The sequence below is a fragment of the Pezoporus occidentalis genome, unplaced genomic scaffold, assembly GCF_034315485.1.
Source record: "Pezoporus occidentalis ecotype Australia unplaced genomic scaffold, CSIRO_AGI_Poc_V1 ctg426, whole genome shotgun sequence".
NCBI classification, from domain to species: domain Eukaryota; kingdom Metazoa; phylum Chordata; class Aves; order Psittaciformes; family Psittacidae; genus Pezoporus; species Pezoporus occidentalis.
Genome location: NW_026915754.1, coordinates 1 through 116,094, shown reverse-complemented (window position 1 = coordinate 116,094; position 116,094 = coordinate 1). Strand labels below are relative to the sequence as shown.

The following is a 116,094-nucleotide window of genomic DNA, read 5'->3' as shown; positions in this document are numbered from 1 at the left end:
AATTATTCCTATGATAGCATTTCATTCTCTGTTGCTTTGCTAAAGAGATGCTGACCTATAACAATTTTTACTTTCCTCAAGAGGAAGCTGTGAGATAGCCAAGTCGTTAGTAAGTAATGGGGAAAAGAATTCTCAACTTTCCATAGTAAGAAGCATGTAATATGTTTAAGAAAAGTTTCTTGAAAAAATTGTGCAGGTGTTCTGCTGTTTCCAGCTCTCACCCTTTCCCTCTCAGCAGCGCTGCTGTAGGCAATGCTTCCAGAGCCCCAGCCTTGTCTTCAGCCTCCAGTACTGTAAACTTGGTCCTGAAGCTGCAGGAGAGGCCTCAACTTCAGTTTCTTTCCTGTTCATATCAATCTGAAAGCAGCCATAAGCTTTGCTCTACATTAACACATGCTGCTGGTTGGGCTCTCCAGACACGATTCTGTTACTAGGCAGGTGTTATTAACAGTTTAGGGCAGAACTGGCTTTCCTGGCATGCAAGCTGTTTTGTTTCTGCTGGGAAGGCAGAAACATGGATGATGTGAAATACTCAAGTTAGCACCTTGTGCTGGTCATTCCTGTTTCCTAGTTCGTTTGAAAGGGAGAACTAACTTCAAATGTGAGAGAACAGATACAGGGAGCAACGACCTCCGTGCAGCTGGAGCCCTCACCCTCTATCTGAATCATATCCTAAGTGAACACTCCATGTTATCAGCTGCAGGTGGAGCTGTATGAGCTCAGCCAGGATTTTCCGCTCAGTTAAAGCAAGCAAAAAACCTCCCAACAAACCACTAAACATTTCCTCCTAAGATTGCATTGCATCCTCTATGTTCATATTCAACACTGTGAAAAGAAGGAAGGGAGTATTTTTAGCGTGACGCTAGACAGAAATTCCTATGGTGGAAGTGCAAGGAGGGCTAAGAAAAAAGGGATTTCTGGGTGCTTTGTTTTGTTCCCTGTCCCGTGGCTCTGGACACTCACCTGCCCTTTCCACCGGGAGGAGATGGAGCTAACGCTGCCTTCCGCGGGCATGACGGTCTCAGGTGAAGCCTGCTGAAGCCACCTGCCTTCGGTGGTGGCTTCGACTAAACGAGAGAGCCGGGGGCTGTGCGCAAGGACCCCCGGCGGAGCACCTCACCTCACCTCACCGCACCGCGGAAGGCCCCGGCCGGAGACTGGGCCCGCCCCATGTCCCCACCACCACCGGGAGCGGAGAGAAGGGGAGCCACGACCGGCGCTGGGGGAGGATCCTGCCCGCCACCCCGCTCCCTGCCGGGGGCCGGGTGTGCGGGACAGAGCGCAGCGGCGATGGCCCTGCTGCCGCGGCGGTTTCTCTGCTTCGTGCTGGGTAAGTAGCTGCGCACCCCCGGGCTCCAAACTTACCGATGCCGGGCGGGACGCGGAAAGAGCGGCGGTACCGTGGGGTGGGGACAGCGGGAAAAGCTCCCCTGGAAGCCTCGGTGCCTCTGCCCTGCGAGCGGAGACGGTGCGCAACACTGGCCGCCTCCTCGGAGGCTTTACCCCGACCCGATCCTGAAATGTGCCAAGTTGCCAGCGCGGAAAGCAGGTGGAAATGGAAAGGAGAAATCATCTGAGAGCTCCAGGGCATAACAAAACATCTCACTTGGCCTCTAAATATGTCAGATGAAGATGCTGTCAAATACAGCCTGTTTTGTGTAGGATTTCCCGTTTGGTGGGTGAGATTTTACTGAGGCGTGCTTGCGCGGGGAGACATCCTCTGGCATTTGTTTCAAAAGTGGAAATTAATTACCAGGAGACTGCTTTAGGAGTCTCTGTCTACCTATTTCTGAGCCGCAGGGAGAGGGCCCAGCTACGAGTGCTTGTTCAAGCAAGCTGAGGTCGGGCATTCTGGGTTTTGCAGGTCATTGACTTTAAACCGGGTTGGAAATCCTGGCATTGCCTGGTTATTTTCTCAGGGTGCAGCGTGCCTGGGTTTCAGTGATGCTCCCAGCATTTCATATGCAACAGGTTGTGCAGTGTTTGTAACTGATGTATCTGCAGCAGAAAGCTTGGAAGGATCACATATTGGTGCTCTATGGAAGAAGTGTGTTTGTTTAAGGTTACGTAAAGGGGAACTGAGACCCTCGTCCTAACGCTGATCTTCCATGAAATCAAAGTGCTCTGTGAGGAAGCCTGGATTTCTCCTTCTTTCACTTCCTTCTTCGGTTTTCTCCTCCAAACCCTGGTGAATAATGCATTGAGCTATGCTGCATGTAAAGGTCTTATCTGTATCGCACAGTTATCTATTTACTACTCTCTAGCTTGTGGTTATTCCCAGGAATGAGAAGTCTGTGCCGTCCATGCTTGGTTGCAGGGAAAGGATTCGGGCTTCCTGGCTGAGGAGGGAGCATTCCCACACACAAACCTGTGGCTGATTTTGCTGACAGCGAGGACTATTAGTCTCCTAGTTAGTTAGTTAGTTTCCTACTTAGTTCGGATTTCTGTCAGCTCTGTATTGCCAATTCCTTCCCCCTTTTGCTGCTCCTTCCTTCCCTTGGTTTGGGCACTGTAACTTTGGGAAGTGAAGAGAGCAGGAGTTGGTGATAACTCCAGGCTGCTCTATTCCATCCCCATTAGCAGGATGTCTGCCTCTGTGTGAGCCACTGAAGTGGTGTTGGGTGGTGGATGGATTGCTAAAGAAAAAAACAACAGAAATCCCCCGTTTGAGCCTTTCTGCTTTACACACAGACAGGGCTGTGGAAAGGCAGTGAGCAGGGAGGGAGGATGAGGTTTACAGCCCTGTGCTGGTGTTTTTACTGCCAGCTTGTGCTTGCCACTGCCTTGGGACATGCTCTTGGACGGCTTCCCTGGTCACTGAAGAACCTTCCCAGGTGGCTGAGAACTTTATGAACTGCTGTCCACCTGCCACCATAACCTCCTGGCTGTACCAAAGCTGGGGTCCAGATGCTGGCAGGATCAGCTGAGCTTTCCTCCCATGCAAGAAAAGCCTTTCTTGTAAAGCTCAAGCTTAAAGTAACTTTGCAACTGGCTGCGGTGTCCCTAAAAAGCAGGGATGGTCAGGGTATCCACTGCCCTGGTCTTATTCAGCAGGCTGGAGATCCAGCTGTATTCCAAGGTAACCACTTCCATTAGAGGTAAAAGAAAGCTTTTTCTGGGTTTTGGCTGCTCAGAAAGAGGGAATGAGCCATGCTCTTGCTCGTTGTTACTGGGAACAGTGATGATCAGCACTACACTGCTCTGAAGCCTTGTTTTGGTGTGTAAGGGGTTACCCGAGTGCTGGGTTTCACAAGGAGACTCATTATTGCTGGTGATGATGGATGGGGTGGGATTATGGTTCAGGAGCCAGGTCAGAGTTGTGCAGGGGGTACTTAACAGGCAAACTGTTATTTCTGCTGAAAGCCACATAGGTATATAGAGAGGTAAGCCCCTTCAGTGGCACTTCTGCTGTACTGCTGGCTGGAGGTGGTGCAGGGAAATGCCAGTGGCACCACCCAGTGTCCCTTTGTGCATCCCCAGGGATACTGGCTGGTGTGACAAGGGCTGGGCAACACTTCCTGCTTTCAGGGCTGTGGTGCAACTCACAACCATGCTAGCAGGTGGCTGGATATCCCACGGGGACAGACGTTCCCCATTTGCTGTCGCTTCCTGTGCCCGTTTCTGGTTGCACACAGTGCTGTGCTTTGCTGCTGTGATGGCTTGTGGGTTCCAGATAGGTGTGCTGCTGAAAGAGCTAAGGGAGAATTGCAAATAAGGCCAGTAAAACATTAATAAATCAATTCATATCACATTGAGTTGCAGCTGGCTACAGTCAACACAAGAGGGACATGGAGCTGTTGGAGCAAGTCCAGAGGAGGCCATGGAGATGCTGTGAGGTCTGGAGCAGCTCTGCTCTGGAGACAGGCTGAGAGAGAGAGGGGTCACAGCCCTCACTGGCACAGACCCTGCACTGAGTAAGGATGGAGAACACCATGGGGCAGCACCGGGTTTGAGGGAGAGGAGTTTATGGGGGAGATGTGGCATGTTTCAACGTGGTCAGGTAGCTAAATACCTTTTTCCCTTCTAAAATGCAACCATGACTAGGGTTGGCTGGGCAAATTCGTGCTGTTGATAGGTGAGTACCAGGGAAGTCCAAGTCCAAGGTGCCGTTATGGTGCTATGGATGCTGCTCCTGAAGCCATACTGTTTATGTCCAAATTCACTAATGAACCTGCTTAATGGTTTCGTACCTTGTCTGTGAGCTCTACAGCTTGAGCTTTTGAGGATGCAAAACCATAGCCTGACCCCTTGGGAAAGCATCCCAGTGGCACGTGAAACGGACAGCAGCCTGGGTTGAAACCTCTTGGCAGCGCTGGGTTTCAGGTAGAGGCAGGATGTGATCCCTCCAGGCTTCCCCATATACTTCAGGTATCTTCTGTTAGGAAAACAGCAGTGGTCTGTGTGTGTGACTTGCAGACAAGTGCCATCTCTGCACGTTATTCAGCTGGAAGGAGAGAAAACTGCATTGAGAAACCTCAGTTAAAAGGGAAATGAATTATCCCCAGGTTGCTCACATGGTTCAGCAGCAGATTTTAGCGTGGAAATCGTATATGGACAGTATTCTGTTAAGCTGTTGCTCTTTGCAGCCTATGAGAACTACACCAACAAGACAGTTTGGTTTTCTCCACGGTTAATTTTTATATATATTTATTTATTAAGTTCCTCTTTATAGGCAATCTGTTGGAGTGAATAACATTTGCCTGGGAACTGCTTTTTCTTTTTATTTCTAAGGTAGTTCAGTAAAATGGTTCATAGTGCCGTGGACCAGAATAATTCATGTTTAACAGACACAAACCTGCTGAAACCTGAACCAACAGGATCGAAAGCGCGTTGTCTCCAAACCAATGCCAGGCACTTTTAACTTTGGTGTTAGTTTCCCTGTTCTTATTATAGCCTCAATCAACTGAAATAGCTGAGGGAAGAAAATAGTTGTGGGGGTGGGAGAAGAGAGTGTTTGCCTTCAGAACATTCTTGAGTCTTGAGTGTGGTGCTTGTTTCTCCCTGGCTTTATCCAGTGAGACCAGCCCCGCTTTGAGACTGAGCTGACATCTGGCCCCTCTTGGCATGCTGTGCTTTGTGATGCTTTAAAAATAATCCTAAAGCATAAGTCCAGTGCTGGGTTAAGGTGTTGGGATGATGATGCTGGAAACCTCTGTCTCCCTGGGTTGGCATCCACTCAGCCCCTGATGTTTGCAAAAGATGGATGCCCAGAATTAAATAGGGATCCCTGGTTCAGCTCTTGGGGGTCAGCAAGTGGGTATTTGATGGTGCTAATGGTCAGACCTGGTTTGAGTTAAGAGTGGGTTAATGAAGGCATATAATTTTTAAAACAAGCCTACTGTTCATTAAGGATATAATTACCTTTATAACTAATTGCTCATGACAGATTTTTTCCCTCTCCTGATTTGCAGTCAGATGGCAGTTGGTTTTCAGCATGCCTGGGTTTTGATTTCCTTCCTCCTTCCTCCCTTTTCAGCTGGTTTTGAATTTATTTTACTTAACACATGATTTTTTTTTTTTTTGTGGGGGGAAGAAGAGTATTTGTCATTTTGCCTCACACAAAATCAAATCTAGGAACACATTAAGATTGAGTTCTGTTCCTGGAAGTATCCTTGGCTGATGGGTAACAAGGACATACTGTAACGCCTGTGAACCCATGTGGGGAGACTGAGGTGGAGAGGGAAACTGAAGAAGCGTCCTCGCTCTTTGAACAGCCTATTTCAGTGTATTTAGTAGTTGCAATTATTTAACAGCAATACTATAGGGCAAAAAGTGAACTCTTTGTGACTCAGCTAAGCAGGACTATCCTGCACTGGGCTATGAGGTGCAAAGTAGCAGCGTCTATCTTGCGTATTCTGCATCTTACAGGAGCTGTTATGTGAAAACCTCTATCAGAATGATCTTTGTTTGGGCTGTTGCATTGTAGGTGCTCCATAAACTGAACTTGGGAAGAGGACTAACATAGTGCAGCAGTATCTCTGCTGCCCAAGTATCGCCTAAGAGTGGCAGGGATACAGCCTGGGGAAACAGTTTTCTGTGGGGCTTGTTGAGGGAGTTGCTGTATCTTGCAGTAATTTAGTACTTTGGAAGCCTTACACCATCCCAAAACATTTTCATGTTTCTTAAGACTTCAGGAAACTAATCACCCTGATGTTCAGGAGAACTAGAGTTGTCTTTTCCCTAAAGAACCTAAATACTTTTAATCTGATTTATTATCTTCTTGTAGAAAAGGGGGACTTCATCCCTGTTCCTGGAAAGGTTATTCCCCTTCATTTTATTAGGCAAGGCAAAATAGAGATAGATTTTTTTTTTTTTCTCCAGCCAGGACTAATGAGATATTTTGCATACAACTGAACATACCCAAAAGGATATTTGAGGTTTCAGTTTTGGCATCCTGTTGTTCCTGTGAAGGAATCGATATATCCATCGAGCTGATACTTCGCTGTCATTCTGGTTTTTGTTAGGATGGGGGTGTTTGAGTTTTCACTATCATTTTATAGTTACCTCAAGCATTACAAGAGGGCACAAAATAAGCTGCATAAAAATAAATGCCAGTGAATTTTTTGTTGAAGCTGAGGTAGGAGCCAGCTGCCCAAATGCAATGTCTGTCTGGGGCTTTTTTCTGTCTCTTAGGCAAACGCCTCATTAACCTGATAAGGCAGGACACTTCCAACGAGTGGATTTGATGGTACATTTGTTGACTGGTGGTAGGGGTTTCTGCTCAGGCTGTGGTGGGAGCAGGGGCCACCCATGGGACAGCAGGGCAGGAGCTGGGCAGCACACTACCAGAGGAAAGCAGGTGACATCCCATGAGGGCAGGCTACCACTCTGGATGCAGGGACCCTATCACTGGCAGCAGGACCCCTCAATGCCCATGAAGAAGCATGGCCCTCTCCAAAAGGCTCTTGTCTCCAAAAACCTCTCTCCAAAAGGCTCTTTCTCCAAAAGGCTCTCTCCAAAGGTCCCTTGTCCCACGGAAAAGCAGATGCCTTGGTGTGATGGGCAGGGAAATCTCTGTTATTCTGTGGTCCCTTTGGCAGGCAGTGGGAGCTAGGATGTGGTGAGGAGGTGCTGGGAAGAGAGATGAGGGCACAGGACTCCAGAGCTGTGTGCTGACTGGCTTCCTTAGCCCACTGCTCACAAAGCGGCCCTAATTAGGGACCAAGCCATGGAGCTGACTTCTGGGCGCAGTGGAGTGTGCGGCAGCCCTGCTCCTTGTGGGGCTGCAGAGCTGAGACTGAGGGGCAGGGTCCAGGGAGTGGGGACTGGAGCTTGCCTCTCACCACAGAATCACAGACTGGACTGGGCTGGAAGGGACCTTAAAGCTCATCCAGTTCCAACCCCTTGCCATGGGCAGGGACACCTTTCACTAGAGCAGGTTGCTCCAACCCCCATAGGTAGGGATGTAGACAACAGTAGTGCTTTGGTGCTGTGTACCCTGTTTGCAGGTACATTGAGGAGACTGGGAAGTTCAGGGTGCTGGTGTAAGATGCTGCAATTGCTGGGAAGGTGTTTGTGTCCTGCTGCTGGTGTGCAGCTGAGCTGGTGCTGATGCTTATTTGTGATCCACTTGTTTCCGTTTGACCTTCTCCTCTTACTGCCTTTTATCGTAAGCAAGTCTTCATGACCGGTAGTGTTTATCCCCAGAAGTGTTTCTGGAGCATCATCACGCTGCCTCCGTATGGTCCATGTCCTTCCAGAAATAGGCTTTCTGGGGATGCTCCTCCGGAAGCAGCAGTGAGACAGTGCTGGCAGGTCCGCAGTGTATCCGTCAGACCCACGTTGTGCTTCATTCCCAAAGATCATAGGATCACAGAATTGTTTGTGTTGGAAGGAGCCTTAAAGCTCATCCAGTTCCAGCCCCTTGCCATGGGCAGGGACACCTTCCACTAGAGCAGGTTGTTCCAAGCCCCTGTGTCTAACCTGGCCTTGAACACTGCCAGGGACGAGGCAGCCACAGCTTCTCTGACCATTTTGGGGAACATCTGCTGCCTGAACTTTCCACATGGCCAGGTCCCTAATGGGGCCATCCCAGGCCTGGCCAATTCTCTCTCTACCAATTCTACATTCACGTATCTGGCGTCTCCCAAACCAGCAAGGTTTTACACTGACCCTCACTACTGCTTATGCTGTGGCATGGCATTTACACTGTGACACCGCCCTCCATGGTGCTTATATGGCACAGAGGTCTCATTTTGCTGGGGTTTAATGGAATTGGCCAGCAAATATTTATGTGGGGTCTGGGGCGGCTGTTTCTTGAGTTAGCTCGGATGGAGGAGATGCAACACACAGACCTGAGGGGAGCCATGGTGATGCTCTGCCCTGGACAGCAGCTCCTGCAGCTCGCTCCCCAAAGCAGCATGGGCAGACACAACCACTTACGTGTTTCTTAGGGAAATGTGTGGTTTCCTATGGTTGAGCTTTCCTAGCCCTGTCTCTTGTCATTTAGCAGTCCTTAAATCCTTTGAAAGCTTTTGTGGCTTCACAGCACTGAAGCTGTCTGACAGGTAAACCATGGGGTGAGCCCTCCATCTGCAGACCTTGCTGGGGCTGCGTTTGCAACTGTGTCTGTGCCATGGGATGGGTTGGGATGGGATGATCCTGCGCTGGTGGGGGGGCTCACACAGGCTGCTTGAGCAGGGGGTGGGTCTTTGTCTCCCCCACAATTACCTGCAGGGTTTGGACACCTCCATCCCTCTCATCATTCCCCAAGCTGCTGGATCTGAGCAGCCTGGAATGGGTGCCAGTGCCTCCAGCCTGACCCAGCAAGGCAGGGAGGATAGGCTTTAAAAATACATTCCCCATGCAAAACCAGGACAGAAATAGCCCTGCCAGGGCTTGGAGGTTTCATTTGACTGCAGGGGTGTATCCCAGGCTGTCAGCAAGCAGAGGGGTTCACAGGCAGCTCCCTCCTTTCCCATAGAGAAATAAACAGTGTCGAGCCAGCCACCGTGGCTCCCCAAACCCGACATCTGCATTTTGCTGTCCCTCAGCTCCAGCTGGAGGGGGTCACATATTTGCTAAGCTCCAGCTTCATTTTTGACTGGTGAACCAAGCTCTGAAGCCAAAAGCAGCCCCATTGGAGGTATATATTTAAGCAGAGGGTGTTGGACCCTTCCTGGGGGCTTATGGGGCTGCAGATGCTGGAAGGGGCAGTTGTGCCTTTCTTCCTACTTCTCCCCAACTGGTGTGAGTGACTTCCCGTCCCTCTCTGGTTTCTCTGCATGAGGTTTCTTGTACAAGACCTGTTTCCTGCTGGTTTGATTGGTAAGCACTCTGTCTGGAGCTGTCCCCCACGGGCTTCTTCAGGCTGATGGAGAAGGTGCTCCTCAGATGGGTGTGCTGTAGAGGAGGTTGGTGCCCAGTGCCAGGCTCATACCTCTTTTGGGGCTCTAATTACCACCATGCCAGCTAGATGCTATGTACAGAGTGGCTGCCCAAACCTGCTCTGTCTGGGAAGCACAAAGTCAGGCGTAGGAGAAGGTGTGGACAGGTAGGGGCAGTGCTCAGGGAGGTCCCTGGGTCAGTGATGCTCTCATGTCAGTGGTCTGCAGGCACCAGCCAGAACCCAGCCCAAGCCATTCACGTGTGAGCATTGCTTGGAGCAGTGGGTTTATTTTTAGACCTTCAAGCACTTGCTCCATCCCCCACAAAACCATCTGCTGGGCAACACCCCCCCAACCCCCCCCCCCCATAGTTTTCCATTTTCTGACCACAAACTGGGATGTTTTTCATACTCATCTTCTGCCTTCATGCCCTTTCCCCATTCTCCCACAAGCGTTTTGGGCTGGGCCTGATCCTTCCCTTGGCTTCGTGCTTCAGTCCAGGCAGAGCACTGGGGTGCTGGGAGGGGACTTGTTCTGACACAACCCACGGATGCTCCCAAGGGTGCTCAAGCCCCTTTGTGGGGTATCAGATGCTCACCTGTCTTAAGATGAAAACTGGAGCTTAATTACGTTGTGTTACTAATTAGCAGTGGACATGATGGCTCTCCTGGTTGAAACTCCGCTTGAGAAACGCACTTGATGAGGACTGTCTCAGCTGATCTCTTTGTAAATGTGGGTCCTAACAGGAAGAGAAGGGTTGAAAAGCAAATTTAGGTGTCCTGAGACTAAAGAACACGTGCTTCGCATGTACAGAGCGGCTTTCCAAGGGCCGTGCCTACAAAATCCCCCACACCTCAAACCTGCTCTCCCAGAGTTTGGGGTTAGCCACAGGCTACTGTCTCCTTCCCAGCATTGTTCCCTGTTGAGTACCTGGTTTGCCAGCACACAGCACGTCTGTCTGTCTGGGCTTTACCTGGTTTAATCTCACAGGTTTAATCCAGTGCAGGATTTCATCCCAGTGGATGGGGATGTAGCAAAGGCAGGGCTTGAAGCACACACAGCAGATGAGCACCAGATTTCCAGCTCTTGTTGGATTTTATTTTGCAACTGGGTCCAAACCACGAAACAACTGCATGGAAAAGTTCATCTCAGGTTTGCTGAGAGAGCTAATAATTTCACAGGGGGACACAGCATTTGGGAGAGGCCCAGGAGAAGATATTGAGATGTTTGTTCTTTGAGCCCAGGGCTTTGCTGGTACTTGGGTTTAGCTACGTGTGGCTTGCTCATTGCCAGCCCTGCTGTGACTGACACTTTGCAATTATCTCTGATCATTTGAGATTTAATGAGACCTCTGAGGTTTTACATTAATATACCTGAAGAGGTCCAACAAGAGAGGTTCTGCAACGGTGGAGGGAAGAGAAGGAAGAGGTGGTGTCCCCCAGGTTGTTTTCTGGAGCTGTGAGCCCAGAGCTCTTGGCCCAAACTCCAGCTATAATATGTGGAATGGAAAAATGTCCAGTTATTTTCCTTAGGTTTTTGTAACAACTCAGGACCAACACTGGTGTTTTGCTGAAATACATGAGCGATGTGGGGGTTTTTCAGCTACCTAAACTCTGGTAGGTGTTTGCTGGGACATTCCAGGACATCAGTCCCAGGGCAGTCAAGAGAATCTGGGATGCCTGGAAAAGCCTTCTCTCCAATCACTTCCTCACCACTGCTCTCCAGATGTTCCCTGTGAGAAGGCAACTTAAGGTTCCTTGAGGTTATGTCTTTTGGCAGGCAATCAGTGCTCCTCTTGGCAGTGAAGGGCATCCATCACTGTAGGTTGTTGAGCAAGATGAACACCATGTCAGATGGTGCCTCCTTGCAGCGGAAGACATCTTTGCACGCAGAAGGCAGTGCGCACACATGTTGCAAGGATGGATTGTGGTGGTGTCACTTGTATGATGCACACGCTGAGGAGACATGGGAAGATGGACAGGACCCCCTGCTCTGTATCTAGGTGGCACCTAAAAACCAAACAGGGCTTTGGGGATACTGCATGGCTCCACTGGAATGTTCCCAGAGAACCACTGCATTCCTGCAGCTCCCGATGCCATTTTTCCAAAGGAAGTGCTGAGGGCACATGAAAAGGGAGCTCTGGGAGGCAGCTCAGCCCTGGTATAGTCAGGTTTTGGAGCTCAGTTATTCAGCAGCTCCTTACGGCCTTCACAAATGAATGCTGCTAAGTACAGAGACGTGACTGCTCCAGACCTCAGTTATTTACAGCTCACTGCAGCTGACTTACACCATCTCCGTCAGCAGGGCTGAGGGGGGAAGGAAAACCTTCTGGAATGAGACCCAGGAGATAGATACAAAAATCTCCCCCTGCTTTCCCCCACCCCTGTTATTACAAACCCGGAGCCCATCCCAGCCTGCTGTGTTGATGAATGTGGGTTTGGGGAAAGTCCAGGAGCCAGCATGGAATATCTGTGTGCTTAGTGGGGACTGTGTGAAGATGTGGCAGGAGGTTCTCCTCTCTTTGACCTTAAAATGTGCATTTAAATCTAAAACCAGTTCTCCCTGGCCAGCTGAAAACAAGAACTGTGCTCACTGTGCCCACCTTGGTCCTCGCAGTGTTTAAAGCTCTGTGGAGCCTTGCTCTTGGATGCTCTTTCCTTCTAATGTATAAAACAAAAGAGTCCTTCACAGTATTAAAAGTCTAATGTCCTTGTGAAATGTCTTGGTCACTGGCTGATGGATCTGGTTTCTCCAGAGAAGAGGGTTTGCAGACAGACCCCATGTGTAGGTATGGGAAAGACATCTTCCAGGAGCACGCTCTCTCCACTGCTCCATGGGGTTACCAAGCCAAGCCTTGGCTGTCACCATCTGAAGAAGGCAAGTCCTCATATGGGGAAACCAGAGCTCCTGGAGAACATTTCCCATGGGGGAAAGAGACAGTGATGGGCCTTGGAAGGACCTTCAGAGCTGAGACAAGAGTCAGGAACAAGTTGCATGCTTGGGGATGACAAAGCTCATGTGCTGGTTCTCTCCTGGCTGCCTACACCTGCACATCCAACCCAGCAGGGTCTTTTGAGTTTGCTGGAATGACAAGTGCTTAATGCTCATTGGGGTTTTCTTTTCACTTGGATTGGGTTGGGTTTTGGGTTGTTTTTTTTTCCTGTTCTTGTTATGCTGGCTACCAGATACATGTGGCTTTGCAGGCATCACAGCCAGTTTGTGGTTCTCAGTTACTTTCATCCCCATGATTTATTTAGTGTTTCTCCTCTCTCCAACCAAGATGGAGCTGCCTGTTAAGGTGTTTTCCTCCTGGTCTGTTCTGCAGGAGCAGCTGTGTGGTCATCAGGAAATGTTTGGGCATCTCCAAGGATAGTTGTTTTTGTGGTATACAAGTGATGACTTGTCTCTAGGCCCATCTGTGCTAACTGGGAGTGGAAGGAGCGAAACCAGGTGAAGGGACTCATCTAGCTGGTTTGTGATCTGTTTTCCTTCACACACACACCCCCCCCTTCCCTCATGCAGCTTTCTCCTGCTCCCCACTGAAAACATTTGCTGGAGGCAGTTTCTCTGCAAGCTGTTTAGCTGTGTGATGGGCATAATGTTTGAAGGGCACTTGTCCTTCCAGTGCATGGTCTTCACTAAGGGGTGACCCCTTGGTGTGGCACCTGAACCTCCCTTAGATGCTGGTGTTCCCTCAGCCATGTCACTTGATTCATCCAGATTTGAAGGGATGGGAAGAGGAGAAGAGCTTCCCAGCCATCAATTGTCCTTGAGCCTGCCTGGACTGAGGTTTGCAGCCCATCTCTCAAGTAAAATGATTGCATATTGTAACTTCCTCTTCCTCCTGCTCCTCTTCCTCCCTTAGTGCTTTGCTTCAGCATCCCAAACCTTCCCATTTCAGAGCAGGGCTTGTCTGTGATTGGATTTGATAATCTTAAAGGTGTTTTCCAGTCTAGCTGATTCTCTGATTCTCTGGCTGAGGTCTTATTATGCAGGTGCCGTAGGGTGAGCCCCTGGATGGCATCAGTTGGGGAGAGCTTTCAATTACAATAATTTCATGTTTATTATTGCAACATTGAGGGTTTAATGCTCCTCACCTACCTTTCCTTGGCTTGGTAACTCACGTTGTCTTATTTTGAGCTGGGCTGAAGTGGCTGCCATGGTGGGAGGCAGCGTGGGAGTCCTGTAGCCATCCAGAAACCTCACCCAAGGGTCTGGGGACCCCTTGGCATCCAAATCCTGGAGGGGGTACGGAGTTCCTGCCCATTCCCATGGGATGCTGGTCCCTAAGCACTCCTAGAATATATATGTGGGCTGCAGAGGGCCTGCTCAAGGAGGTCATCCCTGGGGCAGGATGATGTCCCATGGCTTTCATATGCAGACTGTTAAATAAATAGCTAAATTTTGTTTTGGTGAAAAATAAGATAAAAATAAAGCCCCATTATTTTGCACAAAGTTATTTATGTGTAGCAAAATATAGAGCTGGTATGCGATGCCTGCCTACAATGTACTCCAGGAGCTGCAAAGGCACTAGCTGGCACTTTGGGACCAGGATATTATCTATAGCCAGGCTCAGTAAATCATTTCTCCTAAGGTTTATTTTCTTCAAGCCTGCGCCTGCTTCCCTTTGTAGCATTACTGCCCTTCTCCCTTTCTACTCACTAGCAGCATTGCACTAGTTGTGCACAAACTTGTAAAGAAGTACATCCACCAGAGATGGATGTTTGTTTCCAAGTGTGGCATCATGCAGCTCATTTTTCAGGGGTCCTTTGCTCAGCAGCAGCAGCAGGGATCTGACTGGGAGCTGTGGGGTTATTCCCTAACATCATCTTACTCTTTTTGTAAGCGAAAACCCTGGAAATTTAAAGTCTCAATATGTATGTCATGGGATCAGCAGAGAATAAATCTGCATCCTTACTTATTTATGACTTACATGACATATTTTCAATAACTGATTTATGTAGTGTCAAGCAATTGGGAGGGTAACGGCAGATGATGTTGCATGGTCATAGTGATGTGGAAAGGGAAATACCCCCCCCAGAAGGAGGTTTTGAGGGAGCTGTTTGATGAGGGGTGTGAGGTGATGTTCAGCTTTGCTTTGGCAGACGCCCTCAGTGTGCAAAGCTGTGTGGGGACTGCATGGTGGGAGGCAGGGGCTAACCCATCTTGCTCCTCGTCTTGTCTTCCAGCCCATCACTTCATCGCAGTGGCAGCGTGCCAGGAGGCAGACTACAGCTGGATGATCCAGCACTACTGCCTGAAGCAGTTCCAGCTCAGCATGGAGGGCATTGGGCAACGGCTCTGGTGTGACTGGGATGAGACCATGGGGTAAGTAATGTCCCTCCTGTCCTGCCTACACCCGTCTTTGATTTTGGGGTGTAAGGTGGTCAGTGTTGGGTTTTAATTTTCAAATCCCTGCTCACTGCAGGGGGATTACAACTGGATGAGCTTTGAAGGTCCCTTCCAACCCAAACCAGTCTGTGATTCTCTGATTCCATCCTGTTTGCTTGTGGAGGGACCACAAGGTGGGCTTGGAGGGGAGAGCAGTGGACGTTCTACTTGGACTTCAGTGGGGCTTTTGGCACCGTCTGCCCTAAGATTCCCATGGACAAGCTGATGAAGTGTGGGCTGGATGAGCAGACAGCGAGGTGGGCTGGAAAATGGCTGAACAGAGCAGGCCAAGAGGGAGGTGGTTGTTGGACAAAGTAATTGAAGGCCAGCAACCAGTGGTGTGTGTACCCAGGGGTCAATGCTACTCTGGGGAGTGGGTAACGCACCATTGAGTCATGCTGCTAGCCAGAGGGATCTCAACAGGCTGGAGAAATGGGAACCTCACAAAGTTTAACACGGGGAAGTGCGAAGTCCTGCACCTGGGGAGGATCAGCCTCAGGCACCAGGACATGCTGGGGGGCTGTCCAGCTGGGAAGCAGGTCAGCAGAAAAGGCCTTGGAGGTCCTGGTGGGTACCAGGTTGAACATGAGCCAAATGCGTGTCCTCGTAGCACAGAAGGTGGACGGTGTCCGGGGCTGCTTGAGGAGTGTTCCAAGCAGACCAAGGGAAGCGATCTTTCCCCTTGGCTCAGCCCTGGTGAGGCCACCCCTGGAGTGCTGGGTCCAGTCCTAGGCTCACCAGTGCAAGAGAGACGCGGACAGACTGGATAGAGTCCAGTAATGGACCACGAGGATGATGAAGGGTCTGGCGCATCTCTCCTGTGAGGAAAGGCTGAGGGAGCTGGGACTGTTCAGCTCCAGGGGATCTTATTAAGGTGCAAACTGAAGCACAGGAGATGCCCTCTGAACATCAGGAAATGTTTTTTCACTGTGAGGGTGACTGAGCACTGGCACATGTTGCCCAGTGAGGTTGAGGAGTCTCCGTCCTTGGAGATGTTTAAAAACCACCTGGACATGGTCATGAGCAACCAACTGTAGGTGGCCTTGCTTGATCAGGGGCATTTGGAGAAGACAAGGAGGATCTCCAGATGTCCTGTCCAACCTCAGCCATTCGGTGATTAAATGGGCTTTCAAGGAGCCCACCCTAGCAGTGTCTGGAAACCAGGATGGTGGTCTCGCTCAGTACAGTTATATACATATGAAGAAACTGCACACCCCAGTGATGGAGCTTCAACAGAAGACTGAAGATACCTGCTCTATGCTGGGTATCAATGTGTTAATAAGGCAGTAGATTAGGATCCCTGTCATGGCTCCATTACATCTCCTGGTGACTCACTGCTCGATGGACATGTTTTCCATGAGGTTTTCCTTTCTTTTTATTCAGTACTCAGGTTCCCCAGACAATCCCTAACGGCTTAACTCAGCTTGAAAACCCCACAACCCACTGAAATGCCTTCAGACCTCTCAGTGAGAAAATCCCAGCCCATCCCACTGGATCTGCTGGTTTGCCTGCTGCTTCCAGAAGTTGTGTGTTGATTTTTCTTAGCAACTACAAGGAGTAGCTGGCACAGTGTGTGGCCTGGCAGCCTTCTGCTGAGCCTCCTGTTTATGATCAGTGTCAGAGAATTAGTAGTGATTTATGATGTAGGAGAAGCAGAGGTGCGGTCTGCTTTTCTGGTGGAGCACTTGGTGGCAACCTTGGGGAGATAAGAGGGTGATAATGAAACCCTGCTTAGTGTAGCAGCATCAGGGAGAGCAAGGATGTTGCATATGTGGAACATGGTGCTCTGGGATGGCTTTTTTTGGTATGCCTCTGGTTTGGTTCTGGCTCTTTCCTATTTCTAATCAGCAGAGCAGAGTTTTTCAGTACCGCCATGGCATAAATCATTCTCCTGGTGAGATGGTTTTGATTGAAGTTGCAGAGACCAGCCAGGGGTGTCCATGTGTTGGGGTGAGGGCCTGAGAAGCCTGCTCTCCACTCTCAGCTTGCTTTCCATGTCGTGCAGCACAGTTGTGCTGCGGCCTTTCTCTGGGAAAGCAAAGCGGCTTGAGACACAAGTGGGGATCAAGGTCAGTTTGAAGCGGCGAGTGGATGTTGCTGCATGCCATGAGTGTTTTGCACAAAAATCAGAGTTTTTGTAAGGTTTTGGTTGATTTCTTGCTTCATGGCCCTTTTTTCTATGCCAAATTAAAATATATATATATATATGTGTGTGTATGAAAACATACACCTATAGATAGCTAGGTTTTAGAAAAGGACAGTTTGGGTTTTCCTTCCCCTTCATTGGTGACAAAAAAAAGAGATTGCAAAGACTGTAGGTGGTTTCCTGGTTCTGAGAAATCTCATTTGGTCCTCAGAAATGTCCCGGGCCCTGGGGGCTCCATGGGATCTGTCCCATGTCTCTCTTGACATCTTTGCAGGCAGCATCCAGATGTGGTCCAGCTGCAGTGAATGGCAGGAGAAGGGGATAACCACCTCACTGGGGATGAACTCCCACCCATGGAGACATCCCATCAGAGCTGTCCCTGTGCAGGGGCTGAGTGTGTCCCACGGATAGGACTTTGCTTTTGATTCTGGTTTGGTCCTATCTGCAAGACTGGTGAGATGCAATCCATCTCCTCCTTCAGCAAAGCCATTTCACAGGAAGCAGAGGTGTATTAAAGAGCTTGTTCTTCATCTCCCATGTCCTGGTTTGTTGGTTGTTTTTTTTTTTTCCTAAATAATTTCCACTAAACTTGTTATCCTTGAGACACTTGGAGGAAATGCTGATAAACTTACAGTGTGTAATTTGATTGTGTGAGTCCATTTGCTCACAGCAAAGCAAGGCTCAGGGTTAGTTAAGCAATGACATTTCTCTGATCTTCCTGTGCCCTCAGGTCACTGGGAAAATCAGGTAGAAATAGCTTAGCTACTGCTGCAAATAAGCTGCTCTGGAAGGACAGCAATTTTAGGTGGCCACCATACTCAAGATCCTTCCTGAGTGTGCTTGGGACTCACCATCCCCTTTTAATCCTTCTGCAGAGGAGCTTTGGACAAAGGTCTGTAGGGACAGGACAAGGGGAATGGCTCTAACCTGACAGAGGGGAGATTGAGATGAGCTCTTAGGCAGAAGTTCTTCCTTGTGAGGGTGCTGAGGCACTGGCACAGGGTGCCCAGAGAAGCTGTGGCTGCCCCATCCCTGGCAGTGTTCAAGGCCAGGTTGGACACAGGGGCTTGGAGCAACCTGCTCTAGTGGAAGGTGTCCCTGCCCGTGGCAGGGGGTGGAACTGGATGAGCTTTAAGGTCCCTTCCAACCCAAACCAGCCTGGGATTCTGTGATTTTTAGGAGAAAAAGCACTGTTAGGAAATGTCCCAGCAGGAGTGGGTAGGGGGTGGTATAGGCTGGCTTGTCAACCCTCCAGCTTTAGGGGGAAAGATTGGGCTTCTCCTAGGCACAAAACAAAGAAATGGTGCAGTCCTAGAGCCTGTTTCCTCTCCATATCTTCCCCTGACAAAGGAATTTTGATGCTTGAAACCTGTCTGAAACAAGAAAGAGATATGTTTGAAGGTTTTGCCTCTGCTAGGCCCCGTACCATCAGCAGTATCTGGTTTGGGGCTGTGATTTCTCGTACACAGCATTTAGCAGGGAAATGCCTGTTAGTCCCATCATTTACTGCTCAATTGAGAATAACACGATGAGAACATCTGAATAAATGAGTTGTCTCAGCAGAGTTTGTAATTGTGGTTTATTGGTCCTATTTATAGGCTGCAGATTATCCTCCTCTCATCTTGCCCTCAGAGGTATTAACTGAGCTCTTGCATTACTGGAACTGCTGCTTTCAGGTGTAACAGAGGGGCCTGTCTGGACCAGGAGTGTTTGATGAGGTTGGGCTTGGACCATGTAGACAAGCACCAACTCCAAGGTTGGTCCATCATCAATGAGTTCTGCTGGCTTTCTTAGCTGTGCTTATTTGGGGAAAGTTGATGTTTTTTCATGTGCAAGTCTTACCATATAGCAGGGAAACTTGTGTGAGCTGTTACACACTTCAGGAATGAGATGCTGTGAACACTGTCTCCTGGGAAGAGGGAAGGATTGCTGAGAGGTGTTTTCCCTTGGGTTCTCCAGTTTCTTTCCTTCTCTTCCTCCCCAAAGGACGAGTGATCTTCAGATGCTCCTGTGTGCTGGTGTCTGCTGGGTTGCTCACTGATCGAGTTGAGCTGGTCTCTCCAGTCCCTCTGTGGTGTTGTCCCATGGATCCCTGACCCAAGGATGATTTAGACTGAGCATCCTGGAGTTTTGTTTTCCAGGGCTACCCTTTTATTCAAAAGCTAGATGACTGTTTAGCTGGAGGTGTGCTGTGGGCTCCTCTGTTTTGTGGTGTTGGCCGAGTTGCTTTGATGAGGAGCTCAGCTGTGCATGACTGATTATCCTGAAGATCAACTTGCCTATTTTGATTGCAGGTCCAGATTCATCAGTATGGCAGTTGAGCTTTGAGGTTAGCTGTGGTCTCTCTCAGAACAGCTACTTTGGGGCTATTCAGCCTGGAGAAGAGAAGGCTGCATGGAGACCTCATAGCAGCCTTCAAGAATCTTAAGGGAGCCTACAAGGATGCTGGAGAGGGACTCTTCATCAGGGACTGTAGTGATAGGACAAAGGGTGATGGGTTAAAACTTAAACAGGGGAAGTCCAGCTTAGATGTAAGGAAATTCTGTACTATGAGGGTGGTGAGGCACTGGAATGGGTTGCCCAAAGAAGTGGTAAATCTTCCATCCCTGGCAGTGTTCAAGGCCAGGTTGGACAGAGCCTCGGGTGACATGGTCTAGTGTGAGGCGTCCCTGCCTGTGGCAGGGGATTGGAACTAAATGATTTTAAGTACCTTTCCAACACTAACCAGTCTATGGTTCTATGATTCTATGTGGCATTGAGACTGCAGGAGGGACTGGGCTGCCGGCTACTCACCCATGACCAGCAGGAGCTGATGACTTCTCAGTAGCTTTTCTGCAGTTTTTGTCCTGCTGCAAAAAAGGTTTTGTTTTCCTGAAAAATAGTTTTTGCCTTGCTGAGCGGTGCCGCAGCTGCAGGAGTCACTCCAGCCGAGCCAGGCGCCTTCATTCCAAATATATCTGCCCTGTGGCATGCCGAAAGATTTCAGGGGAATGCTTTCCCCTCATCCTGTGGGGAAGGAGCTGCCCAGTATGAGCGTGCAGGCTGACAGCTGCAGGCAGCACCAGAAATGAGGGATGATGCTGCCAGGTCCTGGTACCCTGTCCCACTCCTACCCCTGGCTAGGGGCTGCTCTTACAGCTGTCACTACACTCGCTGTCTTTGGGTTATTTACCCATTATCTATAGAAAACAGATTGACCCATTTTCTTCTTATCTCATTATCTACTTATTTATCTTCAGGTTGCTATGTCCCTGATGGATATCCCTTTAGCATGTCTGCAAGCTTGCCCTGAAGCTTTGCAGAGGAAGAAATCAATTTCTTAATTTACAACACAAAAGGAAAGACTCGTGTTGTTTTGGGGTTTGTAAGGCTGCTTTTTTTCCCTTCTGAAGCAAAGGGGTTTGGGGAGGATAGGAAAAATCTTGATACCTGTGGCAAAAGGGGAGAGCTGGTGATCCTGTGAACACCAACCAGTCTCTCCAGTGTAACACTGTTCACACCTAGGCACTGGCAAGGAATAAATGGCAGATCAAATTCCAGTCTGGGTTGCAGTGGTACAAAACCAGAGGCATTGCTTAGGATTTACAGCAGGGTAAGCATTCGGACCCCATCAAACTGTAAATCAGGCCTCGATTGCTTCCCACCAGCAGCCCAGCCCAGTCTGCCTGTGGGCGTTCATCCCCACGTGGTCCCCACACTGCCTGGCCTCCTGCTGCAGCATCCTTTCAATCCAAACTGTTTCCATGGCAACAAGGAAAACAGTTTTAATTGCAGTTCATGTTGGGTAGGAGAAACAATATTTAGAGCTAAGCAAAGCTGTGCCCCTCAGGGAGGGCTGCCTGTCTCCCTGCCCACTGACTGTGGATGGGTTGGGATAAGCTGCCCTGTTCCCAGTGCTTCCTACATCAGCAAACTAATCCCAATTTTTATTTTTGTTTCAGTAATGAAAGCTGGTCTTTTCAGGCATTTTAATTTCAGATGTTGCTATTTAAGGCAAAGCCAGGGAGAGGAGAGGTGAAAGAAGAGGGAGGTGATGTGGATGCAGACTGCTGCTCCTTTCCCTCTCTCCCCATCTGGTGGTCTCTGGGGACATGCTGACCATCACTGAGGACACCCTGTACACTCAGCACTCCTCCAGCCATGGGTATCCTTCCATCTCAAAGCTCAGGTGAGTCCCCGAGAGCTGCTGCTCCTTTGGGAGCAGTCGCTGGGCTGCAGGCAGTTTTTGGCACTGGGAAAGATCCCGGAGCAGCCCCAGCCTGGTTGGGAAAAGGGAGCATGACTTAGGGATGCTTCTCCTCGAAGTTATCCTCCAGGTTGGGGGAAGCTGGACCAACCCAAGCGCTCTGCCCAGGATTTTTTCTGTACATTCCTTGCAAGTGGCAAGGGTTTCAAATACCTTCTCGTGGAGGCAGAGGCGCCAAATGGAAAGACATCCTGTAGTTCCAAATACCATCTTAACTAACTCCTCTGATGCCAGCCAAGTTTTGCAGCTTGGCTTTGGCTGTTATGAATAGCACATGGCACGTAAGCTTTGGGCTTCACCTCCTATACACAGACCCTGGCAAGCAGCATTAAAATCACGTGCTTCCTTTTGCTCCCAGGCAGGTTGGGAATCTGGGGGCAATCATCCTTAGATGTTGCATTCTTAGATCCTCTGGCTGCTCCGCAGAGCAGTGGGGACATGCCATGGTGCAGGTCCATGGCCCGGTGGCTTTTCTATGGACTCTTTTATCCTGACTGAACTAGGCCATGGACATGCCATGGTGCAGGCTCCATCATGGAGCTTCTTGGAAGCCGAGCCAGGGATCTGCTCTGGGGTTAACCCCCAGCTTTCAGCCATAAGGCTGGTTTTGGAGGACAGCCAGCCCCTGGTCTGTGGGGCGAGGGAGGAAAGGATACAGGATGCATGTGTTTCTCTGCCCACCACTTCTGATTTGGGGTTGGTGGAATTCAGATCTCTTAGGTCCTCCCCCAAAAACGATCTAAGTGTTTTGCCAGGCATTGCAATGCCCACATGACACTGACTTGGCTTTCTGTCCTCACCATCCTCTCCAGGGTGGTCCCAGCTGCACCCTGCTGGCAGTGCTTTTCTCCTCCTTGCAAGGGTATAATCTCTGGAGGGTTTGTTTTGGAAGGTCTGTGCCTTTTCTCAGCTGAAGATGGTGTTTTGGGAGATGGAGGCTTTCAAATGAGCTGTAGGGTTGTCTGAAAGCTAAAAGCTTGACTCTACCCTCCCTCCAAAGAGAGTTTTAAGTCTCTGCCTGAGGATTACATCTCTTTCTGGACCCCAGAAATAGAGTGATCATCCTTGCAGCTCCCAGAGTTTGGCTCAGCTTTGGTTGGCTGAGTGTGGTGATGGGACCTCGCTCTCCTGGTCTGAGCTAGGGATGGCAAGGGGAAGCCATTCTGAGTAGGGAAACAACCCCTTGAAATGTTCCACCATTGGAACAGGCTGAATTTCCAGTGGGACCACGCTAGTGTGGTGCTAACATCATAATGTGGCTCTGCTTATGGGGAGAGGGAGAGAACCAGATGCCGCTTTGGAGACACACCGGGATGAATGTTCACTGTGGCTGTGGCAGGGAAGAGCATGCTCAGCCCCTGGCATCAACACTGCTTCTCTCCAGTGGGATCTTGATCCCTTCTGACAAGGCATTGCAAGCAGCAGCCTGGGCCTGACCAGTCTGGTATATCCATATCTCAGCAAATGGGATATATATCCATATCCGTTTGGTACCCCTCTGAGGTAGCTGGTAATGTACCTGTAGGGAGAAGGTTCTCCATGCCATGTGTCTGGGTGCTCTGCATGCGAGGACAGAAGGTGGTCCAAGTCTTGCAGGACCATTGCCTGAACACCACGAGATGCAGCTGGCAAGGGATGGCCTGAGTGGTGGCTGGCAGCCCATGTCGATGGATGGGAAAGGGTCTATGAGATAAAGTGGAAGAAATCAAAACACCCAGCTACGTTGCAGAGTTTGGCTTTGCTTTTAGTTGGCTGTTCATAAAACTACTATGGTCTTTGTGTGAGCTTTGTGTGAGCAAAGGGCAGAAAATCTAAGAGTCACATACTGGTTTGGGTTGGAAGGGACCTTAAAGCTCATCCAGTTCAATCTCCCTGCCTATGAATGGTGGAAGCAGGTATTTATCTACACAGAAGCACGGGTTGAGCTGGGGAAGGGCTAAGCCAGCTGCTGTACAGCCCTTCAGTTTTAAAAATAGCTTCTCTGTTATCGCTCCCCCTCTGGTTCCTGACGATGCTTCGGCTCTCGAGATCTCCTAAGGATGCTGATGGATGGGAAATGGTAATCTGGCATATTGGGATGCTGAGCAGAAGCTGCTTTTAGTAGCTCCAGGTGCCCTATTAATTAAATGAGGGGGTTTCCTCCAGCACTGCAGTGTGCCAATGAGTACAGCAAAGACAACTGCTGCCAGCCCAGAAACCCTACTGACGAGATGCAGAATCCGCAGCAAGTAGCTGGGAAGCTGCTTAGAAAGTATTTGTTCCCCCAGGTGGGTTTTTAATTGGCTGGCTGGGGTTTGGTTTGCTCTGCTTCTGCAGCATCAGGCCTAATTTGCATGGGGAAAGAAACAGTTCTATATACGCTTTTATCCATAGCCTCAAAAAAAATGGATGTGCTGCCCGGTGAGAGGTGGGATGGGTTGTGGTCCTGTGGACCTGCAGAATAAGGCAGGGCAAAGAGATGAGCTTCAGAAGTGTATGCTCTTGGTTCAGATGCAACCCCCCTGTTTTTAGGCAATTCAGAGAGAATTTTAAGTAGATTTGATGTACTCCCTGTTGTCCCCTTTTGGCTGAACCATCGCCCTGAAAGCAGAGCAGCTTGCCTGGCTGCTGGCTGCTCAGGATGGGTTTTCTGAAGGGCTTCCCCTAAAGGTGCCAGATGGTTATGTGGGTACAAGTGGTATTTTCTGATAGCACTAGTCTGGCCATGAAATTCGGCAAAAACGCACAAAACCAAACCAAACCAAGAAAAAAAAAAAAAAAAGAGAAATCCAAACCCTTTCTTCTAGTTATTTCTGTAAATATTAATTCTGTTTTCATTTACTTATAGAATCATAGAATGGTTTGGGTTGGAAGAGTCCTTAAAGCTTGTCTAGTTCCAGCCCCCTGCCATGGGCAGGGACACCTAGACCATGTTGCCCAAGGCTCTGCCCAATCTGGCCTTGAATGCTGCCAGGGATGGAGCATTTACCGCTTCTCTGGACAGCCTGTGCCAGCGCCTCACCACCCTCACAGTATAGAACTTCTTCCTTGTATCTAACCTGAACTTCCCCTGTTTAAGTTTAAACCCATCACCCCTTCTCCTATTGCTACAGTCCCTAATGAAGTGCCCCTCTCCAGCATCCCTGTAGCCCCCTTTCAGATACTGGAAGGCTGCTGGGAGGTCTCCAGGCAGCCTTCTCCTCAAGTAACAAACACATCCATAACAGAAAGTATTTAACATTTTATACGCTATGGGGGAGTGCTGTTGTCAGGGTGCTAGTCCCTGGTGCCACCGCAGTGCCCTTGTCTGTGTTGCAGCACCTATGGGGAGCTGACGAACTGCACGGCGCTCATCGCAGAGAGGCTTGACTGCTACTGGCCCAACCGGCTGGTGGACGAGTTCTTCGTCGCCGTGCACAAACAGTACTTCAGGAACTGCTCCCCCTCCGGCCGGGCGCTGCACGACCCCCCCAACAGCATCCTCTGCCCCTTCATCCTGCTGCCCATCCTCATCACCTTGCTGATGACCGCACTGGTGGTATGGAGGAGCAAACGCAGTGAGGGCATTGTGTAGGGACACCCTGCCACTGGGACAGGGGAGGGACCACCTCTGGACTGTCTGGTTTTTGGAAGACCTTGGCAGAGGAGCATCAGTGGGGGGTACAAAGCCCTGAAGGCAGATTCACCAGTGCCACAGCTCCTCCTTTGCACCACAAGTGTGCCACCTGCCTGGCATGAGGAGGTAATGACAAGGCCAATGGGTCTGGGTGCAATGAGACCACCACGGATTCCTCTTTGTCCTTGTTTTCTGTACCAGGAAAGGCATCTTTTCCCCCAGCATGAGGCCGGTGTCTGCACAGGCTGGGTTTTGCCTTGGAGATGGGGAGCTATGGTTGAAGGGTGGCAGTGGGAGGTGGTGGAGGTGGCCTTGGCAGCGCTAATGAGCAACGGGAATAAGGTGCTTTTCCTACCCAAATAAACACATGAATAAACCAGGTGCCTACCTGTGGTGTGAAGTCTCAGCGCTCACTCCCTCTGAGAGGACCTCCCCTCACTGCCCTAAAGCAGCCTCGGTGATCCTGGAGGCTCCCCCCTCACCTTCCCCTTCAGTAATATTGACCTCCACCCCATAGGCAGTCTTTGGGGTGGCTTTCCAGATTTCTTGTCACCCTTTTAGGTACTGGAAGCTGCTCTAAGGTCTCCCCGGAGCCTTCTCCAGGAAGAGGCTTTCTGGAAAATAACCTGCCTACAATAAAAATAAATGGCAAAAAAAAAGCCCCACCAAGCCCAAAACTAAAAACCAAAACCCAAATAAGAAAATAAAAAGCAGTAAATTGTTCCAAAGACTGCCTTGACGTTACAACAGCTGATTCCTGGACAAGCACTGTTGGCTCAGGAGCCTCCATCCACCAACTGGCCATGAGCAAAGGTGACACTCTGGGGACATACAGTTTTGCCTTCTACCATTGCAGGAGATCCGTAGGGGGCGCAGGATGGAGACTAGATGGAAACATACCCCTGGCAGTGCTCAGCTTAGTGCTTTGGTGAGAGGCAGAAATCAAGGGTGGCTGGAAAGAGTATAAATTAGTTGCATCTATACAGATGTAATATATATATATATATATATATATATAAATACATACAAAAACAGAAACCCCCCAAACAGCTTCTTGTGTTCAGAAAAGAATAATTCAGTTTATTTTCCCAGGCCATGAGCTGATGGGCTCTTCTAGGATGAGGGTGAGGTGTAACATTTTTGCCCATGTATTCTGGATGGGAAGAAAACGCTGCTCAGCCACCTTCTACAGTAGGTAGTAATATCCAAACTTCAATATTCTGCTCACCTGCTCCCAGTAAGCAAGAAAATGGTGCTGGGATTATACAGCAGGGCTGTACTGGGAGGGGGGTACTGGCTTTGGTAGCAGCACCTCTGGCTCTGTGCTCACACAAGCTACTGTAACCCAAACCTGCTGCATTCCCTGACACAGCTCCTCCTGGCTCGAAGTAGCAGCACCCTGTGTTTGCACTGCCATGGCTTCAAGGCATGAGTGACATGGATGACAGCCAAGAAACAGGGACTTTCACCATTTTGTTGAAGGATGGGAGGTGACAACAGTACCAGGGTGCCACTACAGCAAGGAACACTCACCTTTGCTACAGCAAACTGGTTCAGCGTTTTCAGCTTGAAAAGAATAAAAAACATCTGACTTGGCAAGCAAAATCTATACCTATTTTCCAATCTTTCTATTTTTGTGAGTGTTTTATCCCTTGCCTTCCCTGACATTACTATTCTGGCAGCAAAGATCTCTCACACAGTTGCCTGCTTAAAATAATATCCTGATCCATGTTTCATTTTAGCCACAGTGGCAACAGAACCCAAAGATGAAGCTCACGATAAGGCTCTCCTCCTGCATGCCAATCCCTGCATTTAATTTATCTGCTTTCCTAGACCTCCAGTAACAGCTACAGGAGCCTGTGAAGCTGTAAGAGAAAAGGCACAGGGAGAACTTAAACCTTTAAGCAAGGCGGCACCGTGCTTAAAATCTGCAGCCCAGCTCTGCCATGTCAATGATGGAGATAAATTTTGATTTCCTTCAGTGTCTGCAGAGGAACAGTAGGAAGGAATAAAGTGTAATAATGGGATAACAAACCATCAACACCTGAGCACTACACACATACACTTGCTCTGTATGAAACTGCACCAACATTTATTTCTATGGTTTTTCTATTTATAAAAGCTTGACTTGGTTCCATTGCACCTCCTCTGTGTAACCCCACAAGTGGATCCACAGGGGAGCAGTGCAGAGCTCTGGCCCACACCAGGCAGCAACTCTTCACAGCGTTTACTCTGAAGTGATTCCTGAGGTACATGCTACTCTCTTGTGGAGGATCTCTGCTCACACACATACTGTGTTTGATATACAGCTACTTACAGAGAAGGCAATTATAGCATCATATCCCTTCTAATCACCAAGAAAGCCAGGTGTGCAGGAATGTTTCAGAGGTGCAGTGCGTTCTTGTTCTCAGCTGCATTATTAGTCATTCCCTTTCAGTGCAGAACATTGAAGAACACAATTTGGTATTCTCTAGATCATGGTGCTTGAATTTACCTTCATCAGATCAGTGTCTGATGCTCCCTCACCACATCCAGATTGGAAAGCCAAAGGCAGATTTCTTACAAAAAAAAAAAAAAATCCCCCTTTTGTTATATTTTCACAGAAATATATATATATTTTATATATGTACATAGTTTTACTAATACTACACATTTACTTAAATTAGGGATTAGCCTGTATTTCTTGTAACTACTTCACACAATGAACAGGAACAAAAGAAAAATACTGTAGCCCATGCAGGAGCTGAAAATAACAGTGTGAGAATTCCAAAAGTGTAACAAAAACATCCTTAACATTAAATATCATCAAGAATTTCAATACCAGAAGTAGAATTTCATTTAGCACTAGCATTCTAGCAAGCTCTAAGCTTTAGTGAATGACTGGTAGAGAAAGCTTTTTTTTTTTCTTTTCTGTTTCTTTTTTTGTTTCTTTTTTGTTTCTTTGTTGTTTCTGCTCATCAAAGGCAAACAGGATTGTGATTTGGTTCACAAGAGACCATTTTATTGCCAACCTGAAGTGTTCTAAAAGCACGCCACCTCATCTGGTTGGTTGGGTTTTTATCTTCCCCCCTCCAAACTAGGCAAGAGTTAAAAAAAAGTGTAATTACAATTTCAATAGTGATTTCTTTTAACTTCTCAAGCATATCTCATCAACAGGATATACAGTACAGTTCAGAAGAGTAAACATTTTTAAAAGTAACCAAACAACTTTTTCACCCAACATACACAATTTCTTGCTGTATTTATGTTGAACTCTCCTTTTAACATGGGTAAGTTATTAAGTTAGTTTTCTTCTTCAGTACAACATGGACACAGGACTAGTACAATCCAGGCTGATTTTGTTGTTATTGTTGAAGGTAAGGATAACTCCAGTGTGGAAGCCATGGTCCTGCCATTCATCTCCCTTCATCATCTCGCATAGCGCTTAATGTAATCTTCAACTTTATTCCGAAAGTCCTCCTAGAGGGAAGCACAGTCAGAATTACCCCAAGCATATTGGAAAGGGACTCACATAGGGCTGCAATAGTGGTGGATGCCCACATCAGCAAGCAATAGGGTCAAGTGTCCATCAATGTTTCCAACGTTGTGCATGAGAACTCGGGCAATTGCTCTAGTCCTTGGCAAGCAGATGTCTGGGGATTCCTTTGGGGATTGAACTGCACAAAGTTTGCCATCACCAGTTGTGTCTGGCAGCTCACCTGTGCTGGGAGGCCAGGTCCCAGCTAGTGGCACAGCAAAGATCTGGCTGTGATTTTAGAGAAGGAAGGGGAGCTTTCCTTACCAGATGAAAGAGACAGCTCTGTCCCAAGCAGTTATTCTGGCCTCCCTAGGTAACTACACAGCATCACAGCCAGCACATAACCAGCACAAAATTGATCACTGTCATTTATTACAGCCTGTACAGCATTAAAAACTCACCAAATCACTTGTTTTTGAAAGTGGTTCAGAGGGAACACTCTTACACCTGCAGCCCTCCACACAAAACCTATAAGAGTATCATAAAACCTCTGTATCCATAGAAAAGCACACATTTCTGGCAGTTTATACAGCATGGAGATACTGAGCAGAGAAATTCTGACATACTTTCCTCATTTGATCCTTGTCCAAGTCAGGATGTCAGAGAGATGCTACATTCCTATAATGTTTGCCTCATGTGCTTACAGCCTGTTACTAAATGTGTCCAACACAAACACACCGAGTGGTCTGTGCTCCAGATACACGTTGGGGGGCACACAGCAAAGTGCCTTTTGCTTGATATCCAGCTCCCAGTTTTGTGTGCTGCTAGAATATAAAGCAGGAAAACCTGGGAAATTTATGTACTTACGTTTGTTCAAAAATAAAACCCCCAAACCACAAAAACCCCAAGACGCACAAAGGATGAAGAGGTTCTGAATACAGTGTCCTGGTGTGCTGGAGCTGCCTGGAGAGCAGGGGCCACAGAAGCACTGAAACTATGCCCACCAAGCCAAGGCTCTGCTTTTACCTTGTTGCCATGACCTGAGGGATCAGCAACGGACAATCCTGCTTTAAATGACATAACTTGACATCTTCAGGCTTGCCAATACATAAAATGATGCCCTTGGAACACACATGGACTGTTCTGGTACAGCCCACTCAGCAAAGAGCTAAATAGCATGAAATTTACAGAAAGAACAGCAGTTTGTGAGTTTAATGCCCTGTAAATTATGACTGTTGGCTGTCCAAGGAGTTGGAGGTCTTGTTTACTTCTTTGTTAACAGTAGATAAAGGTGAGCACTGCAATATTCACCGTGACTTAGTACTAATACTAAGAAGTCCTGAAAAGCATGAAGTTTATTTTAGAGCTGTAGGAAAAGCTGTCTTCCCTTACAGGGGCATGCACCAAGAGCTGGGGTTGTTCAGCCTGGAGAAGAGAAGGCTCCAGTGAGACCTTAGAGCAGCTTCCAGTGCCTAAAGGGCCTGACAAGAAACCTGGAGAGGGGCTTTGACAAGGGCATGTAGGGACAGGACAAGGGGGGAATGGCTTTAAACTGACAGAGGGGGGATTGAGATTAGACATTAGGAAGAAACTCTTCACTATGAGGGTGGTGAGGTGCTGGCAGAGGGTGCCCAGAGAAGTTGTGGATGCCCAGAGTTCCACCCCCCTGCCACAGGCAGGGACACCTTCCACTAGAGCAGGTTGCTCCAAGCTGCGTCCAACCTGGCCTTGAACACTGCCAGGAATGGAGCATCACTACTCTCACAATGAAGTTTTCAGCTCTGGTACATTTTGGACTATCTTGATACAAACTCATATTAATTACTCAGAATAATTACTCATAATGGCAAACAATGCTGGAAAGCTCTATTTTACTGCATATGGTGGATGTGCTCAGTATTATAGACTGATGGCTCGCAGCAGCAACAGGCACACAACATCAGAGCATGTCATTAACAACACTGTAACTGATAAGTGAAGCCTTTTGAACTCATCCTGTTACTGGGATATAAAGCTAAATAAAAGGTTACTAGCTACAAGAACACAAAAACCACATTAGCAATACCATCGATCTTTCCGGCTAAGAAAAACCACTGGACATGCAACAGGGCCAACTACATCTTTGCTGTATTAACATCCAAGAGCAGCGCAGTACAGACAGCTCAGGCCACACTCCTCTTTTTCACATGTATCTTTACGAGATTTTCAAATGGAAGATGTGCTCTCATCAGTGTTTTAACAGAAGCAGGACCTCAGCAAAGCAGGAAGGCTCCAGAAATCCATGCTGTCACTTGGGCTGACTCGCCAGATGAAGGGGCTGACAGCATTGGCAAGAATGTATTAACATGATACTCGCTGTATGTGAACCTAGTCCTGAACAGGAGGTTTTCATCCCATAGCTGTAATACTCCATCTTCACATGCCATATGGCTTAACAGTTCCTCATTACCAGGGGGCACTTTTCTATGTGCACATCTGTTTATGTGCAGTACTGAATAATCAGAAGCATAAAAATTAATCAGAGCAGCACATATCCTGCATTATGAAGAGGCACATACAAAATTCTGCTAGGAATGCTAAGGCAAAGAACAAAGCATTGCATTTTACCCTCTCTTAACTTCCTTTCAAGGACACCTCCTAAGTGTAGGACTACTAGAAAGATGGGCCAGAGGCCGGTTTTGCAAAACACCCACTTTTATTAAAAATAACGAGTCTACCCACTTGAATGGAGCTTCTTGATCCTTTCTGCTGGAGACTCCAAAGAACTGTACCCAACCCCAGATCTGCATTAGTGCCCTGTGCCTCAACCACCCTTTGATGCCAAAATAGACACTGATGAGAGGGGGAAGAGTCGCAAGGTTTGCTGCTGGAAATATGCCCCAGTAAAGCAGTTCATCTTAATGACCATGTATGATCTTGCCAGAATGCTTGTCTAGCTGCTGGTGGTGGTTGCTTTGCCACATCTCTCTGGACCTGGATCACGTCTCACTGCTAGTTTGGCCAGAGGCACAGCTGCTGCCTCTATGCTGAAGTTGTTTCCCATATCAAGGTCACCAGGTCATGATGAAGAGGGAGAGGGTTGGCTGTAACATTCTACTACACAAGTACTGATGCTGTAAGACATGAAACGTCATCAGAAACAGTCATTAAGCTCTGCTAGGCCATCTGGAGGAGCATTTCTAAAGGGAAATCTAATTTCTAACTCCTATCATTTGCCCTTCATCAATACTATATTCTTCACAAGTTTCAAGATATGAAATATGGAGTCAGAGGAGGACAAAACTGCTCTTGTGCTCTTGGGAAATGTGCTGAGTGGTGAGGAGGAATGAGGCTTGGGTTTCCGTGTAGGAGCAGTACCTGCAGCCTTGCCTGGTTTAGGGTGGAAAGGTCTGGGGCTAAGCCAGGAAACAGAGCTCCTCTGTGCAAGAGACACTCAGGGACTCTCTTGAAATCAGGCACTGGCCTCATGGTCAGCATGAAGCTGAAGCTCAGGCAGTGCCAATATTCCCTTAGCACAATGGCCATCCCATCATACAGCACAGTGACAAGAGTGGACAGTGCAAGTATCAGATTGTACACTTCAACAGATGCCTTCCCCATACGTTCTAAAGGAAAAAAAGATGATCAGCTGAGAATAAGAAACTAATAAAAATGTGAATAAACCAAACACTGTAACTCTAAGCACACTCCAAAAAAAGCAGAGCAGGTACTCCCCCAGCACCAGCTGGATGCAAGAGGTACAGATCAGCCCAGACACAGCTCCATGGAACCAAGGGCATCACTGCTGCATCCCACAGGTATTCTATAGGTCCCAGGTACTGGGCTGCAGCGTGTTTCCCCTGCAGATCCCTGTCCTATCCCAGATAAGCAAGACCCCGGTGGGAGCCCAGCTCTGAATATGCTCAGCTCTCAAACTCATGTATGAGAAGAAACCATCTAAAATGGGAGAGTTTACACAAAGCAGACCCAAAGCTGCTTTTCTCTGAGCTGTGGGGAGGTGAGGGAAAAATGAAGGGTACATGAGTAGCCCTGTGGGAAGTACTTGCTGCATGAGTACTGCTGGCCAAATAGCTGCTTCATTCCATGAAAAACAGATGGGCACAAACAACTGAAGGGAAATTCAAAGTTTATCAGTGGGTGAAGAGTACGGAATAGAAGCTATGACACATTTCACAAATCATTAGCTGAAAAATGGGTTACTGCACAGATTGCAAAGCTAAAGCAGTATATCCATGGAATTCCTCCTTTGTATTTAAACAAGGAAGTTCTGTTTATACAAAAATGTTTAACAAGTAACCTTTAAGCAGATAAACCTATACATGTCTATTTTGGCAAGAACTCTGGTCAAAGACATCAATTCCAAACAGCTTACTGGTTTCATGATTTTCATTTTTACTGCATGTTCTTACCAGATAGCACACGTGCAATGATTTGCATTAAGAAAATATTAAAAAGCAAATCCTTATTTAATTAGCTTTAGATAAAAAAAAAAACAAAACAAACCAAAACCAAACCTGACTGTTGTAATATTCAAACAATTCACTGAAGTCCCAACTGGCTGTCTTAAAAACACGCAACACTGCAATGAGATTAAAAAAATGCAGGAAAGTTGTTACTACAAGATATTTTAAAACAAGCTCAGTATCTGGCCAGAGTAGAAATTTATCACAAGTTATTTATCTCTGAGGAGCACTTGGGAAAGGATTTATAGACAATTATGGAAACAACAGGAAAACTGCCACCCCAAAAGCACAGAAGAGAATTAGGGCCTACAGTTTCTAAAAGCATATTGAAGCATGCGCTCAAGTACTAGGCACCTTTTAGAACACTGGGGTTTGACCTGATTTGGCACCTCTCAGAGGAGACTTTGATTTTTCAATCATTTATACTGACCTGAGTTGTACTGATGAACTATCTGTCCATTATTAAGCTTTTCATTTGAAAATGAAAGATCTGCTCCATTATGCAAAGCAAACACCAAGTCTCTGTGACAGCTACCAGGAGTTTAGAAAAGTTGTAATGAAAACTTTTTCTCTTTTTCTTTTTAAACAAATGTATACATAAGAATTACACTATAAAAAAGAAACAAAAAAAAAACAACAAAAAAACCACACCCCAACCCGCCCCCCCCCCCCCCCCCCCCCCCCCCCCCCCAACACCAACTAAACAAAAAACACAAAAAAAAACAGATTTAGCCCATTATCTTTAATAGATTCACTACTGGTACCACTTTACACATTTGCATTTGGCAAATGTATTCTTCTTCTGACTCACAATACTGACCTCAGTTTCTGCCCTCAAGTGTGTCAGAGACTATACCTCCTCTTTGAGGGCTGTGTTCTCCAGGTTGAAAGCCATACTGGCCATTCCCTGCAGGAAAATGCAGAGTGTACTGCCTCTGTCCCCTGATATTGACTACAACCACCCAGATACTGTGAGAAACAATTCCTGGTCCACCTTCACACCATTTAGATTTACAATGCTGTAAAATTAAAATAGAGACAAAAAAAAAAAAAAATCACAAAACCACTTAACTGTACCTTCCCTTCCTTCTTTAGTGTTATAACAATAAAAAAGCACTATTTTCAGTGAACACTACTTTAATCCAAGTTATCAGCAAAGTTAAATTCCAAACAATTTCTACCAGGCCCTTTTCTTTAAAGTGTTTAATAAAGGGGTCTTCTGAGCACCAGGAACATGACAGGAACAACGCCAGGTTGGACAGGGCTTGGAGCAACCTGTTCTAGTGGAAGGTGTCCCTGCCCACGGCAGGGGGTAGGAACTGGATGAGCAGTAAGGCCCCTTCCACCCCAAACCAGTTTGTGATTCTATGCCATTACTCAGCTCCATCCAGACCTTTGGGAGGATATAATTACCAGGTAGATTTACCCATTAGCCCTATAAGTTATATTTAAAGCGACCTTTTATTTCTTTTCCATCTTGTGGAAAATAATAAGCATTCATGCCCATCAATCCCCCCCACATCCACTCCCATTTAAAAAGGAGCTGAATGAAACCTTTGAGTAACATGAAAATCTCAAGTACGAGGTGTTTTTCATGTTCCTGCCTTGTTATCATTTCCCTGCCGTTGATTAATTTAGCTCAGCCTCTACACCATCTGAACCCTTTTCCAAGCTCTGTAATTACAGTTTAAATTCTAAGAAGAGCGAGCGGGGGTGAAGAACCTATACAGAGGTATCTCCCACAGACTCCTGTGCTTGGCATCAATTTTCACAGCCTCTCTTCCCTACTTCACCTTTTAAACACCACTTCCAGACATCAAGCGACTCTGATTTTGCAAAATGATGACTAAATGCTTTAGGTAGCTAAGTCCTAACACCAAACCCCCAAAATGCCGCTGCTGTTTTTACTGTGACTATCTGTGGGGAAGAAGAGAAAAATTAAGTTTTTCACATCTTTAAACTAGATGTGTTGGGGGAGGGGGGCATCATTCCAGTCCAACACACCCAGTCAGTTGCCAGCACCTATAATAAATGCTTGGAGCAATGTAGAGATATGCCAGGCACTCCAGCCAATGAGCCAGCTTCATTTGGAGCTCAGCTCAGATGCCTCTATACAAATGCCCGTAGCATAGGGAACAAACGAGAGATGTGTGCACGTCTACAGGGGTATGATATAATAGGCACCGCAGAAACATGGTGGGATGGCTCCTATGACTGGAGTGTTGGAATGGAAGGTTACAGGCTATTTAGAAAAGACAGGCCTGGCAGGCGGGGAGGGGGAGTTGCCCTTTATGTTAGGGATAGGCTGAAGAGTATGGAACTCTGTCTGGGGACAGGTGAGCAGTCAACAGAGAGTTTGTGGGCCAGGGTTAAAGGGAGAACAGTGATGGGAGACATTACTGTGGGGATCTGTTACAGACCGCCTGATCAAGGAGAAACTGCGGATGAAGCACTCTATAGGCAGAGAGGAAAAGCCTCACACTCACAGGCCCTTGTCCTCACAGGAAACTTCAACCACCCAGACATTTGTTGGAAGGACGGTACGGCCCGGCACAAGCAATCCAGGAGGTTCCTCGATTGTGTGGAAGACAACTTCCTTCTGCAAGTAACAGAGGATCGGACAAGGAGAGGTGCCGTGCTTGACCGCGTGCTCACCAACAGGGAAGGGATTGTTGGAAATGTGACGCTCCAGGGCAGCCTTGGATGCAGCGATCATGAGATGGTCAAATTTGAGATCCTCAGGACAGTGAGAAGAGCGTGCAGCAAGCTCACTGCCCTGGACTTCAGGAGAGCAGACTTTGGCCTCTTCAGGAGCCTGCTTAGTAAGGTCCCATGGGATATAGCCCTAGAGGGCAGGGGGGCCCAAAACTGCCGACTGATGTTCAAGGATCACCTGCTACAAGCTCAGGAGTGTTGCATCCCAACCAGAAGGAAGTGCAGCAGGAGGGCCAGGAGACCTCCTTGGATGGATAAGGAGCTTCTGAGGAAAATTCAAATGAAAAAAGAGGCTTATAATAAGTGGAAGCAAGGACAGGTGGCCTGGGAAGAGTACAGGGATGTTGTACGGGAAGCTAGGGACCAGGTTAGGAAAGCTAAGGCCCAGTTAGAATTAAACTTGGCTAAGGGTATTAAGGATAACAGGAAGGGATTCTACAGGTACATAGCAAATAAAAGACAAAGGACAATGTGGGCCACCTCAGGAAGCTCTTGGGGGAACTGGCTACACAGGATTTGGAGAAGGCTGAGGTTCTGAATGACTTCTTTGCCTCGGTCTTCACTGGCAAAGGTGCTGACCAAACCACCCAGGTCTTGGAAGGCAGACGCAGCAACTGTGAGAATGAAGACCTTGAGCCCACTGTAGGAGAGGATCTGGTTCGAGACCATCTTAAAAACCTGAACATGCACAAGTCCATGGGACCTGATGAAATCCATCTGTGGTCCTGAAGGAGCTGGCAAATGAAGTTGCTAAGCCACTGGCCATCATATCTAAAAAATCATGGCAGTCAGGTGAAGTTCCCGATGACTGGAAAAAGGGAAATATAACCCTCATTTTCAAGAGGGGGAAAATGGATGACCCAGGGAACTACATACCAGTCAGTCTCACCTCTGTGCCTGGCAAAATCTTGGAGCAGATTCTCCTGGAAGGCATGCTAAGGCCCATGAAGAACAACAAGGTGCTTGGTGACAGCCAGCATGGCTTCACTAAGGGGAAATCCTGCCTGACCAATTTGGTGGCCTTCTCAGATGGGGCTACAGAACTGATGGACAGGGGCAGAGCAGTTGACGTCATCTACCCGGACTTGTGCAAAGCGTTGGACACTGTCCCACACAACATCCTTGTCTCTAAATTGGAGAGACATCAATTTGATGGATGGACCACTGGGTGCATAAAGAACTGGCTGGATGGCCACACACAAAGTGTTGTGGTCAATGGCTCAGTGTCCGGCTGGAGACCAGTAACGAGTGCTGTCCCTCAGGGATCGGTGTTGGGACCGGTCTTGTTCAACATCTTTGTCAGTGACATGGACAGTGGGATTGAGTGCGCCCTCAGCAAGTTTGTTGATGACACCAAACTGTGTGGTTTGGTTGATACCCTGGAGGGAAGGAATGCCATCCAGAGGGACCTGGACACACTTGTGAGGTGGGCTGATGCCAGCCTCATGAAGTTTAACCATGCCAAGTGCAAGGTCCTACACCTGGGTCGGAGCAATCCCAGGCACAGCTACAGGTTGGGCAGAGAAGAGATTCAGGGCAGCCCCGAGGAGAAGGACTTGGGGGTGTTGGTTGATGAGAAAATGAACATGAGCTGGATTCAGTGTGCGCTTGGAGCCCAGAAAGTCAACCGTATCCTGGGATGCATCAAAAGGACCATAACCAGCAGGTCAAAGGAGGTGATCCTGCCCCTTTGCTCTCGTGAGACCTCACATGGAGTACTGTGTACAGTTCTGGTGTCCTCAGCATAAAAAGGACATGGAACTGTGGCAACAAGTCCAGAGAAGGGCCACGAGGATGATCAGGGGACTGGAGCACCTCCCATATGAAGACAGGCTGAGAAAAGTTGGGGCTGTTCAGCCTGGAGAAGAGAAGGCTGTGTGGAGATCTCCTAGCAGCCTTCCAGTATCTGAAGGGGGCCTATAGGGATGCTGGGGAGGGACTCTTCATTAGGGACTGTAGTGATAGGACAAGGGGTAACGTGTTAAAACTTAAACAGGGGAAGTTTAGATTGGATATAAGGAGGAAATTCTTTCCTGTTAGGGTGGTGAGGCACTGGAATAGGTTGCCCAGGAAGGTTGTGAATGCTCCATCCCTGGCAGTGCTCAAGACCAGGCTGGACGAGGCCTTGGGTGATATGGTTTAGTGTGAGGTGTCTCTGCCCATGGCAGTGGGGTTGTAACTAGATTATCTCAAGGTCCTTTCCAACCCTAACTATTCTATGATTCTACGTTTTGGGACTTTTTTTGATAAGTATCTGTCCATATAGGTAAGTTACAGAATAGACCTGCCTGCCAGGACACTGCCCTGGGGAGAAGTCGAAGATGTGTTGCCGAGAAAGATCAGCATGCTGAACACGATCCATCTGAGATTCTCAGACCCTAAGTAGGAACCATTTCCCTCATGCTTCTGCAAACCCTCTGTTGTTTGCCAGTGAAGCAAAGATAAAGGAAAAAAGCACCCTCTGAAGTTACTGGAAGAGGAAAGGGCTGTGGATTAGCATGTGAAAGCTGCTGGGGCAGCCAGGGCTAACTACATCTAAATCCTGTTTGTGCAAAGGTTAGGGAACTGAGCCAGCTGAACAGGGCAAAGCAGCTTCCCCAAGAAAATCCTTCCTTGGATCAAACATGATGCGGGTCCTGACCCTCTTGCCATATCTGCCCTTTGGCTTATGGAGCAGCTTGGCTGGAGACAGTTGGTGGAGACTTTCACAAGCCCTCTGGTCATATGGCCACAGTGCTTATGGACTTGGGATTTGCCCTGTGACCAATTTGCTTATTACCATTAATGATTTCACCGAGGCTGCTGAAAACAAAGAAGACTTCCTGGGAGTTGAACTTGGCAGCATGGAGCCTGCTTGCTTATTCAGTGCCTGATGTTGGGTACTTGTTTCCCCGCACTCCCCCCAGTGCTACTGGGGTCAGCCCAAGGCTGATGCCAGGCACACTGGCCATCCTGTCAATACAGTTGTTGGAAAGGGTTATAGAGAGAACCCTTCAAGAAAATTACCTCAATTATCCCAATTACACTGATGTTAACCTCCTCTGTGCTGCAAACTCACTTCCACCCACGAGGATGTCACTCATTTCCAAGAGAGGATATTGTCCTTGGGATCTGAGCTCTTAATGGATAAATTATAAGCACAGTGGAAATGGGAGCTGCCTGGGTCTGGTGAGAGGGTTTTTGCAAGTCATACTCTACTCCAGTCAAATGATATCCAAACAAACCAGGCTGGGCAGGTGAGGCACATGGGGAACTTCACTTAGAGATCAGACTTTTTGTTTGCATTCAGTAACCCTCCTGTATGGTTCTGTTTTAAAGCCATGCATTTATTTAAAGAATGCAAAACAAAAGCTTTCATTTTAAGCCACTTAACTGCCTAAAGCATGTAGAACAAAAGCTTTAAAACATCTGCATTTGTTCCACATTTCTGTCATTACCTCAGCAAGTCAAACCACTTCAAAAGCTTGATCAACTTCGCTGAACCCAAAAGAGGTTCCATCCATAATCAAAGTGTTATGAAAGATGGTTAATGGCATCAAAAAGTAATGTTTTTCCTATTTACCTCTGTTACCACAATTAGCAGCTGTACTGTTGGCTCCTTTGCACATGCCATTTAGTGTACTTTATGCCCCCTGGGAAAAGGCTTCAAAGGCTGTAACACTGACGCAGAACATAAAACAGGGAGGCAATGCAAGAAAAACCTTAGTGACATTGTCTAAATGCAGTAATGTTGCAGAAAAACAAGTACGCATTATAGTGTGGCTGCAAGAACTTCAGTGACAGCAACAAACACCAATCAGGGTGGTTGGGTGTGCCGAGGAAGTGAAGGATTTACTGCAATAAATACAGAGATAAATAAATGCAATGACTCCCATGGAAAATTGTTTTGAAAAGCTGGTTTTGGAGTGGGATGGTACCGCTGTTCTTAACTAGACAGTTAAGCGGTAATCAGAGAGTAATAAAAACCCCACAGCAAAAATTACACAGCTTCAAAAACAAAAACCATGTCAAGTTTGAAAGCCTTTTGGGGCTAAATACTTTTCCAGTGTTGTAAAAGCTTGAAAAGCTAATGTTAGCCTTGAACACAGCAGATCAAGTTCTGCCCTTGAGAAGCTTCTTCTGCCGCTTATCGACTCCTACACCACAAATGTGGTGTCCACAGGCACTTGTACTGGCTGGAACTGTATGGTGTGTGCATTTAACTATCACAGAACCACAGACTGATTTGGGTTGGAAGTGACCTTAAAGCTCATCCAGTCCTAAAACCCTGCCACAGGCAGGGACACCTTCCACTGGACCAGGCTGTTCAAATTAGAATTCTTCTTCAATGTTACGTAACCCCCTGCAGATGACATCAGGAAATGATCCTCAAGTCAGTATCCAGGAATCTATGTGAGTTTCCTCTTTCACTTGAATAAAGTTAAAAAAACCCTTGAATTTTCATCACGTCACAGTTTTGTACTGCTAGAAATAAACAGCAGTGTTCTTGAAAATGTTCAGAACCAGCTACTTCCTATTAGGAAGAGTGTTCTTAGGATTGTCAAGGCTGGTGCAAAGCTATCAACTGAAACAAGGGAATGAGGTTAAGTGAAAAACCTTACGTTAGACAATAGGCAAAGCAGATCCCAGTCCAAGAGAAGCTCAAACATGAATAAATAAAATGGCACAGCAAGGATAAGACTATGCTTATTTAAGCAAAACATTGACTCAAACAATTGCAAATAATGTAAAGAATGAGGGCCTAACAAAGCCAGCTTGAAGCCAACATAATGAAAGCAAGATCTGGGCATGCCTCTCCCTGTCCTGACAAGTACTAAACAGCCTTTCTGTTGCCTACCCTTCCTTGAGCTAAGAGTCAACTGCATCAACCAAGTTGTTGACCAAATCAAATGAACAATTTGAAAATGAAAATATATTAATTTGCACGCTAAATTCTTGGACCTAGATCACAAGTCAAAAGCCCAAGATGTTCCTGGAGGCCCAGATCCATCCTGGTAACTCTGCGACTCTGTAAGAACAGTGGGAGAAAACACACACACACAGAATCAGTCAAAGAAATGGAAATAAGCTGTCCGGGATGGAGATCTCTGCTGTGTGTTTGCAGTACAAAAAGTAGTAGTGAAAAGAAAGGTGAGGCTGGCACTCTGGTCTGGAATGCTGCAAGTCCTAGAGAGACCGTTGTAATGATCCTGCAAAGCAACTACTCATACTTTTAGTAAGATGTATCAGTGACACAAGAACTGGAACAACCAGCTGAGATCTGTGCTAAAACAGACACCAAGAAGAATGGCTTTAAGTTGAAAGAAGGGAAATTTAGATTAGATATAAGGAAGAAGTTCTTCCCTGTGAGGGTGCTGAGGTGCTGGCACACGGTGCCCAGAGAAGCTGTGGCTGCCCCATCCCTGGCAGTGTTCAAGGCCAGGCTGGACACAGAGGCTTGGAGCAACCTGGTCTAGTGGAAGGTGTTCCTGCCCATGGCAGGCGGTTGGAGCTTTAAGGTCCCTTCAAAACAAAACCATTCTGTGATTCTATGAAGAAACACAAATAGTTAAGAAGAGAGAAAGGTAGTAAAACAGTCAAATTACAGCTTACCAATGTCTTTATGCATTTCTTTTGCAAACGGTAATTAGATCATTCTGTACAAAGAACTGTCTAGAGAGCTGTCCTTGAAATCTGACATACCTCCTGTAGATGAAGCATCAGAAAACCCAGCAAAGACCAAGGGACTCCTGTAGTACTGTAGCAATCATCACATTTGACAAAATACGTCTTGTGCTAATGAGTTTTAAAAACAACATCCTGGATCCCACGGCAAACTCCTGGGAATGACCTCACAAACTTCATATCACAGTAATTCTGAGATCAGGTGGAAGAGTGGAAGTAGAGAAAGAGAAATGCAGTTTAAAGACAAACTGAACACAACTACAATGTTAAGAAGTAATCCAATAAGATGTTCAGACATGAAAATGAGAGCAGAATGTATGCTAGCAGAGTAGCTAGGAAGACACACTATATGACTTTACAAAGGGTTTTACAAAGCTACTCTTCCTGTAAACCTTAAGATTTAAGAATTGAAGATGAACGAGCAGTAACTTCAAAGGCTTGACCTCAATTACTTTATAAATAGTCTTAAAGGCACAGTATCTTTCTGTTGTTTGCATAAGAGCAGCGGTACTGAAAAAAATAAAAATAAGTTGCGCAACCCCCCTCTAAAAACTGATGTATACAGCAGTATCGTAGAATCCCAGACTGGTTTGGGTTGGGAGGGTCCTTACAGTTCATCCAGTCCAAACTCCCTGCCACAGACAGGGACACCTTCCACTAGACCAGGCTGCTCCAAGCCCCATCCAACCTGGCCTTCTCTCTCCCAGAAAGAACTACCTATTCAGCCTGGAGAAGAGAAGGCTCTAGGGAGACCTTAGAGCAGCTTCCAGTGCCTAAAGGGGCTACAAGAAACCTGGAGAATGGCTTTGGACAAAAGTATGTAGGGACAGGACAAGGGGAATGGCTTTAACCTGCCAGAGGGGAGACTGAGATGAGCTCTTAGGCAGAAGTTCTTCCTTGTGAGGGTGCTGAGGCACTGGCACAGGGTGCCCAGAGAAGCTGTGGCTGCCCCATCCCTGGCAGTGTTCAAGGCCAGGCTGGACAGAGGGGCCTGGAGCAACCTGCTCTAGTGGCAGGGCGCTGGAACTCGATGAGCTTTAAGGTCATTTCCAACCCAAACCAGTCTGGGATTCTATCATTCCCTCACCCTTCTGCAGCCCTCTTGGGTTGCCCAGATCACCTTGCTACCAGCTGAAGGAAATGCAAAGCTCATGGTCTACTCTGAGTGGTCAGTGCCCACACAGTCCCAACAGCATCCCTTCAGAGTGAGCCCTGGCTGAGCTTGCATGGCAGACTTTCTGGGTGGCTCACTCACAGACTACCCTTTCCTTGTTGCTGCTCACAGTTCTGGTGACAGTTATAGGAACTGGATGCAAAGGAACTTTGCTGCTTTGTCGAATTTGACAGAAATTGATGTGGATGTCAAAAGTTACGGGGATTAAGAAGGAAGCTGGGATGTGGGAAGGGATCAGTGATCAGGGGCACGAAGTCCTAGTGGAGTACTCAAGGAGTTGATATTGGGGCTAATACTGTTTAACTTTTCCATTAATGACCTGAATGCAGGGCAGGGCAGAGTTTGCTGATGATGTAAACCTGGGGTTTTAGTCCCAGTGGCTACACACCACATAGGTGTGCTGCCATTCAGAAGGACCTTGACAAGCTGGCGAACCAGACAGAGAACCTCACAAAGTTCAACAAAGGCAAATGCAAAATCTTGCCCATGAATAACTCCATAAACCAGCACATGCCGGGGAATGGCAAGCAGCTTTGCAGAGAAGGACCCTGTGGCTTGGCTGGTTACCAAGCTGACCAAGAAGACCACTAGCATCCTTGGGCTGTACTATGAAGAGAACTAGCAGCAGATCAAGCGAGGTGATCCTTTCACCCCACTCAGGTCTGATGATTTACATCTGGAGTGCTGTGCCCAGTGCCAGGCTTCCCAGGTTTAGACAGACAGGGACTTTCTGAGTGAGCCTGGCAAAGGGCCACGAAGATGGTTAATGAATGAGAGGATCTGTCATAGGGGAGACTAGAGATTGACTGGGACTGTTCAGTCTGGAGAAGAGAAGGCTTAGGGGGACCATAATGTGTACAAATACCTGATGGGAGGCTGCGAAGAGGACAGAGCAAGACTCTTCTCAGTGGTGAAAGGCAATGGGAACAAACTGAAATAATGTCTTTTAAAGAGTTTTTTTACTGTTAAGGGTAGTGGGACATGGGAACAGGTTGCCCAGTGAGGTCATGAAGTCTCTGTCCTTGGAGATGCTCAAAACCTGACAGCACACAGTGCTGGGCTTCCTGCTCCACCTGACTCCACCCTGAGCACAGAGGCTGGACTAGACAATTTCCAGAGTTCCCTGCCAGCCTCAGAGACTCTGTGATTCTGTGAAATACCTTCTGAAAATGCCTTGAGGATGAAGTGCTGGAAAACCTGTGGTTATGGAACGAACAGCCCTCCTCATGTGATTCAGAACCACCTTACTTGGTTACACTGGGCGTAAACAAGAAGGAACAAATAAATGTTTCTATCAAGATCCTTCATTTGCAGTTACATTAAAAACACAAGCTTATTTTCATGTAACCTGCTGGCTGTCTAGCAAAGCTTTCCAGTGTCTCCTTACTCAATTTAATCAGTATTCATAATTCTATATTTCTTCAAATTACTCTGCTGCTGGTACAAGATTATTAGACTGGCAGACCAAAACCAATATCCAACTTTTATCAGAGAAATAAAAGGGACAGAAAGCAGAAATCCTTCAAAAATGAGAGTGGCAGAGGTTGACACATCTGTTCATACCACAGTGACACACCAAACATAGGAACATTTTGTTAAAAGTATAATTTTTAGTCTTGAAAAAGCCTGAAAGTGTCAGGCTTGTCAATGCAGTTAATTCCTTTACTCTCAGCTGCACAGATACTCTTTTGTTCTACACCTAATTATTATTCTCTCATATTTCAGTATGTTCAAGACCAGACTGTTTAGCTTATAATATGGATGGATTACTCTCCTTTCCCTACTCAATTACAGTTCTACAGTCTAGGAAACTTTAATAAAAAAATTACTTTAAATCTCAAGTGCCCTGCAACTCTGCACCTCTCCCCACCTACAATAATTTACATTATGTTCCACTGATTGCTTGTAATGATCAAGGCAAAAACTTTCCCTTCCTTTTCACCTATTTCAGTAGCTATCTGTACTGCCTTGTGTAGGAAATAATCCTCCTGATTGCAGCCTTCATTTTTATTTTTAAGAAGATGGTCACAGACTTCAGTCACACACCTGAATTTCCTTTCAGCCAAGGAATTATAGCTGTGACTGCCTGTAGAATGCAGTAATTATATCATGGATGATATAATCACATCACCCTCACTCATCGTAAGGGTGAGCGAATGGTGTGAAGGCCAAGCCATTAAGATCGACTCTCCTCTCAGCAGAACAAGGAGAATGGTTTCAAAACCCAGGTAAGGCTGCTTTGTGTCTTCTAAGCAGTGCCCAAGAGGGGCTCCTCAAGGATGAATGGCTATCTGAACCAAGTCAGACACGAGAGCTACTGTTAGGAGCTCAGTCTTAAGACTCACTGATTTCCTTGCCAAACATTCTCTATTCTTTTTATCACAAACATGGTCTTGATTTTAAGGTTGAAGTTTCTCATGCATCTAATGAAGATATAAGAGAGAAACCCCCTAGGACAAGAGTCTCAGCTGTCACTCCAGTCAGTGCAGTGCAGTGCTGACTGAAACCACAGTTCAATCTCAGTTCTGAGAAGCAGAAAAAAAGGATTTATTTTGCAGGCAGATACAAAAAAGTGGAATGTCAAGCTTAGATCATAAAACTGGTTGCTTCTTTCTTTGTGCATTTTAGGTTTTGTGCATAATTGGAACCTTTGGCACCTACAAGTAAGAAGGGCAGCACAGTACAGAAAGGAGTCTGTCTTTACTCCTTCAAAACTGAACTTGTCAGAGCAGAGATAAAATAGGTGAGAAAGGTTGTCTGTGTAGCAACATAACAGCCAGACTGAGAAACATTCAAGTAAAAATTAAGGAAAGGATAAGAAACAGAATGCAATTTAAATACCAGAGAATTAATCCAGGAGTAAGAGGATCCAGAGGAATGGCCACACCCCCACTGCTTTATGGTCCTGCCCAGGGTGAATTGTTTCCCTCTCTTATCACTACATTTCCACCAGCAAAGTAGCAAAACTAAGTTCTCCATCAGTGTGCTTTGTTTTCTCTCATGAAATGACTTCAATAAGACCTAGGCATTAGATATCAAATTTAACTGAGTTAATTGACTCAAACTGACTTAGAGTAAGCTGGGAATACCTGAGTATCTATGGCCTTTGCTACCTCGGCAGAGAGAGGAGGTAACTGTGTCTTCTTACCATAACTTCTTCTCTTCTGCTTCAGGGCTCTTGTAATTTGTGTAACTTTAAGTCCTACCTACAAGAAACTACGCTCAAAATTGCACTGCTGGAAGATCAAACTAAATTTGCAGACATCAGACCCTATTCTATACACACAAAAATAAGTATAAAACATATCTACAAATTCTACTGTAAACCAGTGTTAACCAGCTTCATGATTATGAAAGTAGAAAACCCCATTTTTCTTTAAATTCGCTTCTTCAGTTTATTATTAAAGATATCAAAATGAAATCTCTTACAATTATTACTAATTATTATGAGGTAAATCAAGACAAGGTCAAAAGCTTGGCTTGAATGTAGCCAATGGAGAAAAAAACAGACTGGTAGTGTTGAAACATTAATTTTCATTCCTGATGAAGCAAATAAGAGTCTTAAGCCAGAGGATCATATTTGTCTGTTACTCTTTCAGGGTTATCTACCTACTTAAGCTTTGCAGACAGACATCTGTGGATTTTCAGATGATACGAAATAAACTGAATATTTAAAAGATGCCCAAACCTGGTTTACTGCTTCTTCCTCCTATTAAATATAATTCCTATTTACTTTTCAAGAGGGATTCCAGCTCATGGGTTCATGTGTTCAATGCTACTAAAGAATCAAAAGCAGCTGTTGTTTTCTACAACAAGCACTGTAAGTACTTTGGAAACTATAAAGGACTTATTTTTAGATGAGTGATATGCTAATACCCCAGCAGTGTCAGACTGCAGTAATGCAAGGAACCCAGCTACCCACAGTGGCAGCAACTATGAGGTATCTTGTCCTTACAGATTTCACTGCACCCCATCAGGTCCTTTTGACCAGCAGCACCATCACAAGTTGCTTCTGTTGTTGCAATTGCCCAATCTATTGGGTTTAAGTATCTGTAAGCACAAAATTAGAGTAGAAAACTACTCTGTCACGATAAATTAAAAAGCAAAAGGGATGAAGGCAGAACTTCAAGCAAGCAGCAGAGCTGTCAGTCATGAATTTGATGGTATTGACAAGAATGCAGCAGAAAACAGGCTGCTAATGTGACATGCTGCAACTCCTAACTCTCTGCACAATCAGCAAAACACCAGGCTACCCCCATCACAATAGAGTTGGATATTCTATTACATCCTTCCACCAACAGCAAAGTTACACTTTGGTTTTGTCTCCATTCATTTATGCAAGAATGTATTAGGGGATGTTAACCCAGCATGTCCCCAACAGCTTGCGATCCCTCTCCATACTGTGATCAGCCTTTGTTCTTGTGTACAGGAGAAAGGAACGAATGGCAGCTAATCTGTATTCATTACGCCCCTGGGTCTTGCAGGAGTAGTTAATACATTTTCATGGCCCATGCTGACACGGAAGGACAGTTAGCTAATGCTGGTTTGTGGAACAGCTGCTATGCAAAACTAAAGACACAGCCCGAAAAACTGTTTGGTCTCAATCCTTATTTCATTGAAGGAGAACTTGCACATTTAGATGCGCAGTATGGCTTACTTGTGTTTTCCAAGCTACCATGAAGTGTTAAATGCCAATTTGAGCCTTCTGCTCTGCCAATAATTGATAAAGATGCTTCCCCAATAGCTGTCAAATAATCCTACGATCATCTACATTCTCCACTTGGTTGGCTTGACAGATGAAAGCAGGGGCTTATTATTAAAACATTTTCAGCTTTCAGTTTGTTATGCCATTATGTTATTGGCCAGGACTTAGGGAACAAACTCTGAAAATGATACAATGTGCCCATTTTTTAAACCCTTGATAATAATTTAGTAAAACTTCAAAGCACCTAACAGTTGAATGTTTTCAGCGTGGGAGTACAGGACAGAGGCTGGCATCCAACTAAGTGAAAGACAAGACAGTCACATCTTCAAAGATGGACTCTAATGTATTCTGACCTGCATTAGGTAAGTTTGTAAAGCTAGGAGGAGGGAAGGATCACAAAACCACAATGACCTTTTAAATACCCCACAAGTAGGGAAAAGCCTGTGCAGCACTAAAAGAGGCAATAGTTGTGGACTCTGAACTCACAGAGCCCTCCTCTTGCACACATGCATGCTGTAGTGATTATTTCCAGGTTGGACACAGGGTCATGGCAAATGCTTTCCTCTAAACATCCAGCCAGATGTTTTCACAACACCTAGTTGGCTTCATCTGGACCATGTGTGCATGAAACACTTAGTGAAAAAGCAGTGACTGCAACACAGAACAGAAGAGCTGAGAAACACAACCACCTCTTTAGCCAAGCTGCAAACTCAAAAATTTCCACCATCAAAAGCATTTCTATGAACAGAACTGACAAGGTTATCACAACAATGTATAAGAGACAATTTAGTCAGAAGGCTCTTCAGTAAAATCTGGTGAAAGGAACTGAAGAGCCACCCACGCCAAACAGAAAGGAGAGCCGTGATGTCTAGCTACATCTACTGCTTCCCCATGACAACTCTCCCTGTTGCTGTGGTAGGGGAAGAGTACTGCCAGCTCTGGGGAAGCTGACTCAAAGGAGCATCTCTTCTCCTCCCTCAGACATGAAGCCTCAGGGCCACCTTCCAAAACTGGCAAAGCAAAGGTTCTCCCCCTGTACTGTGCAATGTGACAACGAAAGGCACTTTTAGGTGCTCCTCACTTCTCTCCACCATGTGCCCTGAAGTTAAACAGGCACGGTGCAGCTGAGAAACTGATCCTAAACACTTAGGAGCATCTAGCACAAGTGATCCCTGCATGGTTGCTCCTCTAGCACCAGCTTAAACACCTTAACATTAATATTTTTTAAACACCACCTGAAATGAGCTTCAAGTAAACGTCTTCATATTTCTGTTCTAAGGTAACTTTTCCAGCTGCTTTGAGCTATCACTCAACTTTAGGAATCTGAGTGTAAAAAATGAAAACAGCGATGATCAGAATTCTTCAAATATCATTAGCACTGTTGACACACGAAATTTCACAGGGATACATTTGGGAAGCCGGAAAAGTCTAACAAAGTTTATGGCTCTAATGGGGAACTGCTGGCAAGGGTAGAAAGTCTGACAAAGAGAACTGGGCTAAACATAATGCATTAATGAACTAAATGAGCATTATTTTAATTAAAAAATTCCTTGAGGAAGGCATTAGAAAAAACATTCTGTCATTTTGCAAATGCACTTGTCCAGATCCAATCCAATAAAGAAACAAGCATTTGGATAGAATTTTATATACCCATATAAACTTGGGTAATACAGTGCTGGTATCTGAGTTTTGATCTACCAGTATGCTTTTGATTATTTTGCAAAATCAAGCCATTTCAGCTGTTTTCAGTTTCTTCAAGGAACACTACCCATCAAAGGAATACAGTTATTTAACATAATTCAAAATTATCTGAAAATAAAATGCTTCTTTAGAGCTATTTCTAGTCCTTTTTATCACAAATAATATTTCCTCTGAAATGCAGAGCGAGAAGATGCATGTGAACCATGAAATTTAATTTCTTATATTTTATATACTATAAATGTTTTATACTAAAATGTACTACGCAAACAAACTGTTTTGTACCCAAATTCATCAACAGTCACTATAGACCAGTGGATAATCTTTGTAATTCTCAAACAAACTTACTTCAAGATATTTAACTGCTAACAATTAAATCTAACAAGAAGAAAACCCAGTGAAGAACATCCACAGGAAAGCTTTTGCTTCCAGCTACACAAACCCAATTAATTCAAAGCTGGAAGAAATGTTCTTGCAGGTTATTCATTCTCCATTTATGAAGAGGTGAACCAACCCAAATGCTTTGATCAAGACAAGTTAATGCAATAAACGATGTACTCCCCACAACAGTCATGATACCTCTGCTCTTGGGCTCCGCAGCCTAAATCTCAAAGGATTAAGCCACTCTGCCCTTGAGTTTTACATAAAGCCAAAGATTTAAAAAAAAAAAAAAAGAGTCTAAGCAGTTTGGAGGTGAAGAAAAAGATGCTTCATTCCTTTCCAGCACAGATGTTGGCTGGTGTCTTATGTGAAGGCCAGTAGTTCATATTACTCAGTTGGTTCAATAAGCAAAGGTGTTGATCTGCATTGAAGATGCCACTGCCAGCTGCTCCTTCTGTTTCTGTGAAATTTGGGATGGTTCTGGAGAAATGGCAAGGTGAAAGACCTGATCTCTTCTGAGCAGGAAGAATCACTGCAGAACCTAAGTCCTCAAATGTATAATCAAATGCCTTTGATATAAAAATGGCAACCAAAAAAAAAGAGCAGGTATGACAGAGGAACAAAGAAGTTACTGTAAGATCAGTTAAACAAATTACTTTAAACCAGAAGAGCTGAGGAAGAAATACAGATAATGAATACTTTTTCCAAAACTTTTGAATTTTAATTTCATTTTGTGTTACTGCTTACCTGTAACATGCTAGCATTGGTATCATGCTTTTTATTCAGATGCCTCAAATAACAATTGAGACTAGTCTTCTGATATATGGAATTACATTAATAGAAGAAAACTAGCTTCAAAGGGATCACTGACAATAGACCAAGAAGAACCCAAATCTGAACACACTATTTAGTTTCAAATGCATTTCTTCAGCTACACAGAAAAATGGATTTTCAAGGCACTTAAATCTTAATGTGATTACGCCCTTACTACGTATGAGCACAGAAGTAAAAACCCAGGAGGATAAAAGTACAGCTGGCCATGACATTATTTTGGAACAGTCTTTTAGAAGGATTGAATTTGAAATGATACACAGGCAGTGAGCTCTGGGACTTTGTAACTCTCTGAAGGCATTATCAGTTAGACTCTAAACTTCAGCAGAGATGAAAGGTCCCAAATCTGCAAGCTTCTGAATTTAGCACCCCACAGGGTAGCCTGGAAAGAAAGCACACATTCCCAGTCTGTGTGGCAGATTGATTTAAAGCACCTGATAAAACCTGAGGTGAGACACAAGAACAGTAACCCCTTTCCACTTTGAGAATGTGCTTCGGAAGTCAGACTTTGTAGTTCCTGTTTCTTAAAAAACCCAAACAATCAGAAGCGAAAACCCCAGTGAGGATGAAATCACTCTTGGTGAAAAAGAAGTTTTACACTTCCAAGTTTTTGGTGATTCTTGGTGGCTCCAGAACTAAGGAAGCTATACTGGGCAAGGACAGCTGTTGATGCAGAGAGACAATCTCATGGGGGGAGAATTCAACTTTCTGTATTTCCATACAGATGTCTAAAGATCTTCTATAGACATGCCTGTATTTGTTTCTTACTTATGATGGTTACTTACAGGCTATTACTGACAACTTTCCTCCAATGATTTACCTGTTTTCAGAAGATACCTTAATGTCCCCTTCAGAATCTGGCCCACGCACTGGCATTTTATCAGTTGCTGCTGGCTTGACCAGTTGCCCAAGAAAGGGTTTGAGAAATTAAGATTATTCTATAAAAATTCTGAATAGTTTGTTATTTCAGGATTGAAAAAACCTACATACAGTTATGAAAGGTTATAAAAGCTCTTCTGTGAAATACGTAGTCAGCAACTGTTCTCAATTATCAATGGATTTCTAAAGGAATTAAATTAGTGCTTTCACTTGTAAAGGCAACAGTCCTAAAGTAATTCAAGGAAAATGTTCATCCTAGAAGACTCATTAGAACAACCTCCAAAGACTGCAAGCAATTGAGAAGAGAGACTTTTCTTTAAGCTTAGTTTCCTAAGGAACTAAGGCTATATAGCGCACTTAAAATCCCAAGGGGAAGATGCGGCTTCAGACTCCATAACACCATGAACATTATAAATCCACCTCCACAGAAACAAACCTGAATTAAAAATTTTATCACCAAGAGAAGCCTTTAATAAATTAAAATAGCAAAAGCCAACCAATGATGTATTTTCTCAAGTAAAAAAAGGGCAAAAAAGGAAAAGAGATTCATCAGCTGTCACAACAGCATGGAAGTGACACAAGCAGAAGTTTGTCCAAACAACCTCTCTTTCCCAACAGCTTCTGGCTTTGTGTATTGCCGGTGTTGGCACTGTGTGATTTATCTGAGGTTGCAGTTCATGAAAATATAGCATTATCCCAGGTGAAATGAGGCTGGCAATACTGTTCTCAGTGTCTTTTGGGGGAATTTTGCTCATGTGCTAGCATTACTCTGGTAAGGAATCAGAATGACATGATTTGAGCAGGACTAGAAACCACAACTATAAGGATGATCTATTAAAAACTAGAGACCATAAAAATGACAGCCATAAGCACATAATGAATTGTCTAGAATAATGTTTAACTGCAGTATGTCATATATAAATTCCAACTCTCCTGAATTTTCCCCTTAAAATTCTTACAAATGTATGATCCCCCCTTCCTCAGAATAAAACCACAATGTCTACAAACATCATAACAGTGTATAAAGCTACATGAAGTCAATGGACTAGAAATATCATCAGTGACAACCAGAGATGCTAAAATTCAGCTAGAGTTAAAACCCATGCTGCTTCCTAAAACCTGGACCAGAACCAAACTGATACACAAACCTATGGAAAATAATTCATCATTAAGGTATCAAAATAACAGCTACAAGCTTTACTACTGATCTAGCCATGGAAAAGCTAGGGAAACAATTATAAGTCCCTTCGCTGATGGCAGCAGACAATAGCTAGGGGACAAAAGGCAAAACCAAGACTCCGTTTTACACAGGGCTGTGATGCTGCATGTTCTTTAAAACCAAACAGACAATTGGGAAATATAACAATGCAGGTATAAATCAGGAGTATCGGCACCTGGAGTGCCTGTTGGAAGCAACATGCTGGATCCTTGGTAAACACACAGTTATTCCGATGAGATTTCTCAGTTTTGGCACTTCAGAGCCACGAAAGAAGACATGCTATATTTTCACAAGGGGAAAAACATTCCTCTCAGCATGCCATCAATCCTCCTCTTTTACAGTGACACAGAGGAAGTGTTTCCATGCACTGAATACTGACAGACAAGTTTCCCTGAGAAGATGAAAAGACTGTGCAAGAGAATACACACCAGGTGAATACTGAGGTAGTCTCTTTGCCTAGTACTTGTGAAAATGGATGTCGATGACTCTGCCCAAATCTGTTGTACAAATGGTCAGCAACAAAAAGATACTGACACCTTGCAACGTGAAAGAGCTGTATAGCTACAAACGCTGCCTTAACAACATGTATTTTAAAGCTGCCTTAACATATGTATTAAAAAATAATTCATGTAGAAGGGAGTTGATTGTCACTGGCTGAAGGAAGCTGAAAGGGAAGAAGTTCAGTAACTGACAGAAGCAGGCCCCAAGGGTTGGAAGCTGAAGCTGCACTAACTTAGATCTCAGATAAGAAACGAGAAACAGTTTTTTTAAAGCAATTAACTGAACAACTTGAGCTCTTAATTGTGTCTTACTTTAACATCTTAGAACAGGGCTGCTTTCCCAAAAGCTACAACTATGTGCTCAGGGATAAACCATAGATTTAATGCAAAAACGAAGAAGTGCGTTATGCAGGAAAAGATCATAAATGTCCCTTCTAGCCTGATCCATAACACATTCATAGCACATACGTTTTTCAAGAGCCAGTGAGGGGGATTTGATACCTGTGTGACTTCTCCCAGCATGTGCAAGGCAGCAGTCATTTCTGATGACTTAACACCAGCCTGTGGGACTGCACAAACTCCTGCTTTGCATTTTCAATAATCAGAGGCAGACTTCAGATGAGCTGTTTAACCTCTCGGGCTGCCACACTTAAGCCTGGAATGTCAGCAAAGGGATCCCAGGATTTCAAATCTGAACTAACATCAGTGAAATCCTGAGTCATCTCCTCCAGACCCATAGAAGACAGCTCAAGGTACATCTGTTTCAGCTGTTACAAGCCATATACTCCCATGCTGTCAAATGACCAAAGGCGTTCTCTTACAGTATCCGTCAGTTTGTGTACAAAACTATCTATATATAGACACATTTACACATCTGTTTGTATAAAGGTTGTGCATACAGGCATATATATTACATATACACTATTTGTATTATGCATGTAAAAATGTCTCAGGGAAAAATCAGCATTCCCATATTCACTGTATTTCAAGTATTTTCCTAAGGCAGGACCAAAGCAGTTTGGCTTCACGACAATATGCCTATACACTACAGGATATCTATGCCCGAGAGAGACAAAAACAAACTGCAACTGTGCCCTTTGAAGGCAACTGTAAAAGCAGCCAGTTCTCTCCCTTGCATCATTTATTCTCTCCAGACAGACATCATTAGTTTTGTCTTGATGTCGCTGTAAGATAGACTATGGAAATCCAGCACTACCTGGTCTGTCACTATCCACTGAATACCTAAATTCAGATACAGTCTAAAAACAGATAACACAGCTGAATATGAATTTTACAGGTGCCTGTGAGATTACTCAAGAGTTTACTAAATAAAAAATGTATGTTCCAAAGCTATTTTTAATCTAGAAGACTGTCAAAAAACCTACTCAATTTCCCTTTCACTTCTTCACCAATCCCAAAGTCCCATGCTATTAGTATAGCAGTAGGTATTTTGAGTGCTCACTTCTCCATTTTTGAGAGAGGTGTGTTTATAAAAAGCAGGTAACATCCTTCCAGCAGATTTCCATGACTTCCCATTTCTGAATGAGGCTGACACATGCCAGATAGCGAGTTCTCAGCATTTCATCACTCCCTGAGAAGAGAACAGGCTGCTCTGAGGTCTATCGATTTCCTCAATGCATTGGTAAGGCTTGTCTGTCACATCAACACATTTGACACAGAACTGTACTAGTACATGGGAGCATCTCTCCTTACCAAAATCTTCCCCAGACACTAGACAAAGTGCTTTCCTTCCAGCAGTTAGAAGAAATCAAGTGCCAAATTTGACACTCAGCAATAGGGGTGTAGGTGTGTCACTCCCCAATTCCCCTGGCAGGGTATTAGGGAATAAATCAGTTTAACAATGCCAACAAAGTTATTCAGCCTGATACCTTCACTACGCTGGTTTTATTTCTTGGGCTGTATTCCCTTTGTGACTATTTTCAGTGTTTCATGCCTAGTCAGGCCTCCTGACACTCTTTGCCAAAATGATGTAATAAAACCATAAAACCCCTCCTCTTCCAGAGGAAGAGTTTTCCCCACTTGGGCCTATGGTCTCATCCCAGCTCTGCAAAACACAGATAAATACCAGAACAGCTACAAGAACTCATTAAACAAAGCACAGTTGAAAAGATGAACTTTCAATCCCAATAATTCCTCTTGAAAAAAATGAGACAAATTAGGTGCACTGCCTGACTCACAATGAACTCTTCAAATCAACAGTTACCTGAAAGCTTTCTTCAATCTTTAAGGCTAACTTCAACAAATGTATCAAAAGGGTTTAATTAAACAAAACATCTTGAATATACCAAGTGTAATTTTTATGTGCTTGGGGTATGTATGTATATAACATGACATGACATAGCTTCAGAGATCCATAGAGGGGAGATGTCAGTACATCTCACAGATGTTTATCAGACCACTAACCATGTTTTGTTTTTCTATAACACACACAGAACAAAGAAGATCAGTGAAAAGAAAATAAAGTTCTCATCTGTTGAAAGAGCCCAGACTTCTCCTAGGTTAATAAAAACATGCAAAAGCTGTGAAGAAAAAAAAATATATTTGAAAGAGACAGAGAAGGATGAGATCCTTTTACAGACCTTAAAAGGTAAAGGCTACTCACTAACTGCACCAAACCAATTCACTATCATTTGCTGTACAGAACACGTACAACTTTGAGGAAAATCTCAGAAACAAGGTGGAAAAGATCATGTTTTGGGGATATGACTACATTATGGTCAACTAGTCCAGCATATGGTGACTAACACTGCTGCATTGAATTTACTTTCCCAGAGAAAGCACATTTTGTTTGACTAACTGGTGGCTGATACAGTGAGTCACTCGACTGAAGTACCAGCTCCTATACTTTAAAAGGACTGACTGGGAACCATGTATGTGTATTGGATTAGGAACAACATGCTTTAAATAAGCCACTGACTCACCTTGTCACGCAAGTGATGCTCTGCAGCCTCAATATTCAAAGGATCGTCAAAATTCAGAAGATCCTGGCAAAGGAACAGAGAACATTATAGGGTTCCCACTCGTTGCATCATACAAGGAATCCAAAGCCCTAATGAACAAGATAATGAATGAAAGTAAGACCAGTGAGTAGAGCACCATATTTTCTCACTACCTTGATTGGTAGCGCTATTAAAGGTAAATGCAAATAAGTGATGATTGCAAACCGAATTACAAGTTAATGAAAGGACAACAGTAGCAAGGCATTTGACCCCATCTGGTGGCACACAGTCCTGTGACACTTCTCTGGCAGTGATGCACTTCTGCTTGAAAACTGAGACAGTTTTAAACTGAATTTTGAAGGAACATTCAAAGTTTCAGGAGGCAGAATTCCTGTTGACTTTACCTCAAGGTAAAGTAAACCATTAAAAAAATCCCTGCAAACAGCGTGGTGATAAAGCAGGAAGAGTTTCATAGAATCATGGAACACTTTGAGTTCGAAGGCACCTTAAAGCTCACCCAGTTCCAACCCCCTGCCAAAGTCAGGGACATCTTCCACTAGAGCAGGGTGCTCCAAGCCCCGTCCAACCTGGCCTTGAACACAACCTGTGCCAGTGTCTCATCACCCTCATAAGTGAACACCTTTTTTCTTAATGCCATTTGCATAGCAAAGCAATTTCATCCACACTGAGAAGAAGCTACATAACCTGGAGTCTGACCAACAGGAAAGATTTTACGCCATGGGAAAAACAGGGCCCAGGGGAAATGGACTGCAAACAGCCAAAGAGCTAAGGACATGCCGGGGCAGGGAGCAGAAACAGTCAAGATAAATCTCAGGTCTACCCGTTTAATCTCTGTATTTTTGGAATGAGTATAGGGTTAATAACAGTGGAGACCAAGATGCTGATGGCAATCATAGAATGGCTTGGGTTGGAAGGGACCTTAAAGATCATCTAGTATGTTACAAATAACACCGAATCACAACCCTCTATTCTGCCTGCAGCCAGATAATTTTCCCCAGTTGAAGGTTAGTGACAACAGTGAAATGCCGTTGTTTCACACATGTGAAAAGCGCATGCCACTCTCTGACTTATTTTCAAGTAGCCAATTTCCCATTTCACTCAAAGCTGGACACCAATCCACTTCATTTTCACTGGCTTTCTTCAGGAAAAACCCAAAAGAATCTGCAAGGCCAGTACGATCCAGTGCCAGCTTTTCAAAGCCTACTATTTTAGCAGAAGCTGGGTGTGAAGGAAATCCAAGAGGCAAGCTCGGTAGCACAGCTCTCACCTGTCATGAAAAATCCCCATGGCCTGGGATGCGTGACTATCAAACCCTGTAACTGTTTGCCCAATGGATTATTCTTACATGCAGTTTTGCCTCCGCAGACATATCACTGTACCTCCAGTGAATTTTGCTTTCTTCCAGCTAATCAGCATGCAGTGAGAGACTAACTGTGAAATGCAATTACTCTTTGTTGAAAACGCAAAAGCTCTCCAAACCTCTAATCAATTTCCTAAAGAAGTTGCTGAAACAAATCAAGCCTTTGGATTCCAAGAAAGCTGAGCAGACTGTAGCCAGCCACTGGCTTGGGCTGTGCTAGAGGCCTTAGAAACGCATCATGATCCTGAGAGCATGCTGGAAGCACAGCCACTGCTCTGCACCCCTCCTCCTGCAGGGAGTAGTGGAAGGAATTCCCTTCTCTGAAACCAGGCTGTGGTTAGTGAAGCCCGCAGTGATGCTCCTCATCCAAAGTTTTTCACAGCTTCCTCTGTATGGCGTGGAGCAGCAACCAAGTTAGTGCTCTTCTTTGCTTCTTCCTGACCTTCCTACCCAACTGCAATGGCTGTGGAAGGTGACCGTAATCCTGAACTCCCTTAAATGCAGCTTCTGTACAGTAAAGACTTAGCAAATTCTGCAAGTGGGTCCTGAGGCCTTTAACAAAGAATATAAGTGTTCAGAATAGGAATGAGACTGCAGGGCAGTCATTAATTCCTAAATATAATTAAAAAAAAACACCCATAACACCAACACAGTTCCTTCTCAGAGCAATATGATTTTCTATTTCCTGAAAAGCAGTGGAGGAATTTCAAACCATGGATGATCCCATGATACCAAAATATCCCATAATAGATTTGTAACCACAAGTAAAAATGATGTACCAAAAAACCTAGCATTTCAGCTGATCTGTAGGAGTCCTGCAGTTACACAAACAAAAGCACAAACTGATTTCATACTTGCACAACACCCACTGAAGCCAAAGGAAATAACGACCTTCAGTTTCAGAAGGAACAGACAGGGTTCATATTGGGTGATGCTGAAACCAAACCAGACAGGGAAAAGGAAAGTGGATATGAAAAAATAGTCATTTACTTACAGTAAATAACGAGTTTAACCCCCAGACAACATCCTGCAAAGGAAAAGCACAGTCAGTTAGGCATGCATGTCAGGTATTTTGATCACATACACATACTTTATTTTTCTAATAACCCATGAAATTACTGGAAATCAAATGTAAATTAAGGGTAATGCTTTACTAATTTAAGTCAAAATACTGGAAAAGCTTTCACATTTCATGGATGCTCCATATTTAGAAGCGCCCATAAAACATACTCACATAAAAGTTCAGTTCTTTCTGTATGTATTGGAGCCTTATACTTGTTGCTTCTCTGCTCAAGGAGAAGAATAATACCTTAGTATATGGCACCAACTGAAAACAGGAAAGGGTGGGCATAAAACTTAATTCAGCAATCCATTCTTAAAATTCAGAAATTGAGATGGTGTTAGACAAGTATTTGAAACTGTGTCAAAATATCAGAGAAAAGAGATTCAGGCATAGTGTGAGTATGGAGAAACGTTGTTCTTACATAAGCATATGTCTCAAATCATTTTACTGCCTTCAAGCATTTATTTAAACACAGCTGAATAAAGAGGGTTTTCAATTCCCCCAAAAAAGGAAGCTTCAGGGTAATCTGCCTCCAAATTGTGTCAAACACAGCTTATTTAGAGGTTCTACTACCACTGGCCTCATGGTCCACATCCTCCATTTACAACCTTCAAAGGCTAAGAAAATGCACAGGATCCAAATATTACAGAAAGAGATCTAAAAGGATCATTCTGAGGATAAGTTTTTCTACCTGGAGAAAAGATTATTTTCCTTAGTAGCAACATAACCAAGCTAATCTACTCCAACATCCCACTGAAGTCTGGGTTTTGTCTGGAGCTCCCACCTACCAGACAAATAAGATCAGCACCTCACCTCCTGCCCTTACAGTCTGCTAGCACTCGATTGCCTGATCATGAAATTTACACTGACCAATTTCCACTAGTGGGACAAACACTGCATGCAACTGATTCATGGCTAAAATGTACCTTTTACAATGAAAATAAAGACTCAAAGTAAAAACCTTCCTCACCACAGCAAAGGATTTCAATAAACAAGCATATTTCAGCTCATTTCCCATTCAGGGCTCCCTACTTAAGATTGGTGGACCACAGAAATCCGTATGATTTAAGGCCACTATCCAATTACATCCTAATGAAAAAGACATGATATAGAATCATAGAATGGTTTGGGTTGGAAGGGACCTTAAAGCTCTTCCAGTTCCAACCCCCTGCCATGGGCAGGGACATCTTCCACTAGACCAAGTAGCTCAAAGCCCCATCTGACCTGGCATGGTTGGGATATTTCAAGTAGGAGATGAAAGCAAAAGTTTAAGTTCTGTGCTTGTTCAACTAAAACTACGGTCACAGAAACTGACAGAGGTCAGCAAAACTTGGCATTAAGGAAACCTGTATTAAGCAATGCTGGGGATAAATTATTTGTACAGTAGAGCTGTGCCAGGGAAAAAAAAAGCCACAATCGGTGATTAAAGGAGAATTTCAGTGGCGTGGAAAGCCTAAAGAGTAGGAACAGGCATGAAGGTCTCAGCTTTCACTTCACTCTCCGGTATTCAGGTTTGTGAGGATGCATAACACAGCACAGGCTGCTATGGAGTCACTGCTCCCAGGGTCTGCTCCGGTTCCCCATGGATACTGCCCCTGGCATGGATGCAGCCTGAGGACTGATTGATGCAGGGTGTGTAACCAGGGATGGCTGAGATTACCTCTGTCTCCAGCCAGCCACTCTGCTCCAGCGGATGCTCTGCCCCTTCCACTGCTGCTTTCAAAGGCTGTATTGTCCTCCAGGGAAGCAGAGGGAATGTCTTCGGGGTGTTAAGAATTTCTTGTGCCTAATTTTAACCCACTGAGTATTTCTCACAACCTTTGATAACGGGGCACTAAAGCATGATAATTTGCTTTCTTCCACTTGAATAAACTCTTCAGGAATCAATTAACTTTTTAAGGATCACCTCTCATCTACACCACATGACAGCACACTCTAACTGGAGAGTATGATACAGAATTACAATACTGAGCATTAAAAAACATCCTGAAGAGATACAAGGAGCTCACACTTGCACGCTAGGGTCTGTCCATTTGTAAGTCCTGCCTGAATACCAAAACAGGGCTGCAAACTGTTCACAACTCTTCAACCACTTATCAGCAGAGCTAAAAAGAAACAAACAGAAGAGCAACCCAGCCACACTGATTCTGAAGCCCTGAAGAGCTCAGCTTTTCTTTACACTGAACAGTCCTGAAGCTCCAGTCTCCCAGAGTCACAATAGTTGGGGATTGTCAATCCAGACAAAACAGCTTCTGCTCCAATACAGGCAGTGCTGAGCCATACACAAGTATTACAACACAAACTAAAAATGTAGGTTATTTTCCCATTCCTTAAATACCCGCTTTTGAAGTTTACCTAAATCCTTTCAAAACTGGTATTTGCTGAACCCTGGTTTTACAACTTTGGGACACCTGATTCACTGAGGCTGGCTTTGGGTGCATCACGACCTCCCCAAAAACCACCCAAAACCAACACCACAAAAAAACTCCAACGGAAACCTCTGTAAAGCTGTGAGTTTTCAGTGCTGTACATTTCCAGTCATTCGAGACACTAAAAAGCATAAAAGAACTATCATTATTCAATAACATATGTGTGAGATTCTTAATACTGTTTCTGATGTTTCCACCTATTCAGGTTTTATGATTTGTTGGATTCATTTTATACTCTTGCATGGCTCTATAAAAAATTATGCTAAATTACTACCAGAGGGCAATACTTTTTGCAATGAGTTTGAGGCTAGCCTGGACTTAAATCTAGGATATTAAGAAAGGGAAGTGGGATGGAACAGATGAACAAGAGTGAAGCAAGTATTTCATATCTGAAAAACTTGACACCGGTGCATTGCAAAAACAATCACTTTGAGTTACTGACTTCAGCAGAGCTGCTTGCTGTATGCAGATAAGCCCTGTGTCAATGCCTGCTTTGCATTTCCTTGGCAAACTAAAAGGATTTGCAGGCCACCAAAGACCCTTGTTAGATATAACAGTTCAAAAACTTCTGTGTTCTTTTAATGGAATAAAGCATCATCCTTAGCAACATTTACTGAACTTCTGGCTTAAACACTCTGAAAACAGGAAGTTAACCCTAAGTAGAAGTTTAAAGGTTATCTGCACACACAGGAGCAGGGCATATGTTGCCTTCAAATGTTACTGATACACACCTTTATGCTGCTCCACTTCAATGAGAGAATGTACTTCAAAAGGAGAACCAGACATAGTGATCTGTCTGTTCCTAGGCCAAATACTTGATGAGGTTGCTTCCTTTACTATGCTTTGTTTTGCCTACTTTCTTCTACATGCTTAACATCAAACTTCTAGAGCACAAGTACTGAGGAGTAACCTCGGAGCAAAACTGAGGAACTCCTGTGTGGTTTATAACAAAGCAGCACAGCATGGTCTGCTCAGGATGGACCCTGCAGAAAAGGCTGTGGAATTCCCCAAACTGCCACATCTGGTTTCTGCTCCAGTTGTGCCCAGGCAGGTCTTGGTCTCCTGGAGGCTTTGCATCAGCACAGACATCACCCACAGGATTGGATACCTTTGTGAGCGAACTGCAGGTCTTGGGTATGCAAGTGTGTTTCATTCACATCTACTATGTTAGTTCAGAGGATTCAAGTACGATAACTGAGCTAATGAGACAATGTTCCCAAGCAGAACAGTACCTGGTTAAAACCATAGTGGGCAAGTGGAAGAGGGTATAAAGAAGGAAACACACCCTGGTCCATGGCACAGCCAGCATTTGGAGCTCAAGCACGGGGAATTCAACACAAGCAAGTCAGATCACCAACAGGCTGTTACAAATAACCCTTTATAATCGCCTTGTTTCATTCTTGAGTAGTTATGCGTTGCACTGGAGTGAAAAGCTGCATTAAACCCCTGCCCACAGATTTATTTATGGCCAAATGAGGGAAAAAAAAAAAAACCCACCCAAAACTGCCACCGAGGCAATATTTACAGTTCAGTCAAAATCCTAATTACAGCTGCTGAAGTGGCCTCTCCTGAGGTTGGGGTATCTCGAAGCACTGCAGTTGTCAGAGTCCCTAATTCAGACAGTCACCAAATCTCTGCAAGTGGCAGTTCTCACAACCACTTCTCAAAAGCCATGCCATTGAAACCATGACGCAGACAAGTGGTGAGCTGTGCTTGGCAATGTTTGTAAATTAAAATTTCTCTTTAGCAGGCAAAGTATATTTAATACATTAATTTAGACACCGAACAAGTCAGACAAAAAGCAACTAATGAAACTCCAATCAAAGAAACTTCTTTATAGACCCAAGGAGAATTTCTGATCTAATAGACTGATTAAAGCTCACTGCTAAACCATTTTCATATGTAATTTAACGCATTCAGATCAATGAAAAGAGCAGCAGTCACTTATACAAGCAGATGGTTGAAGCAAGTGGTGATTTTTTGTTGGTTTTAGTTTGGGGGCTTGTGGTTGATGCTTTTTTTTTGGGGGGGGGGTGGGGGGTGGGGTGGTGGTTTGTTTGTTTTTTTTACACACTGAAGCAGTAGCTGCAATGAAACAAGTGCCAAACTTTTCCAAACTGTGATGTACAAAGGGCTTGAAATTACACACAAAAACTCAGCATGCTGAAAGTGCATGGCTGTCTCCTGGGGCAGCTCTCTGCTGCCCCAGCTCAAGATGGTTTTCCACTTCCATTCACCTTCTTCTGTTGTCTTCTACAAACAAGCCCAGCTTCTTTCTGTATTCACTGCAGACCAGAAAATTAAGCACCCTTCATCCCACCCAGCCCCACCTTCCCCTGGCTCTGCTGGGCTTCTCTTTCTGTCTCCTCCACAGCCCTCCATCACCATCTCAAACTTCCCTCTTTGACTATGTGTGCTTGCAGCCCACAAGGCTAATCCTGCCTTGGGCTGCATGCAAAGGAGCATGGCCAGCAGGTCAATGGAGGCGATTCTGCCTCTCTGCTCTGGTGAGACCTCCCCTGCCATCCTGCGTCCAGCTCTGGAGTCCTCAGTACAGGAAAGACATGGACCTGTTGGAGAGGGTCCCGAGAAGGGCCACAGAAATGTTCAGAGGGCTGGAGCATCTCTGCTATGGAGACAGGCTTAAGAGTTGGGGTTGGTCAGCCTGGAGAAGAGAATACTCCAGGGAGGCCTTGTTGCAGCCTTTCAGTTCTTAAAAGGGCCTATAAGAAAGATGGGGAGAGACTTTTCATCAGGGCCTGATGCAACAGGATGAGGGATGATGGTTTTAAACTAAAAGAGGGGAGATTCAGACTGGATGCGAGATAAAAATTCTTTACAATGAGGTTGGTAAAACACTGGCACAGGTTGCCCAGAAAGGTGGTGGATGCCCCATCCCTGGAGACATTCAAGGCCAGGCTGGATGTGGTTCTGGGCAACCTGACCTAGTTGAAGATGTCCCTGCTCATTGTAGGGGGTTGCACTAGATGAGCTGTGGAAGACACTTTGAATCCAAATCATTCTATGACTAACTGCCTGCCTGTAACCACTACAGTGTAACTGACCACACAAAACTTATCACTGGCCCAAGGGGTTAAAAACCCCACTATGTTTACATGCCTGAAACAGTAGGCAGTTTTGAGCTTACAAAAAACCTGCTTCCCTCCTAAACAGGCTTCTACCAGTTAAAACGCTCTTTCACATTTCCTCTCCCGTTCCTCTCCAATCTTGCATGTAACACTGCTCCAGTATCCTGCAAAATTCCTGTAGCAGGTAAAACACCATTTCCATCTGTAGTAAGATGATGAAGAGATCAGCTTTTTTGAATCAACCACAAAGGCTATCTCAATTCTCATGTGCCTGCAATTCCTGCTCATGCTTTCCACCCAAACACAACAGTAGCTTACTTAAAGGCATTTGGGCAATTTAAACGGCATGAACTGCTCCAGTTAGCAAACACAAAAAAGGAGGAAGGCTGGAAAATGTTTTCTTCCATGCTCAAATATACTAGCGGGAAGAAACCAGGAACAATTCCAGTCTGTTCCTCTCCCAGAGACCAAGACAGTTGTGAATTGCCAAGTATGCAGGAGCAGTTGTCTAAAATCCTTTACTTTTGTCACTGACTCCTTGACATTTGTCCCCAAGGTTACTTCAGAGCAAGGAGATAATCGTTTACAAATTGTTCCCGGGGCAATTCTGTGACAGCTTCTTAATGAACTATACTCCAGCACTGGGAACACTAAAGCATCGCCCCCTGGAGACCAGTCTACTGAACTGATTAAAACTGGCACAAACTGCGCATTCAAGAAATCAACAATTTGGGGAAAAGAAGCAGGGTTTAATTAGACCTACTGATGTACCACACTGTTCTGCTGAGTCACTCTTTAAAATCATGTTAGTAATAACAGCTACTGTATTTAAAACAAAGATTTGTTAGAAGCTATTCAAAAGAAAAAAAAAAGGTGTTTGTAAACCTTTTATGAAGCAGAGGTCATGACAATACATTGGTTTAAGTACCTTCATCAGCCTGGGCATTTATCAGTTTTGTAAGAAGAGATTTATTCCCTACTCCATAAAGCTAATTTATAAAATCAAAATACAACACAATATATCCTTGCAGAAAATTTTCCTGAAGCTTATTTTAACAAAACCAGAATACTGTCACATCCACATGGAAGACTGTATTCGGTGGCTTACATACTGCATCTGAAGGTGGTTTTGTCTGCTGCTTATTCAATTTATAGAGGTGGAGAAGAACAGCAAAGGAATTAAGGCAGTGACAGTGGACATTTTTAAGCACTTTAGAGAGCAAAGGCATCAAAGAAATATATGTCTTTTGCACTGCACTTTTTAGATGACTTCCTTTACAGAAGGAGGCTTGAACCATCAAAATGTACCTTGTAGTAAAGCTGTGCTTCTTGCAACACCTAAAATACCTATTTAAATTGTGATTGAGGACATTCAGAAACCCAGCTGACTGCAACAACTGCATCTCCCTCACCACCTGTTTGGGGCTCAACTCACCTAGTGCCTGGTGCTGATCAGAGCCACAATGGGTGGCCCAGCCCTCATGGGTGAGAACTTCCCCAAGGCCAGGCTCTGGTTGGGTTCAGAGTGTCAATGCTATTTTGAAGCAGGATCTCTGCCTATCCCCACAGTCCATGGGATCAGAACAGTTGTGCTGTGTGAGAACTAAACTGCTGGATAATATCAGGCCAGCTGTCCTGCTGCAAATGCATATCATGTGGGGTCCAGCACCAGACAGGGACATAGAGATGTGGACCAACAAAGAGAACACCACCCTCCAAACCATACCAAAAAGAAGGCTTTGAACCCCTGGGAACTCCTAATACACCCTTAAGTACTACTTACATTCTGGCAAAAGACATAGAGTCCATCTCCCCCTTGAGATCACACACACCATTTCTCAGAGGCTCAGTTTCACACTTAGTGATCATGACAAAGAAGATCCCAGGATATGGCTGTAAAATTCATGTAAGATCAAGAAACTCCCTGCTAGCTATGCTTTGCTTCCCAGTAACATCTCCTGTGTTGTATTAACTGGCATTTGCGCTCTTTGCCACGGCCATGAAGCCTTCAGCTTTGCACTTTCAATGACTTTCTCATTCTCATTTTACTAGTATGGGAGACAAACATAATCCATTCAGCAAGGCAGCTTTTACAAGCTCATGCTTTGACATTTCTACTTACAATAAAAGACCCATTCCAGAATGGAATTTAAATAAATCAATAGCAGAACAATGTTACCATAATGCTGGATGAGGAAAAAAAGTATCAGCAGTAGAATTAATGAGAATGACTCAGAATATACAGATTTACTTTTCCCCTTCATCCTCAAGACAGTGACAGTTATTGTTTGAAATACTCCTCTGCACTAATTACATATCGTTTTGACAACAGACATCAAGCATTCATTCAGATGATGGATGAAAATTTTGTGCTTATACTGAAGCTTTTAAAGCTACTCAGGTTTATGCTTAAACATTGAGATAAAGGTAACTGCAAAAATTAAGTCTGGACCCTCTGATTTATTTCTCCAAGAGACTACAGTTTGACACTTGCATGATTACAAAGAAAGTAATTTAACTCCCTGAAGACAACAGCAAACAGGGCATATTTTCTCAAATAGTATTAAATACTAACTAAATATCAAGCCTCTTATGGGTAAAATCCAAATAGCAATAGTTTATTGTAAATGAGAATTATTTTTAGATTAGATAATCTAATAGCACAGGTATTTCTTAACCTAGTATCTGAAGCTATGGAAAAGGAATTCCTAACAAAAAATTGTTTTCCTATAGGTGGATATAAATAGCTTTCTGCATAGCCGTAAGTTTAAGACTATCTTGATTTTTGCCATTCCTGCCCCTGCCTCTCCTGACAGCAGTAACACAAAAATGATAAAAGCCAGCCCTTTAAAATAGCTCAGTGAAGAACTGAAATACATATACACCTTAGCAGTAAACACGAAAATCCTACAGAAAATAGATCTCTAAGCAACCGAGACCAACTGCAGCTCTATCAGAACAGGGTTACAAAAAAAAAAAGAAGGACCAAATACTCCTTGTGAACATTTATCATACCTTTTTATATTACTGGTTTTAACATTGCTATGCTCAGCCCTCCAGAGCCAGCCAGCAGGGCTGCACAAATGTGCTTTTTTTTTTTTGATTGTTTTTATGGTTCCGAAATCAGTCACTGACTGATTTCCAGTTGTAGTTTGTTAGATGCAATTGCAGAAGAGACAGTTTGACTTTTAGAACCAATTAGGCAATCACAATACACAGACCCTCTGCTGCCTTTATTTTTTAAGATCAATCGCCCAAGAGAATTTTATAGCAAAGTGCAAACAAGCATTTGAGAGGAAGCTGATGAATACTAAGGAGGCCTCTCTTACCCAGTCAGATGATACTCATGCCAAATAAGGTACAAGGACATGCATGCTGAGGACTAACAGGAGCTACTGAAGTACTTTTGAGTTTGCAATTGGAATTATTGAGGGGGAAGAAGCAGAGAATCAGAGCAACAGCAACAGAGCTATTTCACACTAGGTACTTAAAAGCTGGTATCTCCAGTGATAAAAATCTGAGAACAGAATGGAATTAAATCCATCTGTTTGCTTTCTGCCTGGAGAACTTCAATTTTGACCATCAAAGCTAAAAGTAGTAGAAAAGCAAATTCAGAAAGCCTAAGCAGCAGCCACAGCTAACTTCAACAGTCTTCAGCTTTATGCATACTGTTTTAGAAGGGAAAGAAATATGCAATAAAATGATGCAGAACGTTAAGACGGAGATCGAAAGGTAAATAAGCTCCTGTTGCTAACTCATAGCTAACTATGAGTAAAAGATTACACAAAGTTCAGTTAGAAAGCATTGCACCGGTTTGTACATAACCTGTGGAACAAAGTGCTACCAGAAATTACCTAAGCATTTAGGATCCTGGAGTATTTCTACAGAGAAAATGTGTACAATCACATAAATTAAAGAATTCTATATAGATTGTTTAAAAACATTAACCTACCAATAATCTGTTTCAGGATTAAAGCCCAACTTTCTTCATAACCTGATGAAATTCTATCTAACAGGAATTCAGAGAGAACACATTCTTTACTGCCTTCTCTAGTACACAGGCTGCTTTTCACAGTGGCCCATAGAAATGTGTTCAGCAGCAGGAAGAAGTGGAAAAAAAAGGTAACATCCAACACTTAGTAACTTAAAGAGAATGCAATCATGGATGAGATGACACTGAGTCCAACAAAATGCTAGAAAGCAAAACTGAATTAGCTTTTTTTCCTTACCCCTTAAGAATTCTCTATACTGTTAAAAAAAAATTTAACAGATAATTTTTACAGAGTATTTACAAGATTTTAATTTTTATTTCAGAAAGTTAAAAGGCATAATTTAAAAGCCTCTTCAAGTTTCTACCCATTTGATATTAAATAAAGTGGCAAAAAGGTCACAGCAGTTTATTTTCCAGGTAAGATCTCTGCTGCGTAGAATATGGATACAGAAGATGAGACAATACAGAACTTCTCAAACATTAGCTTTTTAAAAGGTGAAACACCTAGCATGAATGCATGCAATAGCATAGAGCAGAGCTGGTTTGTGCACAATGGCTTTAAGCTTTTGTGTTATCTATTTGAATGATTTTATTAAAGCACTCAGAATAGCTGCCATAAGTAATGCCTGCCAATTTGTCACAGACTACAAGGACACCCCCAATTTCAAATTAAGCATTTCAGCAGTGGTTTAGAGTGTTTTACTGGGCAATTTTGGGTACTATTCCTTCAGAAAACCAGGCTGCCTTCATATTATTTATGAGTTGAATATGAAATACTGACTTTCAAGTCCATCACTGGCTAAGACCAGATACTATCCATAGTGTTTCGGTGCAAATTCACACTGTAATCCACTTGTGGAGATAAGCAGGTTCTCCAAAGCATAGTGTTCAGTAAGTGATGGAAACAAAGGTTTCAGGGAGGCTGGAGTACTGGGTGCAAGCAGCGTGTTAAGAGAAAAAAGTAACCTGAATCACATCTCAAGGCTTTTGTTTGCCACCTACTACAGTTATTAATGCACACTGACAAGAAACTTGACTGCATGACCATACTGTTGATAAACCAGCACAATTCCATATTTTCCATCTCAGCAGCACACGTAGCCTGGAATCTTGGAGACTAATCAAGCTTCAAAACAACAGGAATGTATGCATGAAGCTGGTGGCAACCAGCCAAAGATCTGGAACAGCACCTGATGGACTGGCCATCAGGAGCCCTGTCTCTGAGACTCACCTTTCCCATATTTAAAAGTCCTTTCAAAGAGCACACTTGGAATGGATGAAGAACGTCTTCAACAAAAAACAGACCACCTCAGACGCCAGTTACCATCTAATTACAATTTGTATCCCCAGAAAAAACACTATTTGCAGAATAGTGCTTGCAGCTCACCAACATCCCCAATGGCTATTTGTGCTCTTTTGGGTTTAAGCTTCTTTTGTACTAGAGACACAGTGTAACTACGGCTTTCCTACACAGGCACAATTTGGAAGTTAGGAGCAACATGTTGTACTTACTTTTTTTGATGACACTTCAAGTCACATGAAGTGACAACTTGACAAGCGGGAGAACACTTACTGAAACAGTACATTTCTTTAAAATGGAGACTCTCAAGACAAAAAAGAAATTAAAACTTTGCAATTTGGGGTGTTTTTTCTTAAAGCTATAAAATCTGAGCTTGCAGTTGTGGTGCTTCAATGCCCATGGGTAAAGAAAAAATCCAAGGGGGATGTTGGATTCCATTTGTTTTCTTTATAAAGGTATTATCTCCTCTTCTCTTTTGAATGTTTTATTTCAATACCCACAGACTAAGTTCCCAGGTTCTTTTGTTTGGGGTTGTGGAAGTTTTCCCCTCTGATTTTTTGAAGGTCAAAGTGGTAGCTCAGATTCCAGGATGTTTCATGTACAAAATTAATCATGCGCAATTAGCAAACTGATGAAAGAATAAAATGGAAGTGAAGATTAATCACATCTTCCATCATCAGTGAGGACAGGAAGTTAAGTACACATAACATCAACAGCTATTCCCACCCACAGTCTGAAGGTGCAGCAGTACTTTAATCTCTATCAGAAAGATACAGTGAACAAAGCTAGGAAGGCAGAAAAAAATACATGTACACTCTTGTCCAGCTGCAGTATTGGTGTACTGAATTTCTAATGCCAAAGCTTAAAACCTGTAGTGCAAAAAACTTTCTCTGGGAATGAAATACAAGGACAGGAACAGAACTAGTCAACTGAACCACCCAGTCAGCATCTCGATTAAACCTAATATGAAAGCAGAAACGTAAGGGGCAAAACAAAACCATATTAGGTAATAAAATAAAAACAGGTTTAAGAAAACCCACAAACTAACACACACACACACAGAGCCCACATCACCTTCCAGAAAGTCTTATGCTCATGAAGAGGTTTTACACATGAAGAAAGTCATAGACCTCATTCATAGTGCCGAAAAGGAAATCAAGTATTAGATAAAACTAATTTTCAATTTGCCTTTTGAAAAGAAACAAACACCTGATGTGTACCCTTCAACCACCTAATGCAGTTAATGTTCTTTAAGAGCTAATTCTGGCAAGCTCCCTGGCAAAAGCAAAGGGGAGATTATTGCTGCTCAGTGCTCTGCAACACTCTTCTGGCAGGAAGGTCATGTAACAGTAAATGGACAACTGACTGCACCCTGTAGCAAGACAAGAGCAGTCACTGCACTGAAGCACATGTCCTTTGTGACCATCTCCTGAAGCATATTTCATATAAGAACCATGACTGAATTTGCTGACTCTGCCCAGCTGTGGTGGGACCAATCTCTGAAGTCATTCTGCAGCCATACTGGCACAACTACCAGCAGGCCACATTTCACTTGTATTTTAGTGACTTGGGTAAAATGACATTGCAGGCAAGGTCAAAGGGCAGTTAGTTCCCTACTGGAGTGACTAAACTAGCCAAGAGTGTCCTGCTTTATGCAATACCTAAGTGCAGATGTGCTGTTCCCCGCTTTGAACACTAAGGATGAAACAGAATTCCAGACAGTGCAGTAACTACGCTCCTGATTCTGTTCCACATGGCATTTCTCCCAAATGCAATTTTCACTTTTCCAACTCCCAGAACCTAAGGGGAGAGGGGAAGGGAAGGAATCATCAAATCATTTAGGTTGGAAAAGACCTATAAGAGATTTTTCAGGAATATCTATACAGTGGGAATTACAAAGCTTATGGATTACTGTTAGCCCTGATCATGTCATGCTCTCGCATCTGTCACCTGGGTAAAAAAAAAGCAGACCATCCTTACTGAGCATGGTTTCTCAGAGCCACCTGCAAACCCTGTTATCAGCCAAAGCAGTATGTGTGCAGCTATGCTAAAACTAGCAAACATTTCTGTAATCAGTTAGCACTGTACTTGTTTCAGTATTGCCACCAACACTTGCTGAAAGACAAACCCCTCAGTTGTTTCTAGAGTAAAGTGCATTATCTGTCTCTTTCCAAGTCCATAGAAGTATTTTACAAGATACATCTAGTTTGATGTATGCATCTAAAAGGAAACAGTACCTTTAATGTTCTAGTTGGAGCCCAGCCAGTGCCATCAATTGAATGTTCTCTCAATAAACTGGAAAAAAAAAAAGACACATGTATTATACAGTGCAACTTCTACATAAACAACCATTGTCAGAAATCTTTTCAGAAAGCATTAAAAACTTAAGGAGAAGCTGCAACACAAAAATTACCTCTTCTGCTATATCTAGATACTGGGATTTTAAAGTACAAGAACTGTTATGTCTTAGAATTACATTCCACATAGTGCTACTACAGTGTAGAAATTCTACATGACCTGCATCGTATTCTACATACTTAGTCCAGTGAAGCTGTTGACCTATTTACAAGTTGAAATCATTGAGGTGTATTTAGTAGGTTAGTCATTACTGGACCTTTCAGGTCAAACATCAGCAGTTATGGGAAGTAAGAATATTGGAGATCAGAACACAACTGAGAAACAAACTGAAGTCTTGCTCACGTTTATGAAAGCAAAAGTAATAATCTGAATGTCTGAATGAGAAAGTCTGGAAAACTCTTGGAAGCATCTTTTCCTAAGCACGTCTTCCTCTGTTCCTAAGTTATCTAAGCCAGAAAACTCATACAGCAAAGTAGGAAAGCACAAAAAAAACGTCACCAGCAGCAGCTTCTACTATTGAAGTAATAGGTTTAAAGTGCAATAGTCTTAAACTATTAGGCTTTACCAACTTGCAGGATAACATGTATTAAGTCATTTTTAAATTACAGTAAATGACGGGACCATACAGCCTCTGTCTAGTTATTTATTGGATATGCCTAGTTTTTAATCCAAGGAAATAAGCATTAGTCCTTTTACAATGTAGAGAGGCTAGGAACAGGAAGATCATATTGAACAAGACCATTCCACCTTAACTGTGCTGCTCATCTTATTTCTGTGCCTTGGAATAGATGAAATATGCCACTACCACTAGTGAAGCTCATAGCTAATTTCAAGAACGTGAAAAATAACATCTTGCGGCTGCGGTATTTCTACATATTACAAAAGTAAAAGCAAAAATGCTGCTGAACCCTGACCTGGCAAGAGACAGGATTTTCAGGTTTTGAGCAAGCAGAGACTTCTTAGCTTGCTTTCTGTCTGCTCCTCATCAAATTGTGCTCCAGTACTCCCCTTTGCCTCTACATATACCTCACTGTGAACTTAAAAGTGAGGAGCAAGTTAACACACACAATAAAAAGACGAAAATCTCTACTGATGGAGCTCAAAGTGCCTGAGCACAACAGCTAAGCCTCATTAACACCCCCCCCCCCCTCCCGCCCAAAGCCTCAGAGCTCTCTTGGCACATCTCCAGCAGCCAGGACTTGAGACACACTTCTCAGAGCTCTGGCAGAAAAGCAACAAAGATATGCAAACCTAATACTTCTCATGTGCCGATGCATTTTTAGAGCAGCATCCTCCTTCTTCCTAAAGATTGAGAATGATCATTAAGCCTCTATTTAAAACCTTTCCCCAGCACAGGGTGTCTAGAGAAATTGCATCTTGTGCTCTCCATGGGGATCACCTAGATATAACTGCCAAACAGTTCTGAGGTCTGTCTGAACGGTGACCTGCTCTCAAGAGCATCATACACACAGCAGAATGAAGGCTAGATGAACAGAAACATACAAACCACATTACGTACTAGTTTGGTAGATGAACAAGCATCTGCACATAGCTTCTGCTGAAAGATCTATGATCAGTGAGTCCTACTGCCAGAGAGGACCTGGGCTACTTGGAAGTTCTCAAATGGCACAACCAGCAGAGTTTCTCACCCACTCAGTGCTTCAAAAGTCTGCCTTTGACAGCCTGCATTATACAGCACAAAAGTCACTTGTTCCACCAAAGTTTCAAGACATCTGATGGACACAAAAGCCTTTTTACTTGAAGTGACCATTCTAAAATAGCCAGGGCTTTGCTGTCTCCTACAACAGGAGCGCTCTAAAGCTCACCTAGTACTATTTAGCTTGAATAAACATTCCAAAGCTTCCCTTGTGATGCTTGAGAATTAATTTGCAAAAGTAAAGACAGGGATAAACCAACTGTGCAACTTCTGCAGCATTTCAAACAACTAAAGCTGGTGAGCAAGTGTATGCAATGGAGCTGGTAAAAGGTCCGGAGCACAGGTGTGATGACAAACAGCTGAGGGAACTGGGGGTGCTTAGTCTGGAGAAGAGAAGGCTCAGGAGGACCTTACTGCTCTCTACAGCTACCTGAAAGGAGGCTGTAGTGAGGTGGGGGTTGGTCTCTTCTCCCAGGTAACAAGCAGTAAGACAAGATGTAATGGCCTCAAGCTGCACCAGGGGAGGTTCAGACTAGATATTAGGAACAATTCCTTCACCAAGAGGGTGTTCAGACATTCGAACAGGCTGCCCAGGGCAGTGCTGGTGTCACTGTCCCTGGAAGTGTTCACAAACCGTGTAGAGGTGGCTCTCGGTGTCATGGGTTAGTGGTGGCCATAGCAGTGCTGGGGTAAAGGTTGGACTTGATTACCTTAAAGGTCTTTTCCAACCTGGTTGATTCTACAATTCTATGCCTTGAAGCAGAAGTAGCAGGGCTGGGGGTGAGCACTGTGGCATGAGCAGGAGATTGTCAAGGTGGGGACCTTCACCAGGAACAGGGAAGAGCAGTACAACCCTATTTCCATTCGCTTTGTCTTCAGCAGCAGAACCTGAGAAAAGTCGAGTGTGTCCTCAGCCACTGGGGACCTAGAACTCATAACTGCACTGTAACATCAGCTGTTTGTATCTAAGGAGATCTCCCAGACAGATTTCAAATCTTTATATCTGAGTTCCAATAGGAAGACTGCAAAAATCACTATGTTTGAGGTTATAGTAACCAAACCAGCCGCTGATGTGACCAGCCAGCTGCTCAGCTTGAATTTCCACAAATAACTTCTCATTTTGTGAACAATTCCTATGTTGAGAGGTGGGCTGATGCCAACCTCATTAAGTTCGACCAAGCCAAGTGCAAGGGTCAGGGCAAACCTGGGCACAGATATAGGTTGGGCAGAGATTGAGAGCAGTCCTGCGGAGAAGGACTTGGGGTGTCGGTCGATGAGCCGGCTTCAGTGTGTGCTTGCAGCCCGGAAACCAACTGTGTCCTAGGCTGCATCAAAACAAGCATGACCAGTAGGCCAAAGGAGGTGATCCTTCCCCTCTACTCTGCTCTTGTGAGATCTCACTTGGAGTACTGTGTGCAGTTCAGCTGTTCTCAATGTAAGAAGGACATGGAGCTGTTGGAGCAAGTCCAGAGGAGGCCATGATGATGATAAGGGGATGTAGCACCACCTGTATGAAGACAGGCCAAGAAAGCTGGGGCTGTTCAGCCTGGAGAAGCTGCGTAGAGATCTCATAGCAGCCTTCCAGTATCTAAAGGGGGGGGACTCTTCATTAGGGAGAGGGACACTTTATTAGGGACTGTAGTGATAGGACAAAGGGTAACGGGTTCAAACTTAAACAGGGGAAGTTTAGATTAGATATAAGGAAGAAGTTCTTTACTGTGAGGGTGGTGAGGCACTGGAACAGGCTGCCCAAGGAAGTTGTGAATGCTCCATCCCTGGCAGTGTTCAAGTACAGGTTGGATACAGTCTTGGGTGACATGGTTTAGTGTGTGGTGTCCCTGCCCGTGGCTGGGGAGTTGGAACTAGATGATGTTAAGGTCCTATCCAGCCCTAACTATTCTATGATTCTATGAAACTAGATGACTCTAGTTTCTAGATGAAACTAGATGACTCAGACTTCAAACACTTCTCCAATCAGCAGCCTTTAATATTACCTCATGAAGCAACCAAACTTTAGCTAGCAATATTTACTGCTGAAAAAGACACATCTGACAACACTGACCACCTCACCATGGGGCAGAAAAGCAGTGAGATTTGAGTGATTAAACTGTTTCTAAAAGCTTATGCAGTCAATGAGAAAAAATATAAAACCCAAAACACACCATCTCAGGCAGAAATCACATCAACAGAAGTTAAAAAATAAAACATTGACATGCATTACACACTGTCAAAAGAGCAGTCAACTGGCCTAAGAATAATTTTTCTAGGTATCCCAATGTTTTTCATCCACATGTGGGTATTGCCTCCACTGCACAAGTATGGTCCAGTGTGACCACAATGCGTAAAGCACAGAGAAACAACACTTTTTCTTCCCAAAACTATTACACTGGATCACAAGCGTAATAATTCGGTATGTTTTAATTCAGGGATGACTACTGAACCACATACCATGGTGTGAGGTAAGTTCAGTAAAGAGACAGTTAGGAAAAATACCAATGAGGATTTTTTTTCTGCTTTTAAAAATAACTGAAGCTATTTTAATGTAAAGACTTGTGTATAAGTTGATTGCAGGTACTATATACAGAGAGCATGCTCCATTACAACAGGCATAAAGCAATCAAAGTTATTTTAGTTTTCCCAACTAAATGGTAAGACATTTCAGAGGTTTGAGATGCTAAAGTATTTGACAATCAAATAAAGCTGACGTTTCAGTGCAAATGCTGAAGAATTACTTCAGCAAAACTATGATGTTCCAACACTACATTTCATCTTTACTAATTAAAACTGTTTAAAGACAAGAAACAGTGACATATGCTCAAGAATGTGAAGCTTTATTTAACCCCAGAAGACGCTGCCCTGTAGTCAGAGGTTAAACTGTTAGCTGTCATTTGGTGTACAGTATCTCTTGTTCTGATTCCAAACAGCTCACTTACTCATTCTTTTACTTGCGCTATTAGACTCAGATCACCTAAGCTTTCTCCACTGACTAAGCCACAAGGACTTAGGTGGAATTTAAACTGTAAATCAGTCTCCCTACTGTCAAATGACAAGGCACTGAAACACACTACAGAATTGCTAAAAGTAGCAATACATATTTGCCAAAACAGCTTCTGTATCATCAGTTTCAAATAATTGTGTACAAGCAGATTTTTATGTAGTTTCAGAGGATTTAGTATGTTTTTCCACTGCTTTTAAATCCTTCAGTCTGCAGGAAAGACACCAGCCCTCACTGCCTGTAATCCTGCCACAGTCTGGCACTAGTGAGCACCACAAACATACTACAGCCTCCTCAGGCTGGTTTCTATCACTCTGTTGAGAGGAGCTTCTTAGAAGCATGGAGCAGACCACTATGGCTAAAAGCACTAGTATCAGCCTTCTACCTCTTATCAGCTGATGAGCCTGACCTGTCTATGAAGTGTAACAGATTGCCCAGTGACAATTCCATTTTCACCAGGACCTTCAGGACTTTGAACGCAGCACTAAAATAATTTTTAAGTCTAGGGGAAAAATTTAGCTTTTTATTAGGCACTAATTTACTACATATGATGGCAACTGTTTTGGATTTTCAGAACAGCTTTCAGTCTCACTTATATCCATTGCTTCCGTTTCATCTATTTTCATGTCCCATTAACTTGAGAGATGACAATCATGCTTCTCACTCCTGTTTCTGCTTGGTTTCTGGCCAATTTCACCAGCAAGTACTCAGGATGAAACACTGAAATTGCAACATTTCAGAAACTGATTTTAAAGAGGAAACATTTATGATTTATGAGACATTTACTGACACATTACAATTTACGTTGCTGGGATAAGCAGCCAGCAACATAAGCCTCTCCCTTCAGTGAAGCATTTGGGCTTCCTACCTTGACATACACTGTCCCAACTCTGTGTGGTTCTAACTGATGCATGTGTCTTACAGTGTTAAATGTTAAAATAAATGGTAAATATAGAATAATTACTGTCAAAGTTTAAGGGACCTTCTTCCTTCCTTTTTGAAATATAAATGGTTTTCAAGCACATAACACATTCAGGCATTAAACAAGTAAAGCCTTAAGCCCTCTCAGGGCATAAGAACTATTCATTTACTGAGCAAAGAAACACAATTCAGTTTTATTTAGATTGGAGTTTACATTTTCACCCCAAGTAGAACAGAGTAGCAAGTCTGAACCTGAAAAGCCAGGTTCTTCATGGTCTCTCATGACAGTACTTTCAGTAGATATCAAAGTTCTTAAGGGTCAGATTTGCAGGATCTGTTGAAAAACATACCGGCATGAAAATTACAAACACACACTTTCTCACACAGACAAACCTCCAAGGTTAAAAATACAGAATGCTTTTACTACCTTAAGCAGATTTCTCCTGTCTCTGTAATGTTCGGATGCCAGATTCTTGTCAAGCATTTTACCTTCGGAGGCTGACAGGAAAGAAAACAAATTACAATGTTATCCCTTCAAATACAACTGCATCGCTGTCACAAATCATAGAACTGAAAGAGGCAAACATTTGATATTCACAGCCTAGGTCTGCATGTTAGAAGACACTGATAACAACCTATGAGAGTTGCACCAGCTTTCTCCTCCCTTTCAGCCACTCTTCACAAAAGCTGGGCTGGTATTAGGCTTTTTCCTCAGAGAAACATAACTTTAAAGAAAGGCAAGAAAATTCACTCTCTTCACCTGGGTCCTTCAGGGGAAAGAAAACATTCCAGGTCATTCAGTTTCTTAACACTGAATGTTAAGTGTTAAGAACTTAACATCCTAAGGCTTATCCAAATTAGGGGTCTATTAACCAGCAGAGGATGCAATGGTAGTAACAGCTGCTTTTAAATGCAGACCTTCCTGTTGGCAACTGAATGTAAAGTATTACAAGAAGCATCAAGAAGGTGCATCATATCTGAACTTAAGACACTAACAGAAAAAGCCATCAAAATTCTTTTCAGACAAGATAACTAGATTTCTGAATTCCATATGATATCTGAAATACAGATTCTTAAAACACAGTCTCATTTGCTCTAGTTTTGTGAAGTAAATAGCAGGTCATAAAAATTCCAGGAGCTTAGCAACAGCATGTTGTTCCATCCCTGCTCTCCAAAGTACAATCTGCAGCTTTCAATCAAGCAGGTGATTTCTTATAGTGAATGTACTGGAATACATCAGCACAGGCCAGTATCTTTCATCACTTCAATTAAATTGCATACTACAGATGGAGCTATTTTCCTCCACTGATTCCCACGAAATCTTCAGTCAAGACAAAATAGCTTCCCAAGCTGTATTTGCATGCCAGAATGATGCGTTTTGTTGTATCACTTTGTTCTCAACTTCCCCCAATCACTTTTTTAGTAAGGTGTTGTGTTTTTTTTTAACTAAGACCCCTTGGCAAAAAAAAAAAATAAAATAAAGAAAAAAAAAGTAATATGCATGGCACTGAGCTACCAACAGCATCTCTTTTAGTCTGGCACTAAAAGAAGAAACACACATCACCACAACAAATTTACAACATACAATGCAGACGTCAATTTTCTCCACTCTTATTTCATGTTTATGCAGCAACTCAAGGGACACTTGGGACTACCCCAATATTGGATCATGGCACTACTGAAAATGCAGAAAATAGTCTCAAACATTTTACAAATGATTTTTTGTAAATCAAATCAAGATGACTTCAAAACACATGTTCTTAGAAGTTTTCTAACAGCACAGCTTTTCATTAGCTACACCTTCACACTGTTTTGAAGGATAATGTCTGGTTCTCAAGGAAGGGGAAGAAGCAGTATTTATTCCATGCCAGCAGATCAAGATAAAGTGCAAATTTCTACCGCATGCACCTTCAAACAGTGAACATATCACTGAGCAGGGAAAAAGTAAGCTTTATACAAACTAAGGACATGGATCTCTTGGAGCAAGTCCAGAAGAGGCCACAGAGATGTTGAAAGGGCTGGAGCAGCTCTACTCTGGAGACAGAACTGAAAGAGCTGGAATTCATCAGCCTGGAGAAGAGAAGGCTCCAGGGAGACCTTAAAGCAGCTCCTAGTGCCTAAAGGGGCTACGTGAAAGCTGGAGAGGGGATCTGGACAAGGGCCTTTAGGGACAGGACAAAGGGGAATGGCTTTAACCTGCCAGAAGGGAGATTGAGTTGAGCTCTTAGGCAGAAGCGCTTCCCTGTGAGGGTGCTGAGGTGCTGGCACAGGGTGCCCAGAGAAGCTGTGGCTGCCCCATCCCTGGCTGTGTTCAAGGCCAGGTTGGACAGGGCTTGGAGCAACCTGCTCTAGTGGAAGGTGTCCCTGCCTGTGGCAGGGATGTTGGAACTGGATGAGCTTTAAGGTCCATGCAAACCATTTTATGAGTCTATGTTTCTAGAACTCTATGATAAATCTCAAAATCCCCAAATTCTAAGTGAATTAACTGGTCTCATTTTTTGTATCATGGAAACAAAAGAATTTCCTTATCCTTTCAAAGTGTTTTCATTCTAAAAATCAGGAAAAAAACCTAGCTCTGACAGTAAAGCAGTTTTCTCTTTCTCTCTCCTTTTCCTTTTACTCAAACAGGACAACTGCAGCACTATCATGAAATTTCTCTTCAGACAAAACTTCCTCTTCAAGTTTGTTTCAAGTTATCTTTGAGTCTTCTTTAGACCAAATTCACACAGGATTTCCTTGAGCTGATGTTTCACTTGAATATGTCCAGCCTGCTCCAGGTCATACACATGACGCTTTGCACAACAAAGCTTACAAAACCCATTTCGCCTCTCAAACTCTTTCTTTACCTCAGATACTGAAAGCTGCACAGGTATACCCAGGCTTCACTGCGGGTCACAACACAAGAATGGATTCATTTTTTCTCCCTTTCTAAGCAGCCACTTACCTTTTAGTATCTCTCATTAGTTTTGACAGTGAAAATCTTTCACATCCATTCCCAGTCCACTTCAACATATTAGTGAATATAAATGGTACAAGAAAGCATTACAAGCATTTGAGAACTAGACATATACCAACTTGAGTTTTGGTGGAAGTTCTGCAGAATAAGCTTCAGAAGCGTCCTACAACTATGACTCCATTTTTTTCTTTACTGTTTCTAAAAAAACGTAACAGCCCAAAAGAGGCATTAACAGGAATGCACATTTCAGGGAGCAAGCTACAAGCTAACCAAGGCATTTTTTGCCACTCTCCCCTACCAGTTCCGTGAAGAGCTGCTCAAGATCGGCTGAAACTGAATGCCAAACACAGCTAAGCGTGTAGGAGAGAGACCATGTAGTAGAGAGACACAAGTCAAGGGAAATGAGGCCATATTACTGGATTAGCCAGCTGAAATAGAGGAAGAAGAGCTGGCTTACAGTAGCAGTGGGTCTTGACACAAGAACTGCCCCTGTCGTGCACTCCAGGTCCCTTAGCTTCCTTGCACTGCCTCAAAAGTTCCAGGCAGAGCCATGATGGAGTTCAAGCCCAATTCCCTTTCCATCAGTTCCAAAAAAAAGACTTAAAAGTATGGTCACCAAAGAGCTTGATGGAGGCCCCTTAATTGTAACATCTGATCATTCAGGAATCAAATCCCTTTGGATTGCTTGCTGTTTCCACAACTATCATGCCAGGAAAAGGGTCAAGACAGCAGCTCTGCTGTTAAAACTCCTGGCTATTGACCACTGCCTAAAGCATCTCAGGCACAAAAATATTAGTAAACTGGAGAGTCTCTGTCTACTCTTACAAAATGGTATGTCAAAGCCATGGAAGCTGCAAACAAGGCCTGACTTGCTGTGGCAGGCAGTTTAGTTTTATGTGAACATTAAACCAGATTTGTACCATTCATCAGGTTCCTTAAAGCACCAAGTCCCTAGTCTTGTAGCATTCATTATTTCATCAGCTGTAACTCAAGGCAGAAAAGGAGTTTGTTTCTGAAAAATCAATCCCTTGGTCACTGGATTTATTTCATTATTATTATTTAACATTTGCTCCCATCTCCCACTGACCTCTATTTCCAGGCAGCTGCTCAACCAAAAAAGCAGTGCTTTGGAACAGATGCTGTGGATGCAGAGGTCACACAACAATACTCAGTGCTAAAGGCATTTGCTGTGTACAACATTAAATGTTTTGCTTGCTGTTTCACAGCTTCCTATCTTTATGGACAGCAGCATTCCCAGCAGGCTTTGTAAGCACAAACACAAACTTCTGTTTGATTTACAGAAAAGCTCACGGATGTGCAGCCTAACAAGTATAATACTTTAAATGCCAACTGACAGGTTTACCAACAGATTTTAACACTTCTAATGGCATGGTGGGTTTGAGAACACACTACAGAATTAGCTAACCCTGCTCTAGTTTTCTTCTCATGATCCCTCTGCAACATCTGTATCAATACCAGCTGCTTTCTGTTCTGACACAATATCCTACCACCAAAGAAAACAGTCCAGAGGCTATCTGGTAAATAATATATTACATTGTTAAAGAAGTCCTTCCTTCACTGTTACACCTGTTAATGATACAAAGAACAGCACATTTAGAAAGTATGCAATGTATTAAGGGCCATTTCATGCATGTATGGATATGCAAGCAGAGACCAGTCAGGAATCAATGAGGAATCAGTGGGGTGACGAATTACTGCTAGCACTGTAGCACAAATCTACCTGAACCATCTTTGTGCCTCCAACACCTGATTAAAAACAGGATCTCTTTCCAGTTCTCAAGCTCAGATGCTTCTAAAACAATCCACCTCTCCAACAGTCTAAATAGGCTCACTTAATTATGGATATAGTGGAAGAACCCTTATTACATCTTATTGCTTTATAGATAATCATAAACATTTCTAATTTTCAGTATAGCAGCTCAATGTACAGAAGTCTGATTAAGCCCTAACCAGCTGAACACACTCTGTTCACAGGCAAGAAGCAGCACTTCACAGCAGTGCTTGCTCCAAAGCATCTCTCCTACATTTTATGCTCTTGAATCTTTGCTCTAAGGAAGTTTATTGCCCAGGTACCAAACACTGGTGTACATCCTAGTCAGTCATACCTAAAGCCCAAGGATACATTACTTCTCTGTATTCACAGACCCACTACTTTCCAAACAAGCCTCCCATATTTTTATTCCCTGGACAGAATAACGCATTACGGCTGCAGTCCACAATACAAAGTCTTCCTCTTTTGTTATATATTCTTATACTTTTCCACTACGTCACCGTTCTATTAACATCCACTTCTTTCCCAAGTACAGAAGCAGAATGCTTGCTTACGAGGAAAGAAGGGCAAAGAGAATTCTCCTCCAGAGGAGCACCAAGCATGCAGGATTTTGGTAGAAAAATGCTACAGGAATTAAAGGATGATTTACATAAACTATACTTTAAATTATGCAGATGTTTTTTACTGCAGGCTAAAAAGACTACCTAGAAAACAGATGCAGGCTCTGAAGCAGGGCTATGACAACTTGCTAGTCTTGTCTGGTCTTTTTTACTCCCAATATAAAACACACTCAGCACTACTGCAAAGAGCTGGATGCAGATGTGCAATATCCCAACCTTGCTTATGGGCTGGTCTGAAGAGCTCTATTAAGAACACTGCCATCACTTTTCTTCTGCCTGGTAGAAAACAAACTACAGCCTCAGCATAATTATCTCAATATTCGTTAACATACACATTTTCGTTTATAACCTAACCATAATCCAACTTTCAACCTAAATTACACACAGGCAAGCTTTTTATTTTTGCATTAAAAAATATAATTACCATTTGCTGCAGAACTTCTGAGCAGAGAACTGTAACAGCCAGAAGATTTTTTAATTATAGTAATTGAGAATCAAAAAAATCCAGATCCCAATTAACATTCAGCTCTGCTGTTAACACATCACACTTTACTGCAGCAGGGTTGTTTAGGTAAACATCTTCAACATAAAAGTTTAAGAAACTATAATGAGTCTATATTGTGTATATTCCCCTGTGCCCAACATTGCCACAGCGATTAAACTGCTATTACTGAGGATGACAGCAAAGAACATGAAAGGGTTTCTCCCTTTATACTGATGGCCATGTTTCTCAGGTATGTGATGGAACAATTTAGTCAAGTTAGAACAAGGATGTAGTTAATCAGCCTTAAATAACCACCTTTGTATTTATAGTGTGACAAGTGTGGGTGGCCTGTATTGTAGTGTGAAATACTTTGGTGATGTTAAGGGTAACTTAAAAAAAGCACAACCCAAACCATACAATGTAAACACTAACACAGCTACCTGTACTGAGAGAAGTATATAAATAATGACAGCCAGTATCCTAAACACTTTAAAACCAAAACAAAGCCAAAACAGCTTGAGCAGATAATCCTTGACCAATATTACTATGAAAGGAGAGTGAAATTCAAAGCTGTTTCAGAAATGCTGCTGCTCTTTGCATACATGAGGTTTTTATAAGCTATAGTGGACGCTCCATAGAATTTCAGACTGGCTTGGGTTGGAAGTGACCTTAAAGCTCATCCAGTTTCAACCCCCTGCCCTGCAGGGACACCCTCCCCTAGACCAGGTTGCTCCAAGCCCTGTCCAACCTGGCCATGAACACTGCCAGGGATGGGGCAGCCACAGCTTCTCTGGGCACCCTGTGCCAGTGCCTCACCACCCTCACAGGGAAGAACTTCTGCCTAAGAGCTCATCTCAGTCTCCTGTCAGGTTAAAGTCCCATCCCTAAACGCCCTTGTCAAAAGTATCTATTCATAGACTATAAAGGAACATTAGGAAACTTATGAAGTCATCTTCTGTAACAAAAATCTAAGTCCTCTGCTTCTAGAAACATAACCTTTCTACTCTGCTAGCAGTCTTAATGAGCCATTCTCCAAGTTCAGTCAGGGAATACAAGCAACTAAATTCCAGATCACTGCACCTCCTTCTCATTTGTATATAAACAATGCTAAAACTGCCACTACTACTTATACATAATGCTGAATTTCAGTGTGGTACATGTGAAAACAAGCCAAAGGTCTCCACTGTCCTCCCCTATACATTCTTCAGCCTCTTTGAAAGAAGAGCTCAGAACTATCAACAGCAAAAGAAAGCAAAAGGATGGGAAAAAGTTATAAAAAAAAACAAACACCACCACAACAATAACAACAAACAAACAAAAAAAAAAAAAATCAAGAAAAATTACCAAATTTCTCAAATTGAAGAAAATGAGGCTTCCTTCTTCCTGCAATTCATATACCTAACTGCAAATATTGAAACCAATGAATCAAGTTTCTTTCAGTATCAAACTATCAGGACAACCAAATGTGGGCCTCAATTGCTTTCCATTTTTGGAGTCAACCTTGTTCTTTTTACAGCAAAACTGGGAAAATAACATCTGAAGTTATTTTTACCATAATTGCATCTCCCCCCACCCTTGCAAGGTAAAGTACAATAGTGAAATGCCAACACTTCTCATGCCTGAAAAGGCCAAGCTGTCTGGAGCTTTCTATTTACCTACAAAAGACACCACAATCATATGTAGGTCTTCTGAAAAGCTGTTCATTTAATAACCATTGACACTGTTACTTTGCAAAGATATTTAACTAGACAGCCTGGGAGACAACCAGTAGAACTGGCAGAGCTTTAGGCCACTTCTCACCACATCTGTGCTTTCCAAGGCCTCCGCTGCATGCTCTCAGGAGCGATTAAGCACCCAAATCCAGTACCAGAATATAAGCCACCATTCTGAAGGCCACAAAGAGGTCTCTGTTCACTTATTGCATCCTTTTCTCTTAGATATGCCAATTTTTGTGAGAAGAATCATTAAGATCTCAAGAACAATTAACAAGAGAGAACACATGAAAGTGGCACCTCAGCCACAAGGGAGACTCTCAGGTCCTGTTTCATCTGTGCTCCCAAGCAGTTTCTGCCAAGAGTTACCAGTAATTATTCTTTAAGGCATATAATATTGAGGCAATAAAAGCCTCAAGGCTGCTTGGCTGCAAACACTGGACTGCAAAAGAATAGCCAGAAAAAACACTACCCCCACTCCCTGGACTCACAACACTGCATCTGGAATCACTGTGTCCTATTTTGAACTCCCCAGCAGCAGATATACGGACAAACTGGAGTGAGCCCAGCAAACAGCCGCCAAGATCAGATAAGATCAGAGCACACATAGCACAAGGAGTTGAGGGTCCTGGATTTGTTCAGCCTGGAGAAGAGAAGGCTGAAGGTGGGGACCCTACTGCTGGCTACAGCTCTACTAGGAGATGGAACTGGGCTCTTCTTAGAGATACACAGTAATTGGTTAAGAGGCCACAGAAAAGCTGAGAAAACATAAATTATTACACACACACAAAAAAAAAAAAAAAAAATCACAACAAAAGTAGTTAAACATTGAAACAGAGGCTCAGAGAGCCAGTGAAGCCCCCATCCTAAGAGATTTTGAAATGCCAACTTTCCCATGCCTTAAGCGACCAAATCCAACTTTTAGACTACCCCAGCTTTAAGCAGGAATTCAGATGACCCCCAGAAAACTCTAGCCAACCAAGATTTTTCTATAGCCCATGATATTTTAGTAGCAGATAGAAGATGCTTGCTTAGTGGCAACACCAAGTTCCCTCTGAAGTCCTATTATCTGGAAAGGAAATCTAAACTGACAACTATTAGCTTAATGACAAATACTTACCACCATATTGTAGGCATCGGGAACTTCAGTTTCAAACTGAAACTTTCCACCTTGGTAATAGCCCTCATCTAAAGGAGAAAAAACCCAAGGATAATAGTTAAGTAAGAGAAAATAACAGACACCATATAACACAAAAGATCTGTCATTACAAAGATTAAAATCAAACACTTAACCTAGTTATACCTAACACTAGCTGCCACCCAGCCCCAAAAGAGCATGAACATGGTCTCTTCCTCCACTCTCAACACCTGTACAGCAGGAACTTTCAGTCAGAAGAGTTAAGAGTCTCAGAATGACACTGGAAAGTCCACCTTCCTCATCAGAATACCTGGCAATAGTGAGACAGAGGAACCTTTGATGGAAGTTCTTGCGTCTGCATGAACATAATTCAGCCACACATCAGCCACATAGCACGCAGTACCACACCACCAACCCTTGAAATAGGCTGGATACATATTCCACTTGCTAATGCTAAATCCTCCTAGTATATCTTGTGCAGATAGGTACCCAGCCCACAGTGGGGGTGTGGGACATCTAAGGAATGCTTAGGCTCAAACTACCTTGTGTACTCTAGCTCTCTGTATCACACAGTGTAGCCACGGTGAAGGCCTGAAGGTAAGGAAGGCTGTTTATCACTGTATGACAGTATACTTTTTAACTTTCCTTTGTAAAGTTGCTTTATGTGAAGTGGTCCATAGTTTACAGAAAGTTTTATTATCTTGCTTGTTCCAAACCACTAAAAGAAAATAGCTCCTCTAATACAGGTCATCAGAATCCTCATTCAGGATGTTTGTTGTCTTTTGGACTTGCGGCATTACCAATCCCTACACAGATCTAGCATGACCTTCTATTTCCTATTACCAACTACTGCCCCATATCACTTGCTCAAGTTTCAGTCAATGCTACAATCTCACCACTGTCAGCATAAGCCTGTAGCTTCCACACTGCAACTGCCATAATCACAAGAGAGCAGTCAGCTCCTGCCCTCCTCCTCTTTGCAACCTCTTACCAGCTTGCTTTCTGAAAACAAGAGGGAATCACCCTGTCAAATAACACAAACCCTCAGTTATAGGGGGAAGTGAGCCTGTAAAAGCTGATGTTGCCAAAAGATGAGGCTCAAATGCACACTACACCACTCCAAAGGATCTGTGCCTGCAGAACAGCAAAAGAGCTGCTGGGACAATATCGCAATCCAGCTTCTCCCAGGAGCCTGTATAGACTGCAAGAGGTTCAGCACATGAACAGCATCAGAAAGTTTGGGCTTCAACAGTAGCAGAGGCACAGTGTGGAAACAGAGTGTGGCTGGTATTTCCCACCCCACCTAGTTATGTTTCCAGCTGCCTCCACACTCAGCTATGCAAGATTTAGCCACTGCAAATCTCAGTTTAATAACCTGGCCAGAACACAGGCTTTTCAAACACGTTCTCTGTTGCCACTCCAATCCAGCTTTGAAGTGTATTTCATTTATTAAGCAGACTTTTCATGCCCCCTTTGCTTAACCAGAAAGTAAATGCACATGCACTGATTTTTATGGAAAAAAAAAAAGGCAAGACAAAAGCATTTATCTTTTGTCTTATCTTTGTAAAGAAGCCATTTCTAATGAATGAGATGTAAAAGGTGAGTTATACAAATATCCCTTTGATGAAACTGCTCCCTGTCAAATGGGCACAATACTTGAAGCAGGACACTCACTGTTCCAGAAAGGAATGATAAGAAAAATGGTCCATTATTTCCCAGGAGTTCAAACAGCTGAGACACCACCACATTACCTCCTGGGTCACAGCTAACTGCACTTTATGCACCATCTAGCACACTGTAATAGCTTTCCAACAAAGTGTCAGGAATCCTCACTATTTCCAAGTATGATGTCATCCTGTGTAAAAAACACAGTTGGAATCACCTCCAGTCAGGACTCTGTGACAGGACTAAAACAAGCCACACCATAGAGGAATTAAGTGCTTATTACAGTGCAAGCCATGTACCCCAAAGCCTTCCATGGGCTCACAAGCCCTTCTCGAGCAATCACATGAAATACCCACATATGTTTGCATAGGGAGAAGCCTGCTGCAGGTATAGAAAGGTAAAGGAGAAATGCCAGCACTTAAGGTTGCTCAGGAAATCAGGCAGCAAGAAGTTACTTTCTTTGGCTTATTTTCACTGCTTCCTTTTTGTGGACTTAAAGTGTGCAGACTTTGTGGACTTAAAAGCGTGTGGCAACAACTCGTATTCTACCCCTGCTCACGTGAAATAGGTGCCTGTTGATGGATGCGCCTTATGTAAAAGAAAGGCCTCAGATTTAACGAATCCTCACTGTAATACAATTGTCCTAAAGAAACATTTGAGAATGGTTCCCAGGGAGAAGATCATGCCAAAAGACCGTAACATTCCTGCCAGTCAAGCAGCAAGACTAGAGCCATGTTCCACCTCTCTGCATGCTAAAAGCATGAGGCCCACAGCCTTGGCAGCATGCGGGAACATTAAGGTAGGTCCTTGACTTCAAGCACAGACAAAGATCACTCTGGCATTGCTGAAGAGATGCATGGGTTGAGGAAAAAAGCTGAATAATTGGTCTTCATTTTCTCTGCTCTTCCCCATCATGCAGACCTAGCTCAGGATAGCTCCACTTCTACCCAGCTATGGAAGAAATTCCCAGTGTCCATGTGCAGGATGATATCAGAAAAGGCAAGTTCAGATGGAGGGTACAAGACCAGCTGAGCCTCTCCCAATGTGTAAAACCATAACCACAAAAAGAGTGCAGTTTCCTGCAGGATTATGGAGATGAAATGGCATGCAGAGGGTTAAATTATCAGCAGAAAAGCAGCAGCAGGACCAGGTGGTGAAACAACACCCCTTTTCCTTAACAAAACCATGTTTTATATTAGCTCAAGCACTTTGTAACCACATATTAACACCTCCATAGGCTGTAAGAGATACCTCATGTATTAACTCAGTTTTGTCTTATTCATCTTCCTGTGTTATATGTAAGGCTGAGAAATCTCTGGAAGACTTGGAGCACTTCATACATTGTGCCTCGCACTGCAGGTCATTTCCACATATTTTCGGGATGAAGTCTCCCTCAAAGTCAACTCAATACTAAATGCCGTCTTGCATTACAACTCATATTTCAGGTTTCCCTTGGCATCAGTCTATACTAGCACTAACAAAGAAATACACTGACTATGCTACTGGTTCTGTTACAAAATAAGCAAGGATGTAATTGCCAAAGTAGAAGCGTAAAGCATCTCTCCTCCCTCCTTTACAATTCTGCCTGTATGTTTGTAAGGTTTTCACTAAAGCAACAATAAAGCATGCTACTCATTACCCATCTCCCAAAGGCATATTAAACATTCATATCTCTGGAGAACCTCAGTACCCAGCCAGAAATCTTGCAATGCATTAACAAGATAAGCCTTCAGAATCAAGTCATCTTACAGCATCTCAAGGAAGTCAACAGGCTCTTCCACGTGGTAGTTTCCTTCCCTGTATCCCACAGCATCCATACAGACTAGGATAAAGACCCTCAAGTTTTTAGGCATGGAACAGGGGTGGGGAAAAAAAATCAAATTCTGGCAGAGTTAATGATGAGGAAAGTACTACAATTCAAACATAAAACTGTCAAATAAAATAGCTTTAGCATATAACTTAAGAAGTCGGCCAGTGATGAGACTTTTGCAAAAAATGTGAGCTCCAGTTTTCCTCCTACCACTTAAATTTATGTCTTCAAGCTGCATTAACAGCCAGCATCTCTCCCACTTCAGTTTGAAGTTTCATTATCAACAACTTGACTATAATCTGTTTGTATTCATAAGGCGTTTTGATGGCTAAAACTGCTGTGAAAATACTAAATCAAATCATTTTATCACTTTAAAAGAAAATGCAAGATAATTAGGACAGGCCGCAAAGGATATGCTTTTGATAGTAACTCCTTGAATTTGCAGCGTTGAAATGCTCAGCCATGCTCACTGAGATTTGTCATTTCACAGCACACAAAACAGAGAACAGGCTCTTTATTAATTCCCCGAAGAACTGGGCTCTAAAATAACCACACTAAAACCAGACTACTCCAACTGTCTGGAAACTGCAGTAATACTGTATTAGTTATACATATTCCTATAGTTTTCTTCATGTGTATGCTACCTAAAACTCACCTTCTTCATTTTTTTTTTCCAGGTCATTACCATGTTTTAGTCTCAGATTCCAATTTTGTGCTCCAAATATCAGTGCAGCAGGCAGGATTCTGCCTGCATTATAAGCATCTCCTTATTTTTCCTAGGTTTTGATCCAAGTGGTATTGGTGCAAAAACAAGAACAGAGGCAAGTGCCTGTCTAAAGCATTTTTTTTAAAAGAGCAATTGTTTCAGATGACAAAAGAAGCAGCTTCAGACAGCAGAGAAAGGCAGCAGTATCTGCCTCACTAACACAGTTTGTCTACTGTAGCAGTAAAATCTAAGTCTTACCCATTTTCTAAGATAAATCCACTCAGGGTGCACTGCAGAAAGCTATAACATAAAGGAATTCCAATTTCTTTAATTACACAAAATCAGCAGTCGCCCTTGGCAAGATTTTCTGCAAACACAGTTAATTTAAAAAACTCACTGTCACCAGGATAATTTTGTGACATTAAATACTTACTAAGAAAGGTTATTATGAGAAGTGCAGACCAAGGGAGCTGAAGTAATTTTGCTTTGGTGATAAAGTTTATTTTCTTACTCAAATTAGTCTTTTTGTGAGAATTTAAAGAAGCTGCTTTCTCTGTCCTTTCAAGCCCAGACTGCATTAAAGGAAACATCGGGCATAGGCTTTGTCAATAACATAAGGTTAGAACACTGACCACAAATGGCATTTCTAGTGTTAAAAAACATGTTCAGTCAGTACCTTCATGGAACCCTGACAGCCAGCTTCTTCCAGAACTGGCTTGGTGTAAGATTCCTTACAAAAATGTGGTTACAGAATTCAAGCTCTCATATTAATCAGAATATATGAGAATTTAAACATTAGATATGAAAAGAACTAACACTGTTCTACCAAATCTATCATATAAGGATGCAACTTCTGTAACTACAGATAAGCAAACTGAGAACCTTAAGGGAGCCAGCAAGGGCCTCCTTCCTGAGCAGACTACCAGCCCTGGCTTATACACATGTACTGCATAGGTCCTAAATGGGAACTGCAAGGCAGCATTAGGTATTCCCTGGCACCCGCAGATGTGCTGAGCACAGCTCTTGATCCGTGAGCTGCAGAGGTATTTGCAAAGTGCTCCATGAAGAGGCAGATGTATGAGCAGGATTTCTAGAAGGAACTCAGTTTCTCAATGCAAGAGAGATTTATAAGCAAGAGGAAAGCAGAATCTTCCTCTGGGCTGTCAAGATTCATGCAACATTGTTTAGACGCTACAAAAATAGTTGGCTCAAGCAAAGATTTTTGGGCCATTTGAGACAGAAAAAAGATCTGTGATGACCACCTACCTGCCTCTGCTATCCCAAAGAAAACTAAGATTTAGCATACTCTACAGAAAAATGTCAATAAAGGAAGGCAATCAGAAAGCTGCAAAGATTTTCTTGGTATGTGTTCCATTTTGCCTTTGGAGAGCTGTGCTAAGCTGTATCTGATCCCAAGATTCTGTACCTGAATTATGCACAGCTGAAAATAGATGTTTACTTGGGTCAGACTGCAACTGCAGAGACTTCAGCTGTGCAGCTATATTTAGAGCAACAAAATGTTAATTAAGATCATATCATTCCCAAGATCATTTCAGCAAGGAAGCTAGCACAAAACCCATGCTCTGCATTCAACTACTGTCTTCTGACTGCAACATCTTCCTGCACAGCAGTTAACAGAACATAAATACCTATGTATTTAGATATTATAGAATTAGTATGAAGAAGCTATCATTGCTTCACATCCCTAACTCACACAGTGATGATCTTGTAAAGTCGACTCCTCTGCAAAACATAATAAAGCAGCATCACATAAACTGGGACAAGACTAACGCTCACCAAGTAAGCATGAACACATCTCCTACACAGAATGAGATGTTAAAAGTCGTGTAACAACACCTGCATTTATTCTTTATTTACAGTGACTAGGGCAGTCTTACTCATTTTCCCATCACAAAAAGGAGTCGCATGAATGGACATGATAACAAAGACCACCCACGATCTCCACTGCTGAGGAAGTCCTAGTGGATTTTGGATAATAAGCAGCAATAGTGACATCTAGTGCTCATTTGACTTCAAGATACTGGATTATGAGAAACATACTACCCTTTGAAGGGTAAATCTTGTTTCTATAGGTAAAACACCAGGATGACTGCCATACTGTATTGGCATTCTGTTGAAAATGTGCCTCTACAAGAATTAGTTGGCAGGGAGATATTGATCCCGACACATCTAACTCAATTCAGTGTACTGTACGTGTCCATGTTCTTATTTAAGTATTTGCAGAGTCCCAAAGGCAAAACACAGCAAAAATAAGTGAAAACGAAGTTTAAATGATCTTCCATAAAACACAAGCACAACTTTCTATCCTAAAATGGACAGCTATGTGAGCCATTTCAGAAGCTTATGTGGAAGTAGTAAATTCTGAAAACATTTTTACTGAACATCATGCCTGAAGCTTCACAGTGTGCTTAAGTTGCATTAATAATAAAAGATATTTCCACATACTTCAGTATTCAAAGACTAAGAGGCTCCTACTTGTTAAGCATCATCAGACATGCATAGATGTGAAGTTTTCCAGCAGCGCTATATCTGTCATCTATCTCTTTACCTCTGCAGAGTCAAGCAACCAGTAAGAAAACAATAAATTCGTAACAGGGTTGTAGTATGGCAATTTATCTAGATGTGGTGCAAATAAAGCAAGGTGGTCTGAAATCAACCAAGAGGAAAAAAAAAAAACAATTCAAAGTGAACAAACTAGACCTGATTATTTCCTAAACCTGCTCGGTTTTGATGGCCTTTTTATTGGCATCTACTACCCAAAATCCAGCCCAGTTTCTCCACTACCTCTATATAACCACTGTATTACAGCCAGTCTTTGACTAGAAAGTTTACTGGATTCTTGAGCAAACTCTTGGAATAAATGTTTCCTTAACACGAGCACACTCAAAACCAAAAGTAACGTTTAAAAAAATTACCTGGGGTTACAGTTAGCTGAAAGTAATGAAGCTTGTTTGGGTCAGGAAAATTCACTTTACATGTACCTGTGAAGCAAAAGTATAATTTACATCAGAAAATTGGTTTTCCACTGCTGGGAAAGCAAGTATCTCATCTTTCATATTCTCCAAATTCACTCCCTGATTAATCCCTACCTTCCAGTCAAGTGATTTCCTCTTACACTTTGGCTCTAAGCACCTCCTCCCTATACTGTTACAGGTCACCTGCAGTAATGGAACTTCACTTTGAGCTGAGGAAGAAACTTATTTCCTTTCAGTAATCCATGGTGTCTCAAATAGCTTAAAATGCCAAAAGATTTGGTTTTCTGCATAGATCACAGCTGCATGTTAAGATGACAACATACAGAATACGAGCACCTCTTTCTTACAAGTTCTTTAATGTTAATGTGTGTATCTTAACATTTGATCACACGCTGCAGCCTGCAAGAGGTCATGCCTCCACAGCCTGATTCTCACAAAGGATTATTTATACCTGTATGGTATGAGATACAACCTTTACTGAAAGCCTCATCCAAAAGCCAGCTCAGCTGTCAAACTGAACAAGTTTCTTCTGTATAACCAATTACATGCATTAACATATAGAGCACCATTACAAACCAAACACATTTTATTCTCAGACTAGATGTATTTAAAGAGAACAGTGACAATGAATAACAAGTGTGAAAAAAAAAAAAACAGCAACCTGATAAAACTAGTCAGTGTTTTCAGTTCAACAGATGCAAGTTCACAGCATAAAAGCTCTTTGTTAGCATTTCATGACAGAAACCAAGTTGCCTTCCCATGCACAAAACTGGCTTTTCTTCACCATGGCAGAGACAAGCTGTCAATCTGGCACTAGGTGTATATATCCATGGATACACTATTATTCATATTATGCAGCCGTTAGCTTCTTAACATATCAGGCTGGCTGTTCTTTTTCTGTAATCAAGGAGCCAAATAGTATCAGAGATAAAGACCCTATCTGCCTGAAAAAATAACTAGAACTATACACAAACCCTAGTAATGCATTCACATTGTAGTAACTACAAACCCTGATATGTGTTTCTCAGGTGTTTGTTATCCTAAAGAGAGTCTACAGAAAAAAAAAAGTTTATTATTCTGTGAAATCTCTGTAATTGCCTTCAAGAAAGAAGAACATAGAGTTAAAATAACGCCTCTTCCTGGCATCCCTTCTTACTGCTTCTATTGTGTATTTTTTGCCTTTGTAACTCCTCCCATCAGGCAGTCTGTACACTGAAAAGCCTGATTTTTAAGATCTGAATATTGACCTGGATTTGGAATCATTAGCAAGTAGAAGATGCTCATCAGAAACAGTACTGAGAATTTTTCTCTCAACACCCAGAGAGAAAAACACATGGTCAAAGCTCCCCCTAACTGGGGAAAGACTCTAAACATTACAAGCTACCTGCAAGCATAATTGCAGAGAATGTTCACTGGTTTTCTTGCAAGATAAACACATGAACAAGATGGTGTGAATGCACAGCACAGTAATAGCCTGCACATACATTCTCAGTCTGTTGCAAGCAGTTCCTGCCTCTTTCCCTGCAGGTAAAACCGTCTTAGTTACTCTGAAACAGGAACGTGCACCACAGGAAGTTCTGTAAAGCAAGCAATGAGCTCTGAATGTAACTGAACCTGCTTAAGCAAAAATTTGTTGTGCTCGCCTGTATTCTAAGAACTCACGGCAGAATGATGCTGTTCTGGTCAACACTTGAAAAGAAAGAGCTCAGCAGTAACTCAGCTTCACTGTCAACACCCAGCCTTAGAAACAAACACAGAGCAGTAGGAACTTTACTCCTCTTTATAAAAGGGCTTTGTGTTTTGCTGCCCATTACAGAACTAGGCTTTCTAAAGCAAAGGAACAGAAAGCACTTGATTTTTAATTACCCGTCCTCAGCTCTAGAAGCAACAAGCCATTTACCTTGTGCTCTTAAATGACTACTTTAAACTGGCTACTAATATTTTCATCTTTTAGCAGCATAACATCCATTACAAGTAACATGCAGGGCTAAAATCACATAATTTTGCCTTTTATTTTTTCTAAAGGAATAAGGATCACTTTAAAAAAAAAAACAAAACAAAACTACTTTTCATGAGTATTTTCACTACTAACCCACACATGAGGTTACAGATCGCATGGGAAAAAGCACTAGGTTGATTTCATGTGTTTCCTGAGAAACTGGTTATTTTCTGAAACAGATCTCCTGTTTTGAAAAAGACAGAATGGAGGAAGAACAGGAGTGAGGTTATAAATGCACTCTTCAGTTCCAGGTACCTTTTGGGTGGTTTATAAGAGGGAAGCTCCCACTCCACCAGCAATCAAATTTTGGAGCCAAATACTCAATACTGCTTCCAAAGTACACTAATTTTACTCACTACAACCCCTTAAAAGGGAGCAACACAGAAAATGAGTGGCAGTTTTGCATAGCTTTCCTTCCATTTGACACAAGGTTAACCAATGTACAGGGGGGTTGTACAAGGGGGTTGTACAAGGGGGTTAGAGGAATTCGCTTGCTTAAACAAAAGTATTGCCTGTACCTATCATGCCTACTAAGCAGAACAAAGGCACTAACTATTGATAAGGAAAAGCAGACACCTGGTTCTATTGACAAGGAAAAGCAGAGGCCTGATTCTATTGATAAGCAGCTATTGATAAGGAAAAGCAGACACCTGAAGGGGGAGAAGCAGATGGTTTATGGCTGGGACACCGACCAAACCCTAAGGCCATATGTGAAAACTAAAAGGTGGAAAGTTCAAGAAAAGGAAGACTCATTTACTTCATCTTGAAGACTCCTACCCACAGGAGGAAGACTCATTTACTTCATCTTGACCAGATGAAGCCCATGACCAGAGGGGGTACTGCGCAGGCGCAAAGGACCTTCTAACTCATTATAATACGAAGCGGGGATAGGACATGAATATGTATAGGCGTATTGTGCAACCTTATGAATATATATAACTTTAGAGAATAAATGTAGAGGGAAACAACACTGAGGCATGCATGACTTTGAGGAATTATCCCCGTGGGTCTCAGCGCTGAATAAAAAGCATACCTACTTTACAACTTTAACGAGTTGTGGAGTCAATCCGCGCATCCCATTAGCATTCATACTTCAGTCAAAACATTCAGTTCTATAGTCCTTTTCCCCTTAAAAAGCATGCCATTAAATGTTATACTTACAAGGTAGATTAGCTTCAAGCTCTGCAACCTCTGTTGAAAGAGGAAAAAATCAACTGTTATTTATGCAAGCAAAACTCCACTCCTGAAGTCCAAATAGTCAAATCTCATTTAAACCACTCTGTAAATCAAATTTTACTTAAAAACATAATTAAGCTGCAATGGAAGTTTGCCTTGAAATTTCTCTTTTAAGCACCACAATTCATTACTAAAAACTCTCATCTGCCCTACAGTCAAATGTATCCTACTGTGATTAGGAGTTTCAGCTCTGCCAAGACTGAAGTGCCAGGCCTTCCAATACCCAGAGCACTGGCATTTCAAAAGGTGGCATTATCCAAACCCCCAAAATTGTATATATATGGCACTAAAATCTGGAAGGCCAGAATTCCACAGCCTGCAAAACACAAAAGCAGAAAAACCTCAAGAATCAAGGTGCCAGTCCAATGACGAAAACAAGCACAGGAGGTTCACAGCCAGCGTGAGCATCAGCACCATCTGCAGTATCCAACTGTTAAAGCTCTTCCATCATCAGCTAGATTGCCTCAGGTCATGCACTGCTTTTGTAGGGAAGCCTCCAAGCATGATAGCACATACTGCACACCTGAAAACAGCTACTGAAACCCTAATTCAAGGGCACTGTCAGATGTGGTCCTGTGTGCAGAAATCAGCATCAAGAGCACCAAAAACAGAGCAAGACAAACCTTCACTTCAAGCACCTGGAAGGGTAAAATGCACTGGTCAGTGCATCCACTGTACTCCCCTCAAAACTCTGCACTGTCAAACTCAGGAGTGTTATGATTTTTCTTTTTTGCTCCAGTGTCTGTTGGATATTTCATCTGGAAGCACAGTTTGTTATAGATACACAGTCCAATTAAATTTTATTATATTTCCCATGCATAAAACTTAGAAGGTATTCATAAAAGAAAAAGTAACCAGAGTCAGCTGCACAGCTCCTAGGAAGGGAAGCACATTCACTTTCTCTACCATGCTATCTTCTTTGGAAGACTCACTGCTTTCTCCCTGTATGTGTATTTTACTGAAGTCTTACTTTAAATTACTTTTATTTCACAGAAATATGAATGAGATGCATCAAGATAGCCCTTCTGCCTTTACTTCTGAAGTTCCAGGAAACTTAAATTTAAATAATATATATTTTTTGCATTTCCTGTAGGGTTTTTCCCACCATCACCACTTGATTCCTAACTTTGCTTTCTGGTCTGCATAGACACAGCCCATTTATTTGGGCTACCAACAATGTTTAAGAGTTCAACGGCAACTCTGAAAAACACAAATCTAAAGAAAACTGTAATTCAGTTTAAGATATAGGGAGCTGTTTCTTGGCGCAGAACCCAAACTCATCACAACTAAGAACTCCCTAATTCCCCAGAACCTTCCTTGCATCCATGCTTATCAAACCTGGCTGGGCTCTGCAATGAGCATGATGCATATTTGACTCCCACCTCCCACTTGCTTGGGACAGCCCTGTAGTCCTACATCTGCAGCCTACTATACTGAGAGAAAACCCCACCAAACTGGAAGCACTGTTTCACACACACCTAAGAAGTTCACAATTGCACTCTAAAATCCCCCCCAACACTGGTGACATGCTTCTGCTGAGTTTTGAAAGAGAACTGCCTTTTAAAGATACCAAAAATTTAATTTCAGCTATAATCAAGGGGGGTGAGATTCATAACCAAAAAGTAAAACTAAAGACATGGCATTAACCAACTACTGGAGGCTGCAGCTGTACAAATGCACTGTAGGACTATTCCCCCACTCCTTTCCCTTTAAACTCATCAGCCTTTCATAGTGGGAGCCACTATTAATCCTCAGTAGATGGCAGAGTTTAGGAGCTGGCTCTTATTTAAGGAGTTGGCCATTTTCCTTACTGGTTTCTGTTCTTCTGTTGTTTGGCTTTAATAAAACCTGCCCACTCTTTGTTTCAATCCTGGGAAAAGGGCAGCAGGGCAAAGAGGGACACCAATGGACAGCACATGGTCAAACCCAGCAATGAAAGGGCTGAGCTGGGGCCTCACTTCTGCCTCCTGCAAGGGTCAGAGAGTTAACTGATCCCCATAGATCATTTGAAGTGTGAAGATTTCCTGCAGTGCATTCACATGTCTGTGTTTCCCTTTGTTTCATCATGAGTGGGTTTTCCTGCAAAAACATGAAAATGATGGTGCTCACCCACACCCATGAGGATGGAACAGTGTGCTTGCTCTTTGACGGTGTGCAGACACGGGGAGGGTGGGAGGCTATCATAACTAATACACACCAAAGCTTTGTGAACAAAGGCAAGTTCCCCAAAATTAAGGTTTCTAATTAACTCCGCAACAAAACACAAATTAAAAACAAAACAACCTGATAAAAATCTAACCAAAGAAAAAAAAGCCAGCAGTCAAAGACCTTCAATAATCTAAACTTTTAAAATAACATCAAGTAAGGAAACGTTACTACTAAGTGTGACACATAAACATTGATTAACAATGACTAGACACATTTAATGGACCAAAGCTATAATGTTCAAGTTTTCCAAATTCTGTGACTCTTTGGTAGTGACAGTCTTGATACTGAAATTATTTTTGTAATTTGCTTCGCCACTGGCATAGGGTGATAGGGTGCCCAGAGAAACTGTGGCTGCCCCATCCCTTGCAGTGTTCAAGGCCAGGCTGGACAGGGCTTGGAGCAACCTGTTGGCTCCAGTTGGAACTGAGGGAGCCTTTAGATCCCTTCTAACCCAAACCATTCTATCATTCTACGATTTTTTACTAGATCATTCAAGCTCCATTAAGATTCTGATGCTTTAAGTTACGTATTTTCTACATAAAGCAATACCACTAACAAGAATATTCTCTGTAAAAAATTGCCCCTTGTGCTGTCTGCCAACTTACTGGCAGGGTTTAACAGATTTTTAAATAAGCAAAATGCAGAAACAGCAACCAGAGCTCCAACACACTTATCTTCTGACAGCTCCAAAAGCCTCAGTAAATTAAAGAACAAACTTCACCTCAATTTGACATCCTCTTTCAAAAAACTAACTACAGCTGAACAGTAAAGAAAATCCAATCTGTGTTTCATGTTTTATGGCTAATCAGTACCTGTGCCTCAATTCACAGCCAGGCACCACACCGTTCCTTAAGATGACAAGACAAACCAGTAGATTTAACCCACGTCTCAGGAAATATTGCGCAAGAGCACTCCAGAACTTCCATGGGAAAATGGCACTCATCACCACCCACTCAGTGGGCATCTCACTTCCTCTCACAATCAAGAGGGCTATTGTCATGAAGCAGAAAACCCAGCAGTACTGCACAGCCCTGCACCTCCTCTGATGAGCCATCCTGGGTAGGTCTGAAAGCCCTGAAGTGTAGACACATGTCAGAGCTTTTGCAGGATAAAAACTAAGATAGGTACAGGCATCTCAAAACCAGACCAGCCCCTGACCAGCCAGTCTGGTGTTCCTCAGACCTGGTGTGATCTGGTGGAGGAGCACACTCAAGTGGCATGTGTATCTGTAGTCCTGCTCTTGACCCAGTATGCACTTGCTTGAACAGCTCCAAATTCTATTTTAAACCATTAAAAAAGGGTTTAACTTAAACAGACTTTTGGAAGAGCTGAATGCAAACTGATTATGTCTCAGAAGCAGTTCAGGAACTTTATAAACCAGGGGAGAGCTAAACTTAATACAAGCAATCAAGGCTATTTATAAATGATTTCACAATAACTACTCATGACAATTCTCAGGATAGAAAGAGGAACACACGCTCCTGACATGGGCACAGGCATATGGTTTATGAGACCCACATGGATGTTATATTCAGTACCATGCAGACTGTATTCATGTTATTCTGCTCCTTCCTCTTCCCCACCCCATCTCAACAAGTCATTGCCACATTGTTTACTAGCACTGCCACAAAGAGTCAGGCTGTATGCTTCCCACTGGGTTTTGTTTTGAAGTACACAAAGTGAAAGCATTATTTCCTCAACTGGAATGAACGTTCTTATCCACAGCAAATACTTACTTCTCTCTGGTTTTGTCCAAAAAGCCCCTTCTTCTGTTTAGTCCTTCTTTAATGTACATTGTTAATACTGCTTAGAGATGAAGAGAAATACCTTAACACTCTGACAAAAGTATTAATTCCAGCAGTATAATGCTGTCTGCCTCCTAATCTTATCCATCCACCTATATAACTTTCACTATTTAGCTCCTCAACTGTACAGAACAGTATTAGAAGCCAACTAAGCCACACAATGCTGCCAGTTTAGAGTAAGAGACGTGTATTTTCCTTCCACTTCCAAATGTTTGCTTGAAACAAGACACTATCAAATCCCATGCTTCAGTTTCTATACAAAATGCATTATCCTGACATCAAAAAAAAAACAGAAAAAGCCACTGTGGTTGGAAATCTCTTAACTCTGCAATACTTCATGTATGCTGAAAATCAGAGGCATCAGAAGTGAAGCAATGCACTGAATCTGGCCTCCCTTTGTCAGTCATGTTCTAGGAAAAGTCTCCAGTAGTAAATTTTCAAATGAGCTTCAACTCAAAGCTGTTTCAGAAATGCTGCTGCTGTCTGCATGCATGAACTTTTTATAAGATACAGAGCATGACCCATAGAATCACAGACTGGTGCGGGTTAGAAAGGACCTTAAGATCACCTAGTTCCAACCCCCGGCCATGGGCAGTGAGACCTTCCACTAGACCAGGTTGCTCCAAGCCCCACCCAACCTGGCCCTGAACACTGCCAGGGATGGAGCAGCCACAGCTTCTCCAAGCACCCTGTGCCAGCGCCTCACCACAGGGAAGAGCTTCTTCCTTATATCTAACCTGCACTTCCCATTTTAGTATTAACCCATTACCCCTTGTCTTGTTGCTACAGTCCCTGATGAAGGTTTCTTTTTTAACTTTCAAAAGTATTTTCTCCCCTCTCAGTTTTCCTCACCTGTTATTGTGAGGAGGGATATTCTGGTACTTGAAGGACTGAAGAAAGCAAATATATGGATTCTTCTGATTTTTACTTACAGTGCACATACACCTCACTTTTATAATCCGTTTCCCACTTCTGTTCTTTCAGGCTTATAAAAATGCACACTTGAAACATTTACAGTTGCCTGGATCTAGTTGTGAAAGCCACAAATGTTGAAGACAACTGAGGAATAAACCATGCTAATTCATTTTTATTTCAAGCTGTTCACAATCAAACCAGTAATATAAAACTGATTATGTGCACTTAAAAAAAAATAGGAACACACACTCCTGTAAATAAATTCAAAGGACAACTTTTGTGATCAATAATCATATACATTGCTGCTACTAGCATCCTGGAATATTCTCTACCTTTAATTCAATTTAGCAGTCAAATTCATTATACAGTATTAGCCTTTAATATGATTTGGACTTGTCCTTAGCCCTTTTCAAACATTCAGAAAGGATGTGCCTGTCAAGTTCAGCACTGCATGGCTTACAGCATCTTGCAGCCCCTCTTTCTAATGTAATGGATTTCCCCCTTAGAGATGAATTTAATATCAAAAATAAACTCTGTACCACAGAACAAATTGAAAGCTGCTAAAACAAGTGTACTGTTTTCTCTATTTTAACTTGTATACTGGGCCTACAGAATTAGGATCTTACTCTCCAATTGAGCTTATACTGAAAATCTAGTGAAAATACAGATGCAAGAGTATGTCACAACTTTTAACAAACTTATGCTTTATTAGAGCCTCTTTCATGGCCAGAGAGGCAGCAGATGCCCTTCAAGAACCCCTCCTCCTCACATCAGTAATTACTTTCTGCCTTCTCCAGTTGTTTGCATTTTCTCCATGTGATTTATGGTGAAACACTTTAGTCACTGCTTGGTGTCTCTCTCCTAGCCAGAAAGCCTCCCTCTAAGGGCTGCCAGCTGGAATTACTAATCCTCACCCCCCACACACCTTCAGACACTCATGCTCTCAGTGATTTCAAAGCAGTGATGTTTTCCTGCAACTTCTCAGGGTTTCAGGTCAGAACCACCGCCATGCTCCTCACTCTAGATACACCTTCTAACCTCCCACATGTGCTCCATCAGCTGCTGAGCTATTCAGCAGGGGACAGGCTGCTACAAAATCCTGCTTAGCAGCCATGACTTTGATGCTCCAGAGGAAGAACAGCTGGAAAAGAATATCCAGCTGTCTCAGAATTACTTCCCTACATAAAATTTTAGTGGCAGAGATTCCTCCTTTGATAATACATCCATGAAATAACCCAGCAAAACAATGCCCTGAGCCATGACTGATATTTAAATATGTAACAATACTGGATATTTAAGTAAACAAAGAAACAGCTTAGAAAAAAACAACAAAGGGCACCAGTGTTTTTAAAGTAGCTCTTTTACAAAGTTGGCTAAAAAAAAAGTCTAACTTGTACCCATCACTAAACCCAAGGACAGGGCATGACAACACGCTGCTAATAGCTCATGTCCTCCCAGTTTTACTAAAAGCATTTAAAATATTTTTGTGAATTTTCTTCTCACCCATATAGTGCAAATAGCTGACATCATTCCTGAATTATCACTTGTATTTCCTACTTTAAGGCAGTATCAGTTAACATACATATGTAGTTGGTCTGTGACAAATTTTTTACAAGCCTGTAAGCACCGTCTACACTTATCAGTGGCTGGGGTCATGGTCACCTATCCCGTAATCCAAATAGCATTGATCTCTTTTACTGGTCACTGTACACAATACATTTGAGGACTGCAAGGTTATCAGTGTAATAACACATCCTTCAGAAAGATCCTATAATCCTTCCTGAACTGGACTCTCTTATCAACACAAATAAGGCCATCTTTAATTTACCTCCAGATAAAAACCAGACACTGTCTGTATCTGGACGATACCTCTATTAAAACTAGATGTCTGCCTGCAGAATTTATTAGACTATTACCAATTTACCATGGATCAGTAACAGGAGAGCATCTCTCCAGCACATCACCACCACTGGGGCAGGCAAGCAGCTACCTCACCTTGGTTCATACACTATAGCCATCTCTCAGGGCTAGGTCAGATTTACAGGATTGCTTAGCACAGTTGATAGGGCAAACAAGTAAAGAACGTGCTGGGCCTTTTCTCACCTCCTCCTCCTCTTGTAGATCAGATTGATGTTTTAATTCACAGCTGCCAGCAGACTGATATGATTGAGCCTTTCACCCACTCTGCAACTCTCACCTGTTTGATATCTCCCACCTAAACAAGCATCAGTGACAACTTCTCTTACAAGCTCCCACCAGCTTTGTTTCAAATCTAATACAACAACCTGAAGTTGAGTGTACACCAGTGTATTACAGTTCTATATAATCAAGCAGTAAAAGACCCTGGAGTTGGCGCAGATGCCATAGTGTCATTGCTATATGCAGGCAGCTCTTCAAACTCATTCCTGCAGATCCATATGCGACTTAAAAACACTATCAACATCAGAATTCACTCAGGCTCTTAATCTTGTAGATGCTGCTGCAGCTGAGCTACCTTAAAGAGAAGAAGCAAGTTCTAGAAACTTTTGTAACTGAATGGTCTACATTTAGTTTGAAGAGTAGCTTAAAAGAGAATATCCCCAACAAATCTTCCACACTAGCTGCTAGATTTTCCTCCCACTTTCAGTGTAGTTATACAGAAGTGACCTACTGCTATTGTCAGTTCACATTTCAGTCCAGAAACCATTCTAACCAAACTGACAGCTGCTCCTACAACTTTCTTCGGAGAGCCACATGATACAACTTTCACACACAAGCATATCATGATCTAGTACTCACACTTGTCAGAAGGATGCCAGCAGTGACCTGCTTTTAACACTTGTCAGTCTGGGACTCAACTCATTCAATACTTAGTCTGCATTGGTTTGCTAATGGCAGCCATAGCAAATACAATGTCAATACTAATTTTCTATAGATACATTCCTTTCCCTGCAGACTTAGGTAAAGTTTTAGTCATATAACTGAAAAATGATTGCTGTAAGGGTACAGTAAAGTTTCTTATGACAACTCGCCCTGTTAAAGGCATTGTAGTATAAGTGTATTTATATTATACTGCTACCTTCCTCTCAAGGCTACATATGCAGGTTATTGAAAATATCAGATGTATATATTTAGTAACCTGGCTTTGTAGCTTAGCCTGGTTAAAAAGCTTATTCCTCCCACCTGATACCTTTTCCCTCACAACTGGAGTTAAAGAAGGATTTCCAAACTGCAAGCCTAAAGCAAACTCATCATGAGAATTATAACATCAGGGTTTAAAGTGTTTTAAAACTCTGTCCTTAAAACAGTGCAAAGGAACAAAATTATGAATATAATTTTCCTGCAGTCTACTTGAGACTTCCCAGTGCACTAAGGCAGCAGCAGTTGCATTGAAACCTTGTTCCAGCATACAGTTACATAGCAGAATCGACCCTAATTCAAACAGCCATATGCAATATTAGAATTAGGCAATATTATTCATGCAAATATACCAGTGTCCATCTCAAGCCATTCTGAAATAAAATCAGGAAATATGAGCTCCCTTTGACTGGCACGAATCCTCATAGTAACAGCTTACACATAAACACTAGCATATTTGCTATGGATCATTTTCAGCAGAAACATCAACCTAAACAACATACTGACACTAGATCAGGCTTCATAGCTCAAGCTTTAAAACTCAGCTATTACCAAAGGGAGTATACATGAGTGTAAGCCCATAGTAACTGCAAAGCGTCAGCACCTATGGATTTGTAAACACAAGCTTATCTATGCTACAGAAAAAATGAAGAGAGAGCTGTCCACAATTTTACTGTGAAATAGTTTAATAACCATCTCACAAACTACCTCATTCACCCAGAACCGCCACAAAGTAAAAGCCTGTGGTTTTTCCCCCACCAGTAACAAGCCAGCAACAGCCTACAGAAGCCTTCTTAAAACAGACCATATGACACTACAAAAATGAGTGTATTACACTACTTCATAAGCAACCTCCAGTGACCCCAGGCCCATGAAAAGTCTTCTTGCATTCATTTTTTAAGTTTTTTGAAGTTTACTGCCTCTGATCTATATCATTAAAGACCACAGGAATGTTGATGTTACTTTTAGGAGTTTCTTTTCTGTCACACACAGCTATGGTTTTGCTCAAAAAAATAACTTTCTAGCAAGTAAAATCTGATATTCTCCTATATACTCAGTGACACTTTCGTGACAATTTTTTATTGTAATGTTTTAATTGATGACACAGTTCCAATGAGTGCAGTAAGGAGGAAGCTTTTTATGTTTTACAACAGTCAAAGAAAATAAGTGTCCTAGAGGAAAAGAGCTGTTGGAGATGTGATGTATGACAATATAATAACCTACAGTATAAATCCTGAGGTAAGTCACACGCAATTTTAAAAATACTTCTGGAAATCACAGAATCAACTAGGTTGGAAAAGACCTTTAAGATCAAGTCCAGCCATTAATGCAATTTAGTATTGCTCGCTGGTGCACACCTGCAAACTGTAAATCCCCCAGTATTTAAATATGAGTTCCTTTCACCTTTAACAAGTAATTTATCCCGAACAGACACCCTCCGAGTTGAATCAGAAGCTGGATTGGATGCACGGGGTCCTCTGACACCATCATCCCGCTTCAACTTGCTTGCCAGAGTTAGCATTACTGCTGCCTTCAATCTAGAACACAAACACCAGAACAAAGTCAATGACAAAACTAAAGCATGAGGAAGAAAAGGGGAGAATACAAAACCAGGTTACAGTTTGCTCCTTATTCAACAGCTATTGTCATATGCTTCACAAACAAAGAATATGATATATACAGTTAATATGACTGCAATTAATGACAAAGCCTAAAGTACTTGAAGAATGAAAGCTTGTTTCAGATGTGAACACAGAGGGTTATAGTACACTAGGCCAAAAGGAAGTTCAGCTTTGCTGGAGAAAGGTCAGACTTTCGTCATTGTTTACAATCTAGTTTCACTGCACCATCTCCCAAATTACACCACTGCTTGACACTGGTCCTTTGAAAACTGCTGTGAAAATGCCTCTGCCACACAACCTGCCGCAACCATTCTCAGCCACACTTCACAGGACAATATTCAGAGCTACTTTTTGGCAGACATTAGAGAAACGGGAGGGGAGGGTTTAATGGAACAACTCTTTAACCCTAGGAAGTGAGCTTTGAGTTAGCTACCAGGACACAAGAAAGGAAATTTTTATACTTCAAAGAGTGCAATTAGCTACGCAGCTGCACAACAGTAACTCTTCACAGGGCAAAGGAACAGTAGAGAAAGTTACATACAGAGATCTAGTAACTGAAATGAAGATATTTTTGCTGTGCCAGTCCTCCACTGGAGAAGATAACTGCACTAATAAATTACAATAAAAGGCAGACTGCATGCCAAAACCATAAAACCAAAACATTCAGTCTGTCATGGCTTAAAACACGTTGACACTACTCCTAGTTGAGGGCAACTCAGTCTTCTTAACAGTTCAGCCAAAACCAACATAATGCTGACCAGGTCCCTAGTCTTTAGGTGGCACCACCACCACTAAAATGGTAGGAGAAATACTTATCCTTTAGTCACATGAATTAATTCAACAAAATAAAGGAAGAAAAAAACCTTGTAGAAAGCCAGCATATAGTCTTTATGTGAACTGGTCTGCACAGAGGACCAGACAGGTATGTAGCAGTTACCAAGAAACGGATGCTCAGGTAACATCAGCTCTCACAGTATAAAATGGAGAATCAGCCAAGATAATTGTAAGGCAAATAATGAAGTCCAGGAAACCACTGAGATGAAGACAAGTACACTGTGAAATGGCAAGACATGACACAAATTTATCTTTGCCAGCTTCAGTTCTGTATGTCTTGATATGTCTTTCATTCTCGCAAGCAAGAATGAAAGCAAGCCCTGAAGTGAAGTTTAACAGGTCCATTGCAACAGCATTTACTTCACTTGTCAATTTGTTTTTTCTTGCCCTAGAAAAAACAGGAGATAAAGCCTCTAGGCTGCCAATCTACTCGCTGCATCTGTACAAGACAGCCCTACTGCTTTCCCAAGGTTGTGAGAGAGCTACCAGGTTTATACCAAACATCAAGCCAACACCAAAACACTCATGAAGGGGTACAAACAAGAAATGAAACAACCACTATGACACTTGGATGTTGAGAAGAATGTAGTAAGTGATACAAGGTTTATACAAAGGAAAACATATTTCACAATAGTACCCAAGTATGAACTTCTAGTAAGATTTGCAACAAGGACAAGTTCTCTTAAGTTGAGAGGTATGTGTGGTTAGCTTCAAGAAAAGAAATACCTAGTAGGTTTTTTCCTCCCACTACACTAGAGAAAAAAAGAATAAGCAGACAAAAGTTTTTTTGCTTTTTTTTCTCTCCTTTCTTTCTCTTTTCTAAGAGAAAGACAATAGCAAGTTAAAAAAAATATATATCTATATATATAAAAAAGGAGGGAAAAGTATGAGAGTCTGCAAATAGTGACATAGGGTCGTAAAAGACCAAAAAAAAAAAAAAACTCAAATAAAACCAAAACCACCACAAAACAGAAAAAAAAACAACCTGTAAAATGAAGGTAAGATCGGCCACCACCACCCCGAAAAAAAATCCCACCTTTTTAAGTGCCAAATCCAAAGGAAATCAAATTCAATGGTAACTAAGTTCCTAAAAACATTTACAGATGTTTTCTCACTACTTATCCTAGAAACTAGGAAAACAGCGAGAAGTGTGACCAGTGTGGGAAAGAGATAATTCGCCCCAGCTATACCCCAAATTTTATCGATAGAGCACAGCAAGGAAGCGCTCAAAACCTGCCAACTGCAAAGGGAGAATAAGGCTTTACACCAGTGCACGACACCGGGGAGACCGGTGATAGAGGGGTACTGTGCTTATTTATAAGGAAGGGCAAGAGAGCCCCGGGATTTCTCTAGCTCCCTCGGAGCGAAGAAAGCGGCGGCCTGCTCTGCCCCGCACCGCCAGTGCCCGTTCCCTGCGCCGCCACGGGGGACAGGGGGACCGCTGCAGTGAAGACACGCCCCAGCTGGGCCAGGGAACAGGTCCCGGGGCTCCGCGGCCTGGCAGGTCGGGGCCACCCCGAGAGATGTGGAGGCACTGGGTGGGAAAGGGAAGGAGCCAGGCCTGAGGCGAGGGCAAACAGACCGGGCCTGAGCTAAGGGAGACAGCCCCTGACCCAGGCAGAAAGGAGGGCGGCCCGCTCTTACCTGAGCGCGGCGTCAGGGCCCGGCTCCCGCGGTCAACACCATCCCCGGGGCTGGCCCGGGGCAGCGGGCGACGACGGCACAGCTCCTCCCTCCGCTCCTCCCTCCTTTCCTCCCTCAGCGGCGGCACCGGAAGTGGGCAGCGCCGCAGACGCGACCGCCGCGAGGCGCGCACCCTTCAACCGTCTCTTCATCGCGAGACTTGAGATGGTGTCGGGGGCGCGCCTGCCGGGATCTCGCGAGAGTTGGTGGAGGAGGGATGTGGGGGGGTTTCGCGGCCGGTAAGGCGGCGCCGTTTTGGGTCAGCGGGGCGTGAGGGAAACCAGCGCCTGACATCGGCCCCAGCCACAGCCCGGCCTTCCCCCAGCACCAGTGTCACCTCCTACCGTCCCGTTGTGGGTCTGTGGAAACGTGATTTGGTTCAAGTAGAACATAAATCACACCGAGCCACCAGGGGGAAATGATAGGGAAAAAAAGACCAGCCGCTGTCAGGGTGATTTCCTCAGGGGAGAATACATACTACGCTGGCTGTAGCCTTTGCATTACTGCTTGCTTAAATTAGTTCAGTTACTCTACATCCCAGCAGCAGCTTAGTGGAAGCAATAGTCAGATTAAATCAGTGTAAAAAAAACTGATCATAAGAGTGCATTCAACGATCAAGAGTGAATTATTTGACATCATAACTAATGTGACCAGTTGAAAATTCAAAAACACCCACAATTAAGTTAGATCAGCCCTTTGATCTGTAAAACTTAAATATGTGCATAAACTTCCCAAATTCTTTGTTTGGTAGCTTTCCATAAATAAGGGGACCAAAATAAAAGCTATTAGAGCAGCATTAGATGGTTTGATGAAGCAAAGCTAGAGACCAGACACAAGGAAAGTTTGGCAAACAGCTATTGAAATACTCTCTGTGTCCTAAACATTCACTGGAATGATACACTTCACAATCACCAAAAATAAAATTGGAATCTAGCTTAGTCCAATCTAGTTAAACCAGTGCAGAACCATCACTCAGAGGCCTTAAATTGTTCTAACCCTTTCACAAGCTTAATGGGAAAGATGAGCACCCAGCTGAATTGGCCGTAAAGTATTTCCCTGTTCCACAGTTCAGTAACAGCCTCTCCACTGCAAATTGCTCATGCTTTGGTTTTCAGATGGGAAAAAAAATGTAACTGGGAGATGAAGAAATAAAGTAAGTGTTTAGAAAAACCTGCTCTCAGGAGTGCCGATGATGGCTGGAAAGAGTGAACATGGCATCCCTCCTTTTACTGTCTTCTGTGGCTATGCCACACGGACACACCAGCTGGGTGTCTAAAAATCACCCACTTCAAGGGGAAAATCTCAAAAATTATCCAAAACACTGAACCCAAGGGAGGGAGGTATGATTACAGGCTAATCCAAGTGCATGTTGATTCAAAATGAGTCCATCGGCTGGCTGTAGAGATGCAGGAGACAGACAGGACCCTGACAGGGCACCTCACACAGAGGCCGCACCTGTTCAGACCTCACTGCCTGCCTCCTCCCCAGCTGTGCCATGGCAGAGGGTCCCTTCTCCTTTGCCAGGCTGTTGGAGACTGTGTTTGTGAGGAACTCAAGATGCTAAGTGTCTTAGAAAAGCCTCTGTGTGATTCTGTTTCCAGATTCCCATATAGTTCAGAGCCAAGAAGATGTCCTGAAGATAGCTGTACCTTGGAGATCAATAAGCCAAAGCCATTTCACACTCTGCAGCGGACTATGAACCCTACGACACAATTTCATGAGCCCGTCGTAAAGCCTGCTGGGACATTCTGAAGCAGACAAAGGTTTCAAAGTCAGCCTCAGCACTCGGATTTCCCAGCTTGTTTGCTGGCATCATTCTGGGAATACAAGCTTGAATATTCAAGATACTGATGAACATTCCACTTTTGCTGATACTTTTTCTCTCCCAAAGGTCACTTGCCCATTAGGAATGTCAAGAATTCAATAAGCAAGGCAGACTCACTACAGCATTATTATGAGGCTCAAAATGCCCTATCTTAACAGCTAAGCTGCTCTTCAGAAAACTCAAGAAATCTGCTTCTATTTTGTCTTCAAGTATCACCAGCTGGCCTTCCTTTTTCTGCAGCACAGCAGCTCAGTTAATATCTGGCCACTGTGACCTGTGCTGGGATTAGTAAAACATTTTTCTGAGACAATTTATAAAGGTGCTGTCAACAAACTGCTGCCTCTCCTAAAGACTAATTAAAGCCAAGCCAATACAGTCCAGTACAGGCTGTAACAGTGTTCAGTCTCCTCGCACCCTCAGCCAGTTCCTCTTATTAGTGATGGGAAAAATTCAGCACCCGATGTTTGGTGACCTTCTGCGACTACTTGACAATTTCAGTTTATGACAGCATGAAGAAAAGTTTTTGCAAATCAGATTAATCTAAACTCATGCCCCAGTTACTCTTTTTCCTCAGACAGTGTTGTTGCAAGTCTAGACAGAGAGACAGTGCTGTTTACTGGAAGCAACAGTCTCCTATTTTTACTGTGTTCCCTTTCTACCCACATAACATCTAGTCTGGGAAAAACTAAGTGAATGTGTTGTATATATACAAAATATGTATCATAAGGGATACATGGTGAGTGCACACGCTTCCCACTCCCACAGTTTCTCAACTCATATTTATTCATTCTTTCATGTTGTGTTTGACAAGAGGTTTTTCTTATTCTCTCACCTCCTTTTCTCACTTAGGCTCAAAGAGCATAGTATAAGCTACTCCTGAAGCTGAACTCTGAGTCACCCCAGGGAGTGAAGAGACCAGAATCTTGAGCAATACTGTTTGCTTACAGAGAACCTTGGTTTTCAGAAGTACCAGCTGATCTGGGGACAATTCAAACTTTTCCAGTGAAAACTTTCCTGGTGGATACCCGAGTCAGGCATGTTTAAGGCCTCAAACCAAGATATTTCCAAAGGTGCTGCTGAAGAGGCAAGAGTCTCAAAGATTCAGCACTTGAGGAAGTAACCACTGGCAAGAGTAGTTTCTAAAGTAATTTTGTAATCTCATCTCAATTGATGCACATGTGATAGAATATTTCATTTTTTGATCATTGTGTCTGTGACCTGGAAAGTCATGTTTCCCACAGCAAGAATGCAAGCAGTTACAGGCATCACCTCCTGCTGCAAACAAACGCAAGGTTTCTTCTGTGTTGGATTTCAGGCAATTACTGAACCATTTCTCATTACCCCACTGTCACTGTTGCTAAAGCTAGAGAGAAGATGAAACAAACATCTTGCATTTATACTGTACCACCATTTAAAGAATATGCATGTCTTCTTCTGTCCTTATTGGTCTTTCTCTCAAGCTTTTATTTAACATGTACGCGTCTGCTGGGCAATTAAGCAAAGGAAGTCTGCTTTTTTGTTAAAGTATGAGCTCCTGCTTTTATAAGCAATTGTGAAAGTTCTCATATTGTCATGAGCAAAGAGAAACAGCCATTATCCAAACTCCCTCATGGGTTCTCTAAACACAACTTTTCTATGCCCGTACTTTAAAAATGCTAACTCTATATTCAGACACATCCCATCCATTGAAAAATAAAGTAGAAGTCTCTGCTGCTCATGTTTTGGTCCCTGAGTCTGCAATCTCAGAAGAGATGCTAGTTCTCAAGTGCTCAGCAAGACAGGACAGCTGGGATCACACATTTTGCCTAGAGAAAATAGAAAAATACAGACTTTAATGGAGAAAGCCACATGGCTTCAGGCCTTGAGACGGGGTCAGATTTAGGCTAGTTTTCTTACAAGCTGGCCAAGGAAGCTGTGAATGGTCCATCTCTGGCAGTGTTCAGGGCCAGGTTGGACAGTGCTTGGCAGCAGCCTACTCTAGGGGAAGGTGTCACTGCCTATGGCAGGGAGCTGGAACTGAATGAGCTTTAAGGTCCCTTCCAACCCAAACCAGTCTGGGATTTTATGATATATCTGGTTTGAAGGACTCTATAGATGAGGGGTCTGGTTTTGACTACAAAGATAAAAGTAACACAGTATTGCACAACTTGTGTTCTAACAGTGAAAGAAGCCAGTGAACAAGGAGGACGCATCTCTCATGTGGCAGATAATCTGCTTACAAATAGTCTTTGCTTTCCACCACCTTGCTCGCTTGTTCGGGTTTAACCTGTGTTGGCTTTCCCCCCTCCCTCTCTTAAACAAAAGCATTCTGCTTTTAGACTGAAATCATTAGAGTTGTGACTGACCTGTCACAGCAGACCTGAAAATGGCTTTGGAGTATCAGAAGGAAGAGGATGCTGTGTGACAGTAATTATGACAATGGCATGTGCAGTATTAGAGCTGTTAGTTCATAATGCATGTAGCCAAGAAAAAGTGAGTATCACTGATGTGAGGCACATGAGATTGTTGCAACATGTAACACTTTTCCTCCTGCACACTTCAACTCACATCTGCTGCAAGCCATTTGGAAGAAGAGCAGGTCGCTGTAATTTCATTGTGGTTGTGATGGCAACATCAGAGCGTTTTTCTACACACTGCTTTATTAAAGTCATATTGAAAAGGGATCTCAAGAGTTCCTGCAGTAACAGCTGGCTTTCTGTTAGTCGATAACTTCATCGCTGTGGACAGTTTGTAAGCAGAGCACTGAAGGAGAAACATTCCAAGAGGAGGGCAAACAGCCTCATGGGCTGCAGCTCATGATTACTACCAAGCGGCTTAGATTTGATATATGCTTTATAAGAAGCAGTCACACAACCCTCCGATTAAAATCAGTGTACGTGTTCAACTGCTGACACCGCTCAGGGACTGCATTGACCTGAAATTTAGCTGCTGCTTCCCTGGGCAGTGCTAAAACCAGAGAACAAAACACCAGAGCAGGGTTCAAAATCAGATTAGAAAGCCATTTTTTTTTTTTTCCCTGCAGGTCTAGATAAAAAAATAAAGCAAGAGCCCCACAATGATTTTGGTCTTCTTAAGGTTTGGGTTTCTTGCTTAGACCAGTCCTAATCTTAAGTTCTTTTTCATGGACAGAGTAATCTTCTCCTTCCATCTCCTGAAGCATGGTCTGCCTGTGTGACTTCATGTCCATGGTGGTCACAGTCCCCAGTGACAACTGGGAGTTTGGAGTTGGGGTTAAACTATGGAGGAGCCAGGACAGGACCATGAGAGGGTGTTGATTTTTGCAAAGCATCCCTGCTCCTAACAGTGCCAGAGCCTGGGCGCCTGCTCCTCTGTGAAGCAGACCTTACAGTTTTTAGTCCATCCCTTAATCTGTTCTCCGATAAACATTCTACTGGCTCATATCCATGTGCCGACATGGCATGACACATAGCCTACAGCTATCATTCAGTTAGGATGGTCCAAACAGGTGACTGATGCTGCAGTGTTGAGATGACAGTAACCAAGGCCAGACTCTTTTCAGTGGTGCCCAGTGATAGGATGAGGAGCAATGGCCATAAACTAAAACACAAGAAGTTTCACCTCAACACAAATAAGAACTTCTTGACATCAAGGTTGGCAGAGCACTGGAACAGGCTGCCCAGGGGTGTTGTGGAGTCTCTACTCTGGACACATTCAAACCCCAACACAGTACAACAGACAGGGATCTGGGAAGCCCCCAGCTCATCAGCTTTTAGGGAGAGAAGCAGCCTTTAGAAATGTAAGGAGCAGCAGACAGAACAGGGGCTGAGAGCTCCTCTGGTCTGATGCAAAGAAATATGACCAGCAGGTTGAAGGAGGTTATCCTGGCTCTCTGCTCTGCTCTCATGACACCACACTTGGGGTATTGTATGCAGTTCTGGTGTCCTCAGTTTAAGAAGGACATGGAGCTGTTGGACCAAGTCCAGACGAGGCCACGATGATGATCAGGGGCTGGAGCACCTCCTGTATGAAGACAGGCTGAGAGAGCTGGGGCTCTCCAGCCTGGATAAGAGAAGGCTGTGTAGAGACCTCAGAGCAGCTGCCAGTATCTGAAGGGGGCCTCTTAGGGAGAGGGACTCTTCATTAGGGACTGTAGTGATAGGACAAGGGGTAATGGGCCAAACTTTATCAGGGGAAGTTCAGTCTAGATGTAAGGAAGTTCTTTGCTGTGAGGGTGGTGAGGCACTGGCAGAGGGTGCCCAAAGAAGTAGTAAATGCTCCATCCCTGGCAGGGTTCAAGGCCAGGTTGGACAGAGTCTTGGGTGGCATGGTCTAGGATGAAGTGTCCCTTCCTATGGCAGGGGGGTTGGAACTGAGTGATCTTAAGGTTCTTTCTAAGCAAAACCATTACTGCAAACCATTCTATGACTGGGGAGCTGTTTTGCTAAGTAAAATGATTCTTTGTGGAAATAGCACTTGAAGCAGCCTCAATAAAGCACAGTTATGGTACCCAACCCAGACACATCCTACCAGGCAAGAGACCATGGGAGTGACTTGGAGAAATACTTATGAAGCATACCTGAACTTTTCTCCTTCACCCTTTTTCATTCCAGCATTTAGGGATGAGACTTTTACCGTGGGCCTGTGAAGGCCAGTGCCTTCCCTCAGGGCTTTCCCACAAACCAGCTGGAATTCCTTACTACTTTGACAACTTGGTCATACTTTAGCAGATGCAAGGGGCTGTTTGATAAAACCTGATCCTTTAGATGCCTGCACCAAAGTTATTTCAGTTACTGCATTTCCCCCAGTATACCTTCTCCCATTTCTGCCAGGTTTGGCACAAATTGCAGCCTTCTGTTTTGTAAATCTCCATTTTTTCCCCTTCTCAAAGGCTATTACATTGATCTATCAAGTCTATCAGTACGGGGCCAAAACTTATCTGAAGCAGTTGGAGACAGTTGTTTGTGCACACAGAATTGTTGTCTTGGGGCAGTAAGTCTTCCTTTCTGAGGAGAACATAGAAATCAGATTTCTTTAATCAAAAAGAAAATTAAGAATACCCTGGGACAGAAAAGCCACCCCAGCCTCAACTGCAAGCACTTCTGTGGGAGCATCAGTGCAGAGGGAGAGACAGGGGACGTGGGTTGCAGGGCAAAGTTCTCCAGAAGGAATGGTTCAACCGCAGCTACAGAGGTGACAGCTAAACTGAGACATCTGATGTGCAGGGGAAGCACATCATTGCTGATTGAGGCAGCGGTACAGACTCCAGGGAGCCTTCAGCAGTATCTTTTGGCTTGTCCCTGTAGTCCAGAGTGCTGGTTTTTTGCATGAAAATGAGTAACCCATCAGCTACTCCTACACATGCAGCTCAAATCACCTGTGGTTCAAAGTGAAGTTTATTCCTCAAATAAACTTTTTTGTCAAAGCAAACTAAAAGCAGTCAGATCTCACTGAACACTCCCCAGGTGGCAACATGGGAACATAACAAAATTTTTCCCTGTATGATTACTGATAGACAGGAATTATTGTTTTGAATCACGGACAGCACCAGATGGGAGCAGAAATTACAACATCAAAAGTATCTGGTGCATTAGAAACCAGTACATTCCCATAACACCAGCAGCAACTTGTTTTCCTGTTATTCAGAGTGCCAGGCATCCCCAAAACACGTTACCACTGAGAGGTGAGAGCACACTGATTCCTTACACATGATCAACCCGGATTCTGGTCAGAGGGTTTGAAGCAGGAATGTATAACATGATCCGTCAATAAAGCTCAGCTGTTGGCTTACTTGATTTGTCTGCAGAAACATCACCTCCAACATGTAAGACAACACTCCCTGCATAGCTGCAGAGGCTCTGCCACTCAGGACCAGCCTTAAGAACATTCAGCTGAAAAACTTCCAAACTCCACTGCTTTTTCTGTAATTCGGTAAATGATTTTCCGTGCTTATTTGATAGCATGAAAGTGTGTATATATGGGAAATAAGAACAAGTCTTCCAAAAGAAAGCTCCATTGCATAAACAGCTCTTGGAAAAAGAAACCAAAACAGATCTCAGCAGCACAGCTTAGCCACATCCCTCACCACAGGACCAGCATAATTTAGGTGATGTTGAAAGTGGCACAAAACCCTCAACAGAAAAAAATAGCTTGTTATTGCCTTACCTTAGGCAGACATGTGCCAAATCCCAAGGGACCTTACCCTGTTTGCATCCTGCAGGATTCCAGGATTTTAAATCCCAAAGGGTTTTCCTTTAAGAAAAAAAAAACAAAAAAACACAACTCTTCCCTATTCAAAACCAAGTTGGGCTTGCATTAATTTGCACATACAAGCAAACATCCTAGTAAGTGCAAGGCTGCTACAAGCCAGGGCTGCCTAGCAGAAAGCTTCCCTCATCTACCCAGGGGGAAGCTGAAGCACTGCTGGCTCAGACAGCACCCTCCAGGAGAAGCTGATGGGATCATCCTGAGCTACAAAA

The 116,094-nt window shown here is 43.5% G+C and overlaps 2 protein-coding genes and 2 long non-coding RNA genes across 14 annotated transcripts; 2 read left to right on the top strand and 2 right to left on the bottom strand.

Moving 5' to 3' along the window:
- The first annotated feature begins 1,158 nt into the window (after positions 1 to 1,158).
- Positions 1,159 to 25,085, top strand: RAMP1 (receptor activity modifying protein 1). Its single transcript, XM_062634454.1, has 3 exons — positions 1,159 to 1,330; positions 14,516 to 14,654; positions 24,407 to 25,085. The coding sequence occupies exons 1-3, from the start codon at positions 1,171 to 1,173 to the stop codon at positions 24,660 to 24,662; spliced, it is 555 nt and encodes a 184-aa protein (XP_062490438.1). The 5' UTR covers positions 1,159 to 1,170; the 3' UTR covers positions 24,663 to 25,085.
- A 1,688-nt stretch (positions 25,086 to 26,773) lies between these two features.
- Positions 26,774 to 107,916, bottom strand: UBE2F (ubiquitin conjugating enzyme E2 F (putative)). 10 transcript variants are annotated; one of them, XM_062634449.1, is made up of 10 exons: positions 107,794 to 107,916; positions 105,098 to 105,231; positions 95,574 to 95,603; positions 92,354 to 92,419; positions 85,219 to 85,286; positions 76,962 to 77,032; positions 70,841 to 70,898; positions 57,726 to 57,758; positions 55,333 to 55,395; positions 26,774 to 28,163 (listed from the first exon to the last, which is right to left on the bottom strand). In XM_062634449.1, exons 2-10 carry the CDS (start codon positions 105,213 to 105,215, stop codon positions 28,113 to 28,115), a joined length of 558 nt encoding a protein of 185 aa, XP_062490433.1. In that variant the 5' UTR covers positions 105,216 to 105,231; positions 107,794 to 107,916; the 3' UTR covers positions 26,774 to 28,112. The 10 variants fall into 10 exon arrangements, with proteins under 10 accessions (XP_062490433.1, XP_062490436.1, XP_062490435.1 ...); XM_062634451.1 differs by lacking the exon at positions 26,774 to 28,163 and adding an exon at positions 30,271 to 30,696; XM_062634450.1 differs by lacking the exon at positions 26,774 to 28,163 and adding an exon at positions 38,938 to 38,991.
- Positions 50,602 to 55,326, bottom strand: LOC134171861 (uncharacterized). Its single transcript, XR_009967750.1, has 2 exons — positions 54,964 to 55,326; positions 50,602 to 54,644 (listed from the first exon to the last, which is right to left on the bottom strand). It is a non-coding gene; the product is annotated as an uncharacterized LOC134171861 (long non-coding RNA).
- On the top strand, positions 107,917 to 111,096 carry LOC134171860 (uncharacterized). Of its 2 annotated transcripts, none has more exons than XR_009967748.1 (2): positions 107,917 to 108,051; positions 109,434 to 111,096. It is a non-coding gene; the product is annotated as an uncharacterized LOC134171860 (long non-coding RNA). The 2 variants fall into 2 exon arrangements; XR_009967749.1 differs by having other exon boundaries at positions 107,917 to 108,985.
- Positions 111,097 to 116,094: the final 4,998 nt, after the last annotated feature.

Bases quoted from the DNA above. Each gene is read 5' to 3' on its own strand.
- UBE2F (XM_062634443.1), bottom strand. From the start codon at position 105,215: ATGCTAACTCTGGCAAGCAAGTTGAAGCGGGATGATGGTGTCAGAGGA. The intron at 95,604-105,097 runs GTGAAAGGAACT...CTCTTTCAACAG, and splicing joins GGATAAATTACTTGTTAAAG to AGGTTGCAGAGCTTGAAGCT. The intron at 55,396-57,725 runs GTAAGTAAATGA...TTCCTTTGCCAG, and splicing joins GGTTAAACTCGTTATTTACT to GATCTTCTGAATTTTGACGA.
- RAMP1 (XM_062634454.1), top strand. From the start codon at position 1,171: ATGTCCCCACCACCACCGGGAGCGGAGAGAAGGGGAGCCACGACCGGC. The intron at 1,331-14,515 runs GTAAGTAGCTGC...CTTGTCTTCCAG, and splicing joins GTTTCTCTGCTTCGTGCTGG to CCCATCACTTCATCGCAGTG. The intron at 14,655-24,406 runs GTAAGTAATGTC...TCTGTGTTGCAG, and splicing joins GACTGGGATGAGACCATGGG to CACCTATGGGGAGCTGACGA.